The sequence below is a fragment of the Mobula hypostoma genome, chromosome 6 (genome assembly GCF_963921235.1).
Source record: "Mobula hypostoma chromosome 6, sMobHyp1.1, whole genome shotgun sequence".
NCBI lineage: Eukaryota > Metazoa > Chordata > Chondrichthyes > Myliobatiformes > Myliobatidae > Mobula > Mobula hypostoma.
The window spans coordinates 12,113,171-12,255,491 of NC_086102.1; the positions used below are offsets into that span (position 1 = coordinate 12,113,171).

Consider the following 142,321-nt stretch of genomic DNA (forward strand, 5'->3'; position numbering starts at 1 on the left):
ACAAGAAATCAATTTACCAATTTACCACCCGCTTTAACAACAAAGTTAGTACAACAATGACCTGAGCAGAGAGATTGTGAAACATTCCCACTAACTGGTGATACTGCCGGTGGATCATTTGTGGTGGTTACTGCTGCATTTGCTAAGTGTATTGTACTTCACTACGAGCTTGGGAAAATTCCTCAAAATATGATGTAATACCCTGATTAAGATATCCGCTGCTATACTGTGCGGTAGTTTATATTAACAGTTTTCTGTAAAAGCAGTCTGCGATGCTGGGAAACGTGTTTTGGCTTCAACTAAAGATAAGGACACATGTTGTCCAACTTAGGAATGCGAGTCAGTGAATCAGGATGGTGGAATCGGCAGGAAGTTCTAGAAAAAGACCTGTGACGAACAGTAATCTGGTTCAGGCTTTTTTTTTGGTGGGAGTTATGGAGAGGACAGGAGGGAAAATGCCGCAGAATGCTGTGTGAAGGAGAGTCCCCGTCACAAAGAGAGCTTTGTGCAAGTGAAAGGCTCCAAGGAAGAGGGGTCAATACTCCTGGGAGAGGGTCAGCTTGTTCGAATAGGACTTCAAGGGAAGTTCAAAAAGTGGTGTGTGCTTTCACACAGACCAGAGGCCTAGCGTGTGAGTAAAAGACGACTCCAGTATGAGCTCCAAGACTGGACGAGATGTACCCCCGGCTACTGTGGGAGGAGAAGGAGGAGATTGCTGAACCTCTGGCAATGATCTTTGCATCATCAGTGGGGATGGGAGAGGTTCTTAAGGATTGGAGGGTTGCAGATGTTGTTCCCTTATTCAAGAAAGGGAGTAGAGATAGCCCAGGAAATTATAAACCAATGAGTCTTACTTCAATGGTTGGTAAGTTGATGGAAAAGCTCCTGAGAGACAGGATTTATGAACATTTGGAGGGGCATAATATGTTTAGGAATAGTCAACATGGCTTTGTCAAAGGCAGCTTGTGCCCTATGAGCCTGATTCAATTTTTTGAGGATGTGACTAAACACATTATGAAGGTAGAGTGGTAGATGTAGTGTATATGGATTTCAGCAAGGCATTTGATAAGGTACCCCATGCAAGGCTTATTGAGAAAGTAAGGAGGCATGTTACGGATAGTGTGGAGGGCTGTCAGAAGTTACAGCGGGACATCGATAGGATGCAAAAATGGGCTGAGAAGTGGCAGATGGAGTTCAACCCAGATAAGTGTGAGGTGGTTCATTTTGGTAGGTCAAATATGATGGCAGAATATAGTATAAATATTCAGACTGTTGGCAGTGTGGAAGATCAGAGGGATCTTAGGGTCCGAGTCCCTAGGACACTCAAAGCTGTTACACAGGCTGACTCTGTGGTTAAGAAGGCATACAGTGCATTGGCCTTCATCAATTGTGGGATTGAGTTTAAGAGCCGAGAGGTAATGTTACAGCTATATAGGACCCTAGTCAGGCCCCACTTGGAGTACTGTGCTCAGTTCTGGTCACCTCTCTACAGGAAGAATGTGGAAACTATAGAAAGGGTGCACAGGAGATTTACAAGGATGTTGCCTGGATTGGGGAGTATGTCTTATGAGAAAAGATTGAGTGAACTCGGCCTTTTCTCCTTGGAGCGGCGGTGGATAAGAGGTGACCTGATAGAGGTGTATAAGATGATGAGAGGCATTGATCGTGTGGACAGTCAGAGGCTTTTTCCCAGGGCTGAAATGGCTAGCACAAGAAGTCACAATTTTAAGATGCTCAGAAGTAGGTACAAAGGAGATGTCAGGGGTAAGTTTTTTACGCAGAGAGTGGTGAGTGCATAGAATGGGCTGCCGGTGACGGTGGTGGAGGCAGATACGATAGGGTCTTTTAAGAGACTCCTGGATAGGTACATGGAGATTAAAAAAATAGAGGGTTATAGGTAACCCTAGGTAATTTCTAAAGTAAGTACATGTTCGGCCCAGCTTTATGGGCCAAAGGGCCTGTACTGAGCTGTAGGTTTTCTATGTTTCTATGAGCTCCAACAGTCTGTGCGCATTGGACTGGTTTAACTGTAATGGGCCCTTCTATTGTTTTTCTCTTTCCTATTAGCTGTTAGATAAAGCTGAAATTTGTAAGTATACTCTCTTTATAATGTTATGCAGTGTACGATCTGTTATTTCTTGCTGACCAACAATTGTGTATGGGCAGTTATTTCCACAGCATTTGCTCAAATTGAGGTTTCTTTAATCGGGAACATCACGATGTTCCCGTTTGGTTAAACCACAAATCATGCTGACCCTAGACATATATTGTTTATGAACAATGTCCTTCTCACTGGTTATGGGCCAAATGCTGGCAAATGGGACAGTCTCGGATGGGGTACCTTGGTCAGCATGAACCAGATAGCCGAAGGGCCTGTTTCTATGCTGTATAACCCTATAAAGTGAACAGTTCATAAGTGAGAATTGCAACCACAAGCTGAGATTTCGGGCATCAGGAGATGCCTGCAAAGGTCGGTTATCCCACAGAAACAGATAAACTGGAGAAGCAGGTTACATATCATTTTGCCTTTCTTTATAATATAGCCAATATGATTTGGCCATGGCCTGTTTCACTGATAATGAATTTCTTTAAAAATATTTTACTGCACATGAAGTTTCAAATGCTACCAAAGGCTTTATAAAGGACACTGCTGCTGGTCTAGGCAATGGGTCTCTGGATAGGATTCACAAAATGGACGCCAACGTGTTAAGTAGAAGATCATAAACACGAGAAAATCTACAGATACTGGAAACCGAAAGCAACACACACAAAATGCTGGAAAAACTCAGCAGGCCAGGCTGCATCTATGAAGATGAATAAACAGTTGACGTTTAGGGGCGAGACCCTTCATCAAGACTGGAGAGGAAGGGGGAAGAAGGCTCTCGGCCTGAAATATTGATCGTTTATTCATTTCCATAGGTGCCGCCTGGTTGTCCAAGTTCCTCCAGCATTTTGTGTGGGTTAAATCGAATATGCCTTCTTTGGTTTGATGTTGCAGGGTTCCACTTCGTGTCCAAGACAGTGGCTCACAGCCCTACACCAGCCAGCAAGTCCATTCGGCTGGTCTCCCAAACACCTGACAACATATACAGACTGTCCTCATGTCAGGAAATCATAACCTGGGCAGCACCTGTATCCATAATTTCCTTAATATCCAGTTTCAAGATTTAAAGAGAGAATCAGCTAAGACTAGTTCCCAAAATTTCTGGTGTACGTAGAACACAGAACATACAGCACAGGAAACAGGCCCTTTGGCCCACAATGTTGTGCTAGGCATGATGTCAAATTAACTGGATTCAAATTCATATTTATTTATCACGTGTACATTGAAACATGTCATTTGCATTAACAACCAACAGAACCTAAGGACGTGCTAAGGGACAGCCCATTAATGCTACCGCACATTCTGACGCCAACATAGCCTGCCCATCACGTTCAGCAGAACAACACAAGCACCAAAACAACAACAGCAAAACAAGCCCCTTTCTCGCCCTCTCACCCACGCACACACACACAAACCATAAGACCATCAGATATAGGAGCAGAAGTAGGCCATTCGGCTCATCGAGTCTGCCCCACCATTCAATCATGGGCCGATCCAATTCTTCCAGTCACCGCCACTCCCCTGCCTTCTCCCCATACCCTTTGATGCCCTGGCTAATCAAGAACCTATCTATCTCTGCCTTAAATACACCCAATGACTTGGCCTCCACAGCCACTCATCACAACAAATTCCACAGATTTACCACCCTCTGACTTAAGTAATTTCTCTGCATCACAGTTCTAAAAGAACGTTCTTCAATCCTGAAGTCATGTCCTCTTGTCCTAGAATCCCCTACCATGGGAAATAACTTTGCCATATCTAATCTCTTCAGGCCTTTTAGCATTTGGAATGTTTCTATGAGATCCCCCCTCATTCTCCTGAACTCCAGGGAATACAGCCCAAGAGCTGCCAGACGTTCCTCATACAGTAACCCTTTCATTCCTGGAATCATTCTCGTGAATCTTCTCTGAACCCTCTCCAATGTCAGTATATCCTTTCTAAAATAAGGAGCCCAAATCTGCACACAATTCTCCAAGTGTGGTCTCATGAGTGCCTTATAGAGCCTCAACATCGCATCTCTGCTCTTATATTCTATACCTCTAGAAATGAATGCCAACATTGCATTCACCTTCTTCACACAACCGACTAAACCTGGACGTTAACCTTTAGGGTATCCTGCATAAGGACTCCCAAGTCTCTTTGATTCTCTGCATTTTGAATTCTCTCCCCATCTAAATAATAGTCTGCCCGTTTATTTTGTCCACCAAATTCCATTAACATACACTTTCCAACATTGTATTTCATTTGCCACCCCTTTGCCCATTCCCCTAAACTATCTAAGTCTTTCTGTTTCCTCAACACTACCCGCTCCTCCATCTATCTTTGTATCATTGGCAAACTTAGCCACAAATCCATTAATCCCATAGTTAAATCATTGACATACATCATAAAAAGCAGCGGTCCCAACACTGACCCCTGTGGAACTCCACTGGTAACCAGCAGCCAGCCAGAATAGGATCTCTTTATTCCCATTTTCTGCTTTCTGCCAACCAGCCAATGCTCCACCTACGCTAGTAACTTCCCTGTAATCCTGTGGGCTCTTATCTTGCTAAGCAGCCTCGTGTGCGGCACTTTGTCAAAGGCCTTCTGAAAATCCAAGTACATCACATCTACTGCATCTCCTTTGTCTACCCTGCTTGTAATTTCCTTAAATAATTGCAGCAGGTTTGTCAGGCAGGATTTTCCTTTCAGGAAACCATGCTGGCTTTGGCCTGTCTTGTCATGTGCTTCAAGGTACTCCACAATCTCATCCCTAACAATTGATTCCAACAACTTCCCAACCACTGATGTCAGGCTAACAGGTCTATGACTTCCTTTCTGCTACCTCTCACCCTTCTTAGATAGCAGAGTAACATTTTCAATTTTCCAGTCATCCAGTACAATACCAGAATCTATCGATTCTTGAAAGATCGTTGTTAATGCCTCCACAATCTCTCCAGCCACTTCCTTCAGAACCCAAGGGTGAATTCCATCAGGTCCAGGAGATTTATCCACCTTTAGAGCATTAAGCTTCCTGAGCACCTTCTCAGTCGTAATTCTCACTGCACATACTTCACTTCCCTGACACTTCCCACTTAGGCCTCTAAGCCCAGGACAGGCTGCCTCCAGGCCTCCAGTTCTTGGCCCCCAACTCACACAGACCTCCAACCCTGGTAGCTAATCCCTGTGTATAATCTATATCCCTCCATTCACTGCATATTCATGTACCTCTCTAAAAACACCTAAATGTCATAATCACCACCCCTGGGTCCTCCATTCCAGGCACCTACCACACTCTGTATATAAACCTTGCTCTACGCATCTCCCACTTTCTCACTTTGAATACATGCCCACAGCTATTCAACATTTCCAGCCTGAGAGAGAGATTCTGGCTGCCTACCCTATCTGCATCTCTCATAATTTTATAAACCACTGTCAGGTCTCCCTCAGCCACCAGAAAAAGTGTAAAGTAATCTTTAACAGTGAAGACAAAAGAGATCGCTGATGCTGAAATCTGGAGTAACACACAAAATGCTGCAGGAACTCAACGGCACAGAATCAGAATCTGAAGTGAAATGTGTTACATCGTGGCAGCAGTACATTTAAAAAATAAACAGAAAGTGCAAAAAGAGAACACAATAGTGAGTAGTGATTCTATTTTATTTCTTTGTTCTACTGTGAATGCCTGCAAGAAAATAAATCTCAGGGTAGTATATGGTGTCATTATGCATACTTTGATAACAGACTTACATTGAACTTTTTTGAACTGTGAGTAGGGCTCATGGGTTCACAGACCATTCAGAAATCTGATGGCGGAGGGGAAGAAGCTGTTCCTGAAATATTTTCAGGCTCCTACACCTCTTCCCTGATGTTAGCAATGAGAAGAAGGATGTCGCCTTCTTGAAGCATCGCCTCTTGACGCTGACCTCGACGGTGCAGAGGCTAATGCCCATGATGGAGCTGGCTGAGTTTTGACTCTCTGCAGCTTTTTCTGATTCATGTATTAAAGCCTCCATTCCAGATGGTGATGTAACCAGTTAGAATGCTCTGCACAGTACATCTGTAGTAATTTACTACAGTCTTTGTTGACATACCAAATCTCTTCAAACACCGAAAGAAATATAACTGCTGGTGTACATTATTCACGATTGCATCAGTACGTTGGGCCCAGGATAATTCTTCAGAGATGTTGACACCCGGGAACTTGAAGCTTCTGAGGCAGCTCCTTTGGAAGGAAATAGACAGTCAACGTTTTCGGTTGAGATCCTTCATCCAGAACAGACCTAAGGTGCTGACTGTTCATTTCTGGTGCTCAGAAATCCTTGGAGGTAAGATGGGACATTGTGCCTGTCCCTCTGTGTAGCTGCCTGTGCGTGGAGATAACCAGATGGATATGGCCAACAGGGTCAGAGCTAAAGATTCCCTGTTCCTCATAATAGAAAAAACATAGAAAACATAGAAAACCTACAGCAAAATATAGGCCCTTTGGCCCACAAAGCTGTGCCGAACACATACTTACTTTAGAAATTGCCTCGGGTTACCCATAGCCCTCTATTTTTCTAAGCTCCATGTACCTATTCATTAGTCTCTTAAAAGACCTTATCGTATCCGCCTCCACCACCGTTGCCGGCAGCCCATCCACACACTCACTACTCTCTGCACAAAAATATTACCCCTGACATCTCCTCTGTACCTACTTCCAAGCACCTTAAAATTGTGCCCTCCCAATAATGAAGGAAACACACATTTGGTGCCCGTTTTATTAGTTACCTCCCATACCTAATAAATTGGCCACTGACTGTATGTTCGTGATCTTCTGCTGGGGTAGCTACATCACCTTCATTGTTCAACATGTTGTGCATTCAGAGATGCTCTTCCACACAACACAGTTGTAACGTGTGGTTGTCTGAGTTATCATCACCTTCCAGTCAACTTGAACCAGTCTGGCCATTCTCCTCTGACCTCTCTCATTAGCAAGGTGTTTTTTGCCGACAGAACTGCGGCTCACTGGATTTTTTTTTTTTTTTTTTGTTTTTCATACCATTCTTTGTAAACTCTAGAGACTGTTGTGCATGAAAATCCCAGCAGTTTCTGAGACGCTCAAACCACCCATCAGGCACCAACAATCCTTCCATGGTCAATATCACTTTTCTTCCCCATTCTGATGTTTGGTGTGAACAACTGATCCTCTTGACCATGTCTGCGTGCTTTTATGCATTGAGTTGCTGCCACATGATTGGCTGATTAGATATTTGCATTCACGAACAAGTGTACAGGTGTGCCTTACAAAGTGGCTGCAGAGTGTACAACCAACATTAGAATTAAATTGCATTTTATTAAAATAGCACAGGGACCAAGAAAAATAACCAGTGAGGAACTTGTCACCTTATAAAACAAAATGGAAAATACCACTTTCATGATAATCTCTTCTGATTGTTGGAAGCTGTTCACAATAATGTTCTTTCAGTGCTATTCTCAATATTCAGGTCACATAACTATCAATTATCCCACGCTTTCTGTTTCGAAAGCTCTGCTCCCTGCCTGTCTTCTGGCACGTTATTTATGTTGTTCTGCATAGCTCTCCTTGCCCACAACAGTACCAGGCGTTGCTAGGTTAATCGAGGTTCCTGGTTCCCTTCCAGCCATTTCCAAAACATTCATTCTCCAATGATGTCAAACTCTGGATATCTGTTCTCCCCCATCCAAAAGACCAATGGGCAGTGACTACTTCAGGAGTCTTGAGGAAGGCAATGGACTTCAGGACTGAAATATCATTGGTCAATTCTTGGCTTTTGCCCATTGACCATCTTCAACTGCCTCTCACTTGCAGGTGACTCTCCATCAAGTGAGGAAGTAGGTGGTTTGACTGAGACACAGGAAAGACTACAGATGCTGGAAATCTGGAGCAACACATACAAAAAAAAAGTGCTGGAGACCTCAGCAGATTAGACAGCATCTTTAGAGGGAAATGAACAGCCAATATTATGGGCTGAGACCCTTCATCATGACCAAAAAGAACATTGATTTCTCTAACTTCCAGTAACCACTCCCTCTGTCTCCAACCCCCCTTTGTTTTTGCTTATCCTTCCGGCCTTGGTACACCCTTATCTTTTCCTTCCTCAACTCTCACAACTTGCACATTACCCTCACATTCCACCCTCTGGTTCCCTACCTCCTTCTGTTTATTCTATAGTCCCCTCTCCTATCAGATTCCATCTTCTTCATCCCTTTACCTCTTCCACCTATTCCCCAACCCCCAGCTTCCTACTTCATCCAGCCTCCCTCATCCACCTGTCTTCACCCCTCACCAGGATTCACCCACCAGTTCGTGCTGCCTCCATCCCACCCCTGACTTCTGCCATCTTGGCTCACAATACCAACTGCTCACTTTCCTCCATAGATGCTGCCTAACCTGCTGAGTTCCCCGGTGTGAAGATGTTTTAATTGATTGATCGATCTTTCCCCATCACCAGTCGGGGGGGGGGGGTAGTATCTGTTGCTCCACTGAAGGTCTGAAACCTCAATCCAACTAATCAGGAGAGAATAACGGACATTCCCAGAATGCCAGCATTTACTACACATCCCTAATTTCCCTCTAAGTCTGATGAGAAGCTAAAATGCAGAAATTAGATTTAACAATAAAATAATGGTGAACAGTGGCCGTTGTTCGGCACACCAAGGGCTCGGCCTAAGTATTCAGCTCGGCTTTAAAAGCCTAGGATCTTGGGCCCCTAGAGACGGGCGGATCGATGGCGGTGTCATGACAACAGACCTATGTGTCGTCGGGGGAGTCAGAATATCTGCAGCTGTGGGCCCAGAGGCTCACAATCTTTGGGCACAGAGCTAAAAAAAAGTGACGTGGCGGACTTTTAACATTGTAAACCAGCAAGTTGTTTGTTATGTCTCCACGCTTGCTGGGAAAACGGAGACAGCTTTTTCTCCCTTGTCAGGTATGTTGAATGCCGGGTGATCAATGTAGTCTTTGGGGTAACTGCAAGTCTGCGTCTTTACTGTTGCTTTGCTCACGCTTGAGTGTTCGGTGACGGGTGCTTCTTTTTTCCAGTGGGGGGAGAGGGGATTGTTGCTTGCTACCGCTTACGCGCAGGAAGGGAGAGCTGGGGAGGGGGAACTTTGGAGTTCTAACACTTAACTGTCATTCGTTCTTTGGGGCACTTCTCTGTTTTCATGGATGGTTGAAGAAAGAGCATTTCAGGATGTATATCGTATACATTTCTCTGACATTAAACTGTATCTTTGAAACCTTTGATATCAGTGAGGGTGACTGTAAAACTGCTGGATTGTCACCAGCTTAGCAGCATCCTAAACCTGAATCATAGGTCAAGTGGACAGCCACAGTCTTTTTCCCAGAGTGGTAATGGCCAATACATTTTAAGGTGATTTGGTGGAAAGTATAGGGATGATGTCAGAAGTAAGTTTTATACAGAGACTGGTGGGTGCGTGGAACTCATTGCCAGAGGTGGTGATAGAGGCAGATATATTAGGGATATTACAATGGATGGTAGAAAAATGAGGGTTATATGGGCAAGAAAGGTTAGGTTGATCTTAGAGCAGGTTAAGATGTCAGTACAACATCGCGGGATGATGGGCCTGTACTGTGTGGTAATGTTCTATTTTCTACGACTGCAGATACTATATGTATCATAGTGGTCAATTCTGAAATGCCCTCACATGCCTTCAAGACAAACAAAGTTCAAAGTTCAGAGTAAATTTTTATCAGAGTTCATACATGTCACCATATACAGCCCTGAGATTCATTGTCTTGCAGGCATACTCAATAAATCCATGATAGAATAATACCTATAATAGAGTCAATGAAAGACCACACCAGTTGATTGTTCAATCAGTGTATCACTTGAATCCTAGGGGGATCAATATCCTGGCGGGGAGATTTGCGAGGGCTACTGAGGTGACTTTAAACTAGGATGGTTGGGGGGTGGGAATCAAATTAAAGAGGCTAGGCGAGAGGAGGTTAGTTCACAACAGGGGGATGGGAACCAGTGCAGAGAGACAGAGGGGTGTAAAATGAGGGTAGAAGCAAAAAGTAGTAAGGAGAAAAGTAAAAGTGGCAGGCCAGCAAATCCAGGGCAAAAATCAAAAAGGGCCACTTTTCAACATAATTGTATAAGGGCTAAGAGTGTTGTAAAAGCAAGCCTGAAGGCTTTGTGTGTCAATGCAAGGAGCATTCGTAATAAGGTGGATGAATTAAAAGTGCAGATTGTTATTAATGAATATGATATAGTTGGGATCACGGACACATGGCTCCAGGGTGACCAAGGATGGGAGCTCAACGTTCAGGGATATTCAATATTCAGGAGGGATAGACATGAAAGAAAAGGAGGTGGGGTGGCGTTGCTGGTTAGAGAGGAGATTAATGCAATAGAAAGGAAGGACATTAGTCGGGAGGATGTGGAATCGATATGGGTAGAGCTGCATAACACTAAGGGGCAGAAAACACTGGTGGGAGTTGTGTACAGGCCACCTAACAGTAGTAGTGAGGTTGGGGATGGTATTAAACATGAAATTAGAAATGCGTGCATTAGAAGAACAGAGGTTATAATGGGTGACTTCAATCTACATAAAAATTGGGTGAACCAAATTGGTAAGGGTGCTGAGGAAGAGGATTTCTTGGAATGTATGCAGGATGGTTTTCTGAACCAACATGTCGAGGAACCAACTAGAGAGCAGGCTATTCTAGACTGGGTATTGAAAAATGAGGAAGAGTTAATTAGCAATCTTGTCGTGAGAGGCCCCTTGGGTAAGAGTGACCATAATATGGTGGAATTCTTCATTAAGATGGAGAGTGACATAGTTAATTCAGAAACAAAGGTTCTGAACTTAAAGAAGGGTAACTTTGAAGGTATGAGAAATGAATTAGCTAAGATAGACTGGCAAATGATAATTAAAGGGTTGACGGTGGATATGCAATGGCAAGCATTTAAAGATCGCATGGATGAACTACAACAATTGTTCATCCCAGTTTGGCAAAAGAATAAACCAGGGAAGGTAGTGCACCCGTGGCTGACAAGGGAAATTAGGGATAGTATCAATTCCAAAGAAGTAGCATACAAATTAGCCAGAGAAAGTGGCTCACCTGAGGACTGGGAGAAATTCAGAGTCCAGCAGAGGAGGACAAAGGGCTTAATTAGGAAAGGGAAAAAAGATTATGAGAGAAAACTGGCAGGGAACATAAAAACTGACTGTAAAAGCTTTTATAGCTATGTGAAAAGAAAAAGATTGGTTAAGACAAATGTAGGTCCCTTACAGTCAGAAATAGGTGAATTGATCATGGGGAACAAGGATATGGCAGACCAATTGAATAAATACTTTGGTTCTGTCTTCACTAAGGAGGACATAAATAATCTTCCGGAAATAGTAGGGGATAGAGGGTCTAGTGAGATGGAGGAACTGAGGGAAATACATGTTAGTAGGGAAGTGGTGTTAGGTAAATTGAAGGGATTGAAGGCAGATAAATCCCCAGGGCCAGCTGGTCTGCATCCCAGAGTGCTTAAGGAAGTAGCCCAAGAAATAGTGGATGCATTAGTGATAATTTTTCAAAACTCGTTAGATTCTGGACTAGTTCCTGAGGATTGGAGGGTGGCTAATGTAACCCTGCTTTTTAAAAAGGAGGGAGAGAGAAACTGGGGAATTATAGACCAGTTAGCCTGACGTCGGTGGCGGGGAAACTGCTGGAGTCAGTTATCAAAGATGTGATAACAGCACATTTGGAAAGCGGTGAAATCATCGGACAAAGTCAGCATGGATTTGTGAAAGGAAAATCATGTCTGACGAATCTCATAGAATTTTTTGAGGATGTAACTAGTAGAGTGGATAGGGGAGAACCAGTGGATGTGGTATATTTGGATTTTCAAAAGGCTTTTGACAAGGTCCCACACAGGAGATTAGTGTGCAAACTTAAAGCACACGGTATTGGGGGTAAGGTATTGATGTGGATAGAGAATTGGTTGGCAGACAGGAAGCAAAGAGTGGGAATAAATGGGACCTTTTCAGAATGGCAGGCGGTGACTAGTGGGGTACCGCAAGGCTCAGTGCTGGGACCCCAGTTGTTTACAATATATATTAATGACTTAGACGAGGGAATTAAATGCAGCATCTCCATGTCTGCAGATGACACAAAGCTGGGCGGCAGTGTTAGTTGTGAGGAGGATGCTAAGAGGATGCAGGGTGACTTGGATAGGTTAGGTGAGTGGGCAGATTCATGGCAGATGCAATTTAATGCGGATAAATGTGAGGTTATCCACTTTGGTGGCAAAAACAGGAAAACAGATTATTATCTGAATGGTGGCAGATTAGGAAAAGGGGAGGTGCAACGAGACCTGGGTGTCATTATACACCAGTCATTGAAAGTGGGCATGCAGGTACAGCAGGTGGTGAAAAAGGTGAATGGTATGCTGGCATTCATAGCAAGAGGATTCGAGTACAGGAGCAGGGAGGTACTACTGCAGTTGTACAAGGCCTTGGTGAGACCACACCTGGAGTATTGTGTGCAGTTTTGGTCCCCTAATCTGAGGAAAGACATCCTTGCCATAGAGGGAGTACAAAGAAGGTTCACCAGATTGATTCCTGGGATGGCAGGACTTTCATATGATGAAAGACTGGATCGACTAGGCTTTTACTCGCTGGAATTTAGAAGACTGAGGGGGGAATCTTATTGAAACATATAAAATCTTAAAGGGATTGGACAGGCTAGATGCAGGAAGATTGTTCCTGATGTTGGGGAAGTCCAGAATGAGGAGTCACAGTTTGAGGATAAAGGGGAAACCTTTTAGGACCGAGATGAGGAAAAACTTCTTCACACAGAGAGTGGTGAATCTGTGGAATTCTCTGCCACAGGAAACAGTTGAGGCCAGTTCATTGGCTATATTTAAGAGGGAGTTAGATATGACCCTTGTGGCTAAAGGGATCAGGGGGTATGGAGAGAAGGCAAGGTACAGGGTTCTGAGTTGGATGATCAGCCATGATCATACTGAATGGCGGTGCAGGCTCGAAGGGCTGAATGGCCAATTCCTGCATCTATTTTCTATGTTTCTATGTATAAAAGACAAGAAACTGTGCAAATACAAAAGAAAAAATAATGATAATAAATAAGCTATAAATATCGAGAATCTGAGATAAAGAGTCCTTGAGAGTGAGTCCATTGGTTGTAGGAACAGTTCAAAGATGGGCAGGTGAAGTTGAGTGAAGTTTTCCCCTTTGGTTCGAGAGCCAGGTGGTTGAGGGGTAATTGTTCCTGAACCTGGTGGTGAATCCTGAGGATCCTGTACCTTCTTCCTGATGGCAGCAGTGAGCAGAGAGTATGTGCTGGGCGGTGAGAATCCCTGATGACGGATGTTGCTTTCCTGCAGCAACACTTCATGTCGATATGGTCAATGATGGGGAGACGATCATTAAGAATTTATGAATACAGCAGTCAGGAGCAGAAGTAGGTCACTAATGTAACCACAGTCTATCTCCCCGTTTAGTGCTCTCACTTCTGTTGGATCCCATGCTTATTCTCTTTGTCATTTTTAATGGGCTCTATTGTGTTTCTTTATATCGTGGGTGCCTGCAAGAAGATGAATCTTGTGGTTGCATATGGTATACATACTTGATAATAAATGTATTTTGAATTTAAACTTTGAATTAATTATCTATTTGTATTTTATACTAATTATTTATAAGCAAGTAACTGCTTACTGTGATTCCTAGTGGCTATGGTATGCACATAACGGTTTAGTATGCCTCTAGTACAGGTGTTCCCAACATTTTTTATGCCATGAACTCCTACCATTAACCAAAGAGTCTATGGACCACAGGTTGGGAACCCCTACTGTCATCGTGGCTGTCCCTCGAGGTCGAGGATGATGGTCTTCGTTCTGAAGAAGTGGCCCACAGAGTGAAGACACCTGTGCGTGTATTTGTTTAACGTGTACTTGATGTTGCACTCCAAGAAGCACACGATACTTCACAAATCAACCAGCTGATTCCAATGGCATGGAAACCACGACGATTGGAGCTGATGGATTTGTTGCAGCCTTCATCCGCCTTCACAGCCGTTGAGTTCGAAGTAACTTCGTCCGCCTGTTCCACCGTTGAGGTCTTGGTTGGATTGTTCTTTGTCAGGGACCTCACCCTCGACCTTACCGCCATGGGTGACCCTACCAGGAGCATAGCTCCAGACGGCATTGCTCTCGGGATCACAGGACCACACAAGCTTCTCCACCGCGACGAGGTGACAATCCATGGAGAAGATCAATTACAGTAGTGGTTAGTACATTGTTTTACAACACAGGCAATTTGGGTTCAATTCCCACTACTGCCAGCAAGGAGTTTCTACGTTCTCTCTCTGACCACATGGGTTTCCTCTGGGTGCTCTGGTTTCCTCCCACAGTCTAAAGACGTACTGGTCAGTTGACAAATTGGTCATTGTAAATTATCCCGTGATTAGGATAGGGTTAAATCAGAGGGTTGCTGGGTGGTGTGCCTCGAAGGGGCCAGAAGGGCCTATTTCACGCTGCATCTCAATAAACAAACAAACAAACAAATAAACAAATAAATAAATTACTTGACTAAATGAATAAATATAATTCTGGAAAACTCTGGAAGTTTCTTTGTTCTGCATTAAGTGAATAAATGTTTTCTCATTGGTTAATTTAGAATTCCAGGATTGATTAAGTATTTTCTAATTGGTTAATTGTCTATAGATTAGAATGGATTTTTTCTTATCTCTGGGTATAAAATAGCTGAACACAAATCAGTGCCATCTTTAATCGTTGCCTTCCCAGTCACTGTCTCTTCAGCTTTTTTCTGTTCTATCAATTTTTAATAAACCATCGTGAAGCAATAAGTTTTGTGCCTCATTCCTGACTTCCAAAAGAACCTTGGATCAAAAACACCAGAATCCGGCTGTTCCCTATTCTTAACATTCCCAATAATATTTTGTTCCTTCTACTTACCAGACATCAATTTCTTCTCTTAAAATTGGTAAACAAATTATTATTGTCACATGTACAGGGAAAAACTCTGTTTTGTATATCGTCCATACAGATCACTTCATCATATCAATATATCATTGTGCTCCACCTATCATCTGCCTCTCAGTTTGTTGCTCAGTGTATTTCAGTCCTGTGTTTTCACCTGTTTGTTGCCATATTGTGCCAGTGATTTTTCCTGAGCCTTTCCAGCATTTGCGTCTGTCTGTACAGTGACTCTGTCTGTTTTGTGATTCTATTTTTTCGGATTTCTCTGGATGTTTTGATCTCTGCCTGAACTTTGATGCTGACTTGGTTTGCACTTTGGGATTTGTTACTCAATTAATGTCACTGTGTGCACAGTACTGGGTCTGCATTTGGATCCCTGCTCCAGTGTCCTGACAAGAGATGAACACAGTCTATAGAACTGAGGCAAAATGGCAGTGAGGTCCTGAACTGTATACAGATTCCAGAGGATGTGTTTAATGCTTTGAGGAAAAATTAAGGTGGATAAATCAGGCCCCAGAGCCTGATAAGGTGCTCCCTTGGACCTTGTGAGAGGCTAGGGGCCTGGTCAGAAATATTTAAAACATCTTTAGCTAATGGTGTGCTGGAAGACTGAAGGATAGCAAATATTGCTCCATTGTTAATGTATGCATTTATTTATTTGTTTACTGATGAGCAAAGTGGGCTCTTCCTGCCCTTTGAGCCATACCACCCCAGCAACCCTACAAATACTGATTTAACCCTAATCTAAACACGGGACAGTTTACAATGACCAATTAACCTACCCGGTATGTCTTTGGACTGTGGGAGGAAACCAGAGCACATGGGGAAAACCCATGCAGTCCACGGGGAGGGTTGTACAGATGCTCCTTACAAAACAGGACCAGAATTGAACTCCAGACTCCAGAACGCCCCAAGATGAAATGGCGTCAAGCTAGCCGCTATCCTATCATGGCACCCAAGAAAATGTTAAAGAAAGTCTCTATGAATGAGCTGGTGGGGCTGATGTTAGTAGTGAGTAAGTTATTGGAAGGTATTTTAAGGGACCAGATTTGGATAGGCACAGCTTGATTAGGAATAGTGAACATGTAGAGTAGGTTGTGTCGAAACAATCTTTATAGAGTTTTCCGATGAGGTTACCAGGAAAGTTGATGAAGGAAAGGCAGTGGATGTTCTCTACATGTACGTTAGCAAGACCTTGAACGAGGTCCCAAAGGTGAGGCTGATCAAGAAGGTTCAGTCACTCCTCATTCACGATGAGGTAATAAATTGGATTAGACATTGGCTTGGTGGGAGGAGACAGAGAGTGGTAGTAGAGGGTCGCCTCTTTGACTGGAGGCCTGTGACTAGTGGAATGCTGCAGGGATCGGTGCTGGGTCCGTCGTTGTCTGTCGTCTATATCAATGTGGTAAATTGCATCAGAGAATTTGCAGATGACACCAAGACTAGACTACGAGGAAGGCTATCAAAGTTTGCGTGGGATTTGAGCAAACTGGAAAAATGAGCTGACACTTGGCAGATTGAATTTAATGCAGGTAAGTGTGAGGTGTCACACTTTGAGAAGACCAACAAGGGTAGGTCTTACATGGTAAACGGCAGGGCACTGAAGATTACAGTGAAACACAGGGATCTGGTAATACAGGTACATAATTCCTTGAAAGTTTCATCACAGGTTGATCATATCATAGAGTTTTTGGCACATTGGCCTTCATTAATCAATATATTGAGATATTAGGTTGATGTTGTATAAGATGTTGGTGAGACCAAATTTTTAGTATTGTGCACAGTTCTGTTCACCTACCAACAGTTAGTTAGTAGTTACTGTCTGCTAAGCTGCTTGCATTTAGGGCAGCAATGAAGGTCCTCCATCTGTCTGTCCTTGGCCATCTTCCCTATTGTGCCCAGGTGTGGTTCAGGGTCCTCATTTCTGCCTCTACAGTACGGTGCCAAGTTGGCTTTAATCTCCTGCAACTCCTCCACCCTCGGGGGCCGGGGGGACAACGAAGTGCTGTCATTGCTGTTTCCATAACAATTTTGTTTGACCAGTCAGTACCATTAGCCCTGAACTGAACCCCCAAGGACTGGTGAACCGCTTAGTCTGACCTCTACCCTTTGACCTGTTTGGTATGGGTGACGCTTCCAAGAATCAAAGCACAAGGCCCTAACTCCAGCCAACATAGCTCCCCAGGTTACTGAGGCATACAAACCTCCAAACCTTATGACAAACTTGTGGTCTTTTTGGAGGACCTACCTACAGGAAAGATTAAAAAATAAGATTGAAAGAGTACAGAGAAAATATACAAGGATGTTGCTGGGACTTGGGAATCTGAGTTATAGAGAAAAGTTGAATAGATGAGAACTTTATTCCCTAAAGCGTAGGAGAATGAGGGGAGATTTGAGAGGTTTACAAAATTGAGGGTATAGGTAGTGTTAATGCATGCAGGCTTTTTCCAGAGTATGGGTGGAATCTCGGTGGAAAACTTCAGAAAGGGTAAGATGAAAGAACACATACCAGTCCTCATCAAGGGATCAGAAGTGGAAAGGATGAGTAGTTTCAAGTTCCTGGGTGTCAACGTCTCTGCGGATCTATCCTGGGCCCAACATACAAAGAAGGCTCAACAGTGGCTGTATTTCATTAACAGTTTGAGGGGATTTGGTATGTCACCGAAGACACTCACATGTACTGTGGAGAGCATTCTAACCGGCTGCATCACCATCTGGTCTGAGGGAAGGGGCCACCACACAGGACTGAAGTAAGCTATAAAAAATTGCAAACTCAGCATCTTCATCATGGGCACCAGCCCCACCAGCATGAAGAGCTGCTTCAAGGAGCAGTGCCTCAAAGTGGCAGCATCCATCATCCAGGACATGTCCTCTTTTCATTTCTACCATCAGAGAGGAGGTACACGTTCCTGAAGGCACACGCTCAGTGATTCAGGAACACCTTCTTCTTTCTGAACGGACATTGAACCCATGAACACTCCCTCACTACTTTTGTTTTTCACTGCTTGTTTAACTTTTTATATACTACTTACAGCAATATATAGTTTTTATTATGTATTGCAACGTACTGCTGCCACAAGACGACAAATTTCATGATGAATACCAGTGATTTAAACCTGATTCTGATTCTGAACTAGAACTAGAGGCCTTGCATTAAGGGTGAAAGGAGAAATGTTTAAAGGGAAACTGATGGGGAATTTTCTTCACTGAGGGTGGTGCGAGTGTGGAGTGAGCTGCCAGCAGAAGTGATGGACGCTGGTTTGACTACAGCATTTAAGAGAAATTTGGCTAGGTCCAGGGATGATAGGGTTATGGAGGGCTTTGGCCCAGGTGCAGGTTGATGAGGCTACACGACAATTAGTACAGACTAGATAGGCCCTGGGGGCCTGTTCTGTGCAGTGGCGCTCTGTATCTCTATGACTAAGGCCCTTACTGAAACCCTTAAGAATCCCTGCTGTGGATATATTTGCTACAACTAAGTTTTTGTGTTTTTTAAAGAATTGGACGCAAATTCTTAAAAAGCACAGTGGGACTTCATATCACTGTTACAGCATAAATGAGTTAGGTGACTAGTCATTGCAACACCAAAACAGGTCCAAAGTGCTTGGACAATGAAAATTTTCTTCCAGGCATGAAACTCTTGCCGGAAGTGGAGTTGGTTGTTCAAGTCACGGTGGCTGGTGATTGATGGCTGGAATCTGGTCATCTACTGCCACCTGGTGGACATCTCTTGCAGGTGTTAAATTCCAGACCCGGATAACCAAGATGAAGTGAGAAGCTGGTCTTGCATACTGTTCATACAGATCAAATCATTACTCAGTGCATTTGAGGTAAAACAAGAACATTACAGTATAAAGTGTAACAGTTATAGAGAAATTGCAGTGCAGATAGACAATTAAGTGCAATGTCATAAACAAGGTAGATTGTGAGGTCAAGAATCCGTTATATTAAACAAGGAACCATTTGAAGCATGTTTTAACACCAGAGTAGAAGCTGTCATTAGACATGGTCTTACTAGCCTTCAGGCTTTTGCATCTTCTGCCCGATGGAGGAATGTCCGGGGTGTACGGGCTGGCTGCTCTACTGTGCTCTGCTGTCCTATGTTCCAGGTTTAGAACATATGTGCTTGATTTTAAATGATACACTGGCTATTCCCGTTGGAGTCCAATTACATATCCAATCACACAACAGTGTAAAGGTCAGCACAATGCATTACAGCACCAGCAACCTGAGTTCGATTCCTGCTGCTGTCTGTGAGAAATTTGTAGGTTCTCCCCGTGACTGTGTGGATTTCCTCCAATTTCCTCCCACATCCCAAAGACGTACAGGTTAATAAGATTCAAGATTGTGTAGTGTCATGCCCAGTACACAAGTATAAAGGAGAATGAAATAATTGTTACTCGGGATCCGATGCACTAAAAAAAAATAAATATAGATACATAGAATAGAGTATATACATAGATTAATTGTATGTTCATAAAGTGACATCCATACGTTGTGAGTGTGCTATGATGAAGCCAGAAGCACGGCAACAGCTGCAGGCTGCCCCCACACATGCTTGGAATATGTTGATCAGTGACAGAGAAAACACATTTCACTGTATGCTTTGAAGTACATGTGACAAATAAAAAAACTCTTTAAACTTAATGGACTCTAGAATCTACTCATAAGATCATAAAGGTAGTACCAAGAAATTGTTTTTTTTTTGCGGGGAGATAAGACGGCAATCTCTCCCCCTCACCTGTAAAACACGATATTCAGTTAGTGCTCTGCATTGGTAAAACTAGTGCAGAAAGGAGTTTCCCTGCTCTGAAAAATACCACCTGTACCGATAATCCTAGGATTACCATTTAACCCAGAGTTATTTGCTATCTATAATATTGAAGAACTTGGAGCCGTTTGTAACAATCGCAGGGCTGCAGTTTTCAACATCGAATGGCATTACGGTCACATTTCAAAAACCCTTTCCTTCGACACTTTTGGAAGTTTACTGGTAAGATTGGAGGATGCATCAGCGGCAGTCCACAAGTGTATCAATGCTTCCAGCACCATTATATCATGCTCACAACTTACTGACCCGTACATCCTGGGAATGTGGGAGGAAACCAGAGCACGGGGAGGATGTACAGACTCCTTACAGAAAGCGATGTTATTGAATCTGGGTTGCTGGCACTGTAATCGTGCTGCGCTAACCACTACACTGCCGTGCTGCTCCTAAATCACTGAATTACCAATAAAGTCAACTCCATTCCAACAAGACCCCGTCATCAGCTTCAGCTGACACAGTGGCTCGGCGAGTAAAGTCACTGCCTCATGGCTCGAGAGACCAGGGTTCGATCCCACCCTTGGGTACTGCCTGTGTACATTGGCCACGGGCTCCCCGGGTGCTCTGCCTTCCTCCCATAGTCAATTGGCCAGTGTGTGTGGGTGAAAATGTGGGGAGGAGTCTGGTGGTTGGGTTGGATTTGATGGGCCAAACTGTATGGTTCTGGTGAATCTGTGGAATTCGTTGCCACAGATGGCTGTGGAGGCCAAATGATTGAGTATCGTTAAAGTGGAAGTTGAAGAATGGTGGGGAATCTCATTGAAACCTATCAAATATTGAAAGGCCTAGATAGTGAACGTAGAGAGGATGTTTCTTTTCGTGGGAAAGTCGAGACCTGAGGGCACAGCCTCCAGACAGAAGGATGTCCCGTAAGAACAGAGATGAGGAGGAATTTATTTAGCCAGAGGGTGGTGAATCTGTGGAATTCATTGCCATAGACGGCTGTGGAGGGCAAGACATTGGGTATACTTAAAGTGAAGATGGATAGGTTCTTGATTAGTCAGGGCATCAAACATTACAAGGAGAAAGCAAGAGAATGGGGTTGAGAGGGAAAATAAATGAGCCATGATGGAATGGTGGGAAAAAACCGATGGGCCGAATGGCCTAATTCTGCTCCTGTGTTTTATGGTCTTACTACCAGCTCCCTTCTGGAATGCAGAAATATATATATATATAATCCTAAATAACAGTTAACAAACTAAAAACCGCAAAGGTACCGGAATACAATCATTGCAAATCGACAAAAAATGAAGAGGTTCCCTAAAGACGGTTAATTAATCACCTCAACGCTTCTAGTAAATTAGATAATGTCACTATACAGTGAGAACTCGGGCTCTCAGAAGACAGATGAAAGTGGTTGTTAGATCTAAACTGTTTGCTCGCACTAGGACCATGAAAGCGGCTGAAATTTTGTCTATTGACCTACAACTGTTCCCCTGCACTCCGCCTGAACATCACAAGTCGGTTAAAATATTGGCGCAGGGGTGGGGTTACAGTGGAAGCAAATGTGCGGTCAAGAGTCGCCATCTGCTGACGGTTTTGGGAGTTGCGTATGTGTTCAACTTGAGGGAAAGTAGGTGGGCGTTATGACTGGGAAGGATTTGAACATGAGATAACTTAAAGGCAGTATTTTATATTTATTGACATTGTCAGAATTAACTGTAATATAGTGGATTGTTTGATATTATGGCCTAAAATTAAAAAAATTACTTGCAGTGCAGAGGCCCGAGAACGGCTCACTAATCCAAAACTGAACAAAATATAATTTGTTTCACAGACACCTGACTTACTTTTGAAAGGACTGCCGGTGTTTTTAAGAAAAAACTGGGGTGTATCCTTACAAAATAAAAACAGACAAGTTCGGGGACGGAGAATTCAGGGTAAATTTGCCAGTAACTAAACAGTAGACTTAAAAGATCCAAATCAGCCGCGGGCCATCTTGAACCACACATGGAAGTCTTTTTATTAAAAGTTGGATTTAAAAGAAATTAAATCAAACCAAATAAATCCGGTTTAGTCTTCACTCATTAAATTGAGCATCGATAATAACATTCTTATAAATGCTTTTTTTGAAAAAAAATATTGTTTTAGATGATAAAGTTGCAATCAATTTGTTAGCATTTTGTTTCGGGGGGGGTTGTCCCATCGAGTTAAGTCTTTGGAAAATAAAGCTAGCTTTTAGTTCTGTCCAGATGTGTAATTACTTTTGAGTTTGATTCGGGAGTGGTAAGCAAAGAAGCAGACTGGCCGAGATTTTCTTAAAGGTGGACGAAACATGTTTCACTATGAATGTCATTACGAAGCAGATGGGATCTCGATATCTGCGTTTAAAATTTCGTTATTATTTTACAGGAACGTTTTGTTGCGGTCTAGTGGCCTTAGAAATATCCTTAAAACAATTCTCAATGATTTTTCTTGTAAATCTTGTAAAAGATTCTACAATTGCAAGATCCGCCTTAAGAGGCACAAGCCTGTGCCGGCCTCAGTTCCTCCACCGAGTTTTCAATCTGAAGACAATTTTCAAATGGTCGATGGCGGTCACCGGAAACGTGACAGTTTTTAAAAAAAACTTGAAACGGAGGAATTGAGCGATTCGCGTTTACATTTGTTTTGTTTAGGAGACTTTGGGCAAAGAACGTTTTCTCTTTGTCCCTGTATGATTTTTACGCAGGAATTCAGCTCCGGGGTGTGTCTCAGGCAAGTTGCGCCTGTGACAGCGGGTTACACAGACCGGCTCGGGGCTTCACGGAATAGAAGGGGAGGGAGAGAGAGAGGAGTTACTCGATTGACTTTCCGAAACCCCTGGGGAGTAGTCGGCTTCTCGCCAGCTGGAACTCTCAACTCTCGCTTACGCACTTGCTTGGGATAGGTTACAAACTGTGATGGGGAAAGGAGAGGGCGGGGGCCCGGGCGAGGGGCTGCTTCGGAAAGCGAGCTAGCGGGTGTATAAAAGGATCGCCGGGAGCACGAAGAGCGGCAGAAACCAAGGAGCGTAAAAACCATCGGCGCTGGGAAAGAGAGAGCAACCACATAAAGTCTGTGCACCCGGCTGCAGGAGAATTGAGACAATCCAGAACTGATCCTACTAATAATTTATTTCTAATCCAATCTCCGGGAGAGAGACTGCATTTTATATTTTTTTGTTGAATTAGTGCATTGAAGTCGAAGAAAAGTTTTGCAATTGAAAAGTTGAGAGACGGCGGCTGCAGAGTTCCTGCTGAGGATTGTGGATCTGTTGAAGATGTTCTGCCTAGTTCTGCTGCCTATCCTGGCGATATTCAGCCCCGCTCGGGCTGCCGCTGCAGCCCCGGAAGAGAGCCTCGTCTACCCGCTGCAGCTGAGCGGCGGATCACAGGGAGGTGCCCGGGAAAACGGAGCCAGGGAGCTGGGGGAGAAGGTCTCCTACCGGCTTCGGGCTTTCGGACAGGAGTTCACGTTGGAGCTGACAGCGGACCGCAGCTTCCTGGCGCCCGCTCTCACCCTGCAGAGGCTGGGCAAGGCCGAGCAGAAGGTCGAGGAAGAGGACGGCGACCTGGGTCACTGTTTCTACACCGGCACGGTCAATTCGCTGCCCGGCTCCGTGGCAGCCCTCAGTCTCTGCCACGGTCTCCTGGGCGCCTTCGTGGTCGCCGGACACCAGTACCACATCCAGCCCAGTAACCAGAGCACCCTTGGGCGCGCCGGAGCGCACCTGATCCGGAGGACAAGCATGGGACCTTCTGCCGGCTCCAAGTGCGGGGTGAGCTGGCGGCTGCATTGCGATTCTCTGCACCTCCTTGACGGAGGAGAATTCGGTCCATTAAACTCCACGCGGAACAATTCCGCAATAGGGACTGTTTCTGCCTCCGCAGATGCTGCCCGACCTGTTTTGTTTTTATTTAGATCTTTTATTTCTCCTTTCCCACCCGTCCACAATTATTTTCCAGATTCCAGTAACAGTTCCTTCCCCCCCCCCCGACACACACACACACACACGCATTATTGTGCCCTCCCCCCTTTAGGGGTGACTTGCATCAACTAATTTCCAGGGAGCACGATCCCCTCCCACAGCGCCCGGCGTCGGGATCGAACTTGCGACACCAAGTGCCCGCGGCAGCTGTTCTACCGATTGCGCCACTGTGAGAAATTTAAACCCAAAGCTGCTGCTATGACGGGAAGACTGAATCCCGGGTTTGCGTGTCAGACTATAATCGTTTTTTATTTGTTGAATGTCTCAGGTCAGTGATCAGAATGCAGCCCAGGGTGGCGGCGAGTCCCAGCGGCCAGGACCGGAGGAAGACCCCGTCCCGCCAGCGACGGCCGGGCACCGCCGAGCCAAGCGATTCGTCTCCTCTCCTCGCTACGTGGAGACCTTGCTGGTAGCGGATCAATCCATGGCGGAATTCCACGGCGCCGGCCTCAAGCACTACCTCCTGACCTTGATGGCAGTGGCCGCCAAGCTGTACAAGCACCCCAGCATCAAGAACTCCATCAACCTGGTGGTGGTGAAGATCCTGGTGGTCTACGACAGGGAGAAGGGTCCCGCCGTGTCCTCCAACGCCGCCCTGACCCTAAGGAACTTCTGCAGCTGGCAAAGGCAGCATAACGTCGCCAGCGACCGGAACCCCGAGCACTACGACACAGCCATCCTCTTCACCCGAACCGTAAGTCCAAATTCCCATCCGCACCAGCCGATTAGCATTCGCGTTCACCCCCTAAGCATCTTTTAAAGTCGAACCATTTACAATGTTTCCCTCTACCCGAGCCCTACGGCGAAAGACGGCTGTCAAGCATTAATTATGAGCTCTTTCTACCCCCGCCTTCCCGCTGGTTTACTAAACGCCATCTTCGTCTTTTGCCACTGAAGGATCTGTGTGGAGCCAAGACGTGCGATACGCTGGGGATGGCCGACGTTGGGACCATCTGTGACCCCGGTAGAAGCTGCTCAGTCATCGAAGACGATGGACTCCAAGCTTCGTTCACGGCGGCGCATGAACTGGGTAAGTGTCCCCGCCCCAGGAATTCCTCCCCGCCCCCGACGCGCGTTGCGGGAGAACCGCCCTTTACATTCCTGATCTGGCCGCTGGTTGCACTGGCTACGGATAGTCAGATTGGTTTAAAATCAGCTTCATTTGTCACATGAACATTGAAACATCTAGTAAAATACGCTGTCTGCGTCAAATCAGCGGCGATTGCGCTGTGCCGTCCCGCAAGTGTTGCGACGATTGGTGCGCCAACACGGTATGCCCACAACTCATCCCGTCTTTGTGTGAGGAAACCGGATAACCCGGAAGAAACACTGGAGGTTACCGGGAGAACGTGCAAACACAAGAGATCCTGCAGATACTGCAAATCCAGAGCAACACACACAAAATGCTGCCTGATCTGCTGAGTCCCATCGGCATTTTGGGAACGTGCAAACTCCTGTCAGGCAGAGGGGGGAACTGAACCCCGATCTTACAGCAAGGTGGCTATGCCAGCTTTCTGGCAAACTTTGTGAACTCCTTACAGACCTTGAAGGAGTTGAACACTGGAGTCCATTCCCCCCCCCCCCAAAAAAATAACATCGCATTGACCACCACACTAGTGTGGTGTAGTAGTGACAACTCTGGCCAAATTTGCACCCTGGGTGTGTGCAGTATTAAATGAGGAGTCAGTGAAGAAAGGTGTCGGCTGTCTGCTTTTTTCCATTCATGCTGAGCTCCTCCAGCATTTGCTGCGTTGCTTTGGATTACCAGCGTCTGGAGATCTCCTTGTGTTTCAGACGGGTGTATAGGGTGGCATGACCTGGCATCTGTCCAAACGTAACATCAAGCATCTCCTCTTGTTACCCACCATTTAGGACACGTGTTCAACATGCCTCACGATGATGCGCGTCAGTGTCTCCATTCTGTCCAGCTGACAAGTAGCAACTCCCACATGATGGCGTCCACGCTCTCCAACCTGGATCGCAACCAACCCTGGTCTGTCTGCAGTGCTTACATGATCACTTCTTTCCTGGACAATGGGCACGGTAAGAGCTCTTGGCTCGAGGAAAAGTTAGTTTTCCAGGCAGTGAATTTTATTGGCTATGGATATTAGCAAAATATACACCATCAATTGCAGGCATAATCATTAATAAATAGAGAAGAATAAATTATCGGAGGAACCAACTGCAAACAGCAATAAGTCTTCAAACTGCCCAAACATATTTTCAATTCTTTCTAATTGTATCAATGCTTTTTTTCCCCTTAATATTTCTTTATTTTAATTTGTAATTAACTTATTTATTAAGTTGCTTTGGTGTAATTTGCATTTTTTGAAATTAATTTGTATCTTTTAAAAAAATATATTCCTATTCAGCTGATTTTTATTTTCTTATTTTGAGTGCAGCCTTTAAAATGCCCAGACATTTTCCTGCGCCCTGTTACTACCTAGAAGAGTTCCTCTTGCCAAGAATCACATTGGCACTTTAACATTTCCTGTCAGAGTCACCTTGTGTACTGATACTCCTGTACCTAGCATCACTTTCTGTACAGACAGTCTATTTTTATAAGCTAGTCTTGTGTAGATACATCCACACCAAACCATTACTTGTACATTGTGTTTTATAGAATTGCGTTTATATTTACTGTGAGGTTTTTGTGCTCTTTTTGCTAATGTTTTTATTCTGCATCGGATCCAGAGTAACAATCATTTTGTTCTCCTTTACACTCGTGCTGAAGAATGACAATAAACAACCTTGTTGAGCTGTGGTTAACGTAAGGTGATGATTGTCTCTGCACCTCTGTTCTCAGGAGAATGCCTGTTGGACAAACCTCAGAGGCCCATCCAGCTTCCCCGGGAGATGCCAGGAACCACCTATGATGCAGACCGCCAGTGCCAGTTGACTTTTGGGGAAGACTCGCGGCTCTGTCCGGACGCCGGCAGCACCTGCTCGCTGCTCTGGTGTACCGGCATGGCCGGCGAGATGCTCATCTGCCAGACCAAGCACTTCCCCTGGGCTGACGGCACCCGCTGCGGACAGGGGAAGTGGTGCATCGAGGGGAGATGTGTCAACCAATCGAGCGTGAAGGATTATAATGTACGTACCTCCTGGCTTTGGTTTTTCCCCGGCTGCCCGCAAATCCTGCTTGTGTTAGTTATTTAATTGGTGCAAGTTCGGGTTCCCCTGGGGTTATAAATGCCCATTTTGTATATAATGGCCTCAGATTGTCTTCTGTGCCCAGCTCCCCTTAGCCCACAATTTCTCAGCCTTTCAAAGGTTTATCTGCCTCCAAGTCAGCTCCTGGCAGTTATCTGCAGAGAGGTAGCCAGCCATGTGAAGTTACCGCACAAGAGGCCTGGCTCAGCCAAGGGAAGGGAAAGGCACAACAGGCTCCTGGATACCAAGAACATTCAAGGATAGACATGGGCTAAAAGGAACTGGAAGTACTGATCAAAGGTATTGTCCCTGGAGCAGAAGGAGCCACGTACTTGAGGCTTTGAAAACAAACATTTGTTTGGTTAAGATCTGTAAGGCATTGGCCAGACCACACTTGGAATATTGTGAGCAGTTCTGGGCCCCTTATCTGAGAAAGGATTGCTGGCATTGGGGAGAGTGCAGAGGAGGTTCACGTAAATGACCCCAGGAATGAAAGGGTTAATGTATGAAGAGCCTTTGATGGGCCTGTACTCGCTGGAGTGTAGAGAAATGAGTAGTGGGGGGGATCTCATTGAAACCTACTGAATATTGAAAGGCCTAGATGATCTAGAGGGGATGTGGAGAGCGTGTTTCTAATAGTGGGGGAGCCTAGGACCAAAGGATACAGCCTCAGAACAGAAGGACGTTCCTTCAGAACAAAGATCAGGAGGAATCTTTTTCTCCAGAGAGTGGTGAATCTGTGGAATCCATTGCCACAGACAGGGTTGGGTATATTTAAAGTGGACGATAGATTTGAGGAAGTTGATAGATTCTTGATTAGTAAGGGTATCAAAGGTTATAGTAGAAGATAGGAGAATGGGGCTGAGACAGATAATAAATCAGCCATGATGGAATGGTAGGGCAGACTTGAGGGGCCAAATGGCCTGATTCTGCCCCGATGTCTTATGGCCTTGTGTACTTGAATGAGTGTTTAGTAGACCGGCAAAATGATTTACGAGCTGATCTGTGGCTCCAGGGCAACTCCTACCAGAAGGTAAGGCCATAAGATGGAAAAGCAGAATTAGGCCATTTGGCCCATCGAGTCTGCTCCACCATTTCATCACGGCTAATCCATTTTCCCTAAGCCTCAGTCTCCTGCCTTCTCCCAGTATCCATTCATTCCCTGACTAATCAAGAATCTATCAACCTTTGCCTTAAATATACCCAATGACATGGCCTCCACAGCCGCCTATGACAACGAATTCCACAGATTCACCACCCTCTGGCTAAAGAAGTTCCTCCTCATCTCTGTTCTGAAAGGATTCCCCTCTGTTTTGAGGCTGTGTCCTCTGGTCTTAGACTCCTCTTCTTCCCCCTTTGCATCATCTCCCTTCTCAGTCGCGAAGAAGGGTCTCGGCCTGAAAAGTCGACTATCTGTTCATTTCCATAGATGCTTCCTGATGTGCTGAGTATTTTGTGTGTGTGTGTGTGTAACTCTGTTACCAGCTTTGTTCTCATTTGCCTGCTTTACTTGTCTTCACAGACCCCTGTGCACGGCGGCTGGGGAACGTGGGGCACCTGGGGCGAATGTTCACGCACGTGTGGCGGCGGAGTGCAGTATTCGTTCAGGCAATGCGACAACCCAGTCCCAAGGAACGGCGGGAAGTACTGCGAAGGGAAAAGAGTACAGTACAGGTCCTGCAACACCATGGACTGCCCGTACAAGAACGGTAAGACCCAGGCGAGATTACTCAGAGGATGCTGAGAGTAACTTGTCAGCGGAAGCGGCGGGTGGGGGTCCGATTTCAACATTTAAGAGGAATTTGGATAAGAACTGGGATGGAAAGGGAATGGAGGGCTATGGGCTGGGTGTGGGTCGATTGGACTAAGCAGAATAATAGTTCAGCGTTTACCAGATGGGCTGAAGGGCTCCAGGACCTGCTATAGTGTATTTGGTCATTCTGCATGTTCCTTCTCCACTGTGCTAACACTTGGCCTTTGATGAAAGTGTCACTGCACGCGCTTGACCTTGAGCTGACTGGCGACCTTGACCTTAACCCCATCTGTTTCTTGTGCAACACAGGCAAAACATTCCGTGAGGAGCAGTGCGAGGCCCACAATGACTTCTCGAAGTCCACTGCCTTTGGAGGATTACCTGCGGTCGAGTGGATCCCAAAATACGCTGGTGTCTCTCCCAAGGATCGGTGCAAACTCATTTGTCGGGCAAAGGGCACTGGGTACTACTTTGTGCTCCAGCCCAAGGTACGTCTTCCGTCAGAAATCCGCTCCCTTTGGCCGCTTGCCCGGCTGGTTAGTTTTCTGCGGAGCTGTAGGGTTTCTGTTTACTAGAGGGCAGCTGGAACAAATTCTGTCATGTTTATACAGATCAAGAGCTTGTCACTTCTTAAGGGTACTGCAAATGTGAAGGTTCTCCAGCCTGTGAAGTTCGGTTTATTTAAATTTGCACATGAGGGGGAGTGTTCACACATGTCTGGCAGCAGAGTGCAGTGTTTGTTCAGGCAGTGCACCAACCCTGTCCCGAGGAACGGAGGGGAGTACTGCCATGGTCTGATTGCTCTGCCAAAATTACTATCCCTCGTTCGCATTAGTGGTTGTAGTCGTACAACAGACCATCAGCCTCTGCATTTGGCCCATGTGGACATTGTGTAGGCAGAAGTGATTAGTTGTGTTAAGCATTTAACTATCAGCAAACTTGGTACAAGATTTTGGGCCAGAGGGACTGTTCCTGTACTGCTCTAATACACTGAAGCTATCTTGTGAGTAATTCCCTTGCACAGGTCTAGTGCTGTTTATCCCTGCAATGTCATTTACCGTTAAGGTAGCTTATCCAGCATGGTAAAGGAGTGTGTTCCTTCCCCTGCAGGTTGCCGACGGGACTCCATGTAGCCCAGACTCCACGTCTGTCTGTGTCCAGGGGCAGTGTGTCAAGGCTGGCTGTGACCGCATCATTGGCTCCAACAAGAAGTTCGATAAGTGCGGTGTGTGCAAAGGCAAGGGTTTAACTTGCAAGAAGATCAGCGGTTCTCTTGAGCGTTCAAAGTAAGAGCTCCCTTTTCACCTTTTTTTAATTCTCTTGTATACAATCTTGCTACAGGCACTAGTTTTCGTTTAAAGCTCTGAAGGGAATATCAGAATTATCGCTGACTTTGTGTCTTTAAAAATTTAAAAAGACGATCTTTATTTGTTACACGTATGTGGAAACATGCCGTGAAATGCGTTGTCAGTGTCGGATCAGATCAGTGAGGAATGTGCTGGGCAGCCTGCAAGGGCCTGGCTTCTGGCACCAACATAGTGTGCCCACATGTTACCAACCCCAACCTGTCTATCCTTGGCACATGAGAGGAAACTCACATGGTCACGGGGAGAATGTACAGACAGCCACAGGAATCGAAACCCAGTCTTGCAGCTGGCACTGTAATAGCTTTACACCAACCGTTAGTTTAATTAATTAATTGCCTGTTAGACGGCCAGTCGTTCATCCTTGTCTGTCCTTGACCACATAGAAGGAATCTTCGTTGCTGTGTACGCAACGGTTTGTTTTTTGACCAATCACAGTCGTTGGCCCTGAGGTGAACTGCCGATCCTGGTGGGCCGCTATTAGTCTGATCTGTACCCTTTGACCTGTTTGGCATGGGTGACCCTACCATGAGCCAAAGCATACAGCCCTGAATCCAGCCAGCATCGCTCTCCAGGTCATTGAGACACTCGAGCCTCCAAAAGCAACAACAAGATCGTGGTCCACGATTTACAGCATTTGTCTCTTCTGCCGGCAACTCGTGCCACACTCACACCATCCTCCTGAGTGAAGTAGTTCCTCGAAAGGTGCCCCTCAAAGTACTGTCTTGGGCACGTGTATACAGTTAGGGTGGCTCAGACATTGGAACTGTACTGTGTTTGTCAACATGGAACGGAGAACGAGTCTGTAAATCTGGCAGGAGCAGATGAAGAGGGTGGAGTGCCATGGGAGGGGTGTGGGACAGGTGGCAGAGGAGGAGTGCCAGGGGTTGGCACACACACTCAGCCCTGAGGCACCAGGCATGGTCATTTGATTCCAAACAATTGGTTTATTGATCATTACAGAATGACTCTCCAGTGCTTCATGCTTCCTCCCCTCCCCCTTCCCCTTTTTTCCCAGCCACAATTCCCCTCTCCCTACCCCCTTCCCACTCTGTTCACAATAGAGACCCGTATCAGAAGCAGGTTTATCATCAATCTCATGTCATGAAATTTGTGGGGGGTTTTTTTGTGGCAGTAGTACAGTGCAATACCTAAAATTACTGCAGTACTATGCAAAAGTCTTGGGGCCCCCTAACTATATAAATAAATGGCCTAATTCTGCTCCTGTGTCTTGCAATGGTGTATATATAGTCACATCCATCAAATTCCTGGCTTGTAAAAGTGAAGGTTGAAATAAACCACACATTGATTTTGGACAGGGAGGGTTGAGAAAGTGGTTATAGTGACTTTGGAAAGGAAAAGCATTGGATTAAGTTGACCCTGTTTTTTTTTCTCTCTTCTGACAGACCCGGTTACCAAGAAGTTGTCACCATCCCTGCTGGAGCGACTAACATTGACATTAAGCAACGTAGCGTTCGAGGTACAAGGCATGATGGGAGCTATCTGGCACTGAAGAAGCTTGACGGCACCTACCTGCTGAACGGAGAATACACCTTGTCCACTTTGGAGCAGGACATTTCGTACCACGGCACAAACCTGAGGTACACTGGCTCCTCGGTGTCGCTGGAGAGGATTCGCAGCTTTGGCGCCCTCAAGGAGCCCTTGGTGGTTGAGGTACTCTCAGTGGGGGACTCCACGCGCCCGCGGATCAAATTCACGTTCTTTGTGAAGAAAGACTTGCTGCAGCAGCCAGCAAAGTCCAGCCCCAAGAAGCTGTCTTTCAACGCCATCAAAGAGACGGTGACCTCGGAGTGGGTGATCGGAGAGTGGGGGGAATGTTCCAAGACCTGCGGGCTGGGCCTGCAGCGCCGGTCGGTGCAGTGCCTGGGTAACTACGGGCTGCCGGCCAGCGACTGCAGGAAGGAACTGAAGCCCGACGACCTGCGGCTGTGCGCGGACGTGCCCTGCCCAAGGTGGCTGCTCGGTGAGTGGTCAGCCTGCTCTAAGACTTGTGGGAAGGGCTTTAGGAAGAGGTCTCTGAAATGCGTCACACGCGATGGTCAGGTGCTTCCGCTGGAGAGCTGCAACAGCTCGAAGAAGCCAAAGCACCTGATTGGCCTTTGCACTGTGCAGGCTTGTAACTAAGGAATCAACACCAGTCGAAGGACAATTCAGATGAGCAACACGCATGCACACACAAAAAGCTGGAAGGACTCACCGTGTCAGTCAGCATCTATGGAGAGATGCGAACAGTTGACATTTAGGCACTCCTTTATCAGGAGTTCACTCTGTCACTTTGCAACAGAAATGAGGAGGAATTTCTTTAACCGGAGGGTGGAGAATCTGAGACGGCTATGGAGGCCAAGTCATTGGGTATATTTAAAGTGGAGGTTGATGGGTTCTTGATTAGTCAGGGTGTCAAAGGCTATGGGGAGAAGGCAGGAGAATGGGATTGAGAGGGGTAAAAAAAAATCAGCCGTGATAGAATGGTGCAGCAGACTTGATGGGCCAAATGGGCCTAATTCTCTGTCTTGTGGTCTAAAATGTCAAGTGTTCATTCCACTCCATAGCTGCAGCCTGACTTGCTGAGTTCCTCCAGCTTCTTGTGTGTGTGTGTGTGTTGCTCGACATTTTCCAACATCTGCAGAATCTTGGGTGTCGCCAGTTCAGATAAGATTTATGTTCAACCTAAATGCACTGAAAGGCTGTCCGAGTCCATTGTCATGTGGCATGACATGATAGTCATCCCACACATATTTCCCTTTGACAATGAATGTTTGAGTTAGTCATAACAGATTGGTAGATAGTGGAGGGGAGGGCGGGGACGGGAAAGATGAGAAGCTCAATGCTTGCATTGTTTCTCTCTCACACCAAGTAGTCTTGTTAATATTCAGATATATTTCACTGTTGACAGTGAAAACAGATTTGTATTTGCTCTTAGATAAGTATGAAATTCCTTAGTTCATAAGTATCACCTTTTGTTACAGAATAACCAAGATTGTTTCATCTAGAATGTTCCTTTCTTTGAGGAAATGACCTTGTGTTTTAGATATATTTCTAAATATCCCTGTTCCCACAGCGTTATTGAGAGTTGAATCTTAATGCCACTGGGTATTTTACTTGATGCTCACTCATGCCCCACAGAGAACAATATCTGATATTACCATTGGTACTAAACAATAATACAGTATCAAGTAGACCATAAGATATAGGAGCAGAATTCGGCTCTTAATACTTTAACCCTTTCATTTCCAGAATCATTCTCGAGAACCTCCCCAATGTCCTCTGGTCCTAGACTCCCCCACTATAGGAAACATCCTCTCCATGTCCACTCTGTCTAGGCCTTTCAATATTCAGTAGGTTTCAATGAGAATTCATGGCCCTGCCATCATTGGACAGCTGAAGGGGTTGGTTTGTTTCCAGTTCTTTATGCCATTCACCCTGTGGTGAAGCCAATTCCTGGCTTCTTGCTCAGTGTGAAAGGAGTACGGAGTAAGTTTTGGGTTGGAATACTGAAAGATAAATGGGTGGGTACAAAACCTTGGCACTAAAGGAAGGAAAGTTTGATTAGTTCCATTCGCACCTGAATGGTAGTGAGGGCACTGTTCAGGGCTTTGCCATTGTGTTCTTGTGTTCTAGCCTGGGGTCACAGGAGGCATGAATTGGTCCAAATCCTCACTTCCCACTATTGTGAGGACACGAGGCCGCGCACCATCCTGACCTCAACGTCACCATTGTGGTTGGGTCAAAATCCCAGAATTCCCTCCCTTAGCGGTGTCAGTGGCCTGCAGTAGGTCAAAAAGGTAGCTCACCAACACCTTCCCGAGGGCAGACGGGGATGGACAGTTGAAAAGTTGGCAAGCTTGAAGAGAACAGAGAGCTTGAGAGCAAGACGCAAGTTCCAACCTTGCGTAGATCAGTGTCCTCGTGAAAGGGTGAAGTTGGATTGGAAGTGGGGTTGGGGGGGATATTCTCTTTTTCTACAACTCTATCACAAGGTATTGCCCAACAACATCCTACCCCCCTGGCACATAGTCTGGTACCGATCATTTCCTTGGCTTGTGACCAAGTCAGTTCCCACCTACCTCAGAAATGAAGGGTGAGATTTATGAAAAAGAAAACAACTTAAACTATGCTATTCACAGGCTGCTATTAATACAACGCTACAAATCTGAAATCCGCAGAGTTACATGAAGAATGTACATATTAAAACTCGCACCAAGACCAGCAAGGTGTACTTTATAAGTAAAAGTATTTAAACTCCTTCTGTGAAGGATTTACCATTTTGTACAGATTTCAAAAACTTATTTATTTTTTTAAAGCTTTGTATAATATAATCTTTAAGTTATCGCTTTTTTAAAAAAAGAAACAAAGGACATTTAACAAGAATAGACTATTTATACAGTATAATTTGTCACTAGGAGGTAATAAAAGTGATTGACATAATTTTTGTGTCTTGTTTTTACTGTGTGAGTGTGTGGTGAAATCCGATTTCTACATTATTAGATTAAAGACTCGGCTATATTATTTGAAAAAGAGATATCTCTCACTTATAATTTTAAGGTGATTGGAGGAAAGTAAAGGGGGGATGTCAAATGTAGGTGTTTTTGTTTTTGACAGAGTGGAGGGTGTGTTTGAAGGCTCTGCCAAGAGTGGTGGAACAGGCATGTCGTGAGTCCAGCAAGCCTCGAGCTTGCTGTGGAGCCCTGGGCTTCTAGGTTTCGCAAGCACCTGTATTTACTAATTGGTGTCTTAACAAAAGTTGTTAAGCCTTTCTGCTTTCTGTTTAATCTTGTCAAGTAAATTGTGACTGGCACGGGTTTTCCACTTTCAATGATCATTTAATGTGGACTCTAGTGCTCACCATGGAGTCCTTGTGTGGAAAATAATCTCTCGTGCTGTCACTCAGTTGTGCCACCGATGCTCTGTTGGTATTCCTACATGGAGTACATGGGAGTCAGTCTTTCAGTCCTCCCTGTGACAGAGGCATTAGAGACATTTAAAAGCCTCATAGATGGCCACGGGGATGACAGAAAAATGGAGGGGGAAGGGGGATTATCTGAAAGTAGGTTAAAAGGTCAGCACAGTATCATGGGCTGAAGGGTCTGTACTGTGCTGTAATGCTCCATTGACTGGAAAATTCCACAACACCATTAGACATGGGAGCAGAGTTAGGCCATTTGTCCATTGAATCTGCTCAGCCATTCTATCGTAGCTGCCTATTATCCCTCTCAATGCCACACTCCTGCCTTCTCGCCATAACCTTTCACCTTCTTGCAAATAAAGACCATAAAACATTGAGTCTGCTCTGCCATTCCATCATGGCTGATTTATTATCCCTCTCAACCACATTCTCCCCATAACTTTTGACTCCTTTACTAATCAAGAACCATTAACTGCTGTTTTAAATATACCCTCCACCGTCATCAGTGGCAATGAATTCCACAGATTCACCACACTCTGGCTGATGACATCCTAAAGGGTTATCCTTTTATTCTGAGGCTGTGCCTATTGGTTGCAGACTCATCCTCTCTTTGAACTATCCTCTCCACATCCACTCATTCTAGGCCTTTCAATATTCAATAGGTCCTAATGAGAATTTCCCCCTTCCCCATTCTTCTAAACTCCAGTGTGTACAGGGCCAGAGTCATCAAGAGCTCCTCATAAGTTAAATCTCCATTTAATTTAATTTCCAGAATGATCCTCATAAGCCTCCTCTGGACCCAGTCCAATGCCAGCACATCTTTTCTCAGACCCAGTGCGGTCTGAGCAATGCCTTATAAAGCCTCAGCATTACATCCTTGCCTTTACATTCTAGTCCTCTAGAAATGAATGCTATCATTGCATTTTCCTTCCTCACCACACACCCAACTTGCAAGTTAACCTTTAGGGAGTCCTGTAGAAGGACTCCCAACTCCCTTTGCACCTCTGATTTCTGAAATGTCTTCCCATTTAGAAAATAGTCTGCACCTTTATTCCTTCCACCAAAGTACATGACCTTACACTTCCCTGCACCATGTTCCATCTGCCACTTCTTTACCCATTCTCCTAATCTAAGTCCTTCTGCATCCTCAACATTACCTGCCCTTCCACGATTCTTCATATCATCCGTAAGCTTGGCTACAAAGCCAGCAGTTCTGTCATCCAGATCATTGACATCTAACGTGAAAAGAAGCTGCCCCAACACAGACTCCTGTTTTACGCCACTAGCCAACTGGCAGCCAAACAGAAAAGGTCCCTTTTATTCCCACTCTTTGCCTCCTGCCAGTCAGCCGATCTTTTATCCATGCTAGTATCTTTCCTGTAATACCATGGGCTCTTATCTTGCTTAACAGCCTCATGTGTAGCACTTCCCAAAGGCCTTCTGAAAATCCACTGACTCTGCTTTGTCTATCCTGCCTGTTATTTCCTCAAAGAATTCCAGCAGGTGAGTCAGGCAGGATTTCCCCTTCAGGAAACCATGCCAACTTTGCTCTGTTTTATCATGTGCTTCCAAGTACTCTGAAATATTGTCCTTAATAATGGGCTCCAATGTCTTCCCAACCACTGAAGTCAGGCTTGCTGGCCTATAATTTCTTTCCCTTGCCTCTCGCTCTTCTTAAAGAGTGGACAGACATTTGCAATTTTCCAATCCTCTGCAACGATTCCAGAATCTAGTGATTCTTGAAAGATCATTACTAATGCCTTCAGAACCTCTTCAGCTACCTCTTTCAGAACCCTGGGATATAGTCCAACTGGTCCAGGTGAGTTATCCACATTCAGTCCATTCAGCTGCTAAGCACCTTCCCAGTAATGGAAACATCACACACATCAGCCCCCCTACACTCTCAAACTTCTAGCACACTGCTAGGATCTTCCACAGAGAAAAGACTGATGCAAAATATTTATTAAATTTGTCTGACATTTTTTATCCCCCATTACTACCTCTCCAGTTTCATTTTCCAGCAGTCCAATATCCACTCTCGGCTCTCTTTTACATTTCTATATCTGAAAAATCTTTTGGTTTCCTCTTTTATATTATTCACTAGCTTACATTCATATTCCATTTTTCTCTCCTTATTGCTTTTTTAATTGCTTTCTGTTCTTTCTTAAAAGCTTCCCAATCCTCTAATTTCCCACCAATTTTTGGTCTATTAAATGCCCCTTCTTTTGCTTTTATGCTGTCTTTAACTTCCCTTGTCACCCACGGTTGCTTCATTCTCCCTTTAGAATACTACTATTTTGGGATGTATCTATCCTATGCCTTCCAAATGTCTCCCTGAAACTCCAGCCATTGCTGCTCTGCTGTCCCATCCCAATCAATTTTGTCCAGATCTTCTCCAATGCCTCAGTAATTCCCCTTACTCCACTGTGATACTGATACATCTGATTTAGCTATTTTTTATCTTTAATCCTGTGTTCTCTAGTTCTATACTCCCTTTGTGCTGGGGAAAAAGATTCTGATCATCTCTCCTATCCTTTATTCATTAATGTGCCATGTTATATGACGTGGGTGATCATGGTCTTTCCATGACCATGATTGTTCTTGGCAAATTTTTTCTACAGAAGTGGTTTGGCATTGCATTCTTCTGGGCAGTGTCTTTACAAGACAGGTGACCCCAGCCATTATCAATACAATTGTCTTCAGAGGTAGTCTGCCTGGTATTGGTGGTTGCATAACCAGGACTTGTGATATGCACTACCTGCTCCCATGGCTTCAAGTGAGCCTGATCGTGGTCTAAGCAAGTGCTAACCCTTTTCTGAGGTTGACTTCCAGGTTAGCGGAGGGAAGGAACACCTTACACCTCCTTTGATAGAGATGTATCTCGACCCCACCATCCTGAATATGCCCCTCGTAATTTTGTAAACATCCATAAGGTCACCCTACTGTCTCCAACATTCTAGTAAGAATAAACTACAGTAACGCGCCAAGACAATTACAACAGCACTTTCCAAACCCACAATTTTACCAGCTCGAAGAATAAGACCATAAGATATAGGAGCTGAATTTGGCCATCTGGCCCATCAAGTCTGTTCCATCATTCAATCATGGCTGATCCTTTTTTTCCATCTCCTCCTCAACCCCAGTTCCCGGTCTTCAACCCGTAATCTTTGATGCCATGTCCAATCAAGAACCTATCAATCTCTGCCTTAAATATACCCAGTGACCTGGCCTCCACAGCTGCATGTGGCAACAAATTCCACAAATTCACCACCCTTTGGCTAAAGAAATTTCTCCGCATCTCTGTTTTAAAAAGGCGCCCCTTTATCCTGAGGCTATGCCCTCTTGTCCTAGACTCTCCCACCATGGGAAACTTCCTTTCCTCATCTACTCTGTCTAGGCCTTTCAACATTCGAAAGGTTGCAATGAGATTCCCCCCCCCCCGCCCCCCCATCCTTCTGAATTCCAGGGAGTACAGACCCAGAGCCACCAAACATTCCTCATATGATAATCCTTTCATTCCTGGAATCATCCTTGTGAACCTCCTCTGGACCGTCTCCAATGTCAGCACATCTTTTCTAGATGAGGCACTCAAAACTGTTCACAATACTCAAAGTGGGCCTCACCAGTGCCTTATAAAGCCTCAGCATCTTGCTCTTATATTCTAGACCTCTTGAAATGAATGCTAACATGGCATTTGCCTTCCTCACCACAGGCTCAACCTGCAAGTTAACCTTCAGGGTGTTCTGCACAAGGACTCCAAAGTGCCTTTGCATCTCAGATTCCTGGATTTTGTCCCCATTTAGAAAATAGTCCGTACATTTATTTCTACTTCCAAAGTGCATGACCATGCATTATATTTCATTTGCCACTTTCTTGCTCATTCTCCTAATCTGTCCAAGTCCTTCTGCATCCTGCCTGTTTCCTCAACACTACCTGCCCCTCCACCAATCTTCATATCATCTGCAAACTTGGCAACAAAGCCATCTATTCCATCATCTAAATCATTTATATAAAGCATTAAAGAGGTGGTCCCAATACCAACCCCTGTGGAACATCACTAGTAACTGGCAGCCAACCAGAAAAGGATCCTTTTATTCCCACTCACTGCCTCCTACCAATAAGCCAATGCTCTAACCATGTTAATAAATTTCCTGTAATACCATGGGCTCTTAGCTTGGTGAGTAGCCTCATGTATGGCACCTTGTCAAAGGCCTCCTGAAAGTCCAACATCGACTACATCCCCTTAATCTATCCTATTTGTAATCTCCTCAAAGGATTCCAACAGGTTTGTCAGGCAGGATTTTCCCTAGAGGAAACCATGCAGACTTCGTACTATCTTGTCCTGTATCACCAAGTACTCCACCACCTCATCCTTAACAATGGACTCCAACATCTTCCCAACCACTGAGGTCAGGCTAACTGGTCTATAATCTCCTTTTCTGCTGCCTTCTTCCTTTCTTAAGGAGTGGAGTAACATTTGCAATTTTCCATTCCTCTGGTACCATGCAGAGTCCAATGATTTTTGAAAAATCATTTCTAATGCCACCACAATCTCTAATGCTACCACTTTCAGAACCCTAGAGTGCAGTTCCCCTGATCCAGGTGACTTATGTACCTTTAGGTCTTCCAGCTTTTTGAGCACCTTCTCTCAGGTAACAGTAGCTGCACTCACTTCTCTTCCTTCACACACTACAACATCTGACACACTGCTGGTGTCTTCCACAGTGATGACTGACGCAAAATACTCATTTAGTTCATCAGCCATCTCCTTGTCCCCTGTTATTATTTCTCCTGCCTCATCTTCCAGTGGTCTTATATCCACTCTCATTTCACTTTTATTTTTAACATACTTGAAAAAACTTTTACTATACACTTTGATATTATTTGCTAGCTTGCTTTAATATTTCATTTTTCCCTTCAAATGATTTTTTTAGTTGCTCTCTGTAGGTTTATAAAAACTTCCCAATCCTCTATCTTCCCACTAATTTTTGCTTTGTTGTATGCCCTTTCTTTTGCTTTTACAATAGCTTCGACTTCCCTTGTCAGCCACTGTTGTACTATTTTACCACTCGTTTCTGGAATGCACATGTCTTGCATCTTCCTCATTTTTCCCAGAAATGCAGGCTATTACTGCTCTGCTGACATCCCTGCCAGCAGCTCTTTTCAATTTATTCTGGCTAACTCCTCTCTCATACCATTGTAATTTCCCTTACTCCACTGAAATACTGCTACATCAGACTTTACTTTCTCCCTATCAAATTTCAAGTTGAACACAATCATATTGTGATCACTGGTTCCGTAAGGCTTTTTTTTTTACCTTAAGCTCCCTAGTCACCTCATGTTCATTACATAACACCCAATCCAGTATAGCTGATCCCCTAGTAGGCTCAACGACAAACTGCTCTCAGAAGTCATCTCTTGGGCATTTAACAAGCTCACTCTCCTGAGATCCATTACCAACCTGATATTCCCAATCGATCTGCAGGTTAAAATCTCCCATGACTACTATAACGTTGCCCTTTTGACTCACCTTTTCTATTTCCTGTTGTAATCTGTGGTCCACTTCCCAGCCACTGTTGGGATGCCTGAATATAACTACCATCAACGTCCTTTTACCCTTGCAGTTTCTGAACTCAACCCACAAGATTTCAACATCTTCTAATCCTATGTCACATCTTTCTACTGATTTGATGCCATTCTTTACCAGTAGAGCCACACCGCCCCCTCTAGCTACCTTCCTATCCCTCCGATACAATGTGTAACCTTGGACATTCAGCTCCCAACAACAATCATCCTTCAGCCATGATTCAGTGATGGCCACAACATCATACCTGGCAATCTGTAATATTGCAACAAGATCATCCACCTTATTTCTTATACTGCGCGCATTTAGATACAACATCTTGAGTACTGTATTTTCTGTCCTTTCTGACTCTGCATTCCTAATGATTTCATATTAATTGTTGGCTGCAACTATGTCCCATCTCCTGCCTGCCATTCCTGACAATCTGACTGCATGCTATCTTTACTTTTTCACCATCCATCCTACCCTGAGTCCCTTCACTTGGGTTTCCACCCCCCTGCCATGTTAGTTTAAACCCTCCCCAACAGCTCTAACAAACCTGCCCACAAGAATATTGGTCCCCCTCGGGTTCCGGTACAACCCGTCACTTTTGAACGGGTCATACCTCCCCCAGAAGAGATCCCAATTATCCAAGAATCTGAGGCATTGTCCTCTGTGCCAACTTCTCAGCCAAGCATCTATCTACCAAATTATCCCGTTTCTACCCTCACTGGCACATGGCACAGGCAGCAATCCAGAAATTACTACCCAGGGGGTCCTGCTTCTCAGCTTCCTACCTAGCTCTCTAAATTCTCTTTTCAGGACCTCATTGCTTTTCCTTCCTATGTCATTGGTACCAATATGTACAAAGACATCTGGCTGCTCTCCCTTCCTCTCCAAAATGTTGTGGATGTGATCTGAGACATCCCTGACCCTGGCACCTGGGAGGCAACATACCACCCAGCTGTCCTGTTCATGTTCACAGAATCTCCTGTCTGTTCTCCTCACTATCGAGTCCCCTATCACCACCGCTCCCTCTTCTCTCTCTTTCCCTTCTGCACCATAGACCCATGCTCGGTGCCTGTAACCGGGTCGCCAAAACCACATGAACACCATATCCTGGAAGTTGCCTTCCATCCTGACTTAGAAATACATTCAGTGGCCACTTATTAGGTACACCTGTACCCCTGCTCATTAATACAAATATCTAATCAGCCAATCATGTGGCAGCAACTCAATGCATAAAAGCATGCCTACATGGTCAAGAGGTTCAGTTGTTGTTCAGACCAAATATCAGAATGGGGAAGAAATGTGATCTCAGTGACTTTGGCTGTGGAATGAAGGTTGGTGCCAGATGAGGAGCTTTGAGTATCTCAGAAACTGCCGATCTCCTGGGATTTTCACACTTAACAGTCTCAGTTCACAGAGAATGGTGTGAAAAACAAAAAAGAAATATCCAGTGAGCAGCAGTTCTGTGGGCAAAAACGTTTTCTTAACGAGGAGTTTCAGAGGAGAACGGCCAGACTAGTTCAGGCTGACGGTGACAGTAACTGAAATAACCACTTGTTACAACAGTGGTGTACAGAAGAGCATCTCTGAACACACAACACATCAAAACTTGAAGTGGGTGGGCTACAGTAGCAAAAGACCACAAACATACACTCAATGGCCACTATATTAGATACAGGAGATACAGCGCAATTAGAAGCTGGTTCAGCCAGCAAAGTTCACATCCCACGAGTGATTAAAGCTGACCAGTGTTCCGGGATTGAAGGACCTGAGTAATAGGGAAAGGTTTTTTTTCTCCCTGGAGCTTAGCAGAATGAGAGGAGATTTGATAGAGTTATGCAAAATTATAAAGGGTATAGATAGGGTGAATGCAAGCAAGCTTTTTCCTCTGAGGCTGGGTATCTAAAACTAGAGGCCATGGGTTAAGTGTGAATGATGAAATGTTTAAGGGGAACATGAGGGGAACTTCTCACTCAGAGGGTGGAGGGAGTGAATACAGGAGGTGGTGGATACAGGTTTGATTTCAACATTTAAGAGAAATTTGGATGTTCGTGGATGGGAGAGATATGGTGGGCTCTGGTCCTGATGCTGGTTGATGGGACTAGGCAGAATAATAGTTTGGGCTGAAGAGTCAGTTTCGGAGCTCTTTGAGCCTAAAAGAAATTAAATCCACACGTTTTCTTCCCTGCCAGCACTTCCTGCTAGGTCACTTTCTTCTTCCCTTTCTCCTGTGGTTCATTCTCCTCTCCTATCCAGCCCGTCATATTTCTCACCCACCTAGTTTCGCCCATCAGCTTCCAGCTAGCCTCCCTCCCCTGACCCTACTTTTTTTTCTAGCATCATCCTTCTTCCTTTCCAGCCCTGAAGAAGGGCCTTGGCCCAAAATGTTGACTGTTTATTCATTTCCATAGGTGTCGCCTTACCTGCCGAGTTCCTGCAGCATTTTGTGTCAGTGGTTTGCATCCCTGAATTCTTCTTCATTAGGAACAGAGATCTCCGCAGCTGAATTAGCCCACCTGTTTGCATGTTTTCCATAAGACCATCGGACATTGGAGCATAACTAGGCCATTCAGTCCATCATCTGTTCTACCATTCTATCATGACTGATTTAATTTACCTCTCAACCTGTCTTCACCTCATAATCTTTGACTCTCTCAATAATTAAGAACCTATCAACCTCCGCTTTAAATATACCCAATGACTTAGCCTCCACAACTGTCTGTGGCATGAATTCCGTAGGTTCATCACCCTCTGGCTGAAGAAATTCCTCCTCATCTCTGTTCTAAAGGATGACCTTGTATTATGAGGCTGTGCCTGTTGGTCCTGAATTTCCCTGCTATAGAAAACATCCTCTCTATGTCCACTCAATCTAGTTCTTTCAATATTCGATATGCTTCAATGAGATCCGCCCCCCCCATTCTTTTAAACTTCTGAGAGTACTGGCCCAGAGCAATTAAATGATTCTCATTCATTAATCCTTTCATTCCCAGGATCAGTCTCGTATACCTCCTCTGGATCTTCTCCATTGTCAGCACCTTCTAATCTTAAACCCACTGAATTAAATTTTAAGTTCCCATTTACATCCATCATAGAGCTTGTCAAGTCATTGGATCATCTTCGGTGAATGTGTGGGGTCAATACTGAAGATCGAAGCCCATAGGTCAACCGGAGGTCACGGCCCAATGGCCAGATCCTTGAATCTACGAGTCAACTGGGGAAGGCAAAGGCCAATGTCTGCAAATCTGCAAGTACATTGGAGGCATGAGTGGGTGGAAAGGGGCTTGTGTCGCTGGTGATTTTTTGCTGCTTGTTGAGTTCTGTGTTGTTCTACTGAGCAGGTGAGCATGGTGCGCATGCTATATTGGCACCAGAATGTGTGGCAACACTTGCAGGCTGTCCCCAGCGCATACTTAGGCCGTGTTGGTTGCTAACGCAAATGGCGCATTTCACTAACGCAGGAAATTCTGCAGATACTGGAAATTCAATGCAATGCACACAAAATGCTGGAGGAACTCAGCAGGTCAGGCAGCATTTGTGAAAAAGAGTACAGTCGACATTTCAGGCTGAGACCCTCATGAAGGGTATCAGCCCAAAATATCAACTGTTAACTCTTTTCTGTAGATGTCAATGTCTAGTCTCATCAATGATAGAGAGACAAATTCATTTAAACTGGTAATAAATAAAATGAGACAAAGATGTTCTGTTTCTTATAGAGGTCGGGGAGACCTTAAATAACTTCTTCCAAATGTCCATGTTCTGATCGCAGAATCAATGCAGGTGCTCCCTCTCCTGGACATTTCAATGATTGCAAGACTTGCAGGATTTTAAGTGATTTGCCTTGAAGAACGGGAGAAGGCTAGAGTGAACATTGGGAAAGTCTAGTTAAGACGATTATTCAGAAGCCTAATCTGCCCAATTTCTTATGGTCTTATGGCTTAATCTGTACATTGTTGTGTATTTAATATATCAGTAATATTGTACATATATTGTTTAATTAAGCATTCTTTGTTGTTTAAATTAATTCAATATGGATATACGTATGAAGAATGTGAATAGGATATGTCGTCACACCATTGCGTCATAGATACGCACCTTACTTAAAGTAAAAAAGAAACTAAGACATTATTCCCAGCTTGGTGTTCTTACTTTCATCAGATTTATGTTTTGGAGTTACAAAACATAGCAGTGATGATGAGGAAGCTTTAAAATGAACCCAAGGCGATTACCTATCTGTTGAAGGACAGTGAGACATTTGAGTTTTAAAAAGCACAGTGAGAAACAATTGAGTAAAAACATACAGCAGAGCAAGTGTTCTTCGGAAGGGGTAGGTGTGGTCGAGTTTATAAAAAGACAGAAAATGGACAAATTGCCAGTGAGTATCTGGTTATAATAATCATAAAAAAAGAGCAGAGATGGCTGGCTACTTCAGAAAGATTTGACGTGTTCGATTACAGAACAAATAACTGGGTTTTGTATACTGAACAAATTCAGCAGTATCTTAAAGTAAATGGAATAGCTGATGAGAAATGAGTGCCAATTTTGCCGTATGCGTTGGATTGAAAGGCAGACAATTTGCTTAGATATTGAACTACTTCAACCAATTCAGCAAAATGAGCTTTGCTGATATCATGAAAGTAATGCAGGAACACTTAGAGTCAAGACCATTGTTGATTGCAGAATGCTTTAGGTTTCATAAGCAAAATCAAAAGGAAGGGAAGTCTATTTCAGAGTATCTGGCTGAATTGAAGCAGTTGTCTGAACACTGGCAGTTCAGTGATGGTCTTAATGATGCACTAGGAGATTGCTTAGTTTGTGGAATCTTACAAGAAAGCATCCAAAAATAGCTCCTAACTGAAGCACAACTTACATTTAAAAGTGCAGTTAAAATAGCTGTATCAATGGAAGCAGCAGGCAGAGACACAATTGATTTGCAGTTAGGAATGAAAGTAAATGTGAACAAAATTGCAACATCTAAACAGACCCTGGCCAGGCAGAATAAATTGTGATACCATTGTGAGTGGGGCTCACATACAGCAAACCAATGCAAGTTTAAATGTGAAACTTGCAGAAAATGCAATGAAGTAGGACACATACAAAAAAAACCTGTCAGGCAGACAAACATAAGTGGACTGCACAGGGAAGAGAAAAAAAACAAAAATGTTAGGTTACAGTTTCAAAAAGAGATCTGGTCTGCATGCTGTTGATGATGTGACGGGGTCCTGAATTATCCCTATGAACTGTGCTTTTAGAAGAGAAAGATCAAGAGAGAGAGGTGTCCAACACAGACACCTTGTTATTAAGTGAGAGTGAGGAACGAAGATTGCTTGGAGATGGTGTTATGGTTTCTCGGCAGCATGCTTACACTTCTGCAAGGACACTGGCAGCTTCTAAGTTCTTACAGAGAGAGAAGGGAGGAGCTACTTGATGGACAGCTGGTGCTCAGCACAACAGTATTTAACTCAGCGTAATTGCTTGTTTCACAGGACACGGGGCATGCAGACGCACAAGTGTGTGGTGAAGTTACCACTATCCTGTTTAGGTGCCCACAAGTGTGGGGCTGTGGATCGATTATGAGGTATCGATCTGTGATTATTAGTGCGTGAAAGAGCGACCCTGTGGAGTCTACTAGTATGTCTAACCCTCGCCTGGGTTGGTAGACTATCACTCCAAGACGGTGCTCTTAAGTTGGTCAAGTTTAGCTAACTTGGAAGTTTCGGAGGACAACGGGAAGATCGACAGCATCAGCTCACCTGAAGAACTAAATACCTCTCTCTCTCCATCACTACCCAAATCCATACCACGAACTGAACTGAACTTTACTCATCATCGTAAGACTGTATTTATTTACCCCTAGACTTGAAGAAGCTTGGTTTCTCTACTTCCACACTTATATATATATTATCATTGCTAACCCGTTTGATATATCTGCATTTATGTTTCTGTATTGCATAGTTACTAACAAATACCATTCATTAATAGAAATACCGGACTTCCAAAGTGTTTTCCATTTTTGCTGGTTCTTTAACCCGTCACGGGGTACGTGACAATGAAAAATCTGATCATGATGAGAGTGGTACAGGACTGCGTGGCCTTGTGATTTACAATAAGAAAACTAACAATATATAATCAATATGGCTTACACCAGCATTGAATGGCAAATTAATTAAAGTGGAATTGGGCACTGGTTCAGATGTTTCAGTCATTCTACAAAATAAGATTAAACAGATTTTCAAAGATATTAAACTGATGCCTGCAGTGATATCCAACTAAGAACTTAAAATGGATAAAAGATAACTCCTATGGGAATGACATTTTTACCAGTGAAATGCAACAACCAGCAAGCCACATTGGGCTTGTAGGTGGTAAAAACAGAAGGGTCAACATTGTGGAGAAATGGTTGGCTGAGAAAACTACAACTTGATTGGAGATCCATCCACCATTTGCATGCCGCATACCCTGCAATAAAGTCAACTAAAAGCAAATTAAGAAATGTGCTGGAAGATACCAAGCTGTCTCCATGCTGTACACCAAGAACCGCTGTCCAGCAGAGGGCAAACAGGCATTGGTGCCAAACTCTGTACCTCTGGCTGGAAAGCATATTGGACCAAGGAAGGATCGGGCTGCTCAGAGGAATTGTGAAAGTGACGAAAGCAGTTGTTCGACTACAGCAGTTCTTGTAAGTTAAACATGCTGTAAGGTTTCACTGCTAATGTAATGGTTTACCTGCCGCAGCAATGTTTGGGTTATGACTAGAGATAATGGGGCTTTGGAATGTGGAGGCTATCCAACGAGAGGAATGTTGTTCTTCCTTGCGGGTCTGGGAGCAGGGAATTCGTTGGTCCTTTGCCGGGGAGAGATGAGGAGTGAAGACAAGAATGGAGAGAGTTGGTAGACTGCTGGACGGAGTGGAATTGGAGCAAGGGTCAGAAGGTCAGCGACACTTGGAGGAGGTCGATGGTGGACAAACGGTTTTATCAGCGAGCTCCAACGTTGTGCATTAGATTGCTCCATGAGAATAGGCCCTTTTCTTTTTTTGTTTCTTTACTAACCATATCGTCAAATTAAGAATTATAAAGCTCAATGGTTTAATTGCATATTGTGTGCTGTTTGTTATTTCGTGGTACTGATTTGTAACAGGGAACACTTCGCGCAGCTTCCACCCAAGCAAGGTTTCTTAAGTTTGGTCAGGCTGAGGATTGTGCTTTCCCTAGATTAAGCAGCTAGCCGAACTGAGAATTGCGTGGGCAACATATCCGAGAAAGCTTCTGATATGTTAATCAGGCAATTATTTGTGAAATGTGGCACAGTTTTAAGTTGGAACAAAATTCAAGGACCTTCAAGAAAATTGCCAGCATTCGGCTTTTGTGAATATAAAGAACCAGAATCTACTCTGCATGCATTAAGGTTATTGCATAAATTTCAAGTGGGAGACAAAAAGTTGCTTGTAAAAGTAGGTGCAAAGATCAAAACCCAGCTGGATGAATGGAAGGCCAAAAAGAAAGGAGTCAATGGAGATTAAAAAAAACAGAGGATTCATCAGATGATATTATGGATGAGGAAATCAAGGAGAGGTCAGATCGTAAAGGGAGCAATAGAAGGATTAATAAGAGAATATTCAATACAGAACATGACCAAAACATATGTGTCAATGTAGCTGTCTCAGTTTTACATCTATCACACTGACTATCAACATTAGGAAATATTTTAGACAGTCTCTCCTTTGTCAAATAGTAACGCTGTACAATTTTAAATTGAATTAAAGAGTGACTGGCACAAATCGAAGAGTTAACCAACTTCAAAATTCACAACCAATCCTCTGTTCTCAAGGTCATGCTAAGCTCTCTTTCCCAATCTTGCTTAATCTTAAGTAAAGGATAATTGTACTGTTATAACAGTAAATTATAAATTTTCCCAATAAAACCTTTCACTAAAGGATTCATTTTTAAAATAATGTCTAACAGGTCAGAATCGTGTATATATGGAAAATTACTTAAATATTCTTGTAAGAAATGTCTGACCTAAAGATATTGCAAGAAATGTGAGTACGAGAGAGAGTATTTAGTTACCAATTTCTCAAAAGACATCAATCGGCCTTCTTGGAACAGATCCATGAAGGAATAGACTACTTTATTCCTCCAAAGAAAAAAGGTAGGATCAGTAAGTGAAGGTTTAAATAAATAATTTCGATAAATTAAACTAAGGTTAAATTTTTTGAGATTAAAAAAATTACAAAACTGATACCAAATTTGTAATGACTGCTTAATCATAGGATATAAATTTAGACAGTTTTGGAAATCTATTTTCTCTACAATTTCTAACGCTTTAAAAATTAATTTACAACCTAATAAATTGACAGTTTTGTTCGGTATAATCCCTCAATATATTCATGGTATTTCTATATCAGACCAACATGTAATTGCATTTGTCACATTATTGGCCAGAAGGGCTATTTTATTGAAATGGAAAGATGCCTCTGCTCCCACTTTGATACAATGGTTCTCTCAGGTGATGTTATGTCTTAGTTTGGAGAAAATCAGAAGTCAAACTTTTGATTCTCGATTTGACTTTGAGAAAAGGTGGGGTTCTTTGCCCGCTACTATCATCTGATTTGAGTTAATTAAGATGGTTCCCTTCTGATTCTTGTTTAAATGGATTTGAGTTGGCGGATTGATGCTTTTCTTTTATGGAAGCTTGTATGGCGTATAGCTCCTGGGTTGTGCTCCCAATTTTTTTTTCTGTTAGTAGGGTTCTTTTTGTTGTTTTAGTTAGTAGGGGTTCTTTTTTCCTTTGTCCTTTTTTCCAAAAAAATGGTTTTAACATTTTATTTTTTCTTATTATTATCAATATATTGTTTAGCTTTGTTAATCAGTTATTTGATCATTTAATGCTTATTGTACATATTGACATGTTGACTTGATTACTTTAATGTATTTTTTGTTGATTTTCAATAATAATTAATGTACAGGGTCTTTCATTTTGTATGTTAAATTTAAAATGGCTTCTTTGTTATGTTATACTTGGGAATGCTTCTTTATTATGTTAAACTCTGAGAAAGTCCTTCCCGCTAGCAGTTTGTTGAATCACGTTACTGATAAGAAAATGTTATGAACCAATTGGGATAGTTGTTATGGTTTTGGTGTATTTGAAGATACTGTATGCGCAGGGTTTTGGGGGAGAAGGCGGGAGAGAGAGACAGAGAATGGACGAGGTGCTGTGATGTCCGCTAATGGGGTTGGACCCCGAGGAGGGCGTTCGGCGAGGAGACAGAGACGGATTCGTGTGGAGCGTCTGGTCGACCACCGTTGTTGGTCCCAGGTGGCCGGTCGAGGTGGTCCGAGGGGGTCGCAGGGTGAAGAAGTAGGGTCCCGAGCTCCAACTTTTTTTTTGTGCACGAAGAGATTGAACTTTGATAAGTGTGGTGCCTTTTATTTTCCTTTTATATTTTATCTCTATTAATTATATAGTTCCAGTAAGATCTATAAACTGTAAATCAATTAATCGTATCTGGTGTATTGTCTGTTATTTGGGCGGGGTGGGGTACCTCACACAGCATCCACACAAACTAATTACCCAGTTTGGCAGGGCCGAGGGCTGTTTCCCTAGACGACAGCAAGCCGAGTGACCCTGAGGCTGGCCAGGGGGGCTACACTAATAAAAAAGATTTTAAAATGAAAATGAGAATATCCAATGAACTAAATGGATCTCCCAAAGATCAAGATGCACAGACTAGAGAGAAGAAAAAGGAAATGAAAGTGGAGGATGTCATAAGTGCAATGGAAATAAAAGAGGATAAACGAGACCTAATTTCTCAAGAAATTAGCAAATTCAGAGTCAATTTATAATTTATTATGTTGTGGGTGTCTATATAGTTGTCGTATTACATAGTATACTGTATACAGTATATAGTAAATGTTCTGTAGATCAGTTGAGGTGCATTCTATATTGAGTAGGAGTTTATAGCTAAGCAGGGAAGTGTGTTGTGCATTTAATAGTTCAGTAATATTTGAATAATATTGTAAATACATTGTTTGATTAAGCATTCTTTGTTGTTTAAATAATTCATTATGGTTATATGTATAAAGTACGTGCATGGCATACGTTATCGTGCCTGCGTGCCCCACCCACACCTCGTTTAAAGTTAAAATGAAACTAAGAGTTTATTCCCAGCTCCGTGTTCTTATTTCAATTGGATTTATGTTCTGGAGTTACAAAACATTACATACGTATGTCTTTGGAATTTGGAGTACCCAGAACATTCACGGGGGAAAAAGTACAAACTCCTACGGGAAGCAGCAGAGTTGAATCCGGATTCCGTTATCATGCTGCTTCCTGAGGTGATGCCCCTTTCATTGTTCGAGGGGCCACTCCATCCAGCCCTGCCCCTCCATGTGTGGTAGCTATAGGAGCCCAGATTGTGATCCTGCATTGATCTGCACGCACCCCTGCTGGCCGGACTATGCAGTCGGCGCTTTTCCTCACAAACCTTTCACCTGCTGAGGCACCACTCTGTCCTCAACGCCGGGGAGGCTTGTGCCTATGACGGATCTGCCTGAGTCTACAACCCCCTGCAGCCCCTTTGAATCCTCCACACCATACCAGTCTGTGATGTAACCTCAGCAAGCGTGGTGCTCGGGAATGTTTGGAATAAAAAATACAAATCGAGAGTGGCCTAAGCTGCTGCTTCACAATTCCAGTGACCCGGGTCCAGTCCTGACTTCCGTTGCTGTCTGTGTGGAGTTTGCATGTTCTCCCTGCGACCACGTGCTCCAGACTCACCCCACATCCCAAAAAACATGCAGGCTGGTAGGGTGTTTGGCTTCTGTAGACTGCTCCTCTAGTCAAGTCAAGTCTATTGTCATATGCACAATTACGGTGAGATATAGGGGCAATGGAAAACTTGCTTGGAGCAGCGTCACAGCCGCATACAGTACTGTGCAAAGGTCTTAGGCATGTACATATAGATGCTGCCTGAGCTGCCGAGTTCCTCTAGCATTTTGTGTGTGTTGCTATATGTAGATAGGATGTCTCAGACATTTGCACAGTACTGTAGTTATTTTATGTATTGCTCTGTAATGCTGTGGCAAAAAAATGCACATTTCATGACATATGTGAGTGGCAATAAACCTGATTCTGATATGGGTCTCTATTGTGGACTGAGAGTGGGAAGGGGGCAGGGAGAGGGGAATCATGGTTGGGAAAAGGGGAAGGGAGAGGGGAGGGAGTGGGAAGAACCATATTCTGTAATGATCAATAAACCAATTGTTTGGAATCAAATGACCTTGCCTGGTGTCTCAGGACTGGTTGTGTCTATACCCATGTCATCCCCCCATCCCTGGCACTCCTTCTCTGCCACCTGTCCCACACCCCTCCCCCGGCACTCTACCCTCGCCTTTCACAACATCCTTCACTCCCACCAGATTTACAAACTCACTCTCTGCTCCACGTTGACCATTACAGTACTGTGCAAAAGTCCTAGCCACCCTAGCTATTTTCACTCTACGTGCCTTAGATTGTGCATACAGTGAACGCACGTCAATTGTAAAAGAGAGTGTTAAGAGAGAGAAAGAAGGCCATTTATTGGTTTGTTTGTTTGTTTTATTTATTTTGCGATACAGTGAGGAGTAGTCCTGTCTGGCCCTTGGAGTCACACCCTGAAACCCCTGACAACCCCTATTAACCCTAACCTAATCACAGGATCATTTACAATGGCCAGTTAACCTACCCAGTACGGTCTTCGGACTGTGGGAGGAAGTCAGAGCACCCGGAGAAAACCCACGCATTTCACAAGGAGGATGTACAGACTCCTAACAGGATGTCGCCAGAATTGAACTCCAAGCTCCGAAACGCCCCCGAGCTGTAATAGCGTCATCTTAACCACTGTGCTACCATGGTGCCCCAAGTTTTGTGTGCAAAAACAAGACAATGCAAAATACAGCGTGGTGGGATGGAGAGACGTCTCTACCAAAGGAGTTGTAAGGTGCTCCTCTTCTCCGTCAGTCTCCAGGTCACCCTTGGGCACAGGGTAGCACCTGCTTAGCCCCCCGATCGGGGTCATGTGAAGCCTGAGAACAGGTGGCGGATGGTCATATGAGCAGCTGGTGCACATCACAAGTCCTGGTTATGCGATCACTGACGCCAGGCAGATAATCTCTGAAGAGTATTGATAATGGCTAGGGTGACCTGTCTTGTAAAGACACTGCCCAGAAGAAGGCAATGCAAACCATCTCTGTAGAAAAATTTGCCAAGAACAGCTATGGAAAGAGCATAATCGCCCACGTCAAATGACACGGCACATAAAGAAGAAACGAATGCAAAGTAAAGACCCAATCAGAGACAAGTCCATGGTAGTGCAAGAGGTGATCTGCAGTGTTCCATGGCTCAGGTAGGGTTAGGATTGTTCAAGAAGACGTGTACCTTCGGGGAGCAGCCCCGTGGACCACCTGGTTCCTCACCAATTTCACCGACTGAAGCGTTGTGGTGGACTGAAACATTGAGACAGAAGGCGATGTGTGCTGCATTCAGAAAAAGGCCCCTGTGCTCAAGCCCTCCTCTCTTTTAATGATGAATGAGAGCCTGTTGGTCCTCAAGTCAGGGAGCTCGGAGAAGCGATGTGGAAGTTTGTAACATCGGAACAGCTAATTGCTGGACTTTTTGCAGGAGTGACCTCTCTCTCCCTCGCTGGTTAGAGAGAGCCTGTCTGAGATACCAAACTGCTGGGTTATGGATTGTAGTTTTGATGGGCTCTGGATCAAGGTCTCTTCGGGGGGCTCTGCTATTGCTTGCAAGGTGGGGGGGGTGGTGTTGGGACTTGGTGCTTCTGCTAGTGCAGGTAGGGGGAGCGAGAGTGGGAGTGTCAATGCTTCTCCAGCTGCTGGTACGTTGGAGGAGGTGGGGGTGGCTTTGGGGTTCTGATGTTACCAACATTCACTCTTTGGGGGTTCTTGTTTCGCGACTGTCTCTATGAAGAGTAAGAATTTCAGGTTATATACAGTACACATTCTCTGATATTAAACTGAACACATTTGAAGCTGGCGGTTACAATTGGAATTGGTATTGGTTTATCATTGTCACATGTTCTGAGCAGCAGTGAAAAGCTTGTGTTTGCATACTGTTACACATTACTACACCGCTCACTGAGGTAGAACAAGAACTGAATGTCCTATAAAGGAAGTGCAGTGCATGCAGGAGGGTAGCTGTTCATGAACCTGGTGGTGTGGGACTTCAGGTTGACAGCAGCTTTGAGAAGGAACGGCCTGGATAGTGGGGATCCTTGATTATAGATAAGCACGTGAATATGAAATGGAAAGGTATGGACACTGTGTAAGCAGAAGGGATTAGTTTACTTTGCCATCTGATGATTAATTTCATTGTTTCAGCATTACGTTGTGCTCCACCTTTCTATGTTCTGTGTTCCTGAGGCAGTGCCTCGGTAGATGCTGTCAATGATGGGAAGGGCTGTGTCTCTGATGGACCTGCGCTGCGTCTACTACTCTCCCCAGCCTCTTGAGCTCCTGTGCATTGGAAATGCTGTACCAGACCATGGAGTAACCAGTCAGGATACTTTCAACAGCACAACGCTCCCCCCAACTGTAGATGAGTTGTGGAATGTCACAGACAGGTGGTAGTAATGTGGAGCGCTAAACTGGGACTAGTGTAGAATTAGTAATTCCGAGTTCGTGGAGGTTGTCATAGCCCATGGGGGTAGGGGGTGGGGGCTAGCAGGGATAAGCTCCCACAACCTCTTAAATGCTCCTAATGGCGAGCATCTCAAATAGCCTCTGACAACCAAGTCCAGCTCCTGGCCTTCACGAGTGGCTGAGCTACCATTTCTACTGACAGAAGTGACAAAGGCAGGTTACTGGCACCTTAAAACCAGTCACTTCAGGTATATGGCTTATCAACCGTGGTTGGCATTTCGCCTAGGAGAGCTGAAACTCTGACCTCAAACCTCTGCTGACTTGCAGCTATGCCCACTCATAGGAGAGGCTTTGGGAGTAAACCCGGCAGAAAAATCCAGAGCTGGAGACCCTAAGGCAGTTTTATGTTGAGTTCAATACAGAATGGCAAATCCTGGGATGACGCTGGTGCCAAACTGTATCGGTCTCTGCCATTGCTTTGGATTCATCAGCTGCGTGGAGAGGGGGAGCTTGTTCTCCATATCATACTGCCCTGGCTTGCATATCATGTTCACTGCTGGGACATAGAATCCATGGGTGACTCTGACCAACAGAGGGCCTCAAAGTAATTTTGCCATGCACCGTCCCGAGCCATGCCGTGAACGGAGAGGTTGGGCCTGGGGCTAGCACCCCCATCCCATAAAAACTCAGAACCACAGAAACACCATCAGAAGCTTCAGAGATCTCATTCCTGGGAGAGGAAGGCTACACCGAGAAGATGGGCTACACCTAGGGACAACTTGAAAGACTGGCCAAGGACCGAGGACTTTCTGTGCAGAGACAACTTAAAAGGACATTGCTGGGATTTGAGGACCTGAGTTATATAGAAAGGTTGAATAGGTTATGACTTTATTCTCTAAAATGTGGAAGACTGAGGGGAGATTTAATAGGTGTATGCAAAATTATGAGGGGTATAGATAGAGTAAATGCAAGCAGGCTCTTTCCACTGAGATTGGGTGAGACTGGGTCAAGAATGAAAGATGAAATGTTTAAGGGGAATTTTTTCACTCGGAGGATTGTGAGAGTGTGAAATGAGCTGCCAGCACAGGTGATGGGTGCGGGTTTGATTTCAACGTTTATGAGAAGTCTGGATCGGTACATGGATGGGAGGGGTATGGAGGGCTATGGGCACGGTGCAGGTTGATGCAACTAGGCAGGATAGTAGCTTGGCATGGACGAGATAAGCTAAAGGGCCTGTTCCTATGCTGTAGTGTTTTGTGACTCTGTGATTCTAGTGAGCTGCTGTTGGGGCTGAGGTGATGAACTAGAAGAACTAGGATTTCAGAAGAAGAACTAGGATTAGTGTAATTGGAATTTACATGGTAGCTGATGGCTGGCGCTGTCTCCATGGGCCAATGTGCTGTATGACACTGCCAATATGTGTAGAGCAATCTCCAGAAATTAGAACAAAACAGCTTGGTAGTGTGTGTTTCATAGCACAAGCAGTGCTTATGATCCAAGCACCTATTTATATCAATGTCAAAGAAGTAAATTTATTATCAAAGTACATCTATATAAAGCTATATAGAACCTTGAGGTTTCTTTTCTTATGGGCATTTAGAGGAAAAATAAAGAAATACAATATAATTATTAATAAAAAACTATATAAAAACAAACACTGAAAAACAACCAATGCACAAAAGGGACACATTTAATTTCATTTTCAAGTTCCAGTTTAATTCAAAGTTCAAAGTAAATTTATCATCCAATTGCATATATGTCACCCTGAAATTCATTTTCTTGTAGGCATACTCAGTAAATTCATTAAGCATAATAGAATCAATAAAAGATCACACCCAGCAGGGTGGACAACAAACCGTGCAACTACAAAATTAAAAAAAATAATAATAATAATAATAATAAATAAGTGATATATATCGAGAACATGAGATGAAGAGTCCTTGAAAGTGAGTCCATAGGTTATGGGAATAGTTCAGTGATGGGTAAGTGAAGCTGGGTGAAGTTATCCCCTTTGGTTCAAGAGTCTGAAGATTGAGGGGTAATAACTGTTTCGCTGAACTGTTTCCAGAACCTATGGACTCACTTTCGAGAAGTCTTCATCTCATGTTCTCAATATTTGTTGCTTGCTTGCTTATTTATTTATCTATCGATCTATAAATCTATTTATTTATTTATTTGTCCATTGATTATTTGTTTCTTTGTACTTATTGTGTATGCCTGCAAGAAGATGAATCTCGGGATTGTTTATGGTGACATATCTGTACTTTTGAGAATAAACTTACTTTGATCTCTAATGCCAATATCTAAAATATCTCATCTTCATTAGCACAATTTAAGAAATTAGCATTGGGTGTCCTTTAAGAAAGACGCCAGGCTGTATCTCAGAATAGGCAGACTGAAAGAAAAGCATCCCTTTGCAAACACAAGTGTGAATAGATGCTGAGCCCACACAGGCATCTGTGTTTACATGAATTGATGGTGATTCAGAGCCTCCGGGCACACAGACAGACTCTTCCCCAGTGTCATGAAGCCTGTCAGCAGCTCCTTCCCCCTGCTGAACTGTACCTACTTACTGCTGGTGTCGTTGCTGTTGCTCCTGAGGTTCCTGTACCTTTTTCCTGGTGGGCTGATGAAAGCTTATAAAATTATATGAGAGGCGGACATAGGGTAAGGAGACAGTCTTCTTCCCAGGGTGGAAATGTCAAATACTAGAGGACGAAGCTTTAAGGTGAGAGGGGGGAAGCTTTGCCACAGTAGCGTAGCAGTTAGTGCAACACTATTACAGCTCAGAGTGTTCCGTAGTTTGGAGTTCAATTCTGGCGCCGTTCTGTAAGGAGTTTCTGTATGTCCTCCCCGTGGAATGTGTGGGTTTTCCCTGGGTGCTCTGGTTTCCACTGACAGTCCAAAGATATACCAGCTAGGTAAGCTGATCATTGCAAGTTGTCCCATGAGTAGGTTAAGGTTCACCTGTGAGTCGGCTGGGGTGATACACTGCGTCCAGTGCTCCCGATGCGGCCTTCTATATATTGGTGAGACCCGACGCAGACTGGGAGACCGTTTCACTGAATACCTACGCTCTGTCCGCCAGAGAAAGCAGGATCTCCCAGTGGCTACACATTTTAATTCCACATCCCATTCCCATTCTGATATGTCTATCCATGGCCTCCTCTACTGTAAAGATGAAGCCACACTCAGGTTGGAGGAACAACACCTTATATTCCGTCTGGGTAGCCTCCAACCTGATGGCATGAACATTGACTTCTCTAACTTCCGCTAATGCCCCACCTCCCCCTCGTACACCATCTGTTATTTATTTATATATATACACATACTTTATTTTTCTGTCTCCTTTTTCTCCCTCTGTCCCTCTGACTATACCCCTTGCCCATCCTCTGGGTTTCCCCCCCTCCCCCTTTTCTTTCTCCCTGAGCCTCCTGTCCCATGATCCTCTCATATCCCTTTTGCCAATCACCTGTCCAGCTCTTGGTTCCATCCCTCCCCCTCCTGTCTTCTCCTATCATTTTCGATCTCCCCCTCCCCCTCCCACTTTCAAATCTCTTACTAACTCTTCTTTCAATTAGTCCTGACGAAGGGTCTCGGCCCAAAACGTCGACTGTACCTCTTCCTAGAGATGCTGCCTGGCCTGCTGCGTTCACCAGCAACTTTGATGTGTGTCGCTTGAATTTCCAGCATCTGCAGATTTCCTCGTGTTTGTGGTTAGGTTAAGGTTAATTGGGTTTGTCGGGGGTTGCTGGAGCAGCACAGCCCAAAGGGCTGGAATATTGTGGAACAAATTAATTAATTAAATAAACATGGAATGTGAAATTAGGAAACTTTAGAGAGCATGCAGAGGAGTTTTACCAGGGTGCTGCCTGGACTAGAGATTATGTCTAAACAAGATAGATTGAGTGAGACAGAACGTTCCCCTTTGGAGTGAAGGAGGAGGAGAGGTGACTTCATAAAGGTGTACAAAATGCTATTAGAATGGTTAGCCAGAGTCATTTTCCCTGGGTGGAAATGGCTAATACCAGCGGGTATAAATTCATTGTGATTCGTGGAATGTCAAAGGTAAATTCTTTACACAGAGAGTGATTGACACCTAGAACGTGTTGCCTGGGGTGGTAGTAGAGGCAGATACATTAGGTGCATTTAACAGATTCTTAGATAGGCACGTGGATGAAAGAAAAATTTGTGGGAAGAAGGGGTTAGATTGATATTGGCGTAGGTAAAATGTCAGCACAACATTGTGGGCCAAAGGGCCCGTACTCTGCTGTAGCATTTTGTATTCTATGTTTAATGGAGATTTACCAGGCAGGTTTTTTTACACAGAGAGTGGGGAGCACACCGCCAAGTGAAATGGAAGAACTGATTCTAAAGCAGTTTGACAGACACATGAACGGGTGGGGATTGGAGAGATATACCTGTAGACCATGTGTACATCCTCCATTACTGTTGGTTCACTGAAGCGTCCTCTCACGACGTACAAACACTATATTGAACCATCAGGGCAGCATAAAAAAATCACTGGAGGACTTGTATGTGCCCAGGACAAAGAGGAGGGGAGGAAAGTCATTACAGACTCACCCACCCAGCAAAGTGCCTTTTCCAAAATCTCTCTTCCGGAAAACAAAAAACTTCATGCCATTTTAAAAGTTAATCTGATCAACCACTCCAGTTATTTGTTTTATTTACTCATTTAGAGGTACAGCACAGAATAAGCCCTCCCAGCCCAACAATGCCCAGCAACTCTAGCCTAATCATTGAGCAATTTACGATGAAATTAACCCACCAACCGATACGTCTTTGGAATGTGGATGGTAACCAGGATACTCGGAGGAAACCCACTTGCTCACGGCAAGCCCTTGCAAGCTTCTTACAGCTAGACGTCGTTGGAATGGAACTCTAAACTCCAACTGTAATAGCGTCGTACTAACCGTTACCCTACTGTGACGCCCCTCCCCGCCCCAACCCCTCTATCTATTTCCTCAGTCACGGCACTTTAACCACTTTTTATAATACTGTTTATATTGTAAGTACACGCTGGCACTTGTGTAACTTTCTTCCATATCTGTACTTCGTGTGGGCACGTGGCCAAGTGGTTAAGGCATTCGACTAGCGATCTGAAGGTCGTGAGTTCGAGCCCCAGCTGAGGCAGCATGTTGTGTCCTTGAGCAAGGCACTTAACCACACATTGCTCTGCGACAAAACTGGTGCCAAGCTGTATGGGTCCTAATGCCCTTCCCTTGGACAACATTGGTGTCATGAAGAGGGGAGACTTGCAGCATGGGCAACTGCTGGTCTTCCATACAACCTTGCCCAGACCTGCGCCCTGGCGAGTGAAGATTTTCCAGGCGCAGATCCATGGTCTCGCAAGACTAACGGATGTACTTCTGACTTGATCGTCATACAATTCTTTATTCTTTAAAGTTGCTGAATGTTGTTTTTTGTTTCATGTCACGCCCTGACAAACAAACCACAGCAAATTCCTAATGCACGCAATTGTATACGGTGAATAACATTGATCCTTGAGGCATCGATTTCATAGTTTTATTTATATTTATTTAGAGATAGAGTGAGGAACAGGCTCTTCTGACCCAATAAGCCACACCACCCAGCAACACATCTATTTAACTTTAGCCTAATCACAGGACAATTTACAATGACTGATTAACCTACTAACCGGTTTGCCTCTGGACTGTGGGAGGAAACCAGCACACCCGGCGGAAACTCGTATTCATGGAAAGAACAAATCCCTTACAGGCAACCCCGGAATTGAACTCCAAACTCCCCAGTGCCCCAAGCTGTAATAGTGTCGCACTAACCTATGCTACTGTTCTATGATCTACATTTTTTAAATTTCAAAATATACTTTATTCAAAAATAAAATTATATACAATAAACCATTCAATAACTTTCCATCCTTTACATACGTTCCCATTATGGTGTGTACATATCCATACCTTTGGCCACCCATGTGGCACCCCATTGGTTCACCTTACCACATCATTGTTGAGGGGTATACTCCCCGCCACCTGACCCCTCCCTCTCCCGCGGGTGAAGAAACCTATGCAGCGGTCCTTCCCCACCGGGCCCTTGCGGTGGCTGCACCGAGTTTCAGTGCGTCCCTCAGCACGTACTCCTGCAGCCGAGAATGTGCCAGTCGGCAGCATTCTCCCACGGACATCTCCATGTGCTGGTAGATCACCAAGTTCGGACCGACCAAAGAGCGTCTTTCACCGAGTTGATGATCTGCCAGCAGCACCGGATGTTGGTCTCCGTGTGCGTCCCCGGGAACAGCCCGTAGATCAGAGAGTCCTCTGTTACGCAGCTGCTGAGGATGAAACGTGACACTATCCTGTCCATCCTCCTCCACACCCTCTCTGTGAACTGACAGTGTGCAAAGAGGTGGGTCACAGACTCCTCCTCACTGCAGTCCTCCCGTGGGCAGCGGGGTGTGGAGACGACGTCCCGGGCGTACAGGAGGGATCTGACTGGGATGGCCCCTCTCACCGAGGTCCTGGTGCCTATTGGCGAGGTCTGGCGATGAGGCATTTTGCCAGATGTACTGGACGGTCTGCCCTATATCAACGATTTCAGACAAATAAAATTTCTTGAATGAAATTAAGCAGTATGGTAATTTAGGTACAGATATTTTACATTGCACTACCCCACTTTTGTAATTTGTGTGGACGTTTTCCACTCTACATGTGGCAACAATAAACCCATTTACCAAGTTTATTGATATACCTGCTGGATTTGAACATTGCTAGAAAGTCAATATTACTTTTGTACATTTTTTTTGTCCCGGACACACATTTTCGAAATTCGTTCTGTACTTTAGGGAAAGCCTCCACACAAGATGTCAGGAAAGTTTAAGACTGGGTATTTAAATAGTTTTCCGCTGAGTTTAACATTCTAAGTTTATTTTTCTCTCCTTTTCCGATTGCGTTGGTTTGAATAAACGGCGCCAAACACCAACCTGCGCCCCCTCACCCACGATGTTGTAACCTGAGAAGACGGCACATTTGCTCGTTTGTAATCCCGGGACACGGAGACGACGGGGTTAACAAAGACGTAAAGGAACCCGGCGTGGGGACCACAGTCTATGGTAAACCGAACTCGTCAATAAGCAAATTAAGGGGGGAAAACAACTTTAAAGGCGGTCGCCGCGGTTGGCTACAGAAGGTGGTTACGGAGGAAGCAATGATCAGCCCTAGGGGTTAGACGGTGGAATGTCTTTCCACTTGTGAGTCTCAGATACGATTGGTAAAGAGAACATCTGCTGGAAGTGTGCGCTGGGACGTCCGACTTGCTGTACCAGCTCAGTAACTTTTATTTTAGACCTGGAAGGAAAAGAGTTGCCGTTCTCCCTGAATGGACGTCTTGAGAAGCTGCAGAATCAGTTACTTCCTCGCTTGTCTCTTCAGTGTATTTCAGGGTGCGAAGCAAACCGCTTTTTTAAAAAATCACTGTACTGCATCTTTTATTTAATTGTGTTCACCTGAAATGATTCTGGGTAAAAAGGGGAGTACTACGTTCCCTCGCCTCTTTTACCACTCCCCATTCTGCTTCCCATCTTACCTCTTCTCCTCACCAGCCCTCCTCCACCCCTTTCTCCCTGGGTCCAGCCTCCTGTCCTCTCAGATTCCTCCTTCTTCAGCATTTTACCTTTTCCACCTATCACCTCCCAGCTTCTCCCTTCATCATTCCCTCCCCCACCCCTCACCTATCTTCCCCCTCACCTGGTCTCACCCATCACCTCCCAGCTTCTCCCTTCATCGTTCCCTCCCCCACCCCTCACCTATTTTCCCCCTCAGCTGGTCTCGCCCCTCACCTACCAGTTGGCACTCCCCCTCCACCCTCCCTTTTCTGGCTTCTCCCCACCCCCTTCCTTTCCAATTCTGATGAAGGGTCTCTGCTCGAAACGTTGACTGTTTATTCCCTTCCATAGACACTGCCTGATTTGCTGACTTCCTCCAGCATTTTGTTTGTGTTGCTTGGGAAAACTGTTTGGAAAGATTCAGACCAGAGGGTGATGATTGATTTATTTATTTACTTATTATGAATTATTATATATGAATTTACTTATTGCGTGGCCAAGTGGTTAAGGTGTTCGTCTAGTGATCTGAAGGTCGCTAGTTTGAGCCTTGGCTGAGGCAACGTGTTGTGTCCTTGAGCAAGACATTTAACCACACATTGCTCTGCGACGACACCGGTGCCAAGCTGTATGGGTCCTAGTGCCCTTCCCTTGGACAACATCAGTGGCGTGGAGAGGGGAGACTTGCAGCATGGGCAACTGCCGGTCTTCCATACAGCCTTGCCCAGGCCTGCGCCCTGGAAATTTTCCAAGGCACAAATCCATGGTCTCATGATGGTCTCATAATGGATGCCTATTATTGAGATATAGTGTGGAATCGGCCGTTTGACCTGCACCGCCAGGCAATCCCCCAATTTAATCCTAACCTAATCACAGGACAATTTACAATGCCCAATTAACGGTACGTCTTTGAAATGTGGGAGGAAACAGGAGCACCCAGAGGAAACCCACCCAATCATGGGAGAGCGTACAAGCTGCCCACAGGCAGCAGTGGGAATTGAACCCAGGTTATATTATAAGCAACGTGATATTTAAATAGACTGACGCTGAGTGATGATTCAAGTGAAAGAGGAAAATAGAATCCTGGGAATTGACAGGGAGAAGCAATTAAGAAGCCATGAGTGATATTGAAGGGCAGTGGAGTGGGAAGCAAGTTGGTCGATGAAATAAACACAAGGCATTCTGCAGATTCTGGAAATCCAGGGTAATACACACAAAGTGCTGGAGGAGCCCAGCAGGTCAGGCAGCATAAAGCTGGCATGGTAGCATATTGTAATGCTATGATAGTGTCAGCAGTCCGGGTCCGTGTATGTTTGTGGTCTTCTGCTGCTGTAGCCCATCCAATGTTGCAGCAACATACATCAAAGTTGCTGGTGAACGCAGCCGGCCAAACAGCATCTACAGGAAGAGGCGCAGTCGACGTTTCAGGCCGAGACCCTTCGTCATGTTGTAGCACATGGTTATTTGAGTTACTGTCCCCTTCCTGTCAGCTTCAACCAATCTGGCCATTCTCCTCTGACTTCTCTCATTATAAAGGCTTTTTTTTTGCCCCAGAACTGTGGCTCACTGGACTTTTTTTGTTTTTCACTCCATTCTGTTTAAACTCTTGTGACTGTTGTTTGTGAATATCCCAGGAAATCAGCAGTTTCTGAGATACTCAAACCATCCCATCTGGCACCAACCATCATTCCATGGTTAAAGTCAATTAGATCACACTTCTTTCCCATTCTGACGTTTGACCTGAACAACAACTGAACCTCTTGACCATGTCTGCATGCTTTTATGCTTTGAGTTGCTGCCACATGATTTGCTAATTAGATATTTGCATTAATGAGCAGGTATACAGGAGTGCCTGATAAAGTGGCTACTGAGTGTGTGTTTTAATAATGTTTCTTTTTGTTACCAGCATATTGTTGTTCACAATGTGAAGACTGCATATCTTCCTTCTGCTGTAGAGGACCCCCTGCATACTGCTGCTCGTACTATGCCTACATTGGAAGTGCCCTTTCGTAAGTGTGACCAGCTCATAAAGATGATCAAAGGATAACATTGGGATTTCTTAAACACAAGGGAATCTACAGATGCTGGAAATCCAGAGCAACACGCACGAAATGCTGGAGGAACTCAGCAAGTCAGGCAGCATCTACGGAGGGGAATAAACAGTCGACATTTCGGACTGAGACCCTTCATCAGGACTGGAGGGGAAGGGGACAGAAACCAAAATAAGAAGGTGGAGAGGGGCAAGGGGAGAAGGGGTACAAACTGGCAGCTGATAGGTGAGAGGGAAGGTAGGTGGGAGGGGGAGGGGTGCTGATGTGAGAAGCTGGGAGGGGATAGGTTCTCAAGGAAAGGGGCTGAAGAAGAGGAGACTGATAGGACAGTGGATTGCGGAGGGAAGGTTGGAAGGAGGAGAAGCAGAGGCCTGATGTTAGGCAGGTGAAAAGAAGAGAAAGGGAAAGAGAGTAAGCAGAATGGGAGTGGAAAAAGAGAGGAGGGTCTGGAAAAACATTACCGGAAGTTGGAGAAGTCGACGTTCGTGCCATACTCAGACAGAACATGAGGTGTTGCTCATCCAGCCTGAGAATAGCCTCATCGTGGCAGTAGAGGCCGTGGGCATACATGTCAGAATGAGAACGGGAAGTCAAATTGAAATGGGTGACCACCAGGAGATCCTGCTTTTTTGCAGCAGACAGAGCGAACGTGCTCGACAAAGCGGGTCCTCCAGTCTGTGTCAGGTCTCACTGATGTAGAGGAGCACCAAATAAAATAGGTTAAATTGTTTCTCTGGCTTCTGTGTCCCCTTTCCTTTCCAGTCCTGATGAAGGTCTCAGCCTGAAATGGTGATTGTTTATCCTCTCTATTGATGCTGCCCGACATGCTGAGTTCCAACAGCGTTCTGTGCGGGCTTCTCACTGGGATTTGCCCTGTGGCTTTATGTGACTGCCATGTGTAACTAACATGCTGATATGAACAACAGTTGTTAATGTAGATGCTGGAATCAGAAGCAAATTGTTCAGCCCTCAAACCCTCCAGTAGTTTATTATTTTGCCTTGTCAAAATGCTGATTTATTATCCTCTGCTTTCATTTGAGTTCTAATGACTCTGAATCCAGTTCTTTTACTTTGATTTGTTTTTTAAGTACAAGTTACTTTCTTACCGCCGATTATGCTGCTGGCGTTTAGGGCAGCAATGAAGATTCTCCATCTCCGGTGGTGACCAGACCTTCCTTCAACATGTCGGCAGCTTCGTCTCAGTTTTCACTATTGTCCAACATGCAAGTCCTATGTGAATACTCAGGAATACTGCTGGACTCACATGTAGAAGAATTCTTCATTGCTGTTCTGTAATAATATTTTTTTGACCAGTCAGGGTTGTTAGCCCTTAGCTGAGCGCCCCCCCCCCCAAACCTGAAGGACCGATGGACCATTCATAGGTTGGCCTCTACCCTTTGACCTGTTTGGCATGGGTGACCCTACCAAGAGCCAAAGCATAGAGCCCTGATTCTAGCCAGCGTGGCTCTCCAGGTCGTTGAGGCACACAAGCCCCCAAACCCTACAGCAGGGCTGCGGTCCTCTTGGAGAAAAGTACAGGTTGAGTATCCCTTAAGCAAAATACACGATCAAGATCTTAATTTTTTTACTTTATGCAGTGTTTTTTTTTAATTTTTCATTAACTTCTGTTTATTACATATGTGAGGTCACTTCTCAGAACGGTCTGTGACCTGTGCATGACCCAGAAACCTGTGAAATTTACCATTTTTGACGTCATGTCCGTGCTCAGAAAAACTTTAGACTTTGGAAGATTTTGGAATTTCATATCTGGTGTGCTCAACCTATCCTAATGAAATCACATGATATCAGTGATAGTGATAAGCAGAAGCAAAAATCTATTCAGATTGATTGGTACACATTTGGTTCTTATGAGAATGCTTGGGTACTAATTTGAGCAATCTGCAGCTGTAGTTGGTGATAAAGTGTCTGCTGTTGGAGAATAGAAGCACCAAGCCGAGTTGTGTGGGATTATTTATAATGTTTCCTTGGTGGTCCTTCAAGAGGACCACAAACTTGTGATTTAGAGGCTTGTGTGTCTCAATGACCCGGAGAGCTGCAGTATGTTGGCTGGAGTCGGGGCTTTCTACTTTGTCTCTTGGTAGAGTCACCCATGCCAAACAAGTCAAAGGGTAGAGGCCAGACTAAGGGTGGTCCACCAGTGCTCCAGGTTCGGGGATTCAGCTCAGGCCTAACAATCCTGACTGATAAAACTAAGTTGTAATGGAAACAGCAATGAAAAATCCTAAGCGAGATACACAAAATGCTGGAGGAACTCTGCAGGTCAGGCAGCATATAATAGAAGGATCCTTCTACATCTGTGTGCAACAGTATTCCAGTCTTCAACTGGGACTTGCATGACTGGCAGTAGTGAAAACTGAGGGCAAGCTACTGGCACGATGAAGGAAGCCCTGAACACCACCAGAGATGGAGGAGATTCATTGGTGCCTTGAATGGCAGTGGCGTAACAGGCAAGTGGAATATGACCATGCTTTTATATTAATACAGTGATGCTGGTGGGTATTTTATTTTCTGCAGATTTTCTTAAAATGCAATGTGTTCCTTTAATTACATTATACAATCAAGTAATTCAGTTGATTGATAAGTTAGGCTTGTTGAATTAGTCAATGGTGTCTTGTTAACACTTGACCATTAAGATGCCCCAGATTGGGGGTAGCTATTCTCTGGAGAGAGTGCAGGAGTTTTGGAGGGGGAAGGGGAAATGGAAGGGGAAGGGGTGAGGGAAAGGAAAATGGAAATGCTCACAGACCCCATTTAGAAGGATAGGTACTGCTGTCGGAAAATCCTCATGCAGACTTTGGTCTCACGGAGAACGTACAGATAACATTTAATTAAGACCATAAGATATAGGAGAAGACTTAGGCTGTTGGAACCATCCAGTCTTCTCTGCCATTTCATCATGGTTGATCTATTTTCCCTCTCAGCCCCAATCTCCTGCCTTCTCCCCATATCCCATCATGCCCTGACCAATCAACAGTCTATCAACCTCTGCCTTAGATACTGTGTACATAAAGACTTGGCTTTCACAGTGTGGCAACAATTACTAGTTACCACGCCGCCTTGGAGAATGTGCGACACCTTGGCCTTTGATGTTGCTTGGGTATTTATTTATTCATGTTTTGCTTGGCCTGCGTTTTTAGGCAAAACTGTTTAGTACTGTAAGTAAACAAAGTAAAGCAAACAAGCTTCGACAATTATGTGCACACTATGGGCTAATATATGTATAATGGGCTCTTTTCTTAATTGTGTTTGCTATCGTTTAAAATATTGTGTCAATACAATTTTAGTCTAAGCTTGTACTGGTGTGAGCTAAATTATTATTTGCTGGCAACGTTAAACTTGCATCGGTGTGACAGTGTTCTTGCACATAATGACCTCAATTTCCCTTAAATGAACATTCAAACTTTTATGTTTGTCTTTACCCAAATCATATTTGCCCTAGATGTGCTTATTTATTGGAAATGGTCTTCTCATCATTATTCCCCGCGCATTGATGAGTTATGTTGCTGTTAGGTTGTATTCACTGTGATAGCTAACTCATTACGAGTTTATGGTGAGAGGGTTACATAAGTAAATTTTCTTGGTGGTTGGTCTGCCGACAACCAAAAGTTGGCAACCAGCATCTGGAATCTATGGTAGGAATAATGGTGATGCTATTAATGTCTCAACCGTATAACTGATAACAATTCCTAGTATTACCCAAAGTGCAGTTAAACATGGGTCTGGTAGACACTGCAGCCTCGTCTCTTCAGGGATTACAATTGCAGATTCTAGTGTGGTCAGAAGAAATCAGTGAACTGATGAGGCTTTCAAATCCTTTTCTGTAAACAAACCCATAAAGTGTCGAGCACTTTCACTCCGTCAGCAACAGACCGGATTTGCTGGTGGCCAACAATTTTAATTACAATCCTCAGTCTCATTCTGACATGTTGATCCATGGCTTCCCCTTCTGCCATGATAGAAGGGGAGCAACATCTCATATTCCGTCTGGCTGGCCTCCAACTTGTCAGCACAAACATAAACTTCTCTAACTTCAGGTAATTTCTTCCCCACCCTCCCCATTCTCCCATTCTGGTTAAACTCTCTCCCCTTCTCTTCTACTCGCCTCCCTCTGGCGTCCCTCTTCCCTCCCATTCGCTCAAGGTCATTTCTCCTCTCCTATCAGATTCCTTTCTATCTAGCCCATTATCTTTTCCACTTAACACCAGCCAGCTTCTCACTTCCACCCCCTCTCCCCTCACCAGGTCTCATCTATCGCCTGTCAGCCAGAAATGTTGACTCATTATTCTCTACCATAGGTGCTGCCTGACCTGCAGAGTTTCTCCAGCATTTTGTGTCTGTTACACTTTGCTGAATGAGTTTTCACTGAGTTATTCTACAGCACAATAAACCATAAATACTGCCTAATAATCCATCTGAATTTGATCATATAATATGGTGATTTATTCCCAGATTATAATTTCAAAATTCCCTGGTTTTTAAGTCAAAAATTCCTTTTACTTCATTTTTTATGAATCTTCACTCTATCTCCTCCTTCACTGTCAGTGGTGGGTGGTATCACTTTCAATACTTGCTGTAAACTCCAATCTGTTCTACAAAGTGGGATAAAGTTGGAGTCGTGTGTTCTTCCGAGTGCTACTACCTCATGGCTATGGTAAATGACGTCATGGTAATGTAGCCCTTAGTGTGAGGCTACTACAGCTCGGGCGACGGAGCTCAGAGTTCAATTCTGGCATCCTCTGTAAGGAGATTGTACATCCTTCCTGTGAGCACATGGGTTTTCCCCTGGTGCTCCAATTTCCTCCCACAGTCCAAAGACATAATGGTTGGTAGGGTTGTTGTTCACTGTAAATTCTCCCGTGATTAGGCAATGTTTAGATGAGTTGGTGGCTGGGTGGCGTCGCTCGATGGACTGGAAGGGCCTGTTCCCTGTCCTATCTCTGAAAGAATAAACAAAAAAATAATCTTCCGTTGCACGCATGTTAAACGCAGTATTCTCTTTGTGATCTTCGGTACTTGTTTTTCTGAGTAACTGCTTCTGTGCATGAGGCACAGATGTGAAATCATCCTCTGATTCCATGGTGTCATATTAGAGGGATTGTGTTGTCATTCGAATAAGTAATTTGGTGTATTAGTGTAGTTTTGCACATTTCGGTATCTGTACATAAGATCATAAAACATTCAGGCAATTCAGTATACCCTGCTAAATTTTTTCCCCTTTCAACCCCTTGCTCTTGTCTTTTCCCCTAACCTTTGAAGCCTATACAAATCGAGGACCTTTAAATATACGTACCCAGTGACTTGGCCTCTACAGCCATTTGTGGCAATAAATTCCATAGATTCTTCAGCCTCTGGTTAAATAAATTCCTCATCATCTCTGTTCTAAAGGGATTTCCTATATGATTGAGAAGGTTAAGCCATCATAAAAGCCAAAGATAGTGCATATAAAAGGCAAGTAATAGTGGGAAGTTAAAGAATTGGGAAGCTTTTTAAAAACCAACAGAAGGCAGCTCAAAATCATTAAGAAGAAACATGAAAGTAAGCAAGCCAATAATACTAAAGAGGATACCAAAAGGTTCTTCAGATACATAAAGTATAAAAGAAATGTGAGAGTGAATGTTGGACTGTTGGAAAATGATGCTGGCGAGGTAGTAATGGGGACAACAAAATGGCGGATGAACAGATTAAGTATATTGCATCAGTCTTCACTGTGGAAGACACTAGCAGTATCGTGGCAGTCCCAGGTGTCAGGGGTCATGAAGTGTGTGGAGTTGCCATTGCTAGAGAGAAGGTTCTTGGGAAACTGAAAAGTCTGAACATAGGTAAGTCACCTGGACCAGATGGTGTACACCCCAGAGTTCTGAAAGAGGTGGCTGAAGAGATCGTGGAGGCATTAGTAATGATCTTTCAAGAATCACTCAATTCTAGAATGGATCCAGAAGGCTGGAAAATTGCAAATGTCACTCCACTCTTCAAGAAGGGAGAGAGGCAGAAGGAAGGAAACTATAGGCCAGTTAGTCTGACCTCGGTGGTTGGGAAGATGTTGAAGTCGATTTTTAAGGATGAGGTCTCAGGGTACTTGGAGGCACATGATAAAATAGGCCGTAGTCAACATGGGAAAATCCTCAAGGGAAAGTCTTTCCTAATAACCTGTTGGAATTTTTTGAAGAAATAACAAGCAGGATAGGCAAAGGAGAATCGGTTGATGTTAACAAGGTGCCATACATGAGGCTGCTTAAAAAGCTACGAGCTCATGGATAAAGCAGTGGCTGATTGGTTGGAGGCAAAGAGTGGGAATAAAAGGAGTCTTTTCTAGTTGGCTGCTGGTGATTAGTGATGTTCCACAGGGGTCTGTGTTGGGACCGATTCTTTTCACATTATATGTCAATGATTTGGATGATGGAATTGATGGCTTTGTTGCAGACTTTGCAAACGATATGAAGATGGGTGGAAGAGCAGGAAGTTTTGAGAAAGTAGAGAGGCTACAGAAGGACTTAGACAGATTAGGAGAATAGGCAAAGAAGAGGCAGATGGAATACAGTGTGGGGAAGTGTATGGTCATGCACTTTGGTAGAAGAAATAAAAAGATTGACTATTTTCTAAATGGAGAGAAAATACAAAAAACTGAGGTACAAAGGGACTTGGGATTTCTTGCGCAGGATTCCCTGAAGGTTAATTTGCAGGCTGATTCTGATATGAGGAAGGCAAATACAATGTTAGCATTCATTTCAAGAGGACTACAATATAAAAGCAAGGATGTAATGTTGATCCTTTATAAAGCACTGGTGAGGATTCAACTGGAGTATTGTGAGCAGTCTTGGGCACCTTAGAAAGGATCTGCTAAAACAAGAGGGATCAAAGGAGGTTCATGAAAATGATTCCACGATTGAATGGATTGTCATATGAAAGTGTCTGATGGCACATGGCCTGTATTTACTAGAATTCAGAAGAATGAGGGTGAAAGGCCTTGATAGAGTGGATGTGGAGAGGACGTTTCCTGTGGTGGGAGAGTCTAAGACCAGAGGACACAACTTCAGAAAAGAGAGGCGTACTTTTAAGACAGAGATGGGGAAGAAACTCTTTAGCCAGGGAGTGGTGAATCTGTGGAATTCTTTGCCACAAGCAGCTGTGGAGGCTAAGTCACTATGTATATTTAAGGCAGAGGTTGACAGATTCTTGATTGGTCAGGGCATGAAGGGGTATGAGGAGAAGGCAGGAGATTGGGGCTGAGAGAAAAAATAGATCATCCATGATATGGTGGAGCAAACATGATGAGCCAAATGACCTAATTCTGCTCCTATATCCTATGGTCTTATTGCTCTTGTATTCTGAGTCTGTGCCCTCTGGTCCTAGACTCCTCCGCTTTCAGTCACATCCTCTCGACGTCCACGCTAGGCATTTATGAATTAATGTATGATATCTGTTTGAGCTGCTTGGGCTTGAGTATATTTATTTGATTACTGTGCAAGTGAATCATGATGTGATTAAGTTGTTATAAGTCTGAGTGATTCTGGTTTGTACTTTAAGCAATTATTTAAGTGAGAAGTCCTTGCGTGATGAATTTGCATGATGCCACTGAGTAATTTGTTGATTGATCTGAGGTTTTCAGATTCAGTTTTATTTATCTATCACATGTAGATTGAAACATACAGTGAATGCGATGTTCATGTTAACAACCAATACACCTAGGGATGTGTTGGGGGTAGCATCACTGTCGTATGTCGTGAAATTTATTGTCATACCGTAGCAGTACATTGCAATACGTAATAAAACTAAGTTATGGTAAGGTGTGTGTGTGTGGTTAAATTAAATCAGTAGGGCAAAAAGAGAAAAAAATAGAAGTGAGTTAGTGTTCATGGTTCAATGTCCATTCAGAAACCTGATGGCAGAGGGGTAGAAGCTATTCCTGAGTCGACTTCCAGGCTTCCAACTGACCTTTATTGCAAATTGAATTGGCTCTGTTCTTGGTGAGTGTTTGAATATTGCATGAAAAGTTGAATATTTGGTGGGCTGTTTGGCTATTCACTTGATGCTTTTTGTGTGGCTGGTATCATAGCCAGCTTTATGCATGAACAAATATGCACTCATTGGCTACTTCATTAGATAACCCCTGTACCTAATAAAGTGGCCACTGAGGGTACATTGAATATTTGTGCCTCTAGTGTGATATTTGATTGTTTATGTAACAGTGTGACAGGGTGTTTGATGACTTCATGTGTCCATTCACCAAAGATAAAGACTGTTTACTAAGCGAGTGGTAGGTGTGTACAGCAGCGGTCCCCAACCACCGGGCCGCAAAGCATGTGCTACCGGGCCGCGAGGAAACGATATGAGTCAGCTGCACCTTTCCTCATTCCCTGTCACGCATTGTTAAACTTGAACATAGGGTTTCCAACTGTCCAGTATTTGCCGGGACATCCCGTATATCGGGCTAAATTGGTTTGTCCCATACGGGACCACCCTTGTCCCGTATTTCCCCCACTAAGGTAGAACGTTCCTATGAAACCTTTTGTGCCAAAATGGCGTAAAGCAAAGAAGCAATTATCATTAATTTATATGGGAAAATTTTTTGAGCGTTCCCAGACCCAAAAAATAACCTACCAAATCATACCAAATAACACATAAGGCCGAAGATAACACTAACATATAGTAAAAGCAGGAAGGATACACAGCCTATATAAAATAGAAATAATGTATGTACAGTGTAGTCGGGAAGATGAAGGCAAAGCGGATTTATGGGGGGGAGGGGGAATCGGCACGTACGCGCTTGCGCACACAGGTACCCGCGCAAGGCTTCATGGTCATGGTAGTCTTTCTGGGGTAAAGTGTCCCAGGATTTGACTGCTACTTTTGTCCCTTATTTGGGAGTGAGAAAGTTGGCAACCCTAACTGTAAAAAACATGTTGAGGTGAGTTTAACCCTACTTGAACACTACCACCCACCCCCCCACCACCCCAGTCGGCCGGTCCGCAAGAATATTGTCAATACTAAACCGGTCCGCAGTGCGAAAAAGGTTGGGGACCCCTGATGTACAGGACATCTGAGAGCTGTTATAGAGTCATAGAAAAGTACAGCACAGAAACAAGCCCTTCAGCCCGTCTAGTCCATGCTGAACCATTTAGACTTCCTACTTCCATTGGCCTGCACTGAGGCTGTAAACCTCCATGCCCCTACCATCCCCGTACCTACCCAAACTTACCTTAAATGTTGAAAAAAGAATCAGAATGTGTTTCCTTATGAATAACTTGTGTATATGGCATGAAATTGGTTCAATGTAAATTTGTTGTTGAAGTACACATATGTCATCGCATACAACTGTGAAATTCATTTTCTTGTGGGCAATTACAGTAAATACAAGAAACACAACAGAATTAATGAAAGACTGCACCCAACAGATGGATAACAACTAATGTGCAAAATAGAATAACTAACTGTGTACAAATACAAAAAGAAAGAATAAAATATTAATAATAAATAAGTAGGCAATAATTATCAAGAACTTGAGATGAAGAGTCCTTGAAAGGGAGTCCATAGGTTGTGGGAACAGTTCAGTGAATGTGGCTATAAGTAACCGTTCTCGAACCTGGTGACCCTAAAAATTGGTTGTTTTGCGGCAGCAGTACAGCGCAGAGATTTTAAAAATGACAATAAATTACAAGATAATGCAAACCAGAAGGAATAACAAGGTAGTGTTCATACTGTAGGTCCATGGACTGTTTAGAAATCTGGCAGGGGGGAGAAGATGTTCCTAAATCAGAGTGTGGACCTGGCTATTTTGTGCTTGCATTCTGTTTTGAGAAGCTTGTATTTAAGTAGTGCCTGTTTAATTGACCGTGTGTTTGAGAGGCCAGATGTATGACAGGCCATCTGTTTGATTAGCTGTGTTTGGATGGCTGGGCATATTAGCTGCATTCCTTAGAGGTTATGTGTTTGGCTGGGTGTCATTGTGGCTGTGCACTGCTGTACTGATATGTTTCAACAAATAGTGTGCGACTGTGATTGTGCAGATGTGGGCTGATGTGATTTAGTGAATGGATCACTGGAATAGACAATGTTTGCAGACCGTAGATGTGAATGGTTATCTTTGCTTTAAATTGTTTCTGCAAAAGTTCCGGTTATGAATGTCCGTGAATACCGTACAATAGGAAAAAAACAGCAGACATCATTGGCATCCCACCCAGTGTTGCTCTTGAAATTTTTGCCCAAAACTGAGTAGTTCAAAGTAAATTTATTGTCAAAGTACATACAGTATAGGTCACCCTGAGATTCATTTCCATGCAGACATTCAGAGCAGAACAGAGAAGTACAATAGAATCATTGAAAAACTACACACAAAGACTGATAAGCAACCAATGTGCAAAAGAAAACAAACTGTGCATAGACAGATAAATAGATAAAGAGAACAATGCATTACATTGGCTATTCATTTTATGCTTGTTTACAAGATATAAGCATGTCCAAAAACTAGTCCGTTTATATTTGCGTAAAACTCTCAGTAGTTCAGAAAAAAATAATTACCTAAATTGCTTTGACATACTTCCAAGAGGTATGGTAATTCTGCGTCAAAGCAAGGTATGGTAGGGTAGCGGTTAGCACAATTGCTTTACAGCACCAGCGATTTCCCCAGTCAGTGTTCAATTCCCACTGCTGTCTGTAAGGAGTTTGCACGTTCCTGTGTCTGTGTGCATTCGCTCTGGGTGCCCTGGTTTCCTCCCACATTCCTGAGGTTGATAGATTCTTGAATAGTCAGGGCAGAAGGCAGGAGACTGGGGCCGAGACAGAAAATAGATCAGCCATGATGAAATGGCAGAACAGATTCAATGGGCCAAATGGCCTCATTGAGTTCCTATATCTTATGGTCTTGTGTAGTTTCGGATCGGGCTCAGTTAGGGGGTGCCAGAAGTGTGACGACACTTGCCCAGCACAGTCCCCACTGATTTGATGACACATTATATGTGACAAATAAAGCTAGTCCTTAAAATATTTTAAAGATTTGATAATCTTTGAAAATAGTTTTGACAGTTTTCAGAGATATGGTAACACTGCACAGACTATCAGATGCCCTGCCAGGGGTAGTGGTGGAGGCAGATACACTGGGGCATTTAGGAAACTCTTAGATAAACACATGGACCATAGAAAAATGGAGAGTTACAGTATGTAGGAATTAAGCATTAGTTTGATTTTAGAGTAGATTAAAAGTTCAACACACCATTGTTAGCCGAAGGGCTTGTACTGTACTGTTCTATGTCCAAAAAGCACAATATCTTTTTCAAAGCCACGTGTATATGCTTTATGAGTAGAAATCATAACTTAATTAACGTTGTGTAACATATTTAATATTTTGTTTACAATTGATGGGGAATTCAGCCTTTCAAATGGACCATGTTATCCATTTAACTTGCAGACTCTAACATCATATTGACAGATCTGGAGTTTCTCAGCTTGTACATGAGCACAGCAGGTTTGAAGGTTTGCGATGATTAACCACAGGCCCAACTTGAATTTTACTCCTGGGTAGCTTCTGAGAGAGGGTAAGTGATGAACACCTTAGGGTCACAGCGTAAAAGATAAAGTCGAAGATAGATTCCATTCTTGCACACAATTCATCATCGGATGTTAATGAGGTCTCTTTCCTACGCAGCCAGGCAGCCTGGAATTCTACAGAAGAGAAATCTCCACTGCAAAAGATAACACAACATTGTTGTCACTTTTTTTAATCACCTCGACATCACCACCAACAAATACAAGAGCGAGTTCTGCAGATGCTGGAAATCGTCAGCAATACTCTTTTCAGGCAGGAGGTACAGAAGCCCCACCCCCCCCCACCGCCCCAACCAGATTCAGGAACAGTTCAGCATGTCACCTAAAACTTTGACAAACTTCTATAGATGCATAGTAGTGAGTCTCCTGACTGGTTGCATCATGGTCTTATATGGAAACACCAATGCCCAAGAATGGAAAAACCTACAAAAAGTGGTGGATAAACCCCAGGACTAACTGAAGGAAGAATTAGTAAGAGGTTTGAAAGGGGGAGGGGGAGATGCGAAATGATAGGAGAAGACAGGATGGGGAGGGATGGAGCCAAGAGCCGGACAGGTGATTGGCAAAAGGGATATGAGAGGATCACGGGACAGGAGGCCTAGGGAGAAAGAAAGGGGGGGGAAGCCCAGAGGATGGGCAAGGGGTATAGTGAGGGGCGCAGAGGGAGAAAAAAGAGAGAGAGAAAGAATGTGTGTATATAAATAAATAACGGATGGGGTACGAGGGGGAGGCGGAGCACCAGTGGAAGCCAGAGAAGTCAATGTTCATGCCATCAGGTTGGAGGCTACCCAGACGGAATATAAGGTGTCAATGCTCACGCCATCAGGCCAGTCTGTCAAAGGAAAAGCCCTCCTCATCATTGTGCACACTTATATAGAACGCTGCTACAAGAAAGCAGCAGACATCGTCAAGGACCCCACCATCCAGGCCATGCTGTCTTCTTGCTGAAGGTACAGGAGCCTTGGATCCCACGCCACCAGGTTCAGGAACAGTTATTACCCTACAACCGTCAGGCTCCTGAACCAGCCTGGATAACTTCATTCACCACAACAATAAACTGATTCCGCAACTTACAGACTCACTTTCAAGAACTACAGCTCGTGTTCTCAGTATTACCTATATTGTTTTATTTAGAGATACAGAACATTAACAGGCTCTTCCAGCCAAACAAGCTCATGCCACCCAGTTATACCCTTGCGAACAACTAACCTACCAGCTCCTAAGTCTTTAAAATGAGGGAGGAAATCTACACAGATATGGGAAGAATGTACAAACACTGTACAGACAGCAGCAGGAATTGAATCCAGGTTGCTAGCACTGTTAATAGCATTACACTAACTGCTACGCTATGATGACATCCAATTTGCTCAATTTGTCTTTTGCACATTGATTATTTGTCAGTCTTTGTTTATGTAGTTTTTCATAAATTCTCTTGTATTTCTTTATTTTCTGCTGAATGCCTGCAAGAAAATGAATCTCGAGGGAGTATACAGTACTTTGATAATAAATACTACTTTTCAATTTTGACTTTTGAAATGCTGGAGGAGCTCAGCAAGTCACACAGCGTAAATGGAGGGAAATACATGGGGTCTCGGCCCAAATTGTTGACTGTTCATTCCGCTCCACAGATGCTGCCTGGCCTGGTGAGTCCCTCCAGGATATTGTGGGTATAACAAATGTAAGGTCCTGAGGGTGTTTGACAAGGTAGATGATGACAGGATGTTTGCAGGGTATCGAGAACAAAGAAGTTTAGTTTCAGGACAGAGAGATGCTCATTTAAGGTTGAGAGGAGAAGGAATTTCTTTTCTCGGAAGACTGGGTTTTTGGAATTCTCTACTCCTGAGACTCCGAGGCTGAGTCTTTGTGTGATCAGGGCTGAGAGGGACGGATACTGGGACTGTTGAGGTATCAAGTGGTGGAAATGTCAAATATTAGAGGGTATTGTGAAAGGGGAGAGTTGAAAGGAGATTTGTGAGGCAGGTTTTTTTTTTACACAGAGTGGTAAGTGTCTAGAACACCTTCCAGAGGGAACAAGAGAAAATCTGATGCTGGAAATCCGAGCAATACATACAAAATGCTGGAGGAACTCGGGCAGCATCTATGGGGAAAAAAAGTACGGTTGACATTTGGGGCCAAAACCCTTTGGCAGGACTGGAGAAAAAAAACCGGAGGAGTAGATCTGAATGACGGGGGGAGAGAAACACAAGGTGATAGGTGAAACCGAGGGGGTGGGGGGTGATGAAATAAAGAGCTGGGAAGTTGATTGGTGAAAGCCATTAGAAAGCCATGGAAGAAAGCAGAGGGGGTGGAGCACTAGAGGGAGGTGATGGGTGGGCAAGCAGATAAGGTGAGAGAGGGAAAAGGGGATGGGAGCGAGATATACCAGCTGGTTGAGTGGTGTCACAGTAATAACCTTGCACTCAGTGTCAGTAAGATGAAAGACTTGGGATGATTGTGGACTTCAGGAAGGGTAAGAAGGATGAACCAATCCTCATAGGAGGGTCAGAAGTAGCAGTTTCAAGTTCCTGCGTGTCAAGATCTCTGAGGTTCTAACCTGGTTCCAACATATCAATGCAGTTATAAAGAAGACAAACATCGGCTATATTTCATTAGGAGTTTGAAGAAATTTGGTTTGTCAACTAAAACACTCAAACTTCTATATATGTACTGTAGAGAGAGAGGATTCTAACAGGCTGCTTATGGGTCGGGTTGTTGGGGGAGGCTACTGCACAGGATTGAAAGAAGCTACAGAAAGTTGTATAAATAGTCAGCTCCATCTTGGGAACCAGCCTCCGTAGTACCCAAGACATCTTTGAGGAGCGGTGCCTCAGAAGGGCCTTGTCCATTATTAAGAAATCCCATCACCCAGGCATGCCGTCTTCTCGTTGTTACCTTCAGGTAAGAGGTACAGAAGCCTGAGGACACACGCAATTCAGTAATAGCTTCTTCGCTCTGCCATCCGATTTCTGAATGGACATTGAACCCGCGAACACTATCTCATTTTTTAAATATATTCAAACACATTGGTGTTTCCAAGGCAACTGATCCTAGACCCTATAGCAAGGAAGTAGGCCCTATGGCCCAACTCACTCCTGCTGTCCAATAAATTACATCAATCAGATTCATTTCCTGATGCAGCTGCAAGCACTTACCAATCAAGTTTCTGAAGTTTTCTGTCCGTATTTCTAGAACATTGAACATTACAGCACAGTACAGGTCCTTCGGCCCACAATATTGTGCTGACCTGGTAACGTACTCTGAAATCAATCTAACCCTTCCCTCCCATTCAGCCTTCCATTTTTCTTTCCTCCATGTACCTGTCTAAGAGTTTCTTAAATGCCCCTAATGTATCTGCTTCTACCGCTATGCCTAGCAGAGCATTCCACGCACTCACCTCTCTCTGCGTAAAGAACCTGCCTCTGACATCCCCCCCCATACTTTCCTCTAATCACCTTAAAGTTATGCCCCAGGGTATTATCCATTTCTGCGCTGGGAAAAAGTCTCTGACTGTCCACTCTATCTATGATCCTTCTCATCTTATACACCTCTCTCAAGCTGCCTCCTCCTCCAACTGTCTTCATAGACACTCTCTCTAATCCAGGTAAATCTCCTCTGCACCCTCTCTAAAGCTTTCAAAGTTCAAAGTAAAATTTATTGTCAGAGTACATACATGTCACCACATACAACCCTGAGATTCTTTTTCTGCAGGCATACTTTGCAAATCTATTAAACTCTAGACATCTGGAACTGTTAACTGTAAGCAAACTGTGCAAATGCAGATATAAATAAATAGCAGTAAATAATGAGCGTGAAACAACAAAGTTAAAGTGTCCTTAAATGGGTGTAGCTATCTCCTTTTGTTCAAGAGCCTGCTGGCTGAGGGGTAGTAACTGTTCTTGAACTTGGTGGTGAGAGCCGTGAGGCACCTGTACCTTCTACCTGATGGCAGCAGCGAGAAAAGAGCATGGCCTGGATGGTGAGGATCTTTGAAGATGGCGGCTGCTTTTTTTATGGCATCGTTCCATGTAGATGTACTGAATGATTCAGAAGGTTTTATCAGTAATGTACTGGATTGAATCTACTGCCTTTTGTAGGATTTTCCACTTTGAAGTGAACAGGACACAATATGTGGTCTTATGGGGTGGTATATTGCTACAATAATAATTGAGGGGCTTCCTCACCCAACCTGGCCCCTCCCTCTCCAGCAACACAGCCTCAGAGTAGAGAGGAGTCCTTTTTAGAACTGAGATGAGCAGGAACTTCTTTAGCCAGAGAGTGGTGAATTTGTGGAATTCGTTGCCACAGGCAGCTGTGGCAGCCAACCCACCCAGCCAACATACTTTTCATCCCTCTTCCCTCCGGGAGAAGGCTCAGGAGCTTGAAGACTCGTACAGCCAGATTTGGGAACAGCTTCTTTCCAACTGTGATAAGACTGCTGAACAGATCCTGACCCGGATCTGGGCCGTACCCTCCAAATATCCAGACCTGCCTCTTAGTTTTTTTGCACTACCTTACGCCCCATTTTTCTATTTTCTATTTATGATTTATAATATAAATCTTTAATATTTACTATCGATTTGTAATCCAGGGAACAGGAGGCGCAGTATCAAATATCACTGTGATGATTGTACTTTCTAGTATCAGTTATTTGGTGACAATAAAGTATAAAGTAATCAGAGGTTGATAGATTCTTGATTGGTAAGGGCATGATGGGATATGGGGAGAAGGCAGGAGACTGGGACTGAGAGGGAAAATGAATCAGTCAGGATGAAATGGTGGAGCAGACTTGATGGGCCAAATGACCTTGTACTGCTCCTATACCTTATGGACTCATGATTTAACCAGAGTTTTATAGAGCTGCAACATTACTTCATGGACCTTGAATGGTAACACCGCTCCAACCATCTATTTTATGGTGACAAATAGACAGGTTTGTTATTTGTAGTCATGGAAACAGTACACAAAGCTTCCACTGAATAGGGAGCTCAAACTCAGGACAAAACCCATAGGATGAATAGCTTTTTAATTCCCTCCTTCTCTCATGTTCTACTAATTAAATCTGAACTTTATTGTCCATCCTGTAAGAAAGGTTACTCATACTGGCCAATGTTTAAAAGTACTCTGCTCTGGGGTGGGGGTTGTAATAATAATGTGTTATTTCCACTCTTATTTGAATATCCGCTCTCTCACTGAGTTTATCAGGACGCAGTACAGTGTTACATGCTTCCTCCTCTGCCCTCTGCAATTTTACTTACTTCCAAGTTGGTATCGAAAATCCTTCTTAACTGTTACTGTCCAACCATGGAGTGTCTTGCACCAAGGTAAAGTGGAAACAGTCTGTCTCTGGAATCGATAATGAGCTTTGTCGGTTACCTGTCACTGGAATGGAATGGCGGTGAGTATTAATAAGAAACTAACACTCAGTGGACACATTATTGGGTATCTCCTGTGCTTAATAAAGTGGCCATTGAGTGTATGTTTGTGATCTTCTGCTGTTGTAGCCCATCCACTACAAGGTTCGACGTGTTGTGTATTCAGAGATGCGCTCCTACACACCACTGTTGAAATATGTGGTTATTTTGAGTTCTTGGACTCACTTTACACCACACGCTGTCGGAGCAGTGCTGCCAGGATAATCGAGGTCACGACCCACCCAGCCAACACACTTTTCGTCCCTCTTCCCTCTGGGAGAAAGCTTAGGATCCTGAAGACTTGTACGGCCAGATTTGGGAACAGCTTCTTTCCAACTGTGATAAGACTGCTGAACGGATCCTGACCCGGATCTGGGCCGTACCCTCCAAATATCCGGACCTGCTTCTCGGGTTTTTTGCACTACCTTACTTTCCATTTTCTATTTTCTATTTATGATTTATAATTTAAATTTTTAATATTTACTATTGATTTGTACTCTAGGAAGCGGGAAGCGCAGAATCAAATATCGCTGTGATGATTGTACGTTCTAGTATCAATTGTTTGGCGACAATAAAGTATAAAGTACTGTCACCTTCCTGTCAGCTTGAACCAGTCTGGCCATTCTCCTCTGACCTCTCTGATGAACAAAGGGTTTTGGCCAACAGAACTGCTGCTCACTGGAGTTTTTTTTTTGTTTTTCTCACCACTCTCTCTAAATTCTAAGGACTGTTGTACGTGAAAATCCCAGGAGATCAGAAGTTTCTGAGATACTCAAACCACCCTGTCTGGCACGAACAATCATTCCACGGTAAAGTCACTTAGGTTACAGTTCTCCCCCATTCTGATGTTTGGTCTGAACAACAACTGAACCTCTTGACCATGTCTGCATGCTTTGATGCATTGAGTTGCTGCCACATGATTGGCTAATTAGATATTTGTATTAACTAGCAGGCGTACCTGATAAAGTGGCCACTAAATGTAAGGTACACTAAATGATATTTTTTGGTTTGTACGTATACAAATGGTAATAAGTCTGAGATCAGATTCAGATTTATCACATACATACAGTGAAGTGCATTGTTTGCAATCAATGTTAACAACCAACATGACCTGAGGATATGCTGGGGGCAGTCTGCCACTGTCACCAGGTCTTCCAGCGTCAGCATAGATGCTCTTTGGTCTGCCCAAATCTTCCAGTACATTGAGATGTCCATAGAGGAATTCTGCCGACTGGCATGTTCCAGACTCTAGGAGTGCATACTGAGCAACACACTCTAGCTTGGTGCTGCCACCACAAGATGCTCATTGCTCATTGGCCCCTCAATTATTATTGTGTTATACACCACCCCAGGGTGTCAACAGAGGTTTCCCAATTGTTGACGTTGATGTTACATTTCTTCATGTTGGCTTTTAAGACAGCTTTGAATCTCTTCCGTTGTCCGCCTCTTTTACGTTTGCCTTCTTCAAGCTGGGAGTAGAAGATTTGTTTCGGCAGTTGTCCATCTTTCATCTGAACAACATGACCACTCCATTTTAGTTGAGCCGCATCTCTAAGTAAAGAGTCAACATTTTGGGCTGAGAGCCTTGGGTATTGAGATCACTTTAAATAAAAAAATGTGAGTATGTGAACATGAGGCGGTATGGGAGGGTGGGGAGGATGAGAATGTATGAAAAGGGAAGGTGAGGTTGCAGAACGGGAGTGAAAGGGAGAAGGCTCAGCTGAAACATAGAAACATAGAAAATAGGTGCAGGAGTAGGCCATTCGGCCCTTTGAGCCTGCACTGCCATTTATTATGATCATGGCTGATCATCCAACTCAGAACCCTGCACCAGCCTTCCCTCCATACCCCCTGATCCCCGTAGCCACAAGGGCCATATCTAACTCCCTCTTAAATATAGCCAATGAACTGGCCTCAACTGTTTCCTGTGGTAGAGAATTCCACAGATTCACCACTCTCTGTGTGAAGAAGTTTTTCCTAATCTCGGTCCTAAAAGGCTTCCCCTCTATCCTCAACCTGTGACCCCTTGTTCTGGACTTCCCCAACATCGGGAACAATCTTCCTGCATCTAGCCTGTCCAATCCCTTTAGGATTTTATACGTTTCAATCAGATCCCCCCTCAATTTTCTAAATTCCAACGAGTACAAGCCCAGTTCATCCAGTCTTTCTTCATATGAAAGTCCTGCCATCCCAGGAATCAATCTGGTGAACCTTCTTTGTACTCCCTCTATGGCAAAGATGTCTTTCCTCAGATTAGGGGACCAAAACTGCACACAATACTCCAGGTGTGGTCTCACCAAGGCCTTGTACAACTGCAGTAGTACCTCCCTGCTCCTGACCTCGAATCCTCTCGCTATAAATGCCAGCATACCATTCGCCTTTTTCACCGCCTGCTGTACCTGCATGCCCACTTTCAATGACTGGTGTATAATGACACCCAGGTCTCGTTGCACCTCCCCTTTTCCTAATCGGCCACCATTCAGATAATAATCTGTTTTCCTATTTTTGTCACCAAGGTGGATAACACATTTATCCACATTAAATGCATCTGCCATGAATTTGCCCACTCACCCAACCTATCCAAGTCACCCTGCATCCTCTTGGCATCCTCCTCACAGCTAACACTGCCGCCCAGCTTCGTGTCATCCACAAACTTGGAGATGCTGCATTTGATTCCCTCATCCAAGTCATTAATATATATTGTAAACAACTGGGGTCCCAGCACTGAGCCTTGCAGTACCCCACTAGTCACTGCCTGCCGTTCTGAAAAGGTCCCATTTATTCCCACTCTTTGCTTCCTGTCTGCTAACCAATTCTCTATCCACATCAATACCTTACCCCCAATACCGTGTGCTTTAAGTTGAAACATCAACTCTTTATCCTTTCCAGAAATGCTGCCTGACCTGTTGTCAGGCAAGTACAGGAGCCTGAAGGCACACACCTAGCAGTTCAGGTACAGCTTCTTCCCCTCTGCCATCGGATTTCTGAATGGACATATTTACTGTAGTTTACCATTTTTTATTATTATGTATTGCAATGTACTGTTGCCACAGAACAACAAATTTCATGACTTTGATTCTGCAGGTCAGTTCCTCCATCTCTTTGTGTGTGTTACTCTGGATTCTCGGCATCTACAAAAACTCGTGTTTTTATGAATTTCTAAATATTAAGGCAATCAAGGATTGTAAAAATATGACTGGAATGTTGAGTTGAGATGGAACGTCAGCCATGATTTTAGGGCAGGGGTCGAGGGTTTTAATGGTCGACTTCTGAACAATTATTTGATTCAGCAAGTTCACCAATTGACTGCTCAAGAAGTTCATTGCATTTGCTTGGGCCTTTGAATCTTTGATAAGGATTACCTGTTTATTATCCTATATTTTCCCAAGACCTTGTATCATCTGCAAAAGCCATTGTCCCACAATAAGTTCTGATATAAATGTTTCAGATCAAAACCCTGCAGTTTCTTTCCTAGCACAGATGCTCCTTGGCATATCAGAGTTCCTCCAGCAGATTGGGTGATGTTTCAAATTCTAGCACCCGCAGTTTCTTACGTCTCCGTGACGTAACCAGGAATGGTTACTTCAAGAGCCGGATTTTAGATGTTTCAGAAAGGACAGGGAGGGAGGCAAAAGAGGTGGGGGCGCGGCACTGTTGATCAGAGATAGTGTCACGGCTGCAGAACAGGTGGACGTCATGGAGGGATTGTCTACAAAGTCTCTGTGGGTGGAGGTTAGGAACAGGAAGGGATCAATAACTCTACTGGGTGATTTTTATAGGCTGCCCAAAAGATACAGGGATATTGAGGAGCGGATAGGGAAACAGATCCTGGAAAGGTGTAATAATAAGAGTTGTCGTGCTAGGAGGTTTTAATTTCCCAAATATCGATTGGCATCTCCCTAGAGCAAGGAGTTTAGATAGGTTGGAGTTTGTTAGGTGTGTTCAGGAAGGTTTCTTGACACAATATGTAGGTAAGCCTACAAGAGGAGAGACTGTACTTGATTTGGTATTGGGAAATGAACCTGGTCAGGTGTCAAATCTCTCAGTGGGAGAGCATTTTGGAGATAGTGATCATAATTCTATCTCCTTTACAGTAGCACTGGAGAGAGATAGGAACAGAGAAGTTAAAAAAGCATTTAATTGGAGTAAGGGGAATTATGAGGCTATCAGGCAGGAACTTGGAAGCTTAAATTGGGAACAGATGTTCTCAGGGAAAGATACGGAAGAAATGTGGCAAATGTTCAGGGGATATTTGTGTAGAGTTCTGCATAGGTACGTTCCAATGAGACAGGGAAGTTATGGTAGGATACAGGAACCGTGGTGTACAAAGGCTGTAGTAAATCTAGTCAAGAAGAAAAGAAAAGCTTACGAAAGGTTCAGAGAACTAGGTAATGTTAGAGATCTAGAAGATTATAAGGCCAACAGGAAGGAGCTTAAGGAAATTAGGAGAGCCAGAAGGGGCCATGAGAAGGCCTTGGCAGGCAGGATTAAAGAAAACCCCAAGGCATTCTACATGTACGTGAAGAGCAAGAGGATAAGACGTAAAAGAATAAGACCTATCAAGTGTGACAGTGGGAAAGAGTGTGTGGAACCGGAGGAAATAGCAAGGTACTTAATGAATACTTTACTCAGTGTTCACTATGGAAAGGGATCTTGGTGATTGTAGTGATGACTTGCAGCGGACTGAAAAGCTTGGGCATGTAGATATTAAGAAAGAGGATGTGCTGGAGCTTTTGGAAAGCATCAAGTTGGATAAGTCGCCGGGACCAGATGAGATGTACCCCAGGCTACTGTGGGAGGCAAGGGAGGAGATTGCTGAACGATGATCTTTGCATCATCAATGAGGACGGGAGAGGTTCTGGAGGATTGGAGAGTTGCAGATGTTGTTCCCTTATTCAAGAAAGGGAGTAGAGATAGCCCAGGAAATTATAGACCAGTGAGTCTTACTTCAGTTGTTGGTAAGTTGATGGAGAAGATCCTGAGAGGCAGGATTTATGAACATTTTGGAGAAGTATAATATGATTAGGAATAGTCAGCATGGCTTTGTCAAGGGCAGGTCGTGCCTTACAAGCCTGATTGAATTTTTTGAGGATGTAACTAAACACATTGATGAAGGAAGAGCAGTAGGTGTAGTGTATATGGATTTCAGCAAGGCATTTGATAAGGTATCCCATGCAAGGCTTATTGAGAAAGTAAGGAGGCATGGGATCCAAGAGGACATTGCTTTGTGGATCCAAAACTGGCTTGCCCACAGAAGGCAAAGTGTATTTGTAGACGGGTCATATTCTGCATGGAGGTCAGTCACCAGTGGGGTACCTCAGGGATCTGTTCTGGGAGCCTTACTCTTCGTGATTTTTATAAATGACCTGGATGAGGAAGTGGAGGGATGGGTTAGTAAGTCTGCTGATGACACAAAGGTTGGGGGTGTTGTGGATAGTGTGGAGGGCTGCCAGAGGTTACAGCGGGACATTGATAGGATGCAAAACTGAGCTGAGAAGTGGCAGATGGAGTTCAACCCAGATAAGTGTGAAGTGATTCATTTTGGTAGGTCAAATATGATGGCAGAATATAATATTAATGATAAGACTCTTGACAGTGTGGAGGATCAGAGGGATCTTAGGGTCCAAGTCCATAGGACACTCAAAGCAGCTGCGCAGGTTAACTCTGTACTTAAGAAGGCGTACGGTGTATTGGCCTTCATCAATCATGGAATTGAATTTAGGAGCCGAGAGGTAATGTTGCAACTATATCGGAAAATGGTCAGACCCCACTTGGAGTACTGTGCTCAGTTCTGGTCGCCTCACTACAGGAAGGATGTGGAAGCCATAGAAAGGGTGCAGAGGAGATTTACAAGATATACTGCGTCCGGTGCTCCCGATGTGGCCTTTTGTATGTTGGTGGGACCCGGCGCAGACTGGGAGACCGCTTTGCTGGGCGTCTGCGCTCTGTCCGCCAGAGGGGGCGGGATCTCCCAGTGGCCACACATTTTGATTCCACATCCCATTCCCATTCTGACATGTCTGTCCACGGCCTCCTCTGCTGTGGAGATGGAGCCACACTCAGGTTTGAGGAACAACACCTTATATTCCGTCTGGGTAGCCTCCAACCTGATGGCATGAACATTGACTTCTCTAACTTCCGCTAGGCCCCACCTCCCCCTCGTACCCCATCTGTTACTCTTTTTAATGCACACATTCTTTCTCTCGCTCTCCTTTTTCTCCCTCTGTCCCTCTGAATATACCTCTTGCCCATCCTCTGGGTCACCCCCCCCCGTCTTTCTTCCCGGACCTCCTGTCCCATGATCCTCTCGTATCCCCTTCTGCCTATCACCTGTCCAGCTCTCGGCTCCATCCCTCCCCCTCCTGTCTTCTCCTATCATTTTGCATCTCCCCCTCCCCCTCCAGCTTTCAAATCCCTTACTCACTCTTCCTTCAGTTAGTCCTGACGAAGGGTCTCGGCCTGAAACGTCGACTGTACCTCTTCCTATAGATGCTGCTTGGTCTGCTGCGTTCACCAGCAACTTTGATGTATGTTACAAGGATGTTGCCTGGATTGGGGAGCATGCCTGATGAAAACAGGTTGAGTGAACTCGGCCTTTTCTCCTTGGAGCAAAGGAGGATGAGAGGTCACCTGATAGAGGTGTACAAGATGATGAGAGGCATTGATCGTGTGGATAGTCAGAGGCTTTTTCCCAGGGCTGAAATGGCTTCCACAAGAGGACACAGGTTTAAGGCGCTTGGGAGTAGGTACAGAGGAGATGTTATGGGTAAGTTTTTTACTCTGAGAGTGGTGAGTGCGTGGAATGGGCTGCCAGCAACGGTGGTGGAGGCAGATACAATAGGGTCTTTAAGAGACTTTTGAATAGGTACATGGAGCTTAGAAAAATAGAGGGCTATGGGTAACCCTAGGTAATTTCTAAGGTAGGGACCTGTTCAGCACAACTTAGTGGGCCAAAGGGCCTGTATTGTGCTGTAGGTTTTCTATGTTTCTATGTACAGTATATGTAACTTCGACTACAGAGTTTAGCCACCAGAGGGCGCGGAGGATGGGGAATCATAGTTGTGTGGCAGGCATTGGGATTTTCAGAAATGAAATGTATTGAGATCACCTAACTTTTATTGGGATTGAGAATATGAGGCTGCACTGTAAGGAAAACGAGAATATAGCAACAGAGAGAAGATGGCAGAAGGCGAGGACTATTTCTGAAGGTGACGTATGGGCCAGTTTGGTAGTGTTGTAAGTCCTTATCATAATAATCTTCAGGCAATATCAGAGTTGCTTCAAGGGTACTTTATTATGGACTAACCAGGACTAATACAGTGTTTATATAATGCACTTTTTTCTCTTTTGTCTGAATTCGTTCCCTAAAGGAAGCATGGCTTCTTTCAAAGTTCAAGGTAAATTTATTATCAAAGTACAAATATGTCACAATATACTACCCTGAGATTCATTTTCTCACTGGCATTTAGAGGAAAATAAAGAAATACAGCAGAATATATGAAAAACCATAAATAACAAATGCTGACAAATAACTTCATTCATAAGGCCAGTGATGTGGAGATGGAACTGGACTCTCTCATGGTGGTGTCTGAAAAGAGGACGCTGTCCAAGTTGCACGCCATCTTAGACAATGTCTCCCATCCACTACATAATGTACTGGTTGGGCACTGGAGTACATTCAGCCAGAGACTCATTCCACCGAGATGCAGCACAGAGCGTCATAGGAAGTCATTCCTGCCTGTGGCCATCAAACTTTACAACTCCTCCCTTGGAGGGTCAGACACCCTGAGCCAATAGGCTGGTCCTGGACTTATTTCCTGGCATAATTTACATAATACTATTTAACTATTTATGGTTCTGTTACGATTTATTATTTACGGTGCAACTGTAACGAAAACCAATTTCCCCCGGGATCAATAAAGTATGACTATGACGATGTGCAAAAGCGGACAAGACTGTGCAAATAAAAAAGTACTGAGCACATGAGTTGTCGAGTCCTTGAAAGTAAGTCTGTGGGCTGTGGAATCAGTTCAGAGTTGAGGTGAGTGAAGTTCTTTTGTAGGAATTGGTTGGTTAAAGGAAGCATAGCTTCCTTGCTATGCTCCATGAGTTTCAGGATGCTTCCGTTTAGATAGCAAAGCGTTTGGTCACAATGGTCTCTCTGGGTCCAACAAAGTGTAATCATTCATCCTTTTTGCAATCGCAAGTCACTGCTGCATATTGAAAACACCAAGGGCTGCAGATCTGTCCCGCTGGTGAACTGATCGAGGGCGGCGGAGCCGGACTCGTGTATTATGTTGCCGCCCAAGGAGGAAGGCATCAGCGGCGGTGCGCAGTCCAACAAATGGTGCAAGTGATTGTCCTGGACATGCCTTTGTGTGATTGCAAGACCCTGTTGGACATGGGTAATGTGCAAGTCTGGTTCACTGGTTCATTGGTGGGGAAGCTGCATGACCTGGGTCATTGTGTGGACCAGCCCCTCATGCCGCGGGGTTGCCTGTTGCCGTCACCCATGGGAGGAGACACTGGACGCAGTGCGGGGGAGAGCTGGAGTCCGTGCTGGGTTGGGGGCTGCCCCCTCCTCTCAGTGGTGTCGTCACTGGAAAGCAAGCGTTCGTTTGCGGCTGCAGCAGTACGTAACAAGGACGGCTGTGTGCTTGTTCTTGTAGAAGTGTGGGTCTGGGACAACATCCATGGACCATCAATCTACAGGCCAGGGACTTGGGCTATTTTTTTTATATATGATTTTGTAACTATGTTTTTCTGCTATCATAACTATATGTGCTGTGTGCGACTGGTGTTACTGAGGTTTGCACCTTGGCCCGGAGGAACACCGTTTCGTTTGTCTGTCTACACATGTATGGTTGAATGACAATTAAACATGAGTATGAAACTGAACAAATCCTAATTTCTGCCTTTGGTTCATTGGCTGCAAGTGTCCTCATTTGGCCACCTCCCGTTCAGTGACAATCAGAATTTATGATGCATCAACTATTCTACTGGTTGTAAAATATGGTACATCGATTACAGAAAAAGATGGGACAGAAACAGGCCCTTTAGCCATGATCTACCAAAGACATCTTGAAACCGCAGTGCCTCAGAAAGGCAACATCCATTATTAAGGGTCTCCATCTCCCCAGGACATTCCCTCTTCTCGCTGCTACCATCAGGGAGCAGATACAGAAGCCTGAAGGCACACTCTCAACGATTCAGGAATAACTTCTTCCCCTCTGCCATCTGATTTCTGAATGGACATTGAACCCATGAAGACTGCTTTTTTTATTATTTCTGTTTTTGCACTTTTTTAATTTATCTGTTTAATGTACATATATACCTACTGTAATTTATATTTTCTATATTATCATGTAATGCATTGCACTGCTGCCGTAAGTTTAGCAGATTTCATGACACATGCCGGCGATATTAAACCTTTCATTCTGATATTTCACTGCACTCAGACCCCACTAAACGCTGCGGACGTGTTCCCTGGAGGTGGAGCGCGATGTAAACCAGTGCTATGCGGGGTCATTATAACATTACGTAAATGGACATGTGTGCCTGTTTTTTTTATAAAATCAAATCCAAGATACATGATCTATTGCTTTATGTATACAAGTAATTGGTGGAGTAAGGAACACACAAATGGGCCTAACCTGTACCTCAGCAGGCCAGCCACAGCCGCACCGGAGGGAAGCGGGTGGTGGTACTATCAGCCGGCTCAGGGGCATGTTTTGGAGTGTTTGGTCATCCACCCCTATATTTCAGACATCCCACCTCTCCCGGAACTTCCGGGAGTCTCCCGCATATTAATCGTGGCTCCCTGATGCCCGCAAATTATGTACAATATCACGGAAATCAATTTTTTTGAGAGCAAGAGAGAGAGCGCGCGAGCGACCATGAGAGAGAGAGAGTGAGAGAGAGCGCGAGCGAGAGCGCACCATAGCAGTGTGTTCCAAAAAATATATAAAATGTACGTCACCCCAGACTACACTAAAGTGTACCCCTGCCTAATAGGGGTCAAAATAATGACAGTGTTGCTCGCTGTGCTGTTTGCAACGGTGACTTTTCTATTGCCCATGGTGGGTTAAGACTGTAAAAGACATGTTGAGGTGAGTTTAACAGGTGTCATTCGTTCATTAGTATATCTAACGTTATTTAAACTAGCTGGCTGGCTGCTAAGGAGCTACTGTATTGCAGACATCCCACCTCTCCCAGGAGTCTCCTGCAAATTGATGGTGCTACCTCCCTGAAATGGGTTTTTGCAGAGTGGGATGTCTGATATTTAGTCTATTTTCCACTTTTTCAAGCAAATGGCTTCCTGAACAAGTCACCTTCATTAATGATAACTTTGAGGTTGTCGTCGCAGAACCTTTTATCTTGTCTGCATTTTTTAATCATTGTTCTGATTGTCGAAGTAGCAAATTTCAAAGAGGCGCCAACATTAACCTGATGCTGACCAGCTTCCAAGCTCCGTATCGCTTGCAGTTTCACATCCATGCTGATGCTCTGCCCAGTCATCTTAGACATACTCCCCTCACTGGAAGTTACAGGCCGTTTTCCAGAAATTATGGGTGGAAAAAAATGGGATAAATAGGTGAGGGAGTAAGAATGTTTACACATGCGGGCGAGGCAGAGCGTGAAATCATACGTGATTAGCTGTGAGTGGCTTAGAGCGTATGTAAGGCACTCTCATTGGCTGATTGAATATTTACTGTAACCACAGCTGCTCTTGAGAAGTTTTAAGTGTTGCTTAGAATTAATTTTTGTCATTTTTAAAAATTTCAATAAAGAACTGAATAACCATTTGTAACCAACCTGTACTATGCGGGGTAGAGTAATATGGGGTCTGAGTGTAAACTAATTAAGTTAATGATACCTAATTAAACAAATCCCTTCACCTGCATATGGTCCATATCCCTTCGTTCTCTGCAGATTCAGGCACCTATGGAAGAGCCTTTTTGGCTTTGCTGACTCCATTACCACCCTGTCAGTGGCTTCCAGCCGCCCACCGCTCTGTGTGCAAACAAAACTTGTCCTACGCACAGGAGATCTGCAGATGCTGGAAGTCTGAAGGATCACGCGCAAAGCACCTGACGAGGAACTTGGCAAGTCAGGCAGCATCCATGGGGAGGAATAAATGCTTTGGGCTGAGGGTTTGTACATTCTCCCAATGACCACTCGGGTCTCCACCAGGTGATCTGGTTTCCTCCCACATTCCAAAGGTGTACCGGTTAGGATTAGTAAATTGTGGGCAGGCTATGTTAGCACTGGAAGTGCGGTAAGCCTTGTGGGCTGCCCTCAGCAAATCCTCCGGACTGTGTTGGTCCGTGATGCAAAGGACACGTTTCACTGAATGTTTTGGATTTACGTGTGATAAATAAAGCTGATCTTTATACGATATAGGAGAAGAATTAGGCCCATTGAGTCTATTCCGCCATTTCATAATGGCTAATCCAGTGTTCCTCTCAGCCCCAATCTCCTGCCTTCTCCCCATATCCCTTCACCTCCCGACCCATGAAGAATCTATCAATGTTTGTCCTAAATATACATAAGACTTGGCCTCCACAGCGCCTGTGGCAAAGAATTCCACAGATTCACCACTCTCTGGCTCAAGAAATTCCTCCTCTTCTCCATTCTAAAAGGACACCCCTCTATCCTGAGGATGCGTCATCTGGTCTTAGACTCCCTCCCCCCCCCCCCATAGGAAACATCCTCTCCACATCTGCTCTGTCAAGGCTCTACCATTGGATAGGTTTCAATGAGGACATCCCTCATTCTTCTGAATTCCAGTGAATACAGGCCCAGAGCCATCAAACGCTCTTCATATGACAAGCCATTCAATCCTGGAATCATTTTCATGAACCGTCTCCAGTTTCAGCACATCCTTTCTAAAATAAAGGGCCCAAAACTGCGCACAATACTCCAAGTGAGGCCTCACCAGTGCGTTATAAAGTCTCAACATTACAACCCTGCTTTTATATTCTAGTCCTCTTACAATGAAGCTGGCATCACATTTACCTTCCTCATCACAGACAACTGGCAAATCAACTTTTAGGGAATCCTGCACAAGGACTCCCAAGTCCCTTTGCGCCTCAGTTTTTTGTATTTTCTCTTCATTTAGAAAATAGTCAACCCTTTCATTTCTTCTACCAAAGTACATGACCATACACTTCCCGACACTGTATTCCGTCTGCTATTTCTTTACCTATTATCCTAATCTGTTTTAGTCCTTCTGACGCCTCTATACGTCCTCGAAACTACTTACGCCTCGACCTATTTTCATATCGTCTGCAAATCTTTACGCAGCAGAAGACGCGCACTGCTTCTCCAAATACCCGCTACCCACTTCCTTCCCCTTCAGCAGGAGAGTCTGCAACCCTTCCAGCAACTTTCCTGCAACTAATGTCAAACTATCACTGTCAGTGCCTTTCTGTTCTAATTAAGATCAGGCCTTTATAGCTGATGTGTGACTGAATCCAGTCATCGTAAATTGCTGACAGGAACTAAAACAGCTTTAAAAATTGAATTTAAAAGGCGATGACAGTTAAGAAAATACAGATTATCTATTTACTAAGAAATTGCGGAAATATCACTCCTATCTCATTTGTCAAATCCTTTCATCCCCTGAGAGTAGGAGTAAGGGTCATTAATCAAGTTTATTCTGAACCAGAAATAGATTTATTATCATTGACTTATGACGTGAAGCTTATTGTATGCAGCAGCATCACAGAGCAAAGGGGAAAAAAAAGAATTGTTCATGTGTTCGGTCGTTCTGTGCCATGCTGTGTCCCATGACTGTGATTGTTCTTGCAAATTTTTCTACAGAAGTGGTTTGCCATTGCTGCCTTCTCAGCAGTGTCTTCACAAGATGGATGACCCCAGCAGTTATCAATACTCTTCAGAGATTGTCTGCCTGGCATCCAGGACTTGTGATCTGTCCCGGCTGCTCATAGGACCAACCAGCACCTGCTCCCATGGCTTCACGTGACCCTGATTGTTGGGGGGGGGGGCCTAAGCAGGTGCTACACCTTGCCCAAGGGTGACCTGGAAGCTAGCAGAGGGGAGGAGTGCCTGACACCTCCTTTGGTAGAGACATATCTCCATCCCACCACACAAAAAAATTACAATTTAGAAAATAAATAAATATTGTAAATAGAAGGAATAACAAGGTAGTGTTCGTGAAGTGTTCAGAAATTTGATGATGGAGGGGAAGAAGAAATTCCTGAACTAATAGGTGAGGGTCTCCAGGCTCCTGTCGCTTGTCCCTGATGGTAGTAACAAAAGGACATGTACTGGATGGTGATGGTCCTCTAGTGAGGGATGTTGCCTTTGTGAGGCAGCACCTCTGGAAGATGACCTTGATGGTGAGGAGGCTTGTACCCATGATGCAGCTGCTCAGTCTACAACCCTCTGCAGCCTCGTGCAGTTCTGTGCAGGGAAGCCCCTGTCTCTGTGTCCTGCTGCACCTAGTGACCCGACGGCCTCTGTCTCGAGGCCGATGTTAGGCTGTCTTTAAAGAGAGTGAACCCTCGCAAGGTGGAAGGTCCCGATGGAGTACCTGGTAAGGCTCTGAAAACTTATGCCAACCAACTGGCAGGAGTATCCAGGGACATTTTCAACCTTCCACTGCTACAGGCAGAAGTTCCCATTTACTTCAAAAAGGCAACAATTATACCAGTGCCTCAGAAGAATAATGTGAGCTTAATGATTATCGCCTGGTGGCACTCATATCGACAGTGATGTTTTTTCAGGACTAGACTGAAAACAAACCAAATCTCTTCAAACTCAAAAACTTGTATAGACGTACCATGGAGAGCATTCTGACAGGCTGCATCACTGTCTGGTGTTGGGTGGTGGTGGTACTGTACAGGACCGAAAGAAGCTGCAGAAGGTTGTAAATTTAGTCGGCTCCATCTTGGGTACTAGCCTACAAAGTACCCCTAACATCTTCAAAGAATGGTGCCTCAGAAAGGCAGCGTCCATTATTAAGAACCTCCAGGACCCAGGGCATGCCCTTTTCTCACTGTTACCATCAGGTAGGAGATACAGAAGCCTGAAGGCACACACTCAGCAATTCAGGAACAGCTTCTTCCCCTCTGCCATCCGATTCCTAAATGGATATTGAACCTGTGAACACTACCTCACCTTTTCAATATACGTTATTTCTGTTTGCATGATTTTTAATTTCCAATATACATATACTGTAATTGATTGATTTATTTCTATATTATGTATTGCATTGGACTGCTGCTGTTAAGTTAACGAATTTCATGACACATGCCGGTGATAATAAACTTGAATCTGATTCTCTAGGCTGTGGTGCATCCAGTCTGAAAGCTATCCACCGTACATCTATAGAAATTTGTAAGAGCCTTTGGTGATAATACTGAATCTCCCCAAACTCCTAACGAAATATAGCCCCCAGTGTGCCTCCTTGGATGCAGATTTGTCTCTCGCAAAAGAGTTGAAAATCGCTCCTTCCCTCCGCTAGCCTGCATATGTAGCACCTGCTTGGCCCCTGATCAGGGTCATGTGAAGCCCTGAGAGCAGCCGGTGGATGGTCTCTGGAGAGTATTGATAATGTCTGGCGTCTTGTAAAACACTGCTCAGAAGAAGGCAATGGCAAATCACTTCTGTAGAAAAATTTGCCAAGAACAATCATGGTCATGAGACCATGATCACCCACATGAAGTGACATGGCACATGATGATGATGATGATGGTGTACCTTTTTCACGATTGTATCAATATGTTGTGCCCTGGATTAGATCCTCTAAGATGCTGATGCCCAGGAACTTGAAGATGCTCACCACTAACCCCGTGATAAGGACTGGTGTGATCATAATATGATTGAATTCATACTGCAGCTTGAAAAGAAGAAGCCTAAGTCACATGTAACAGTATCGCAATGGAATAAAGGGAATTACAGAGACATGGGAGAAGAGCTTGCCCAGGTGGATTGGAGGAGAATTCTAGCAGAGCAGAGCTGGCTGAAGTTTCTGGGAACAGTTCAATGTATGATAATGCATATTGGTAAAGGGAACAATAGTGTGGACTATTGTCTAAATGGGGAGAAGGTTCAAGCATCAGAGGTGCAGAAGGACTTGGGCATCCTCATGCAAGACTCCCAGAAGCTTAATTTACAGGTTGGGTCTGTGGTAAAGAAGACAAGCGAAATGTTGACATTTATTTCAAGGGGAATAGAATATAAAAGCAAGGAGGTAATGCTGAGCCTTTATAAGACACTAGTCAGGCCACACTTGGAGTATTGTCAACATTTTGGGTCCCATATCTCAGAAAGGATGTCTTGTCATTGGAGAGAGTCCAGAGGAGGTTCACAAGGATGATTCCTGGAATAAAAGGGTTAACATATGGAGAGCTTTTGGCAACTTTGGGCCTGTACTCACTGGAATTTAGAAGAATGCGGAGGGATCTAATTGAAACCTAACAAAGGTTGGAAAGACTAAATAGGGCGGACGCAGAGAGGATGTTTCCTTTGGTGGGGTACCCTCAAAATTGAGGGGTGCCCTTTTAGAACACAGGTAAGGAGAATTTTTTTTTTTTAGCCATATAGTAGTAAATCTGTGGAATGCTCTGCCACAGACTGTGGTGGAGTCCAAGCCTGTGGGTATATTTAAGACAGAAGTTGATAGTTTCCTGATCAGACAGGGCATCAAAGGATATGGTGAGAAGGCAGGTGTAATGGGTTGAGTGGGATCCGGGATCAGCCATGATGGAATGGTGGAGCAGACTCAATGGGTTGAATGGCTTAATTCTGCTCCTATGTTTTATGGTCTTATGGTGTGTTCTCCTGACTTCCCTTTCCTGAAGTCCACAATCAATTCCTTGGTCTTGTTGGTGTTGAGTATGAAGTTGCTGTGATATCAGTCAACCAGTTGATTTATCTCCCTCCTGTACACCTCCTCATTGCCATCTGAGATTCTACCATCAACAATATTATTGATGTTATCAGTAATATTATACATGATATGATTATGATTATGAGGAAACTCAGTCCTCATTTATTGTCGATTAGAAATGCATGCATTAAGAAATGATACAATGTTCCTCCAGTATGATATCACAGAAACACAGGACAGACCAAGACTAAAACTGACAAAAACCACATAATTAAAACATATAGTTACAACCGTGCAAAGCAATACCATAATTTGATAAAGAGCAGACCATGGGCACGGTAAAAAAAAAAGTCTCAAAGTCCCAATAGACTCATTGTCTCACACAGGTGGCAGAAGGAAGGAACTCTCCCTGCCATGAACCTCCAAGCGCTGCCAACTTGCCGATGCAGCACCATTGGAAGCACCCGACCGCAGCGGACTCTGAGTCCGTCTCAAAACTTCGAGCCTCCGACTAGCCCTCCAACACCGAGCACCGAGCACCATCCTCTGCCAAGCGCTTCGACCCCACCCCAGCCACCAAGCAACAAGTAAAGCTGAGGACTCAGGGCCTTCCCCTCCGGAGATTCTGGATCACACAGTAGCAGCAGCAGTGAAGCAGGCATTTCAGAAGTTTCACCAGATGTTCCTCCGTGCTCTCACATGTCTCCATCAAATCAGGATTGTGTACAGCACCCTACTTGACAGATAACAGATATTCATCACTGGAATGGCCGCTGCGTGCTGCGTCGCGCTGCCATCTTCTCCTCCACTATGTGTGCGTAGTTCCCAGAGGCCACTGTGAGCGGTTCGTTCTGTGAATCTGTTATTCATGGATAAATACAAGACTCTCGAAGTAAAGGGCAAGATTTACCCAGTGAAGTTAAAAGTGACAGGCTACACTGGAGAGAAAGTTCCAGTAAAAGGGGGTTGTATAGTGACCTTCAAGTACAGGGGACAGCACCTAAAGGCACAGCTACTGATTTAGAAAAGTGAGTACAGCCACTAGTAGGTCTGAGTGCATGAGAAAAGCTCAACCTAGTGAAATAAGTTTTCGTAGTGGCTTTGCAGACTAAAGATGACCACCCAACATTTATGGAAGAGCACGCAGATGTCTTGGAGGGGCTCGGATGCTTAACTGATGGAACTTACGAAACTCATAACAGCATCCTTGAGAGTTCCAGAGTGGTTATGTAAGAAAAGCACAAGAACTCCACCTTCTGTAGACTCCATACCAGGATGCCAGTGCTGAACAGAGTGATCGTGATGAAGCAGTGGCCAGTCTTGCTTCCACATCATTGAGCTTTGGTTCAAAATCTGTCTCTCATCGACTGCCAGTTAAAGACTGAAAATCAAAAATATCTCCACGATCCTCTCTGAAGTTGAAGCAGAAAAATTAAAAGATAGGGAGACCACACAGACTCCAAGGTCAGAACAGCAACAGAGCAAAACAAACCAACAGGAGCTGCTATCTATGATACACAGTCAGCAGAGGGAGCTCTGTGAATTGAGACAGAATAAGTTGCAACTTGTGAAAAGACTCACTGATCATGTGGATGCAGTCCAGGGCTCCATTATGGGGCATGTGGAGTGAATTATGGTCACACTGTAAGAACAAAAACAGAGACAAATAGATAGGATCTTAGTGGAAGGCTGTGAAAGAAATGAACATGTTGATCAGAGTTCTCGGAAAGACACAAATATCAATGCACCAAATGCAAGCAATACACCCGTGGAAACATATAGCAGACCAAAAAGGATCATTAAACCACCTCAGAGACTGATTGAAAGTTAATAAGTGGATAAAGGACCGTATTTACTCATTACAATTAAAGTTACTCTAGATCTTTGTTGGAAAGGATTATTGACAGGAATAGTTTATGAAGACATAGTATTGTGTTTGTTTTCTTTAAATAAGGAAGATGAATTATGTGTGTTCATGACCACTTCAGTTCCCAGTAGGCAATGTGAGTGTTTCACCCGGAACCAGAAGCTTCAATTGTGACCTGATCACACACGCTCAGTGTTGAGCTGAAGCAGTTCAGAATAAAATGTTCTAGGGTTTACCCACGCCAAGTTTGTCTTCATTAAGGACAAACACAACACGTGGTGTTTGAGATGGGTTTAGTCGTGTGATCATGAATGTAGAGCGAATAGAACATTGGGCTAAGAATGTAACATTGAGGTGTGCCTGTGCTGATTTAAAAAGTTTCCCTGGTTCCTCATGAAAGCAATGACTTTTATATGGATTTAATCGCATGGAGGTGGGGGTATGCACAATGTGATCAAAATTTACAAGTGAGTTAGGTAGTGACTTTCATTAACTCATGTGGGAGATCACTATGTCACCCGACCCAATGTCTACATATGCACTTTCTTGCAGACATTTATGAGACAGCAAACAGGAGAGAGAATCTTAATTGATTTTAGGCTGGAATATTCTTATTATTGTATTCCTTCTGCAGCTCCAGCCAAAATCAAATAACTTGGAACAAACTAAAACTGCAATTTTTGGTTCTGGACTATTTAGTACAGCACCCTCCGTGTACATTAAGATTATAAGAAATTTTAACTGATAATTGGCTTATTATTGTCACATGTAGGGAGATAAGGGCCCACAGTATCCAGGTCATGGCCTCTTCTCACTGCTACCATCAGGTGGGACGTACAGGAGGCTTAAGTCCCACACCACCAGGTTCAGCAACAGTGACTACCCCTCGTCCATCAGGCTCCTGAGCCACATCTCGGAACTGATTCGGCAACCTACAGACTCATTTTCAAGGACTCTACAATTCATGTTCTTGGTTTTATTTATTTATGGTTGTATTTGCCCAGTGTATCTTCTTTTGCACACTGGTTGTTTGTCAGTCTTTGTGTGTCGTTTTACATAGATTCTATTGTATTCTCTGTTCTACTGTGAATACCTGCAAGACAATGACTCTCAGGGTTGTATATGGTGACATGTATACACTTTGATAATAAATTTACTTTATATATATTTTTGATCAATCTGTCTGCTTTTGCAAATTGGTTGTTTGTCAGTCTTTATGTATAGCTTTTCATAAATTCATGAGACCACATAAGCCCATAAGATATAGGATCATAGGGTATATGGGAGGATAGATGAAGTATAGGGTGCATAAGACATTGCTCCCACCTATCCAAATTCTAATGTATTTTCTTATTTTCCTGTAAATGCCTGCAAGAAAATTAATCTCAAGGTAGTATCTACATACTTTGATAATAAATTTACTTAGTTTTAAATAAATTGAACAAATTAGACAATGAGGAAATCTGTAAAAATGTATCGAAATTAAAATATCCACCAATACTTTGATTAAAATTGCCAGATTTATAATTAGCAATGTTGATCCATTTATATCTCAATCTTGTGAAAACTATTTTTTCTTTTACAGAGGCACAGCGATAGCAGGTGTGGTGTTTGGGATTGTCTTTCTCATGGGAGTAATTGCTGGCATTGCTATTTGCATCTGTATGTGCCTGAATAATGGTTGGAACGCACGTGTGGGTGTGCTGCAAGGCTCACATCTTGATACGGTCAGTCGATACAATGGTAAGCATCAGCCTGAACAATCTTTTGTTGAGTCAAGGTCTCTTTATCTATCCAATTCTTTACAAAATCACTACCTCTCTACCTCTCCATTATAAGACAATAAGATATAGGAGCAGCATTAGACCATTTGGCCCATCAATTATGCTCCACCATTTCATCATGACTGATCCAATTTTCCTCTCAGCCCCAATCTCCTGCCTTCTCCACGTATCCCTTCATGACCAATCAAGAACCTATCAACCTCTTACTTACATATACATAAAGACTTGGCCTCCACTGCTATCTGTGGCAGAGAATTCCACAGATTCACCACTCTCTAGCTAAAGAAATTCCTCCTCATCTCTGGTCTAAAAGGACGCCCCTCTATTCTAAGGCTGTGTCCTCTGGGCTTACATTCTCCCATCATAGGAAACATCTTCTCCACATCCACTCTATCAAGGCCTTTCATCATTCAATAAGTTTCAATAAGGTCACTCCTCATTCTTCTGAATTCTAATGAATATAGGCCCAGAGCCATCAAACGCTCATCATATGACAAGCCATTCAATCCTGGAATCATATTTGTGAACCTCCTTTGAACCCTCTCCAGTTTCAGCACATCCTTTCTAAGATAAGGGGCCAAAACTGCTCACAATACTCCAAGTGAGGCCTCACCAGTTCTTTATAAAGTCTCAACTTTACATCCTTACTTTTATGTTCTAGCCCCCTTGAAATGATTGCTAACTTCGTATTTTCCTTCCTCATCAGAGACTTTTCTGTAATACCATGGGCTCTTAACTTGTTAAGTAGCCTTATGTGTGTCACCTTGTCAAAGGCCTTCTGAAAATCCAAGTACACAACATCAACCGATTCTCCTTTGCCGATCTATTCCAAAAAATTTGTCAGGCAAGCTTTTTCCATTACAGCCTATTTTATGTGCCTCTGAGTAACCTGAGAACTTATCCTTAATAATCGACTCTAACATCTTACCACTCACTGACATGAGGCTAGCTGGTCTATAGATTCCTTTCTTCTGCCTCTCTCCTTTCTTGAAGAGTGCAGTGATATTTTCAATATTCCAGTCTTCCAGAACCATTCCAGGATCTAGTGATTCTTGAAAGATCATTACTAAAGCCTTCACAATCTCTTCAGCCACCTCTTTCAGAACCCTGAATGTACACCATCTGGTCCAAGTGACTTATCTACCTTCAGACCTTTCAGTTTCCCAAGAACCTTTTCTCTAGTAATGTTAACTTTACACTCTTCATGACCCCTGACACCTGGAACTTCCACCATACTGCTCGTGTCCTCCACAGTGAAGCCTAATGCAAAGTACTTATTCAATTGTCTGTCATTTCCTTGTTCCTCATTACTACCTCTCCAGCACTATTTTCCTGTGGTCTGATATCCACTCTCACTTCTCTTTCCACTTCATGTATCTGAAGAAACTTTTGGTATCCTTTTTAATATTGTTGGCTAGCTTACTTTTGTATTCCATCTCTACCTTCTTAAACACTTTTTTAGTTGCCTTCTGTTCATTTTTAAAAGCTTCCCAAATCTCTAACATCCCACCATTCCCGTTATTCCCTTTACCTTTTTTGGAATATAAATTGGGTTCCACCAGCTTAGTCATAGAACACTATAGCACAGACACAGGCCATTCAGCCCATCTAGCCTGTATCAAGCTATTATTCTGCCTAGTCCCATCAACCTGCACCCAGACCATCACCCTCCATACCCCTCCAATCTGTCTACCTTTCTAAACTTCTCTTAAATGTTGAAATCAAACTTGCATCCAGCAGTTCTGTTGGTAGCTCACTCCGCACTCTCACCACCCTCTGAGTTTTCCCTTCACATTTCACCTTTCACCCTTAACCCACAGCCTCTGGTTCTAGTTTCACCCACCCTCAGTGGGAAAGCCTATCTATACTGCCCATAGTTTTGCATATTTGTATCTAATCTCCCCTCATTCTTCTACGCCTTAGCTTATCTTCTGTTGTCTTCATATCATCTGATCCTACCACAATGCAACCCTTTAATTAACCTACAGTAGAGGTAGAGGGGACCCCAAACGTGAAAAGTTCTCCAAACTGTGGTGTGATTACCGAATTACTTACCCATTGATCCAAAACTATTGATTTCCAAAAGAGAGCTACCCACTTCCATCTGTTTAGAAGCCCACCTTTCCAGTGATCTCCTAAGTTGGCTTATTATTGTCACATGTATTGAGGTACAGTGAAAAATGTGCTTTGCATGCCACCCACATAGATCAATTCATTAAAACAGTTCATTGACGTGGCCAATCTCAATGCCGAACAAGTGTTACAGTTACAAAGTACAGTGCAGGTAGACAATAAGGGCCATGAGCTAGACATGAAATCAAGAATCCGTCATACCATTCAATAACTTTATTTATTTGTCATGTAGATTTACAGGACTATGTAAAGTATTAAGCACATATATATAGCTGGGAGAGCTAATTTGTAAATCTGGCAGCAGCAAAGGATTTTGGGAATGGTGAGGGTGGAGTGCCCTAGGAGGAGTGTGGGACAAGTGGCAGAGAAGGAGTGTAGGGGTGGGAGGTGCGTGGGTACAAACACACCCACTCCTGAGGCACCAGGCAAGGTCATTTGATTCCAAAGATTTGTTTATTGATCATTACAGAATGTCTCTCTGGTGCATCTCACTCCCTCCCCTCTCCCTTCCCCTTTTCCCAACTATGATTCCCCTCACCCTACCTCCTTGCCATTCTCAGTCCACAATAGAGACCCATATTAGAATCAGGTTTATCATCCTCACGTATGTCATGAAAATTGTTTTTTTTAATGACAGTAGTACAGTACAATACATCAAATTAATACAGTACTGTGCAATAGTCTTAGGCACCTGAGCTACAGTGGCATGCAAAAGTTTGGGCACCCCTGGTCAAAATTTCTGTTACTGTGAATAGTTAAGTGAGTAGAAGTTGAACTGATCTCCAAATATTTATATGTCAGATATTTATATTTGTATTTGTATGCTGTAGCACATACTTATTATTCACAGTTATTCTGTAAATAATACTATTCTTTTGCACTTCTGGTCAGATGCTGATCGCATTTCATTGGCTTTATATCTGTACTCAGCACAATGACAATAAAGTTGAATCTAATCTAATAAGTCATAAAGTTAAAGATGAAACATCCTTTTCAACATTTTAAGCAAGATTAGTGTATTATTTTTGTTTTGTACAATTTTAGAGTGAAAAATAGGAAAGGAGCACCATGCAAAAGTTCGGACACCCCAAGAGATTTGAGCTCTCAGATAACTTTTACCAAGGTCTCAGACCTTAATTAGCTTGTTCACAGTCATCATTAGGAAAGGCCAGATGATGCAAATTTCAAAGCTTTATAAATACCCTGACCACTCAAATGTTGTCCCAACAATCAGCAGGCATAGGCTCCTCTAACTAGCTGCCTAGCACTCTGAAAATTAAAATAAATGATGCCCACAAAGCAGGAGAAGGCTATAAGAAGATAGCAAAGCGTTTTCAGGTCGCCGTTTCCTCAGTTTGTAATGTAATTAAGAAATGGCAGTTAACAGGAACAGTGGAGGTGAAGTTGAGGTCTGGAAGACCAAGAAAACTTTCCGAGAGAACTGCTGGTAGGATTGCTAGAAAGGCAAAGCAAAACCCTCGTTTGACTGCAAAAGAGCTTCAGGAAGGTTTAGCAGACTCTGGAGTGGTGGTGCACTGTTCTACTGTGCAGCGACACCTGCACAAATATGACCTTCATGGAAGAGTCATCAGAAGAAAACCTTTCCTGTGTCCTCACCACAAAATTCAGCATCAGAAGTTTGCAAAGGAACATCTAAACAAGCCTGATGCATTTTGGAAACAAGTCCTGTGGACTGATGAAGTTAAAATAGAACATTTTGGCTGCAATGAGCAAAGGTATGTTAGGAGAAAAAAGGGTGCAGAATTTCATGAAAAGAACACCTCTCCAACTGTTAAGCACAGGGCTGGATTGAGCATGCTTTGGGCTTGTGTTGCAGCCAGTGGCACAGGGAACATTTCACTGGTAGAGGGAAGAATGAATTCAATTAAATACCAGCAAATTCTGGAAGCAAACATCACACCGTCTGTAAAAAAAAAGCTGAAGATGAAAAGAGGATGGCTTCTGCAACAGGATAATGATCCTAAACACACCTCAAAATCCACAGTGGACTAGCTGAAGAGGTGCGAGCTGAAGGTTTTGCCATGGCCCTCACAGTCCCCCGACCTAAACATCATCAAAAATCTGTGGATAGAACTCAAAAGAGCAGTGCATGCAAGATGGCCCAAGAATCTCACAGAACTAGAAGCCTTTTGCAAGGAAGAATGGGTGAAAATCCTCCAAACAAGAATTGAAAGACTCTTAGCTGGCTATAGAAAGCGTTTACAAGCTGTGATACTTGCCAAAGGGGGTGTTACTAAGTACTGACCATGCAGGGTGCCCAAACTTTTGCTTGGGGCCCTTTTCCTTTTTTGTTATTTTGAAACTATAAAAGATGGAAATAAAAAAGTAATCTTGCTTAAAATATTAAAGAAATGTGTCATCTTTAACTTTATGCCTTTTGGAAATCAGGTCATCTTTTACTCACTTTGCTATTCACAATAACAGAAATTTTGACCGGGGTGCCCAAACTTTTGCATGCCACTGTATATGGCTCCTTAAGGTTGTTATAGCCGGGGCTGATAATGGGGACAAGCTCCCTCTACCTATTAAATGCTCCCAAAGGCATGCACCACACATAGCCTGTGACAACCAAGACCCACCTTGGGCCTTCAGGTGTGGCTTAGTTACTAAGCCCAGCGGAAACATTTCTACTGACAGGAGAAGGGGCAAAGGTGGGTTACTGGCACCTTAAAACCAGTCGCTTCAGGCAGATGGGGCTTGTCAGCCGTGGTTGGCAGCTCATCTAGGAGAAGGAAGTCTCTGATCTCAAACCTCCGCTGCCTTGCGGCCGCACTCCAAGTAAAAAATCCAGAGCGTGAGTCCCTAAGGCAGTCCTACATTGAGTTCAGTGTTGACTGGCAACTCCTGCGACACTGCTGGTACCAAACTCTATGGGTCTCTGCAGTTCCTTTGGGTTCACCAGGTGTGTGGAGAAGGGAAGTTTGCTACAAGGGCAACAGCTCACTCTCCATATCGTTGTGCCCAGGCTTGCAAATCTAGACAGCTAGGACGCAATATCCATTGTCAGCTCTGACTGACGGAGGCCTCAGAAGACTTTTGCACAGTACTGTACGTTGCATGTATTAGGAATTTGCTGTGGTGTGTTAGCCAAACATACAACAAAAAATAACAGCATTCAACAATTATTAAGAATAAACAATTATATAAAAATTGAGTCAGGAGATTAAAATACAGATATGGAATAAAATGTGCATAAATACCAGCATGTATTTACTATGTAAACAGCATTATAAAAAGTGGTTTAAAATATTTACAATGCAGCGACTGAGGTAATAGCCTGTGATTTCACTGGAAAGCTGCTCAAATTTGTTTCTTTTTTCTCCTTATTTTGCAATTTTTTCTCTCCTTAAGGGAAATCTATGGGTGACTGAGTCTCGACCAAAGGAGTTGTAAGACATCCTTCCCTCCACTAACCTTCAAGTCACCCTTGGGCAAGGTGTAGCACCTGCTTGCTGCCCCCCCCCGCCCAATGTATCTGCCGGGTGGCGGGGTGGAGATCTCTCTACCAAAGCAGGTGTAAGGCACTCCATTCCTCCACTACCCTGCAGGCCACCCTTGGGCAAGTTGCAGCACCTGCTTAGCCCCCGATCAGGGTCACATGAAGCCGTGGGAGCAGGTAATGGATGATCATACGAGCAGTTGGTGCATATTACAAGTTCTGGTTATGTAATCACTGATGTCAGGCAGGCAATCTCTGAAGAGTATTGACAATGGTTGGGGTCACCTGTCTTGTAAAGACACTGTCTCGAAGGCGGCAATAGCAAACCACTTGTGCAGAAAAATTTGCCGAGAACAATCATGGTCTTAGAAAGACCATGATCACCCATGACATACAATAGGAAGATTAGCGAAAGAACAGAGGGTAAATCAAAGATGTGCTAATGTTGGCTGAAACATTCTTGTTTGCAACTGATGTATGGACGTTCATCTGGAACAACTTGCATTTATATAGCGCCTCAGAGTTGCTGAGTGTAAGTAGAACTTAGAGAGCTGCTAGTTAAAATAACAGAACATGAAACGAGAAACTGCTGATCAAAATCTCTTTTTTAATACTACCAACTAAATCTTAGAAAACAGTGCAATGCAGTGCAGTGACTGAGGTAATAGATGTGGAATTGGGGCTGGATCTTGTATCAGCAGGACAGAAGCTATGCTTGAGGCTGGTCATCTGTGCAAGGTGGGTGTTGGCTGTTTTCCTGATGCAGTCAGAATTGTAGACAGAGTCCAAGGAAGATAGGCTGGTTTCCATCATGTCACGTTTTTCCACTCTTGTGCTTTGCACTCTACTTAAACATATCCTTGGTTATTCATGCTGAGTCGACAGCCTCACAGAAATATGATTAATTCTGCAGGTGAATCTTAAAAACATAATTTCATTTAAATGTGAGAATGAATTTACCATTAAAAGTGGCAGATATCAAAACTGAAACATCATTTAAATGAAACATGTATTGGGTCTACTGTAATTAAAATGGAGGTTGATAGATTGTTGATTAGTAAGGGTGTCAATAGTTACGGAGAGAAGGCAGAGAATGGAGCTGAGAGTCAATCAGCAATATTGGAATGGCGGAATTGAATCAATGGGTTGAATAACCTAATTCTGCTCCTATATCTATTGGTCTTTGGTTCCTTAAGGTTGTTACAGCTGGGATTAGTAGTGGGTATAAGCTTCCACTACCTATTAAATATTCCCAATGACATACATCTCAAATAGCCTCTGACATTCAAGTCCAGCTCCTGGCCTTCACATGTGGCTTAGCTACTAAGCCCGGTGGAACTGTTTCTACTTTTAGGAGAAGGGGTAAAGGCAGGTTACTGGTGCCTTAAAACCAGTTGCTGTGTGCAGATGGAGCTCTTCATTGTCACAACCACGGATTTGACAGCACAGCAGATACAGCAATTGCAGTCATGAATATGCACATTCAGCTAATTATTATTTCATTGTGATGGTATTTAATTCCATTCTTTTGGTCTTTAGTGCTTGTTAAGGCTTCAACAAAGCACAGCAACATTTCGCTGCCTGCTTGCATTTGGCCTTGCCTGAGAAATTGGATTGTCGAGTCAACCGATTCTGAAGACTAGTAGTATTCGTTTTATATTTAGCTATTCCTTTCAGCCGCAGTGTAGGCTTCATTTACCATTTGTGAATTTTAGTTAATGGCCCTGTTTGGCCTAGCATTTATTGTCTTCTTTTCCCTCTAACTCTGTTCGCATTAAAGTCTATCAACTATCACCCCACTTCACTAGTACCTCTCGCTTCGCATTTGGGCCATACCCAAATGAAGTGACAACAAATCTCGACAAACCACTACGATGAAAAGAATAGAGTTACACCATCAGCTTACACATGCACATTCACGAGTGCAATTGCCGTATCTGCTGCGCTGCTGAATCTGTGGTTGTGACACATCAGAAATGGTTGGCAGCTCATTTAAGAGAAGGAAAACTCTGATCAAAAACCTCCTCTGTCTTGTACCTATATCTACGTATGGTGAAGGCTTCGGGAGTAAACCCTGAGGAAAATTCCAGAACTGAAGTCCCTAAGGCAATCCTATGTTGAGCTCAACGCTGACTGGTGACTCCTGCGATACTACTGGTGCCAAACTGCATTGGTCTGTACCGTTCCTTTGGATGAGGAGAGAAGGACCCTGCTGCATGTTCTCGGTTTCCTACTGCCCTTGGCTTGCATATCATGTAGACAGCTCGGATGCAACATCCATGGTCGACCCTGACCAACGAAGGGTGTCACTGTGGTCTGATGCAGGCTTTTAAACTGGACAGGGATTGCTGCTTGCTCTTATTATTCTATCTACCTTTGTTCATCTTTAACTCTGTTAACTGATCAATGCAGACTTCATACTGTCTGTTTATCCATGGCTTTAACCATTTCATTAGGTATCAATTATTTCAATGTTAATTTTCTCCATTGGATATTCATGTCTCTTCTTATCTGCCCGTGCATTTATCTTTGGAATGTTCTGTCCCTTTTGTCTGCAGTTTTCAATCTCACTTGCTCTTCATTAATTTCTTATGACAGTGTCTTATTCCTTCCGAGTCAACATCTCCTTCTATCACTGTCATTCAGTCATTTCACATTTCAAACTCTCAAGAATAATTGAGTAAATTTAGTTATTTCTAACAACTGAAACAAATAATCTGTCTAATATCTATGTGTAGTGGGATTTTTTGAGATCTACATGCAATATATCTCTAATGTCCTAGATATCTGAAATAAAACAGAACTGCTTCTCCCCACTCCCCTTCTCTCTTTCTCTATTCTCCCCTTCTCCTCTCCTCACCTCCTATCACCTATCACCTCCCTCTGCCATCACTCCTCCTCCTTTTTCTCCCATGACCCTCTATCCTCTCCTATCACGTTCCATCTTCTTCAGCCGTTTACCTTTTCCGCTTATCACCTCCCAGCTTCTTTCTTCATTCCGATCTCCGACCCACCCATCTTCTCTTTCACCTGGTTTCACTATCACCTTCCAGCTTAAACTCCTCCACCTCCCTCATCTTCTTGTTCAGGTTTCTTTCCCCTTCCTTTCCATTACCCTGGTGAAGGGTCTCAGCCTGAAACGTTGACTGTTTATTCCCCTCCACAGATGGCATCTGACCTGCTGAGTTCCTCTAGCACTTTGTGTGTGTTGCAAGTACTGAAAAAACTCAGCCGGTCAGGCAGCATCCATACAGCAAGAAACAGAGTTAACAATTCAGGTTGATGATCTTTTTATCAAAACAAGCATTAACTCTGTTTCATAAGACATAGAAGCAAAAGTAGGCCATTTGGCCCATTGAGTCTGCTCCACCATTCCATCATGGCTGAGTTATTGTCCCTCTCAGCCACAATGTCCTGCCTTCTCTTCATAATCTTTGATGCCCTTATTAATCAAGAGCCTATCAAGCTCTGCTTTAAATATATTCAATGTCTTTGCCTCCACAAACATCTGTGGCAATGAGTTCCTTAGATTCACCACTCTCGGGCTAAAGAAATTACTCCTAATCTCTGTTTGAAATGGACGTCCCTCTCTTCTGAGGCTGTGCCCTCTGGTCCTAGACTCCCCCACTATAGGAAACATCCTCTCCACATCCACCCTATCTCGGCCTTTCAATATTCAATAGGTTTCAATAAAATCCCCTCTCTCTCCTTGATCTGCTGGGCATTCCCAATATTTTCAGTTTTAGAAGACTTATTTGGTAGTATTGAAAAAGAGATCTTGACCAGCAGTTTGTCATTTTATATGTTTTCTTAAATCAACTTGCAGCTCTCAGAGTTCCACTCACTTATTCAGAGCAGCTCTGAGGTGCTAAAGAAATACAAGTTGTTGAGGTTCCAGATGTTTAACCAGCCCCATCTTCTCAGTGAGGTGTGCGAAACATAACAACAATATGAACATCCATAGACCAGTTGCAATCAAGAATGTTTGAGTCAACATTAGCACATCTTAGATTTCTCCTTCATTCGTTCATTATGTACCATATCATATGACGTGAGCAATCATGGTCTCATGACTGAAATTGTTCTTGGCAAATTTTTCTACAGAAGTGGTTTGCCATTGCCTTCTTCTGGGCAGAGTCTTTACAAGACGGGTGACCCCAGCCATTATCAATACTCTTCAGAGATTATCAGTGGTTACTTAACCAGGACTTGTGATATGCTCCAGCTGCTGATATGACCATCCACCACCTACTCCTGTGGCTTCACGTGACCCTGATCGGGGGGCTAAGCAGGTGCTACACCTTGCCCAAGGGCGACCGGCAGGCTAGCGGAGGGAAGGAGTGCCTTGCACCTCCTTAGGTTAGAGACATCTTCACCCCGCCACCAGTAGATTTTCCCTAGAGAGAGAAATGATTGCAAGATAAGGGGGAGAAAAGAAATGAATTCAAGTAACTTTCCAGTGAATTCACAGGCTATTACCTCAGTCATTGTGAACACTTCAAACCACTTTTTATCATGCTGTTTACATTGTAAATGCCGGCATTTATATATTTATGCATATTTTATTCCATATCTGTATTTTAATTTCTAACTTTATATAATCTTTTATTCTTTGTAATTGTTGAAAGTTACTTTTGTTGCTCATCACATCCTAACCACCACACCACAGCAAATTCCTGATATATGTAAAAGTATAACGTCGATCCTTTTGAAAAGTTAATGTGTGGCAGTTTGTTTCTGACAGACATTCACAAAAGTTCTTCTTGGATTTTACGAAGGTTTCCCTGTTTGAGCCCAAAAGATCAGATGATCTGCAGTTTGACTTAAGCGAGTAATCTGGTGTTTTCAGCTCCTCATATCCCTCCTTCACATCCCTTCATTTGGAAAACATTTGGCTATGGTGGGTTTTGGTAGCAAAAGCATTTGGAGGCTTCCAGCAAAAGTTCAGGCATTGTTAAAGGTGAGTAGTGGTCCTAAGATCATTGCTATGGTTGTTCACACCAGTACTCATCAAAAATTGGATGTAGCTCATCATCCAGAATCAAACTGCTTATTACCAGACCTCCTCTGAACGGGACGAAATGTTCATGTCTGGTTAATAGACCTTGGCAAGTCATTCAGGTTGTAAAGCTATGTGTAAAAGATTCATCAATGCAGATTGGAAGGCAGTTTGGATTCAATGAGAATTGTCCTCTACTCAACTGACACAGAGAGTGGTGGAAGCATGGAATGTCCTGCCAGAGTGGTGGGTGATGTAGATATATTAGGGATATTTAAGAAACTCTTAGATAGGCACGTGGCTGATTTTATTTTTATTATTGTTCATCCATCGTCATCGATGAAGACCTCGACACCAATGATGGTGTCGAGACTAACGCATGATTTGGATTTAAGTGAGGGAGAGTTGCGCAGCATCAGCCTCACTCTCTCTTCCCAATTCCTATCTGGATCCAGTGGCAAGACAGAGTCCAGATGGCTGGAGATGGGACTAGGTGCAGTGGATGACCAGGACGTCTTCTTTGTCTTGTCCTGCTCTACACATTCCATGACGCTTGCAGAGACCGCCTTCTTGACCGTTGGACCTTCCATTGGTCTCGTCCGCTCAATCCGCCAGAATCCATCTTCACATGCTGGGATAGACATCTCCCTATCTCACCGAGGGTTTGAGACCCGTCGGCTACCCTCACCTGGTTTAACCGGCTTGGAGTGTATGGGGTGTCAGGGAGGGGTAGCACCTCTGCTGGGGGAACTTGTCGCGTCCTTTTCAAGGCGGTTAGTCCACCTTTGGTCCCCAGCTGGCACTCAGCTCTCACCTGTGACTCCCTGTAGCTGTTTGCATGCGACAGTGGCCACACCCCGGGCAACATGGCTGATAGAACAATGGAGGACTATGTATGAGGGAAGTGCTAGACTGATGTTAGAGTAGATTAGCGATCAGCACAACATCATTGGCTGAAGGGCCTTACTGTGCTGTAATGTCCTATATTTTATAATCTTATTGAATAGGCAAGTAGGTAATAGTTATGTACTTCTTACTAAGTACAATTAATGTTGCTTGTTTTCTTTCTTTGATTCTTGCACGTTCTCCTTATTATCACATGGGTTTCCACGTGGTGCGCACGTGCACACACACACACTCACACTCACACACATACTTTCCTAGACAAGTGTTGATCTGGAGACGCACTAAATAATTATCCTTTCCTTCACATATATAAGCACACAAATATCTTTTGCGGTGTCTGTTTTTGAGCCTCGGCTAAGTTAGCAGAGACGAGAAACAAATCATCCTGGGAACTGCCTCCTTTAAATAATAAATATAGGTATCCGTTAGTCTTGCGAGACCATGGATCTGCGCCTGTAAAGTCTTCACTCTCCAGGGCGCAGGTCTGGGCAAGGTTGTATGGAAGACCGGCAGTTGCCCATGCTACAAGTCTCCCCTCTCCACGATACCAATGTTGTCCAAGGGAAGGGCAAGGGCCGATACAGCTTGGCACTGGTGTCGTCGCAGAGCAGTGTGTGATTAAGTGCCTTGCTCAAGGACACAACACACTGTCTCGGCTGGGGCTCAGGTCACTAGTCGGCCTTAACCACTTGGCCACGTGCCCACACCTTTATTTCCAGATAATTATCCCTTGTTTGATAATTGTTGCTGATACATTGTCCAAAGGTATTTGCGTGGCAGAAACATTGTGGGCAATGGATCAAGGGTAGTTATCAGTAGGCAACTCATCATCTAATGAACAAAAGTCCCTCATACCTGACTTGGCTATTCTGCAGCCAAACTGCATGAACACTGAATGCTGTAATTTCAAATAACTTGCTTCCCCTCTATCTCTTTTATCTTTCCTCCTGCTCTGCTGGGTTCCCCGCTCGCCCATCCCAGCTCTCCATCATCGTTTTTGCCTCTTATCTGTCCATGCTATTTGTCCATCAGCCACACACCTCCTGTTGTCTCCATCTCCCCCAACTATTCCCTTCTGTCTAATACTCCATTCCACGTTTTACCCTCCTTTCCAATCAGGTCCCTTCATCGATCCCACTGATCATCTTCCAACCTCTGTCCCATCTGCCAATACACCCCCTCCTTAGCTGGAGCTATCTATCACCTGCCAGGTCTTGCTTCACCCCTTCCCCTCACCTCTTTATACTGAATAGCCCCACTTGACTCTTTCAGTCGATCTGAAGATTTTCGACCCAAAACGTCAACTGTCCATCCCCCTCACAGATGCAAACTGGCCCACTGAGAATCTGAAAGGTATCGCTCAAAAAACTTTCTTGCTTCCAGCCATCTGGATAATGTCAGCAACAAAAAACTCTCTCACACCACAGACGCATAAAAGATCGCTCCTTTATCACTCAGTGAGTTACAGTTCATCACTGGGAAGGTTATCAAGTTCAGTTTTAAATTTATCATCATTCAACCATACACGAGTATACAGCTACAAAGAGCCAACGTTCTCTGGGACTAAGATGCAAAACACAGTACTTATAACACATACAGCACATAAAATAATATTAACGTAAAAAATATTCTGTAGATGTACAGCATTTCACTAAAATCTTAGACGCATATATACTATATTTACTGTATATTTTTTTTAATTTATAGCGAGAGAGAGAGAGTGAGACTTTTACACAATGCTGTATTTGTCAATGTGGAGGAGCAGTATAATACTTCTGGCGTTGTCATAAGTAATGTCTGCTGGGAGATTGCATGGTGTGTATTATGTATGCTGAATAAATATTTATTAAATCAGTTTTTATTCCTATATGTACTTGAGAGTAGACTTTTTTCCTTTAATATTGCTGTTAACCCTTTTGGGAATTTTGATCACTGCAAATCATTTGCTTTTATACCTTGTTATGTTTTGAAACATAAAACTTGTTGAAAGGAATCAAGGGAGCCCGAGAGGTGTTGGTCAGGTTCGACCACAGATGTCGTGACCCAGCTGTCTACATGATACTCAAGCCAAGGCAGTATGATATGGAGAGCAAACTGTTGCCCTTGCAGCAAGCTTCCCCTCTCCACACCGCAGATAAATCCAAAGGCAGAGGCTGATACGATGTCACAGGAGTTGCCAGTCAGCATTGAACCGAATTTAGGCCTGCCTTAGTGACTCCTGCTCTGGATTTTTCTCTCAGGATTAACTCCCAAAGCCTTTCCCATGAGTGGGTATAGCCACAAGGCAGGAGAGGTTTGAGATTAGAGTTTTCCTTCTCTTAGATGAGCTGCCAACCATGGCTGGTGAGCCCCACCTGCCTGAAGCGACTGGTTTTAAGGCACCAGTAGCCCACCTTTGCCCTTCTCCTGTCAGTAGAAACAGATCTACTGGGCTAAGTCAAAAGTGAAGGCCAGGAGCTGGACTTGATTGTCAGAGGCTATCTGAGATGAACGGTGTTGGTGGCAAGTTACTGTAGTGTGAGCCTATTCCACTACCATCCCTAGCTATAACAACCTGAAGAAACCATTCACATACTTTTACATATATCCCGTAATGAATTATATAAAACGACAAAGAATGCTTATTCAAACAATACGGTTACAATATTACAGAAATGTTAAATACACAACATATCTCTTTTTGTTTCTTTTCAGATTCTTCTCCTCCACCTTACAGTCACAACCAAGAGATGGATTACGCTGCAGATCCACCCCCTCCTTATACTCCCACGCCGCCAACTTCCCTGCAGTTTACCCTCCCCCCACCTTACCCAGGATGCTCAAGAAAATAAATTCTCAATCAATGTTATTAAACTCTGAGCATTGAATACTGATTGTAACTACATTGCTTTATAATAAATGAGAGAGCCTCAGGTGACAATAAGGTATGCGCCATCACCCCTTTGACTTACTCTAGCTTTGTGCCTTAACGGTAATTACATCCCTGATTCTTTAAGCAATTTCTTTTCCTCTGATACCATTGACCAGAAAGAATAGAATTTTTATTAATGTTATTAAATTTAATACCATGGTTACATATCCATAATCAAATATGCACCCTCTAATCTCACCAAGCATTTGAAAATTGCATGTAGGTCTATCATAAAGGCAGATGGAAACTGAGTGACATATGAGTTAGAATGTTAGCTCCAATCATCTCTGCATTACTAAAGAGATTTTAAAGTTGATCTTTATTTGCCACACGTACATCGAAACATACATTGAAATGTGTCATTTTGCGCCAGCAATCAACGCAGTACGAGGATTGTACTGAGAGCAGTTCACGAACGTCACCGCACATCCAGCACCAAGGTAGTGATGGATCCTGATGCTTTAGCGAGTTACGAATGCGGCGGGAAACTAATTGTTAAGCATTTTTATAGTGTTACAAGAACGAAGAATGAAGAAAGAGAAAAGAAAAAGATGTTGTGGTCGTCTCATACTCAGACTAGAGATAACAAAGATTCCAGTGATAACAATTAACCTTTAAAATAGCCAGATTCAAATGGTGTGACACCTGCTACTGAAGACTAATGTTGACTGATCATCAGTGGATCTAGGTTAGGCAATTCACAATGCAACTCTTAATTAATCAAACGTGCACTTTATTGTCTCTGCACAAACAAGAACATAACCATTTTGACCCCGGCCAACAACTTAAAACATGAATTCTACTGTTCTCTTTGTACCAATACTCACTCAGACAATTTCTCCAATTTATAACACTAGTATGGGAAATCTCCTATTGGCCAGACAATTGATCCTTTTTCTTCCAGCCCTTGGCATGTGCTCCTTCTTTGCAATAGTTAATCTCCTGAGTTCTTGCCACTTTGCATTTGAAGCCCTTCATTCTTATAGTTCTTCCTCATCAGTACAAATGTTGCATTTCAATCTCATTGGCTTGAGGCTATCTGACTGACCTGTGTCAGATTCCCATTGGAAGTAGTCCAAGACAGCATCAATTTATTGCCTTTTTGCAAGTGACAATTCATAATTAATGTCTGTTTGTTCTGAATCAGCCAGCTACTAGGCTCGAGTTACTCAGGTCAGACACAGACTCCCCTATTCATAAACCTTCATAAACCAAAGAACACCTCACAATTAACTTATTTGGAAATAATCGCTAGTTTGTCAGATTATCTGGAGCACCACTGTGTCAACTTTAAAGCACTTTGATAGAGCAAAAACAGTCACAAAATGGAGGTTTCAGAGCAGCTTCACAAAATGGCAACCTTCATTCCTTCAAGCACATGGCAAGAACAAAGACTTTAGATTTTTCTACTTCCACTTTCCTCAATCCATTTGAGTTTGTTGTTTTCTTCCTTATTTTAATTCCTTCATGGCCAACACTAAAAGCTTCTAGAAAAATACGGAAACAAATGTACCATAATTACTGGAAAATTCACTGAATAATTACATGTGTATGAGGCGATTGTATAAAAATACAAGAAAGCATTGAAAAACTAAACTAAAAGAAAAATAACAGATTTAACCCTAATCCAAAATAACATGCTCCCAATTTACTAACCCTAACCAGTTTGTCTTTGGTATGTGGGAGGAGAAAACCCACACGGTCACAGGGAGAACATAGAAACTCCTTGAAGACATTGGCAGAATTTAACCCACTCTGTGATCACTGGCACTTTAAAGTGATTATACTAGCCATTATGCTACCATGCTGCCCAGTAAATGTAAAGATGTAGAAGGAGTTGGACTAAAATAGAACAGTCTGGGTAGCCTTCATGCTAAAGACATGAACATCGATTTCTCTAACTTCTGGTAATTACTCAACCCACTCCCTTCTCTCTTTTTTTATTCTCCTTTCTGGCTCCCCTCTTACCCCTTCTCTTCTCACCTTCCCATCACCACCCTCAGGGGCCCCTCCTCCTTTCCTTTCCCCCATGGTCTATTTCCCTTCCTATCAGATTCCTTCTCTTCAGCCCTTTAGTCATAGTCATAGTCATACTTTATTGATCCCGGGGGAAATTGGTTTTCGTTACAGTTGCACCATAAATAATTAAATAGTAATAAAACCATAAATAGTTAAATAGTAATATGTAAATTATGCCAGGAAATAAGTCCAGGACCAGCCTATTGGCTCAGGGTGTCTGACCCTCCAAGGGAGGAGTTGTAAAGTTTGATGGCCACAGGCAGGAATGACTTCCTATGACGCTCTGTGCTGCATCTCGGTGGAATGAGTCTCTGGCTGAATGTACTCCAGTGCCCAACCAGTACATTATGTAGTGGATGGGAGACATTGTCTAAGATGGCGTGCAACTTGGACAGCGTCCTCTTTTCAGACACCACCGTGAGAGAGTCCAGTTCCATCTCCACATCACTGGCCTTATGAATGAAGTTATTTGTCAGCATTTGTTATTTATGGTTTTTCATATATTCTGCTGTATTTCTTTATTTTCCTCTAAATGCCAGTGAGAAAATGAATCTCAGGGTAGTATATTGTGACATATTTGTACTTTGATAATAAATTTACCTTGAACTTTGAAAGAAGCCATGCTTCCTTTAGGGAACGAATTCAGACAAAAGAGAAAAAAGTGCATTATATAAACACTGTATTAGTCCTGGTTAGTCCATAATAAAGTACCCTTGAAGCAACTCTGATATTGCCTGAAGATTATTATGATAAGGACTTACAACACTACCAAACTGGCCCATACGTCACCTTCAGAAATAGTCCTCACCTTCTGCCATCTTCTCTCTGTTGCTATATTCTCGTTTTCCTTACAGTGCAGCCTCATATTCTCAATCCCAATAAAAGTTAGGTGATCTCAATACATTTCATTTCTGAAAATCCCAATGCCTGCCACACAACTATGATTCCCCATCCTCCGCGCCCTCTGGTGGCTAAACTCTGTAGTCGAAGTTACATATACTGTACATAGAAACATAGAAAACCTACAGCACAATACAGGCCCTTTGGCCCACTAAGTTGTGCCGAACAGGTCCCTACCTTAGAAATTACCTAGGGTTACCCATAGCCCTCTATTTTTCTAAGCTCCATGTACCTATTCAAAAGTCTCTTAAAAGACCCTATTGTATCTGCCTCCACCACCGTTGCTGGCAGCCCATTCCACGCACTCACCACTCTCTGCATAAAAAACTTACCCATAACTCACCACCGTCAGAGAGTCCAGTTCCATCCCAACATCACTGGCCTTACGAATGAGTTTGTTGATTCTGTTGGTGTCTGCTACCCTCAGCCTGCTGCCCCAGCACACAACAGCAAACATGACAGCACTGGCCACCACAGACTCGTAGAACATCCTCAGAACTGTGTATATATAGTGATGGCTAAATGCCCTATTTGTGGATACATAATACTTCTCCAGGAAGTAACAAAGACTGCTTATAGAAACAGGAGTGTTATTCCCATTACTTTGGGATTCATTAATAGAGGAAGATTATTAATCTAGAAACTAATAAACCTTTCTGATAACTAGATTTTCTTGGTCTCAAACAATTTAAAAGATGAAGAAATATCCCCAAAGCAACTTTGGAAATCATTGTCTATTCCCCCCCACTGATAAAATTCTATGACAGTAAATAAATTATCATCCGTGCAAAATTTATATTTCCATTGATTTTGCATAAAAATTGTGTGTGGTTTTCAATCGCTTTTATAGGTTACTGACCTATACTGTGCGCGTGCGTGTGTGCGTGCAATGGGGTTTCTAGTAGGCAACCAGACTCAGGATGTTTGGAGAAATGGGCAAAAATCAGACGTGGTGATAGTTCCAGAAAAAGAGTAAAAATATTTTGACTGAAATAATTAAGGTAAACTGGGGAAGAGATAGCATTTGTCCTATTGACGATTTTAATTCAGTAATGATCGATGTTCTTTCAAATGTTTTGTTCTAATAACCAGATACACCCGTTTCTGCTGAGTATTAATAAGAAATTATGCATACTACCAAAATGAACTGAGGGGAGCACAGTAGTGTAGCAGTTAGTGTCATACTATTACAGTGGCAGCAAAGCAGGTTCATTTCCCACCTCTGTTGACGAGGAGTTTGTACGTTCTTCTCGAGAACATGTGGGAGGTGCTCTTGTTTCCTCCCACGTTCCAAAGATTCCAAAGACATTTAAAGTTCCAAGTACAAAGTAAATGTATTATCAAAGTCCACATAAGTCACTATGCAAAAAACAATAAACTGTGCAAATACTGTACAAAGGAAGGAAATAATTAGCAATAAATATCAAGAACATGAGATGAAGAGCCCTTGAAAGCGAATCCAGGTTCCGGTGACGTCATCATTCAGAATGGTAACTTAAATCAACAGCTCCTCCGGAAAAACGCATATTTTGCCCCGTTAATCCATCATAGTCATAGTCATACTTTATTGATCCCGGGGGAAATTGGTTTTCGTTACAATTGCACCATAAATAATAAATAGTAATAGAACCGTAAATAGTTAAATAGTAATATGTAAATTATGCCAGGAAATAAGTCCAGGACCAGCCTATTGACTGAGGGTGTCTGACCCTCCAAGGGAGGAGTTGTAAAGTCTGATGGCCACAGGCAGGAATGACTTCCTATGACGCTCTGTGTTGCATCTCGGTGGAATGAGTCTCTGGCTGAATGTACTCCTGTGCCCACCCAGTACATTATGTAGTGGATTGGAGACATTGTCCAAGATGGCATGCAACTTAGACAGCATCCTCTTTTCAGACATCACTGTGAGAGAGTCCAGTTCCATCCCCACAACGTCACTGGCCTTACGAATGAGTTTGTTGATCCTGTTGGTGCCTGCTACCCTCAGCCTGCTGCCCCAGCACACAGCAGCAAACATGATAGCACTGGCCACCACAGACTCGTAGAACATCCTCAGCATCGTCCGGCAGATGTTAAAGGACCTCAGTCTCCTCACGAAATAGAGATGGCTCTGACCCTTCTTGTAGACAGCCTCAGTGTTCTTTGACCAGTCCAGTTTATTGTCAATTTGTATTCCCAGGTATTTGAAATCCTCCTCCATGTTCACCCTGACCCCCTGGATGGAAACAGGGGTCACCGGTACCTTAGCTCTCCTCAGGTCTACCACCAGATCCTTGGTCTTTTTCACATTAAGCTGCAGATAAGTATAAGATCTTTCAAAAATATCTGAATTCATAAGGAAGAAAGAATGGAGATTAAAAAAAGCACCACTGCAGAGCCTATGGAAGAGAGAGTCTCTCCTACACGTGTGCGTGGCGGCGAGGCTGACGCGGGGCCTAGTGCAGGCGAAGCGGCAAATATGATAAAGATTCTGGAAGAGATAAGGGAAGTCCAAAAGGATATTAAGCAGCAACTCAATGACATAAAGTCAGGGCTCGCCAACGTCAATCAGAAAATAGCAGTGGCAGAGACTCGAATTGAGAAGGTGGAAGATCGCATGCAAAACGTGGAACAGATACTAAGTAAGACAATAAAAATATTAAATCAACAGGAAAGTAAATTGCTTGACCAGGAGGGAAGATCGCAACAGAAAAATATCGGGATTTATAATGTTCCCGAAGGAGCGGAGGGATTGTCGATGATGGACTTTGTAGACAAACTGCTGCGGGAAGTGTTGGAGATTCCCCAGACTATGGAGATTGAAATTGAGAGAGCGTATCGTTCGCTCGTTCAGCGGCCTGCCGGAGACAGACAGAGTAAACCGCACTCAATAGTACTTAAATTCCTTCAATTCAAGAGCAAGGCGGAGATTCTACGAAGGGCCTGGGGTAAGAAGAGGGTTTTTTGGAACGGGAAGTTAATATATTTCAATCCTGATTACCCACCGGCGGTCCTACAGAAACGGAAGGAATATTCCGAAGCGAAACGAATATTAAAGCAAGAAAAGATTAAATTCCAAACCCTGTACCCTGCTAAACTGAGGGTATTTTACCAAGAAGGGATGCGACTGCACCAGACGGTGGAAGAGGTGACTACAGACATGAACAACCGAGGACTGTCCATTAGTGTGGTCAAACCAAGGGAAAGTCTGGCTGAGCAGTTATCCCGAGCTGCTTGGGAAATAGTAAGAGAACCTAGAAAGCAGGGGACGGGAGCAGGACGAGAGAGGGATATTAGGAAGAGACTGTCAGTTCTCCGAAGACAACCCTCACCTCCTCCAGAAGAGCCATAAGCTTTGGCTAACTTTAAAAGTGCTGATAAACTAAACGGAAGCAAAAATAGACAGTGATATACCTATCTCGAGAAATACGTGTTATAATGTGGATTTTATATTACTCAATTTTTAAAAATTCATTTATTCATTCCTTTTTCCCCATCTAAATGAGAATATATACATGGGAGGAATACACAGGGAAATCATTTCCGTGTAATGGACATGGTTTTTTTTACTTACTTTTATAGGGACTGCAACGGGGGCCCTCAACCCACAGGTAGGAGGGGTTATCCCCCACGGCTAGACTTTTCTTCTAGCCCAACCCAGGGTCATCTAGTGACCCCAGCCTTGGAATCACACCTTCGTTACCTTTTTTTTAAAATTATTGACGTTTCTTGGCTCTTATTTGTTCAGGGAGTAGATCGTTATGAATTCTGCAAATTTCAATGATATATTCTGCAAAGTTATACTCTGCAAATTTCAATGATATACTAATAGATAAATACACATGGCTAAGGACAAAGTAAAATTCATTTCTTTTAATTTCAATGGGCTGTTGAATCCAGTCAAGCGCAGTAAAATTCTATCAAAAATGAAAAAAGAACAAGCCCATGTAGTATATTTACAGGAAACTCACTTAAGTGATAATGAGCATGGAAAATTAAAGAGAATGGGCTTCACTAATTTGTTTTTCTCCTCATATAAATCAGGACATAGAAGAGGAGTTGCTATTCTCATCTCAAGTAAGCTAAATTTTGAAAAAAGTATTCGAATTGGGGGATAAGGAGGGCAGATATATTCTGGTAAGGGGGAATATAGACGGAAATCCAGTTACTTTATTGAATATATACGCACCCCCAGGAAGTGATATTAGCTTCTTCCAGAAAATTACTAATATTATGGTAACGGAAACAGACGGTCTCTTGACATGTGGGGGAGACTTAAATTTACAATTACAACCAAAGTTAGACTCTTCCAATAGAAAAACTTATGAAACAAAGTCCTTACATAAGAAAGTTAACACTCTTTTTGAGGATGTTGGTCTAATTGATATATGGAGGGACCTTTTCCCCGACGGAAGGGATTACACTCATTATTCTGCCCCCCATTCTGTATATACAAGAATAGACTATTTCATAACATTTGGAAAAGATAAAGACAAAATAATCACCTGTGGAATTGGGACAATAGATGTAAGTGACCGTGCACCTATATATTTATCTGTTGATTTTGACCTACAACCAAAGAATACTATTTGGAAACTAAATTCAAGTCTACTCAATGATCCCTATTTTAAGGAACAAATTAAAAAAGAAATTGGTCTTTACTTAGAATTCAATGATAATGGAGAGGTTTCACTTCCCATTCTATGGGATACTCTGAAGGCTGTCTTAAGAGGGAAAATTATAGCGATAGCTTCATATAAGAAAAAAAATAAGGAATAGAACATTAGGGGAATTACAAAATAAGCTGAAGGAATTAGAAAAAAAAACACAAATTGAGTTTGGCACAGGAAATACTAGAGGAAATTTCAAAAATTAGGAATGAAATTAGTAGTTTGGCTACACAAGAAATTAGAAAAAAATTAATGTTTCTGAAACAGAGACACTATGAAAGTGGATCTAAATCTATGAAAATACTGGTGTGGAAACTGAAAAAAAAGCAGAAAATACAATTCATAGAATAAGGGATCCAAGAACAAAAGTGATTTAAAAAAATAAACTAAGTGAAATTCAAGAAGCTTTTGAAATGTTTTACGAAACTCTATATTCCAAAGTTCTAGGGGGAAGCATAACCCAAATTGACACCTTCCTGAATTCTTTAGAGTTACCCATTTTAAGCAAAATGGGAGAAGGAAGGAGGGATAATAATATCTGAGGAAGACTGGACAATAATATGGAGGTATCAATGGAAGTGTACCAGTTCATACACCCTCTCAGAGATCCTATTATGATAGTAACCCCCCCCCCCCGCTTGCTGGAGAAATTGTGGAAATCAAAATGCAAACCATTATCATATTTTCTGGGAATGCCCCGTTTTCAAAGACTACTGGAGTGGGATACATAATGCCCTACAAGACATCTTTAAATGTGAAATACCCTTAGAGAGTAAGACCATATATTTTGGGTATATACCTCAAGAATGGTTGAAAAGAGATAAATATTTAATGAATATACTGCTGGTGGCTGGTAAAAAGACCCTTACCAGGAAATGGTTATCTCAGGAGAGCCCAATTTTAAATGTATGGATGGAAATTACAATGGACATTTACAAAATGGAGAAGCTAACGGCATCTGTTAATCATAAGTTGGAACAATTTTATTCATACTGGAAAAAAATGGTTTAACTACATAACACCTCATAGGCCTGATTTTATTCTCACAAGTCAATGAATATGTTGTAAAAAAAAAATCACTCCCTACTCTGTACATAGTTTTCTTCTTTCAATTGTTCTTTCTTTCCTCTCCTTTCTCTAAGTGTATACCTCAGATAAATATTATGTGGAGATTTATGACAAATATAATTATATGATATATATGTACAGTATCTGAAATACATCTTACGGAAATGTTTGTTCGATGATGAAATTCAATAAAAAATAAATTACAAAAAAAGAAAATGAATCCGGAGGTTGTGGGAACAATTAAGCGTTGAGGTGAGTGAAGTTATCGCCTCTGGTCAACAGCTTGATGGATGTGGGGTAATAACCGTTCCTGAAGCTGGTGAATTGGGTCCTAAGGCTCCTGTACCTTCTTCCTGACGGCAGCAGCAAAATGAGAGCATGACCTGGACTGTGACGGTCCTTGAAGATGGATGCTGCTTTCTTATGGCAATGCTCCTTGTAGATGTGCTCAGTGATGGGGCTGGCTATTCCTTTGCCAGACTGGGCTGTATCCACTACTTTTTATAGGCTTTTCCATTCTTGGGCATTGATATATCCATACCAAGCCATGATGCAACAAGACAGCATACTCTCCGCTGTGCATCAATAGAGGTTTGTCAAAATTTTAGATGACCTGTTGGATCTGCGCAAACCTCTAAGAAAGTACAGTACTGCCATCCCTTTGTTGTGATGAAACTTTTCTGCTGGCCTCAGGTCATACCCTCTGAGATAATAACACCAAGGAATTTCAGATTACTGACTCTCTTCTCCTCCGATCCCCTAATGAAAACCGGCTCATGGACACCTGGTTTCCTCCCCGCTGAAATCAATAATCAGCTCTTTGGTTTCGCTGACATCGAGTGAGCCACAAGTTGAACTCAATCCTAATGCAGGATCTTAACTCAAAACGCTGATCATCCTCTTCCCTCCATAGACGCTGCCTGACCTGCTGAGTTCCTCCCACAGTTTGTTTTTGACTCTGTATTTCAGCAGTCTCTTCTGTCTCCAGTTCTTTCAGCAGTTTATTTTTTTGCTTCTGATAAATGACTCGTTCTTTCTGTTTACATCTGAATTAGCCATTTGAGGATGTGATGATCTTGGCTCATTTTTTAAATTCGCTTTCTATAGTTTTTTTTTAATTTTCCTTGCTGCAGGTTTCAATATGCTCACCAGTATGAGTGAGCCATATACACTAAATTCCAGGGACAGTGATTCCTCCTCGATACCACACAATAGGAGAAATGTTCTTTTTGGTGTACCGACTGTTGAACTTCAGTCCAAGTACAAGTTCAAATCTAATTGTCAGTCAACCAGACAAATAATAAAGCCAAGCGAAAGTGTTCCTCCAAGGCTAAGGTGCAAGACACAGGACCAGAAGTTACACTCAGCGCAGTATGAATTGCGGCAAAATGTACAGTTCCAATAAAAATAGCAATAATGGAGACCGTCCCTGAGGATCATGTCTTGTAGAATGATGGTGCATGGATGTCGATGTGGAATCGTGTTTCTGCACAAACAGTATTTCCTTATCTCGCATAAGGGGTGCTGCAGACAAACACAATCCGAACGAACATTAGGTGGCAGCACTGATGCGGGGTCGGGGGTCGGGGGGTCCACTTTCAACCCAGCACAGAATCCAGCAGCACACAGCAACCTCTGGCGATAGCAACAGGCGACCCTGTGACATGAGTGCCTAGTCTGCACAACGACCAAGGCCACACAGCTCCCTGCTGTTGGACACACCAATGAACCAGTGGGTTGGACACACAGTACTCTGCAGTGCCGATGTCCAATAGGGCCTTGTGATTCCAATGAACATGTCCAAGTCAATAATTTCCACCATACATTAGACCATGCCCCACCTCTGACGCTTGCTTCTCTGGGTGGCTGACGGAGGTTTTAATGCGGTCTGCAATAAGCCTAGTTCCACTGCTATCAAGCAACCGAAGAGTGGGTTCGTCCTGCAGGATTTGACGTTCTTGATAGCCAGCAGTGTCTTGCAATCTTTGATAAAGTCCCACATAGGAGGTTAGTGTGCAAAATTAGAGCACATGATATTGGGGGTAGGGTACTGACACGGATAGAAAATTGGTTGGCAGACAGGAAACAAAGAGTAGGGACTAATGGGCCCTTTTCAGAATGGAAGGCAGTGACTAGTGGGGTACCGCAAGGCTCGGTGCTGGGACCACAGCTATTTACAATATACATCAATGATTTAGATAAAGGAATTAAAAGTAACATTAGCAAATTTGCAGATGACACAAAGCTGGGTGGCAGTGTGAAATGTGAGGAGGATGCTATGAGAATGCAGAGTGACTTGGACAGGTTGGGTGAGTGGGCAGATGCATGGCAGATGCAGTTTAATGTGGATAAATGTGAGGTTATCCACTTTGGTGGCAAGAACAGGAAGGCTGATTACTATCTGAATGGTGTCAAGTTAGGAAAAGGAGAAATACAACGAGATCTAGGTGTCCTTGTTCATCAGTCACTGAAAGTAAGCATGCAGATACAGCAGGCAGTGAAGAAAGCTAATGGCATGCTGGCCTTCATAACAAGGAGAATTGAGTATAGGAGCAAAGAGGTCCTTCTGCAGTTGTACAGGGCCCTGGTGAGACCACACCTGGAATATTGTGTACAGTTTTGGTCTCCAGAGTTGATGAAGGACATTCTAGCTGTTGGGGGAGTGCAGCATAGGTTCATGAGGTTAATTCCCGGGATGGCAGGACTGTCATATGTTGAAAGATTGGAGCGACTGGGCTTGTATACACTGGAATTTAGAAGGATGGGAGAGGATCTGATTGAAACATATAAGATTATTAAGGGATTGGACACGCTAGGGGCAGGAAACATGTTCCCAATGTTGGGGGAGTCCAGAACCAGAGGCCACAGTTTAAGAATAAGGGGTAGACAATTTAGAACTGAGTTGAGGAAAAACCTTTTCACACAGAGGGTTGTGGTTCTGTGGAATTCTCTGCCTCAGAAGGCAGTGGAGGCCAATTCTCTGGATTCTTTCAAAAAAGAGTTAGAGCTCTTAAATATAGCGGAGTGAAGGGATATGGGGAGAAGGCAGGAAAAGGGTACTGATAGTGGATGATCAGCCATGATCACAGTGAATGGTGGTGCTGGCTCGAATGGCTGAATGGCCTACTCCTGCACCTATTGTCTATTGTCTATTGTCAATCATAAAAAAGGCATAATGGTTCAACAATTACACCTTTATTAAGACCCAGAGAAGCTGGTGCAACCAAGCGCACCACCATCTAGCCATCTTCGAAAAAAAAGCAGTACGTTGGTCTTTTGCAGACATTTTGCACTCTTCCCTGAGCATACAAACATGGTTGTGACACAATTTCAGCTGCAGAAGTTCCACAACACAGTACATAAGACCATTAAAAAAAGGAGCAGAATTAGGCCATTCAGCCCATCGAGTCTTAGAAACATAGAAACATAGAAAATAGGTGCAGGAGTAGGTCATGGCTGATCATCCAACTCAGAACCCCGCCCCAGCCTTCCCTCCATACTCCCTGACCCCTGTAACCACAAGGGCCATATCTAACTCCCTCTTAAACATAGCCAATGAACTGGCCTCAACAGTTTGCTGTGGCAGAGAATTCCACAGATTCACCACTCTCTGTGTGAAGAAGTTTTTCCTAATCTCGGTTCTAAAAGGCTTCCCCTCTATCCTCAAACTGTGACCCCTCGTTCTGGACTTCCCCAACATCGGGAACAATCTTCCTGCATCTAGCCTGTCCAATCCCTTTAGGATCTTATACGTTTCAATCAGATCCCCCCTCAATCTTCTAAATTCCAATGAGTACAAGCCCAGTTCATCCAGTCTTTCTTCATATGAAAGTCCTGCCATCCCAGGAATCAATCTGGTGAACCTTCTTTGTACTCCCTCTATGGCAAAGATGTCTTTCCTCAGATTAGGGGACCAAAACTGCACACAATACTCCAGGTGTGGTCTCACCAAGGCCTTGTACAACTGCAGTAGTACCTCCCTGCTCCTGTACTCGACTTCTCTGCCATTCGGTCATGGCTGACTTAATATTCTTCTCAACCCCATTCTCCTGTTTCTCGTTTTACCTTTGACGCCCTTACTAATCAAGAACTTACCAAACTCTGCTTTAAATATACCCAATGACTTGGCTTCCACAGCCGTCTGGCAATGAATTCCACAGATTCACCGCCCTCCGGCTAAAGAAATTCCTCTGTTATCACTGTTATGCTAAAGGACTTAAACCTTTCAACCTTTTTCCACTCCACATTAGTGCCTGTGCTACCCATTGCCAGGTAAAATAAAGTGAACTAGCTTACCACTGTGAAAGCACTGATTTCTTTATGACATAACCAAAATGTCTATGACATCACAGCAACTCTGTGACATTATCAAGCGCACTCCTTGCAGATGTGCTATTGGTGGGGAGGGCTTTCCCTGTGGCGGACTGGGCTGTATCCAATACTTTTTGTTGGCTTTTCCACTCTTGGGCAATGATGCTTTCATACCAGACTGCGACGTAACCAGTCAGGATACTCTCCACTGTGCATCTAGAGAGGTTTGTCAAGGTTTTACATGAAATGCTCAATCTGCGCAAACCACTAAGAAATTAAAGGTGCCTTCTCTGGGATGGCTCCAACATGCTGGTCCCAGGACAGATCCTCTGAAATGATAAAGCCGGGGAATTTAAAGTTACTGACTCTCTCCTCCTCCGATGCCCTAACGAGGACTGGTTCATGGACCCCTCGTTTCTTCCGCCTGTAGTCAATAACCATCTCTTTGGTGTTGCTGACATTGAATGCTCAACATGTGGAACTCAAACCTGATTCAGGGTCTTGACTCGAAACATCGATCATCTTCTTCCCTCCATAGATGCTGCCTGACTTGCTGAGTTCCTCCAGCAGTTTGTGCTTCAGTTCAGATTTCAGCAGTCTCTTCTGTCTCCAGTTCTTCCAGCAGTTTATGTTTTTGCTTCTGATAACCGACTCTTTCTTTCTGTTTACATCTGAATTGGCCATTTCATTCCAGGCTGTTATGATTTTGGTTAATTTTTAACATTCTATAGGTTTACTTCTAAATTTTCCTTGTTGCAGGTTTCAAAATACTCACCTGTATCAGTGAAATGTACACACTAAATTCCAGAGACTGTGATTCCTTCTCGACACCACACAGTAGGAGAAATGTTCTTTTTGGTGTACTTAGTGTTGAGCTTCACTTCAAGTTCAAGTTCAATTTAATTGTCATTTAGCCAGACACATGAATAAAGCCAATCTGTACCAACAGTTCCACACAGCACACGGCACAGATATCACATATAATTACAATAGCTGCAAAAGATACAGTTCGAATAAAAATTGTAATTATATTGTCCAAATCCCTAAGGGTCATGTCCTGTAGATCGACTGTGCATGGATGTTGTCCCGGAGCCATGTTTCTGCAGAAACAATTCCACGGAACTTCCTCATCTCACTCAAGTGCAGCTGCAGATAAATGTGATCCAGCCTGAGCGAACACTAGAGGGCAGCACCAATGAGAGGGGCCAGCGCCCAAACCAGCACAGGGTCCGGCAGCCACACAGCCTGCTCTGGTGACTCCTTCCCTGACAGCTGCACCAGGCGGTCCCAAAGCGCGAGGGCCTGGTCCATGCAAACGCAGATGCCACGCAGCTTCCCCGCCGCCGGCCACCTCAATGAACCAGTAAATTCTGCAGTACCGATGTCCCAGCAGGGCCTTGTGATCACATTCACAATGTCCCAGCCGGTCACTTTCACCAACTGTTGCACCACACACTGCCTTTGAGCAACTTCCTGGTCATATGGGCCCGCTACACTTGCTCTTGATAACCGGCGGTGTGCTGCAATCACAAAAAAGACATAACGGATGTTCAATTACACCCTTGTCTGGACCCAGAGAGGCCACTGTGACATTTTAGGAAAAAGAGCAGTGTCTGCACACAGGAACTGAGAATGGCTATTCTAAGTATTACACTGAGACAGTTTGCAGTCTTCGCAGAGCATACAAACATGGTTGTAACACAATTTCACCTGCAGAATTTCCACATCACAGACTATAAAATCACAAGATTATAAGACATAGGAGCAGAATTAGGCCATTTGGCCCATTGAGTCTGCTGCACCAATCCAACATGGCTGATCTATTAACCCTCACCCTCTCAACCTCGTTCTGCAGCCTTCACCTTACAATGTTTAATCAAGAACCTGACAACCCCTACTTTTAAGTACGTCCAATGACTTGGACTCCACAGCCATCTGTGGCAATGAATTCCACAGATTCACCACCCTCTGGCTTAACAAGTCCCTGCTATCCCTGTTCTCTTAAAGGATTTGAACCGCTCACTGCAGTTTGGTAAAATGTTTATAGGGTGACCTTGATGAAAGCTCTACCCAAAAAGGATCTTTTTCCTCACCACATCAGTGCCTATGGTAACTGTTGCCAAGTAAAATAAAATGAGCTGGCTGGCCGGAGTGAAAGTACGGATTTCTTTGTGACATCACCAAAAAGTCCATGACATCACAGCAAATCTGTAACATCTTCAAGCACCTCAATGCTCAGGTTACAAGTGCTGTAGTGCTAAGATCTTAAATGACAGCAGTACAGCCTTCAGGGAAATATTTCAGAAACCTTTTCTCATTTGTTTCCTAAATAATACTTTGATGCAAGATGTCTCATCGCCTAATGTGCAACTCCCCATAATCTCCCCAGCAAAGATACAGAAACATAACCCGTCTGACTGTAATTAACCCATCTGGACCCACCCCACCTTTCAGAATCAGAATCAAGTTTATTATACTCAGATATATCGTGAAATTTGCTCTTGCGGCAATAGTACACTGTAATTTTTAATCAATTATAACACTTAAGAAGAAGAGCAGGAGGGCTAAAAGAAGGCAGCAGCTTGCTCTAGCGGACAAGGTGAAGGCAAATGCTAAAGGCTTCTACAGGTGTATTAAGAGCAAAAGACCAAGGGACAAAATTGGCCCTCTGGAAGATCAGAGCGGTAATCTATGCATAGAGCCGAAAGAGGTAGGGGAGATCTTAAATGGATTTTCACGTTTGTGTTTACTTGGAAGACAGACACGGTCTACAGAAATGAGGCAAAGCAGCAGTGAGGTCATGGCCCCTATAGAGATTACAGAGGGGGAGATGTTGCTGTCTTGAGGCAAATTAGGGTAGGTAAATCCCCAGGGTCTGACAAGGTGTTCTCTCTGACCCTGTGGGAGACTAGTGCAGAAACTGTCGGGGCCCTAACAGAGATATTTAAAGCATCCTTATCCACGGCTGAGATGCCAGAGAATTGAAGGACAGATATTATTCTTACGTTGTTTAAGAATGGCCCTAGGATTAAACCAGGAAATTATAGGCTGGTGAGCCTGACATGAACAGTGGGAAGGTTATTGGAATGTATTCTAAGGGGCAGGATATATACAGTGGCATGCAAAAGTTTGGGCACCCCTGGTCAAAATTTCTGGTACTGTGAATAGCAAAGCGAGTAAAAGATGACCTGATTTCCAAAAGGCATAAAGTTAAAGGTGACACATTTCTTTAATATTTTAAGCAAGATTACTTCTTTTATTTCCATCTTTTACAGTTTCAAAATAACAAGAAAGGAAAAGGGCCCGAAGCAAAATTTTGGGCACCCTGCATGGTCAGTACTTAGTAACACCCCCTTTGGCAAGTATCACAGCTTGTAAACGCTTTCTGTAGCCAGCTAAGTCTTTCAATTCTTGTTTGGGATATTTTCGCCCATTCTTCCTTGTTCTGTGAGATTCTTGGGGCGTCTTGCATGCACTGCTGTTTTGAGGTCTATCCACAGATTTTCGATGATGTTTAGGTTGGGGGACTGTGAGGGCCATGGCAATACCTTCAGCTTACACCTCTTGAGGTAGTCCATTGTGGATTTTGAGGTGTGATTAGCATCATTATCCTGTTGTAGAAGCCATCCTCTTTTCATCTTCAGCTTTTTTTTTACAGATGGTGTGATGTTTGCTTCCAGAATTTGCTGGTATTTAATTGAATTCATTCTTCCCTCTATCAGTGAAATGTTTCCCGTGCCACTGGCTGCAACACAAGCCCAAAGCATGATCGATCCACCCCTGTGCTTAACAGTTGGAGAGGTGTTCTTTTCATGAAATTCTTCACCCTTTTTTCTCCAAACATACCTTTGCTCACTGCAGCCAAAAAGTTCTATTTTAACTTCATCAGTCCACAGGACTTGTTTCCAAAATGCATCAGGCTTGTTTAGATGCTCCTTTGCAAACTTCTGATGCTGAATTTTGTGGTGAGGACACAGGAAAGGTTTTCTTCTGATGACTCTTCCATGAAGGTCATATTTGTGCAGGTGTCGCTGCACAGTAGAACAGTGCACCACCACTCCAGAGTCTGTTAAATCTTCCTGAAGGTCTTTTGCAGTCAAACGGGGGTTTTGATTTGCCTTTCTAGCAATCCTATGAGCAGTTCTCGTGGAAAGTTTTCTTGGTCTTCCAGACCTCAACTTGACCTCCACCGTTCCTGTTACCTGCCATTTCTTAATTACATTACGAACTGAGGAAACGGCTACATGAAAACGCTTTGTTATCTTCTTATAGCCTTCTCCTGCTTTGTGGGCATCATTTATTTTAATTTTCAGAGTGCTAGGCTGCTGCTTAGAGGAGTCCATGGCTGCTGATTGTTGGGACAAGTCCTTACTCTTCCACTACTCTGCTCCGTCTAGCGGAATTAGTCCTTACTCTTAATAATTTCTCCTTTGGCTCCTCCCACTTCCTCCAAACTAAAGGTGTAGCTATGGGCACCCGTATGGGTCCTAGCTATGCCTGTTTTTTGTTGGCTTTGTGGAACAATCTATGTTCCAAACCTATACTGGTATCCGTCCTTCACTTTTCCTTCACTACATCGACGACTGCATTGGCACTGCTTCCTGCACGCATGCTGAGCTCGTTGACTTCATTAACTTTGCCTCCAACTTTCACCCTGCCCTCAAGTTTACCTGGTCCATTTCCGACACCTCCCTCCCCTTTCTAGATCTTTCTGTCTCTATCTCTGGAGACAGCTTATCTACTGATGTCTACTATAAGCCTACTAACTCTCACATCTATCTGGACTATTCCTCTTCTCACCCTTCTCTTGCAAAAATGTCATCCCCTTCTTGCAATTCCTCCATCTCCGCTGCATCTGCTCTCAGGATGAGGCTTTTCATTCCAGGACGAGGGAGATGTCCTCCTTTTTTAAAGAAAGGGGCTTCCTTTCCTCCACCATCAACTCTGCTCTCAAACGCATCTCCCCCATTTCACACACATCTGCTCTCACTCCATCCTCCCGTCACCCCACTAGGAATAGGGTTCTCCTGGTCCTCACCTACCACCCCACCAGCCTCCGGGTCCAACATATTATTCTCCGTAACTTCCGTCACCTCCAACGGGATCCCACCACTAAGCACATCTTTCCCTCCTGCCCCCTCTGCTTTCCACAGGGATCGCTCCTTACGCGACTCCCTTGTCCATTCGTCCCCCCCAACCTTCCCCACGGATCTCCCTCCTGGCACTTATCCTCGTAAGCGGAACAAGTGCTGCACATACCCTTACACTTGCTCCCTTCCCACCATTCAGGGCCCCAGACAGTCCTTCCAGGGGAGGCGACACTTCACCTGTGAGTCAGCTGGGGTGATATACTGCGTCCGGTGCTCCTGATGTGGCCTTCTATATATTGGCGAGACCCGACGCAGACTGGGAGATCGTCTTGCTGAACACCTACGCTCTGTCCGCCAGAGAAAACAGAATCTCCCAGTGGCCACACATTTTAATTCCACATCCCGTTCCCATTCTGAGATGTCTATCCACGGCCTCCTCTACTGTAAAGATGAAGCCACACTCAGGTTGGAGGAACAACACCTTATATTCCGCCTGGGTAGCCTCCAACCTGATGGCATGAACATTGACTCCTCTAACTTCCACTAATGCCCCACCTCCGCCTCGTACCCCATCCGTTATTTATTTATATACACACATTCTTTCTCTCTCTCTCCTTTTTCTCTCTCTGTCCCTCTGACTATACCCCTTGCCCATCCTCGGGGTTTTTTCCCCCCTCCCCCCTTTCCTTCTCACTGGGCCTCCTCTCCCATGATTCTCTCATATCCCTTTTGCCAATCACCTGTCCAGCTCTTGGCTCCATCCCTCCCCCTCCTGTCTTCTCCTATCATTTTGGAGCTCCCCCTCCCCCTCCCACTTTCAAATCTCTTACTAGCTCTTCCTTCAGTTAGTCCTGACGAAGGGTCTTGGCCCAAAATGTCGACTGTACCTCTTTCTAGAGATGCTGCCTGGCCTGCTGCGTTCACCAGCAACTTTGATGTGTGTTGAGGAGTAAGGGTATTTATAAAGCTTTGAAATTTGCATCACCTGGCCTTTCCTAACAATGATTCTGAACAAGCCATAGCCCTAACAAGCTAATTAAGGTCTGAGACCTTGTTAAAAGTTATCTGAGAGCTCAAATCTCTTGGGGTGCCCAAACTTTTGTATGATGCTCCTTTCCTTTTTTTCACTCTAAAATTGTACAAAACAAAACAAAAATAAAAGGTTGGTGAAGGGCCTAATTTGGAATATTGTGTGTAGTCTTCGTCACCTACATACAGGAAAAGTTTAAATAAAATTGGAAGAGTGCAGAGAAAATCTATAAGCATGTTGCAGGGACTTGAGAACCTGAGTAACAGGGAATGGTTGAATAGCTTACTACTTTATTCCCTAGAATGTGGAAAATTGAGGGGAGATTTGATAGAGGTGTACAAAATTATGAGGGGTATAGATAGGGTAAATGCAAGCAGGGCGTTTTCCACTGAAGTTGGGTGAGACTAGAACTAGAGGTCATGGGTTAAATGTGAAAGGAGAGAAGTTTAAGGGGAACATGAAGGGAACTTCATCACTCAGAGGTTTGTGAGAGCGTGAAATGAGCTGTCAGCAGAATAGTCATAATCATAGTCATAGTCATAGTCATACTTTATTGATCCCAGGGGAAATTGTTTTTCATTACAGTTGCACCATAAATAATTAAATAGTAATAATAAAACCATAAATAGTTAAATAGTAATATGTAGATTATGCCAGAAAATAAGTCCAGGACCAGCCTATTGGCTCAGGGTGTCCGACCCTCCAAGGGAGGAGTTGTAAAGTTTGATGGCCACAGGCAGGAGTGACTTCCTATGACGCTCTGTGCTGCATCTCGGTGGAATGAGTCTCTGGCTGAATGTACTCCTGTGCCCACCCAGTACATTATGTAGTGGATGGGAGACATTGTCCAAGATGGCATGCAACTTGGACAACATCCTCTTTTCAGACACCACTGTCAGAGAGTCCAGTTCCATCCCCACAACATCACTGGCCTTATGAATGAGTTTGTTGATCCTGTTGGTGTCTGCTACCCAAGTGGTACATATGTGGTGCATATGGGTTTGATTTCAATGTTGAGTAGGTACATGGATGGGAGGGGTCTGGGTGCAGGTCGATGGGGTGAGACAGATTAATGTTTTGGCAAGACTAGAAGGGCTAAGTGGCCTGTTTCTGTGTTATAAATAATGCAAAGAGAGAACAAAATGGGGTAGTGGCAGTCTGTAATGCAACCAGTTAGGATACTCTCCACTGTGCGTCTATAGAAGCTTGTCAGGGTTTAGATGACATGCTGAATCTGTGCAAATCTCTAAGAAAGTTGTGGCTTCTTTGCGAAGACACTTATCTGCAGGTCCAGAACAGATCCCCGGAGACAATAATGCCAAGGAATTTAAAGATGCTGACACTCTCCACCTCCAATCCCCTGATGAGGACTGTTTCATGGACCCCAGTTTTTACCCCCTGTAGTCAATAATCAGTTCTCTGGTTTTGCTGACATTGAGTCATCAGCCTGTTGAACTCAATCCTGATTCAGGGTCTTGGACTTGAAACATTGATCATCCTCTTCCCTCCATAGATGCTGCCTGACCTGCTGAGTTCCTCTAGCAGTTTGCGTTTGACTCTGGATTTCAGCAGTCTCTTCTGTCTCCAGTTCTTCCAGCAGTTTATTTTTTTTGCTTCTGGTAAATGATTCTTTCTTTCTGTTTACATCTGGCCATCCGAATTGGCTATTTCAGGCTGTTATGATTTCAGTTTATTTTTTAAATTCTATCACACTCATTCTTTTTTTTCCTTTTTGCAAGTTTCAGTGAAGTGTACAGTCTAAATTCCAGAGGGAGTGTTTTCCCCCTCGATACCACACAGTAGGAGAAATGTTCTTTTTGATGTACCAAGGGTTGAACTTCAGTCCAATTGCAAGTTCATGTTTAATTGTCAGTCACCATGTCACAACCACGGATTCAGCAGCGCAGTAGATACGGCAATTGCAATTGTGAATATGTACGTGTCAGCTAATTATTATTTCACTGTGATAGTATTTAACTCCATACTTGCTGTTGTAGTGCTTATCGAGACTTGGACACAGCACAGCAACTCTTCACTGCCTGTTTGCATTTGGCCTTGCCTGAGAAATTGGACTGTCGAGTCAACTGACTCTGAAGACTAGCGGTATTCGTTTAATATTTAGTTGTTCTTTTCAGCATCAGTGTAGGCTTTGTTTTTCATTTGAGAGTTTTAGTTAACGGCCCTGTTTGGCCTGGCGCTTATTGTTTTCTTTTCCCTTTAACACTGTTCACATTAAAGTCTGTGAACTATTGACCCACTTCAGCGTCTCTCACTTAGTACTTGGGCCATACCCAAACCTGGCGACACACCAGACACATGACTAAAGCCAAATGAAACAGCAGTCCTCCGGGGCCAAGATGCAAAATACAATACCAACAGTTATACACAGCACATATAGCACAAGTAATTATGATAGCAGAAAAATACACATTTCCAAAAAAATTATTTTTTTTAAATAGTAATGATATAGTATAGCCCAGGTCCCTGATGATCATTTCCTGTAGATTGGTGGTGCATGGATGTTGTCCTGGAGCCAGGTTTCTGCAGGAACAAACCTGCGGCATTTCCTCATCTTGCGCAAGTGCTGCCGCAGATTAACGCAGTTCCATTGAGGGGACGCTGGAGTACAGCACTGGTGGCAGGGGCAACACCAAACCTGCATGGAATCCAGCAGCACACAGTCAGCTCCAGTGTCAGCTTCCCTGGCGGCTGCAACGGACAGCACCAAGGTATAGGGGCCCGGTCCACACAGCAAACAAGGCCGCACTGCTGTTCCCCTTGGTCAGGCCAAAGAACCAGTGAATTGGACACACAGCATTCAAAGTCAAAGTCAAAGTAATATTTATTGTCAGAGTACATACATATCACCACTTACAACACTGAGATTCTTTTTCTGTGGGCATACTTAGCAAATCTATTAAACTGTAAACATCAGGAACTGCTAACTGTAAACAAACTGTGAAAACGTAGATATAAATAAACAGCAATAAATGATGAGCATGAAATAACAATACAACAGAGTGTAGCTACCCGCTTTTGTTCAAGAGCCTGATGGTTGAGGAGTAGTAACTGTTCTTGAACCTGGTGGTGTGAGTCCTGATGGTAGCGGTGAGAAAAGAGCATGGCCTGGGTGATGAGGGACTTTGATGATGGATGTTGCTGGTGGTATGTAAACTGCGGTCAGGGTCACGGATGAGAACTCCCGAAGCAAATAGAATGGTCTACATTTAATTGTTAAATATTCCAAGTCAGGGGAACAAGAAGTTAACATAACCCCAATGTCCATACACCATCGAGAATTGACTAAAAGGCATACGCCGCCACCTCTTTCCGTACCAGAATTCGAGGTTTGATCCATTCTGAAAATCATGAAACCTTCTGGTCAGGTAGCTATGCCAGCACGTTTGCTGTTAACCAAGTCTCAATGCAACAAACAATTGACATCTGCCTCTGATACAGCAGCCTTGCCCTGAGATCATCGATCTTATTTTCAAGTGGCTGTACTTTCGCCAACAAGATGGCAGGCGGTGGAGACCTCATCCTCCTCTGCTTTAGCCTGGTTTGAGTTCTGCCCCTCCTGCCACATTTTTGTCCTTGACCTTTGCGTTAGTCCTGATAGGCGTCCTGCTTAACTGCACCGCATTTAACCATCAAACATGAGAGCTGAAGATCATTGATGTAATTTTGTAGTCCGTTGTTAGAGGAAATTTACATGTTGCAGACTGCAGCGAAAGTAGTTCAATAGAAGTATATTTAAGAGGAAAACTGGTACAACTTCCTGCAGCCCACAGAGTCGCTGCTGTACACCGGTGCCATCTTGTCAGTAGATTCTGCAATACCGATGTCCAATAAGGCTTTGTGATTACAATGAAAATGTCCAAGCCAATCATTTCCACCATTCATTGAACCGTACACTGCCTCTGATGCCTTTTTCTCTGGGTGGCTGAAACAGTCTGCAACACGGTGCACAACAAGTCTAGCTCCACCGCTATTGAAGCAACGCATTAGTGGAGTAGACGTTCAGTATTTGACGTTCTGGTCACCAGCATTGTCTTGTGATAGCGACAAAGACATAAGGGACTAACAATTACACCTTTATTTGGACCCAGAGAGGCTGCTGTGACTGAGCACACCACTATTTTAGGGAAAAGAGCAGTACATTCACACAGGAACTGAGAATGCCTATTCTAAGTATTACACTGAGACACATTGCAGTCTTTCCAGAGCGTACAAACATGGTTGTGACACAATTTCAGCTACAAAATATCCTCCTCACATAAGACCATAACACATTATTAGATTAGATTATGAGGACACGCAGTCCTCTTATTGTCATTTAGTAATGCATGCATTAAGAAATGATACAATAGTCCTCCGGTGTGATATCACAGAAACACAGGACAGACCAAGACTGAAAAACTAACAAAAACCACATAATTATAACATATAGTTACAACAGTGCAACAATACCATAACTTGATGAAGAACAGGCCATGGCACAGTAAAAAAATTCAAAGTCTCTCGAAAGTCCCACATCTCACGCAGACGGGAGAAGGAAGAAATCTCTCCCTGCCATGCCCGACCACAGTCCGACTCTGAGTCATCGGAAAACTTCGAGCCTCCGACCAGCCCTCCGACACCGAGTACCAATCACCATCTCTGCCGAACGCTTCGACCCCAGCCTCGGTCACCAGCAGCAGGCAAAGCGGGGGATTTTGGGGCCTTCCCTCCGGAGATTCTCGATCGCACAGTAGCAGCGGCAGCGAACCGGGCATTTCAGAAGTTTCTCCAGATGTTCCTCTGTGCTTCTCACGTCTGTCTCCATCAAATCAGAATTGTGCACGGCATCCTACTTACAAATACAATATCATTTCACCGGATAGCTGTGCGCGTTGCGTCGTGCCGCCATCTTCTCCTCCCGCCAATGTAGGAGCAGTATTAAGCCATTCAGCCCATCAAGTCTGCTCTGTCATTCCATCATGGCAGATTTATTATCCTTCTCAACCCCATTCTCTTGCTATCTTTCCATAACCCTTGAGACCCTACTGATCAATGACTTATCAACCATTACTTTAAATATGCTCAATGACTTGGACTCCACAGTGAATTCCACAGATTCATCATCCTAGGCTAGAGAAATTTCACTATCACCACTGTAGTGCTAATGGATGAATCTTTTGACCTTTTTCCACTCCACATTAGTGCCTGTGCTACCCGTTGCCACGTAAAATAATCTGAACTGGCTCACCACTGTGAAAGTACTGATTTCTTTATGACATCATCAAACCTGACTGCTGATGTCACAGCAACTCTGTGACATCATCAAGCACCTCAAAGCTCTCTCCTTGCAGGTGCGCTTAACGGTGGGGAGGGCTTTTCCTATGCTGGACTGGGATGTATCCAAAATATTTTGTAGGCTTTTCCGTTATTGGGCATTGGCGTTTCCAAACCAGGCCGTGATGCAACCAGTCAGGATACTCTCCACAGCACATCTACAGAAGCTTGTCAGGGTTTCAGATGACTTGCTGAATATCTGCAAACCTCTAAGAAAGTAAAGGTGCTGCTGTGCCTTCTTTGTGATGGCTTACCTGCTAGTCCAGGACAGATCCTCTGAAATGATATTGTCAAAGAATTTACTGACTCTCTCCACCTCGGATACCCAAATGAAGACAGACTCATGGACCCCAGTTTCTTCCCGTATAATCAATAATCAGTTCTTTGGTTTTGCTGATATTGAGTGAGCAACATATTAAACTCAATCCTGATGCAGGATCTTGACTCGAAACATCGATCTGTCATGGTCCAGTCCATGAAGTCCATATTCCGGTTCACAGTCCGGTCCGTGGACTCCGGATCTTCCAGCTGTCCCTTGTTTCAGTTGGGCTTAATCATAGGCACCTGATACTTGTCTTGGGGCTGGGAATATAAGTGGCCCTGGGATCAAGTGTGGGTGCTGGTTTGTCTTGTCAGTATCCCCTTAGAGTAACCTGATGGTGGAAGGCTAGAGCAGCCATTTGTGATCTCTAGGCCTGGTTGGAGGACCACTGCTTCATGGAACCTTGTTGTCTCTTGTTGGAGCAGTCATCATGGTATGGATTTGGCTGTTGGCCAGCTGAGTGGCTGTCTGCCACTCTGACCTAGATATGGATTTGGCTGTTTCCGTGGCCAGCAAAGGTTGCTGGCCGCCCTGAGACTTGGAGCCACCCTGAATTGAGCTCCTTTCCTGTCCTAGTCTCCGTGGGGTAAGTCAGGCTGTCTTTGCCGTTACCCTGTGGTTGGATCTGTCCTTTCCTGTCCTTGCCTCCGTTGGGAAAGTCAGGCCGTCCTTGCCATTACCCTGTGATTGGATCTGTCCCTTCCCATCCTTGCCTCTGTGGGGTAAGCCAGGCTGTTTTTGCTGTTACCCTATGGTGGGATCTGTCTTTGCCTCTGTGGGGTAAGTCAGGCCGTCCTTGCCATTATCCTGTGGTTGGATCTGTCCCTTCCTGTCCTTGCCTCTGCTGGGTCAGCCAGGCTGTCTTTGCCGTTACTCTGAGGCTGGACTGTTCCCTTCCCCTCTCCATCTGAATCTCTGACAGTTTCCTCAGTGGTTTACCTCAGCAGTCATCCCAGCCCTGCATCCCAGTAAGCATCCTGGCCCGGTGTCCAAGGAAGGGGCCCGGCCCTACAAAAGCATCAAGGCCCTGCGTCTTAAGAAGGGTCCCGGTCCTGGCTCTGTACTCAAGGGCCTAACCGAGCCAAGCCTCGAAGAACCCAAGCCTGCGTCCAGTCCTGTAGCCACGTCGTGTCCTCACCTAGTTCTGGAGTCTGAGCCCGAGTCAAGGACCCAGGTTCTGGGTCCTTGTCCAGTCTCTGGCTCGGAGTCCAAGCCCAAGTTCCTAGTTCCCAGTTCCTTGTCCTGGTCCTGCTTTCCTAGCCAAAGTACTAGCCCAAGTCTGTTTTCTTGTCCCAGCTCCTAGTCTGTGTCCAGTCCCGTCTCTAACTCTAGTCCAGTCCAGTTCCCAGTACTTCAGTGTCTGTGTCTTGTATTTGGGTCTGCTCCCAATGTCCCCTTATGACATGATCATCTTCTTCCCTCCACAGATGCTGCCTGACCTGCTGAGTCCCTTGAACAGTTTGTGTTTGACTCTGGATTTCAGCAGTCTCTTCTGTCTCCAGTTCTTCCAGCAGTTTAATTTTTTGCTTCTTATAACCAACTCTTTCTTTCTGTTTATATCTGAATTGGCTATTTCAGGCTGTTATGATTTTGGCTCATTTTTAAAATTCTATTTGAATAGTTTTAATTTTCCTTGTTGCAGTTTTCAGACTGCTCACCAGTGTTTGTGAGATGTAGTCACTAAATTGCAGAGCCAATGACTCCTCCTCGATCACCCTTACTGGGGCACAGGCCGCCAACTGCAACTCATCAGAGTCCTCTATCCTGGGCTAAAGGTTGATCGGCCCAGTGGCTTCCGGTGTCAATAGACAATAGACAATAGGTGCAGAAGTAGACCATTCGGCCCTTCGAGCCTGCACCACCATTCTGAGATCATGGCTGATCATCTACTATCAATACCTGGTTCCTGCCTTGTCCCCATAACCCTTGATTCTCCTATCCATAAGATACCTATCTAGCTCCTTCTTGAAAGCATCCAGAGAATTGACCTCCACTGCCTTCTGAGGCAGCGCATTCCACACCTCCACAACTCTCTGGGAGAAGAAGTTCCTCCTCAACTCTGTCCTAAATGACCTACCCCTTATTCTTAAACCATGCCCTCTGGTACTGGACTCTCTCAGCATCTGGAACATATTTCCTGCCTCTATCTTGTCCAATCCCTTAATAATCTTGTATGTCTCAATCAGATCCCCCCTCAATCTCCTTAATTCCAGCGTGTGTCACCACCTGACTTCATAGATCTTCTCAGTGAAGATCCTTCCTCTGCAGTGGATGAGGTCTTTGGTGTCTCTCTTGACATTTCTCTATCTCTGGGTTTTTTATGGATAGGGTTACTAGCCTCATGTGAACCCCTTCTCCTCCTTTCACAGCTGGCTTGGAGTCATTCAGATATGACACGATAGGAGAAATGTTCTTGTTGACATACTTCTCTTTTTCCTGAAGTTTGATAGAAAGGATGTTCACAATGAAACTGCAAACAGCTAAACCAAGAAATATTATACCATGGCAGCTTGCAAACTTCTCAGAACATACATGATTGCCACACAATTTCAGCTCAGAACTTCCACCTCAGACAGTCCATGACATACAGCAGAATTATCCTTCTCAAGTCCATTCTCCTGCCATCAAATCAAATCCACTTGATTTAAATTTAATGATCATTCAAACCAGACAAGGATATGGTCGAACAAGCCAGCATTCCTCTGGGGACAACATGCATAACATACATTGAAAATAGCAAGAGAGAGGAAAAAAACACTGTTACACAAGAAAACAGATGTATAGTCCAAGCCCCTGAGTAACA

The 142,321-nt window shown here is 43.8% G+C and overlaps 2 protein-coding genes across 3 annotated transcripts; both read left to right on the forward strand.

Moving 5' to 3' along the window:
• Positions 1-22,866: 22,866 nt before the first annotated feature.
• adamts1 (ADAM metallopeptidase with thrombospondin type 1 motif, 1) lies at positions 22,867-34,564 on the forward strand. The gene is made up of 9 exons (XM_063050278.1): positions 22,867-23,645; positions 24,124-24,549; positions 24,753-24,885; positions 25,728-25,898; positions 26,662-26,948; positions 28,531-28,717; positions 29,071-29,249; positions 29,872-30,047; positions 31,532-34,564. The coding sequence occupies exons 1-9, from the start codon at positions 23,148-23,150 to the stop codon at positions 32,268-32,270; spliced, it is 2,796 nt and encodes a 931-aa protein (XP_062906348.1). The 5' UTR covers positions 22,867-23,147; the 3' UTR covers positions 32,271-34,564.
• Positions 34,565-61,604: 27,040 nt separating this feature from the next.
• On the forward strand, positions 61,605-114,715 carry cyyr1 (cysteine/tyrosine-rich 1). Of its 2 annotated transcripts, XM_063049783.1 has the most exons (4): positions 61,605-61,696; positions 63,762-63,864; positions 100,188-100,345; positions 114,579-114,715. In XM_063049783.1, exons 1-4 carry the CDS (start codon positions 61,633-61,635, stop codon positions 114,713-114,715), a joined length of 462 nt encoding a protein of 153 aa, XP_062905853.1. In that variant the 5' UTR covers positions 61,605-61,632. The 2 variants fall into 2 exon arrangements, with proteins under 2 accessions (XP_062905853.1, XP_062905855.1); XM_063049785.1 differs by lacking the exons at positions 61,605-61,696; positions 63,762-63,864 and adding an exon at positions 80,687-80,786.
• Positions 114,716-142,321: the final 27,606 nt, after the last annotated feature.

Coding starts and splice junctions, on each gene's coding strand:
- adamts1 (XM_063050278.1), top strand. CDS start 23,148: ATGTTCTGCCTAGTTCTGCTGCCTATCCTGGCGATATTCAGCCCCGCT. Junction 24,886..25,727: donor CACGGCGGCGCATGAACTGG/GTAAGTGTCCCC, acceptor CCCACCATTTAG/GACACGTGTTCAACATGCCT. Junction 28,718..29,070: donor GGACTGCCCGTACAAGAACG/GTAAGACCCAGG, acceptor TGTGCAACACAG/GCAAAACATTCCGTGAGGAG.
- cyyr1 (XM_063049783.1), top strand. CDS start 61,633: ATGGACGTCTTGAGAAGCTGCAGAATCAGTTACTTCCTCGCTTGTCTC. Junction 61,697..63,761: donor TCTCTTCAGTGTATTTCAGG/GTGCGAAGCAAA, acceptor TTTTGTTACCAG/CATATTGTTGTTCACAATGT. Junction 63,865..100,187: donor TACATTGGAAGTGCCCTTTC/GTAAGTGTGACC, acceptor TTTCTTTTACAG/AGGCACAGCGATAGCAGGTG.